General features: G+C 42.1%; 2 protein-coding genes across 5 annotated transcripts; both read left to right on the top strand.

Moving 5' to 3' along the window:
• Positions 1 to 7,518: 7,518 nt before the first annotated feature.
• IGF2R (insulin like growth factor 2 receptor) lies at positions 7,519 to 64,781 on the top strand. Of its 4 annotated transcripts, none has more exons than XM_041469748.1 (48): positions 7,519 to 7,676; positions 15,416 to 15,549; positions 20,907 to 21,031; positions 22,650 to 22,748; positions 23,159 to 23,288; positions 25,373 to 25,493; positions 26,594 to 26,711; positions 28,236 to 28,398; positions 28,544 to 28,724; positions 29,449 to 29,552; positions 29,934 to 30,098; positions 30,785 to 30,925; positions 31,286 to 31,438; positions 32,294 to 32,425; positions 32,814 to 32,961; positions 34,339 to 34,516; positions 35,079 to 35,194; positions 35,589 to 35,751; positions 37,265 to 37,444; positions 38,470 to 38,571; positions 39,398 to 39,499; positions 40,163 to 40,337; positions 41,610 to 41,777; positions 42,341 to 42,484; positions 43,743 to 43,921; positions 44,283 to 44,370; positions 45,759 to 45,965; positions 46,317 to 46,447; positions 47,126 to 47,223; positions 48,032 to 48,168; positions 48,766 to 48,956; positions 49,525 to 49,651; positions 50,023 to 50,145; positions 51,127 to 51,389; positions 52,082 to 52,294; positions 53,216 to 53,365; positions 54,397 to 54,558; positions 55,233 to 55,434; positions 55,829 to 55,975; positions 56,099 to 56,333; positions 57,313 to 57,449; positions 57,969 to 58,083; positions 59,456 to 59,602; positions 60,054 to 60,238; positions 60,629 to 60,815; positions 61,854 to 62,018; positions 62,625 to 62,694; positions 63,106 to 64,781. In XM_041469748.1, exons 1-48 carry the CDS (start codon positions 7,573 to 7,575, stop codon positions 63,505 to 63,507), a joined length of 7,407 nt encoding a protein of 2,468 aa, XP_041325682.1. In that variant the 5' UTR covers positions 7,519 to 7,572; the 3' UTR covers positions 63,508 to 64,781. The 4 variants fall into 4 exon arrangements, with proteins under 4 accessions (XP_041325682.1, XP_041325684.1, XP_041325683.1 ...); XM_041469750.1 differs by lacking the exon at positions 7,519 to 7,676 and adding an exon at positions 7,790 to 8,182; XM_041469749.1 differs by lacking the exon at positions 7,519 to 7,676 and adding an exon at positions 14,351 to 14,409.
• A 1,982-nt stretch (positions 64,782 to 66,763) lies between these two features.
• On the top strand, positions 66,764 to 77,750 carry SLC22A2 (solute carrier family 22 member 2). The gene is made up of 11 exons (XM_041469935.1): positions 66,764 to 67,817; positions 69,912 to 70,015; positions 70,985 to 71,139; positions 73,250 to 73,418; positions 74,455 to 74,569; positions 74,674 to 74,780; positions 74,897 to 75,111; positions 75,392 to 75,500; positions 75,873 to 75,985; positions 77,036 to 77,135; positions 77,623 to 77,750. The coding sequence occupies exons 1-11, from the start codon at positions 67,407 to 67,409 to the stop codon at positions 77,687 to 77,689; spliced, it is 1,665 nt and encodes a 554-aa protein (XP_041325869.1). The 5' UTR covers positions 66,764 to 67,406; the 3' UTR covers positions 77,690 to 77,750.
• Positions 77,751 to 103,122: the final 25,372 nt, after the last annotated feature.

Below are 103,122 nucleotides of genomic sequence, written 5' to 3'. Positions count from 1 at the left end.
CCACTAAGCAAGACACAATACAAAGCAACCAATTTTTTTTTCTCTTAGAGCACACATTTTTTTTCCTCTGGACACAAAGCATCTCTGGAATTGGAGTAACGTTTAATTATTCATTTCTCCTGTTAAGAATTTGCTCTATAAAAAATATGGCTCTAGAAAAGTGGACATTATAGCAAATAGATAGCAATTATAATGATAAAAGTTAACAGCAGTTATTATTTTTTTAACAGTTAAAAGTTACTCTTTTGAGGTAAAGAATAAATTAAAATATTCATAGAATCAGTATTTTTAGGTATAGTCTTCAAAGAGATGTAAAACTTAACAGCTACGTGCAGGAGATGGAGTGAACACCTTGGTATCACTCTTCTGTCTTAGAAAAAAACTCCACTTGCTTAATGCATTAGAGGAGGGTGCTTTATGTTTCATGTTGTCTTTGGTCTATCTGGATTTATATTTTAACTCAAAGAGTGACTATGTGTTTCAGATATAACTTTTTTATATTATTTATAGGAAAAAAGTTCTCTTTGTTACAAGTCAAGTATTTCAGATGACCACATATGCTAAGTTCAATGACTGTACTCAATTATATACTACAGCAAAATGTAATTATTTTGTAAAAATAAATATATACAACCAGTAATTTTTGTTTTGGCCAATTTTTTTTTTTTTTTTTTCTTTTGCTGGGCTTGGCTTGGAATGGACCTGCCCTTAGCCAGGGGACAGGCAGAGCCTGTCAGACCAGTGCCTGAACAGTAAACATCTCTATTGCTAATCTTGGCCTGGCTGAGGTCCTCTGTAAATATAGCTCTGCTCAATAACTATTCTTAATATTATCACCTCTCTTTTGGTTCATTTATCTGTTGGCATATATAGCATTTCAGTACAACACTGGCCTCTGTTTCTTAGCAGCATTCAAAAGGAGAAACTTTTCTCTGTGCTTTTCTGTATCTGGATTTATGTCACCTCCCAAAGCACCATTCAGCCGCTGCATGTGCCATCCTGTGGGCTCTCCCTTGTTTAATCCCTGTGGCAGGAGACTTCCAGCCTACAGCACAGCTGTTTTAACTCCCTGGGCAGACACAGTGAGATACACACCATGCATCTCCCAACTTTCTATTCACCCTGAGTTTCCTACTGTGCACTCCACTCATACTTCCCTCCAGCTTCATCATTCACATAAAGCTTGTACAATTCCGTGGATTTCATGCCTCCTACCCTGTCTGCTCAGAGTCACTGCAGCCATCACGTTCTTCTCTTGGCCATACTCATGGCATCATGTCCCTCATCATGCAGCACTGGGATACCAAACACTGCCCAAAGGACTCAACAAGCTTTCAGCATCACTGCCTATCATCAAACTCAGTCAGTCTCCTCATTATTGCTTTGTGTGAAGTGATGAGAAAGAAAAGACACAGAAAATCCCTCCAACTAGTTTTATGGAAGGCTTCAAAGACAAATTACTGCTAGCTCCTGAGAAAGCTCCAACACCTGTTTCAGAGAGCAGGCTCTGAGGCTTGAGCACACATTAGAACATTGAGAAGGTAAAAGTTAAGACAAATAATACACAAAGAAAACTATTTTCTCTCTTGTGTGGGACAAACTTTCTATCCTATTTTGGACGAGAACACACATGGCATTTCCTGGTATTACTTTATTTCAGCTGCTGAGGCAATAACTATCTGATAATATCAGTATTTATTACTAGCAATTTTTCCACTATGGTGTTTATTCACTTCAGTAAGGGTGAACCAAAAGATTTTCTTCCCCACTGTAACATCTATCATATCTTTAAATGTCATGTCAGTTCATGAAAAAATGCCAGAAAACTCTTCAAGACAGTTGTCATTCCATGTCTATCTGATACATATTTCTTAGCACATTCACTATCATATTTGTACACTTTCTGTTCATTTTACTCTGGCTCTGACTGAAAAAAGGCAAGGAAAATCTGGATAACTGCACAGATTCAGATGGCAACATTACAGATCCAAAACTGTGCAGTATGGAGATCTCCTTCTTGTCCTGTGATCCACATGTGCAACTGGTTTTTATGATCTAATGTGAATCTCTAATTGAACCATTTATTCAATACTGTAATGGCTTACCTGGGCCTTCATGTATACACTGGTACTTATTTTTCTCTACCCTATCTCCTTCTACAACTTGTGAATATAAAACATCCAGGGCAATGTGGTATCTATTATTAAAAAAACCCAGATTGTTACTTTTCTTCTAAGTTAATTTGTAAACTTCTTTCTTCTACTTCAGATATCTTAAAATGTTTTACAGACAAACATAATGGAAATAAAATGCATGCCCAGAAGAAGTTTAATACTGGCCTAAACCTATTTATGAATGAGGCTATAAAAACAAATATATATGCATGGACAGAATATATAAATGTATCATCAGAATATATCAATAAATTCTAGCAAGGCAGGGTGATAGAAGAATCACCTGAATAAGGTATACCACATATTTTAGTCCTCTACAAATATCACATTATGCAAGGAATTTCCTGCTCAGTTCTTTTCCCCTAAGAGGACTAGGAAGAAAGAAAATGTAGGTTGAGCCTTGATGCTTTAAACAAAACCAATTTGGTAATTTCTCTGCTGTGTATGAAGTTTGTTAATTTTTAAGTGTGATGATGAAAATAGCATTTTTATTTCAGTGCCCTTCGGCTATATGGGAAAGAAGAATTTATTTTTCTTTGTAATTTCTCATTACAAAGAACCAGGAAAAATACAGCAAAGCAGAAATTTATCAGATACCTTGTAACAATCAAGAAGGAACAGACGACAACATATTTCCTTACACAATACTACTGAATTAGGTGAAGTAACTACTGAATTAAAAAAAAAGAAATATTGCCTATTGTCTTACAATAAAAATAAAACATGATGAAGCAGTAAGACTTCCAGATGATTAATTTTTTCACTTCAGCTCCGCACGAGGTACCTGCAGGTTTCTGCCATCGTAAAAAAGTGGTCTTTACACATCTTGCACCAGCTTGCCCTTCTTCCAGCCAAGGATCCACAGCTGTTTCCAGCTTTAGGTTAGTGCTGTGGTTTAGACCCACCTGGCAACCAAGCCCCATGAGCCACTTGCTCTCTCTTTCAGGACAGAACTGGAAGGGTAAAAGTGAGAAAACTTGTAGGCTGAGATAAAGACAATTTAATGGGGAAAGCATAAGCCACATCACCAGCAAAGTGAACAAGGCATTCATTCACTGCTGCCCATAGGTGTCCAGCCATCCCCAGGAAAGCTGGGCTGCATCATGTGCAACAGTGACTTTGGGGAAGACAAACACTGTCACCCCAAACATCGCCCCCTTCCTCCTTCTTCCCCCAGCTCCACATGTGAGCATGATGCTGTGTGGTGTGGGGTATCCCTGTGGTCACTTGGGCTTGGCTGTCGCGGCTGTGTCCCCTCCCCACACCCTGTGCACCCCCAGCCCTCTCGGTGGTGGTGGAGGGGTGAGAGGCAGAAAAGACCTTGATGCTGTGTGAGCCCGGCTCAGCAATAACCAAAACATCTCTGTATTATCAACACTAACCTTCTAAGCCACAGCACAAAACAGTGCCCTTTTTGGTGCAAACACCGAGTACAGCACGTAAGGACTTTCCCAACAAGACAAAGATTTCACATGAAGTCAAAGTGTTCAGACAAAGCTGACGTTCTTTTACAGTGTCATTGAACAGCACCATCTAGATTAGGAAATGTCATTAATTATCTCCCTAACTGCATTGGGAAGCCTAAACCTAAGTCTGCAAAACAAGGTCATCAGGGACTCTTTTGTTTTTTTTTTTTTGTTATAAAGAAGGATAATTCATCACAACAAATCAGAAGGTAGCTCTTATCGAGAGCTTGCCTTTAAAAATGCTAAGGAGAGCAGATGTAGAACAGAAAGAAGGAGGGAGCATTAGAAACAAGCAGCAAAAAGGAGCATTTAGAAGTAATGGCAATGGGAGTAATATTAGAAGACTGAAGTATAGTATAGCAAGCAAGAGAGCAGGAAAGAAAAGGTAACTAGCCAGTGAATGGCACATCTGTGCTTTCTGAAAAAACTGTACAGCTCCATGGAAGAGCCTTATGAAGCTTCCATGAAGTATAAAAGTAATTACTTCAAGATAATGTAGCTTACAGACAGATAGAAAGAAAATGTCCAGACCTCACAGGATAAGGAATTTCCCACAATCAAATGTAAAAACAGCTCTGGATGCTGAATTTTTTTTCCCATTACTGAAAAAAATAGAGATCAGATGTGAGTGTTAAAGGGAACTGGGACACTAACAATAAAAGTGAGCTGCCTCTCAGCCACTCTGACCTGCACAGCTGATGGTGGCCACATGAAGCAAGACTGTGACTCAGAAGAACAAAAAATGATGGGACATTTGACACCTGGCAAGATGAAAAGAAGAATCCTGGAGGACCTGTGTATCCATCACTTATTCATGACACTTGTGCCTACTGAAAACCATCCACAACATGGAAATTGCAGCATGGCTTTCAGGTGCACTGGGATTTACTCCACATAACTAGCAGCCATCGTGCTGAATTTCTCCTGAGGGAAAGGAAAAGGTAAGAATAAGACAAGTACATAATTTCAGAATATTTTAACACTCTGTCATGGTACATGATTAGCTGAGATGCCAGTATGCTTAAGCATGGGAGGTAAATATTTACTTTATTATTTATAAATCATACTCAGAATGGCATATTCCTATGGGCTATTTGCAAAATATAGTTTAGGATACAAAAATGACTGACACATAGGTCCTAACAATTTCTATTGCATATAGCTAGCTTTAAGCATGGCAGAAAGTCCATGAATCTTGAGAGAACTGCTGCATCCACCAGATTATAAAGGCTAAGGAAAATATGTAGTAAATGGAAACAGTCACATGATTGGAACTCGCAAACTTTTACTTCATTTTATTTTAAAGATATTTGCACTTACATTGTGTATTTCAGTATTTCTGCAGCACCCTTGCTGTGTTGCATCATTGGTTCATTGTTAGGTTTATTCTTCTGTATTAGCACAGCAGAAAAAAGAAGAATTTCTGGTTTGGTCCTTTTCCTTTCTAACTGTGATTTTTCTTCCGGGTATTTCAATTTCTTTCCTTCTGGCTAGATAGCTGTTCACATACTTTCCTCTGTATGCAAAGAAACTTCTCTGAAGTCTTGTGCAAATACAGAGGCCTAAGCATTCACAGCAGTACAAAGAGTGAAGAATGCCACTCTAAACTTCTTCATTCTTTTGCCAGTATGCAACTTTGAGTTAGCTCTTACCAGATAACTGGTAAAATTAACTGTTTCTGCACTGCCAGGCCCTGACACTGCAATAATTATATGTATTCTTAATGTTACAAGGCGAGCTGTCACATTGTTTTCAGTGGAGGCACTCAGGTTTTTAAACCTACACAAAGAAAATTTCAGGGATAAAGCCCTATTTGCAGAAACCTGGGTAGCTAGAAAGATCAGGAGCTACAGAATGTCTGCCTGCTCTGCTGTCTGCAGTGAACTTCCTGGCTGACACATTTTTAATTCAAGTTGGTAGGCCGAGACAGGATTTCCACCAAGCCTTTTCTATTTGCACTGTGTGTAAAGTGAGTGATGCCAGTCCTGCCAGCAGAGCAGCAAAGTTTAAGAAACATAACCACAGAAATAACAGATCTAGTTTTTTTTTTTTTTGTCAACTGCTTTTGTCTTTTTGAGCCTTTGAGTTGGTGTCATCAAGCCTCTCTTTAAACTATACAGGCTGGAGTCTTAAAAGCAGACAACAGGGATTCTTGGGTAATCACATTTGCAACTTTCAGGAATACATTGAAGGCTGAATAAAAGACAACAAATTGACAATATTCCATTACACTGCAGTAGAAAACTGTAGAGGACAATAGCATTTACTCAGTCCCTTTTAATAATTCTTTTTCTGCAGTTCCTCTGCCCCTTCTGGAGGTGTTTGTGCAGATAAGCATCGAGCCTAGTCAGTCAGGTGACAGGTCCAGCTGCAAACTTGCACAAAACAATCAGAACAGTACGCCAGCTTTCAGCCAGAGCAGCATCTTCAGGCAGCTGCGTGCCCTGCTGCAGAGCTAATGCTACCTGAGAGGTGGGCTGCATCTGAGAGAAAAGAGAGGAAAAGGAGATCACGGCAGCCTGGAACCACACTGAACTGCCTGAGAGGCAGATCTTCAGTGCTCATTCTCATGCATGCTAGGGAATGGGGCAAGAAAAACTATCTCAGTTTTAGGCCTTTTTTGGTTTTTTTTGTGCAAATGGCTTTTGGAAAGCATTCATAATTAGAGAACAGGATTTCTTCACATAAGACAGCTGTTTGTTAAATGAGTGTAACTTTTAGTTTTCTCTCTCTCCCACTCTTATGCCTCTTACCACTCTCAAAGGTGCTTTTATTCTTAACTACACTTTCATAAAAATTTACTGCTAATTAATTCCCTCTTTTGAATCCTTAAGTTGCAGTTAAAATTTGCTAAATCCTGAAAATAACAATGCAAGCTCCAGGCTGGATCACTTTTCTGCGTAGGCCAGGAGGCAGTGGAGGTAGGACAGTGTGTGTTTCACATCCTGCCTTGTGCAAGCCTCCCCTCCTGCCCTCGGCTTGAAATAGGGGCAATTTCCACACCACACCGGCCTCCCTGCTGCAGTAATAATTCTTACAGCCAGGCAACAAACCACTGTCATTGCCTCTTCAGCCTTCATCCCTAATGGGTTTTGGTTCCTGATGTCTCACAAGATTTCACTCTATGTTTTGAATAACTTGTTCAAAACCCCACTTAATGTTTCCCCAACATCATTCCTTTGACTCAACCACCACGGCACACAATCACAGCATGGTTCGGGTCAGAAGGGTCCACAGTGGGTCGTTTGGCCCAAACTCTGCTCAAGTAGGGTCGTTCCTGAGCACATGGCACAGGATTGTGTACAGATCATTCCACTGAGGGAATCTCCGGTGAGGGAGACCCCACACTCTCTCTGGGCAACCTGTTCCAGTGGTGATACCCGCACAGTAAAGAAGTTCTCCCTCATGTTCAGCAGGATCTTCCTCTGCATCAGTTGCTGCCCGTTGCCTCTTGTCCTACTGCAGGGCACAACAAGGAGAGCCTGGAAAACCCTCTCGGCACTCCCCCTTAAGGCACCTATAGCCGAGGTCTCTTCTCCAGGCCCAGCTCCCTCAGCCCGTCCTTGTTAACACTTGCTCCGCTCCCTTAATCTCTGTTGCCCTCCGCAGGACACGCTCCGGGTCACTCCAACCCAGGGGCAGTGCGCCCCACAGGGCGAGCCCCCGCGCACCTCAGCCAGCCGGACAGCAGCCCCGGGGACAGAGGTGCCGGTGTCCGCGTGTCGCGGAGGGCCGATGTGTCGGTGTGCCGGTGTCCCGGTGTGCCGATGTGCCGGGTGTCCCGGTGTCGCCGCACGGGCCGGTGGGAGCGCGGCGCGCACCACGTGAGCGCCGTGCCCGCACATGGCGGCGCTCACGTGACCGGGGCGGGGGCGCGCGGCGGTCACATGACGCGCCGGCGGCCCGCCTGACGTCCCGGGGCAGCCCGGCCCATGGCGCTCATGGCCGCGCTGCTGCTCGGCGCCCTCCTGGCGCTGCTCCCGCCCGCCGGGGCGGCCGCCGCCGCGCTCCCCGAGCCCTACCAGGACCTGTGCAGGTGGGCGGCCGCTGGGGCGGGTGCAGAAGGGCTGTACCGGGGGGTGCGGGAAGAGGGGGGGCGTATCTTGGTGCCCGTGCCGCTCCTGCCCTCCGCGGGAGCGCAGCACCGGGACTCGGCAGCGCGGGCACGGGCCCCCGGGGTATTGGGGCCCCCGGGGTATTGGGGCCCCCGGGCTATTGATCGCCCGTCCCGGGAAGAGTCAGGCCGGGGAGCTTCGGGGGAAGCGGCGGCCGTGTCCCCGGGCGTGAGGCCGAGGCTGGTCCGTGGCGAAGGCGCAGCAGGGCCGGGGGCCTGAGGGGCCGCTGCCCTGCGGGACCTGTCTGCGTGGATCTCCGCACACACAGGAAATCTGCGGGGGAGAGGACGAGTAGACTTGCGCTGTGCAAAGCGCCTGTGGTCGGTGTAGTCTGAAAAGCACGAAGTGTTGTTGGTTTGGAAGGGATGTCACTTGAGAGTTGGCTTCTTGCTAAGGATATCACCATGTGCCACTCGCTTACTTACAGGTGGGTTGAGAAAGCTTTGGGAAACTTAAGACGTGGAGATGTCAACTTTATTCGTGTCTTGACATTTTTGTGCTCTAGCCGTGAATTTAATATAGCACCAATGTGTTGCCAGTCTGAATTTCTTAATTATTCGGCCAGAATATGCAGGGTACATACAAGAACCTATTTCACTCAGTGTAACTGCGAAGGCACCAGTGTAGTAGGGTGAATGTAGCATTAAGGGCAGAGGTTGGATCGCTGGAGGGAATGGGCTCTCCACCTGGCAGAATCAGGATATGATATTCCTAAATGATGAAAAAAAGGGGGAAAAAAGTGGGTTGGGTTTCAAGAATAACCCATAAGGGTGGCAGATTGGTTTTGTGGTTTTGTCAGATGACCAACCTAATTGCAGAATTGAGACACTATTGTGTAGCTTTTGGAGGGAATTTACTACTTTGATGAGTGATTTTTGTTGGTGGTGGTTTTTTTTGTTTGTTTAGTTTTTTTGGTTTGTTTTCCCTTTTCTTCTTGGCTTTGTTGTGTGTCTGTGACTAGAGGAATATTTGAGAGTGCTGTGGAGAGACATGCAGTCTCATTTTGGATGCAAATTACTTCAGCTGGTTTCATTTTGTTACTGGCAAGTGGAAATAATTTGCACGCAGATAGCACAATCAGCAGGGTTTCCTTTTAAGATGGACTGCTTTAAAAGCATGTATTTGTTGTTGTGCCATGGTGGGGAAAAAACTGCTTTGAAGAACTTATGTCCAGTAATGCATAATGGGTAAAAAAAAAAAAAAGAACTTGAGCTCTGATAGGTAGGAAGTCCTCATGAAGCTCAGAGGTTTCTTCTCGGGTACAGTTGCCAGAAAACTACACCAAGTGAGGAATGATGCAGGCAAGGCAAACACACTACTGGTGGATTTCTCAGCCAAAAGCTGCAGTGTTGGTATGCAGGACAAGGCCCTGACCAACCTATTTTTGTACTGGCTTAAAACAAGGTTTTTATTTGTTTTACAGCTGTCAAGAAAACAGTGTCCTGGATTTTTGTGTAATAGGGCTGGTGAAACTGCAGCAGCTGTTGCATCTGGTGTGTGAGTGTCAGAAGGTGGGCTAAGAAGGAAATTGCTGGGGCTTAGAAGAGGCACTGGCTGTCCTTTAAGTAAGAGTAGGAAAGCTGTTTGGCAGGCAGGAGGAAAGGTGTCAAAACTGTTTTGCGCAAGAACTGCGGCATGAGGCTACTTAAACTGGAATTGGAGGTTTTTGTTGTTTGTTTTGTGTAGCCTTACTGCTGCTATGCTTGGATGGTCTCAGGAAAGAAAAAAAAGCTTTCATTCTCTGAAACTTTGTCTAATGGCATGGCTTCAGTCACTGATTTTGTTATGCTTTCTCCTTTGTTCTTGTGTGCTCCGGCAGCTGACTGTGGCTGTCATGTGACTTGCAGTTGGAATTCTTTTTTTATCCTCTGTGTAGAGGTTTCTCCAGGATTGCTGCAGTATGAGTACCTGGGAAAGAGTACAGGGAACTGGTTGGATATAGGAAGTTACTGGCCAGCCCGGTCTCTCCCAGTTTTTCTTCTTCCCCTTATATCTTTCATGTTATGATGCAGGAAAAATTCTGGAGTCAGAATTAATTTTGTGACATGTTATTTAAGTCCATCTACTTCAAAAGAAACCTTGACAATTTGTGTTCACCTTCTACGTAACACTAAAAAAGTTACTGTGTAATTTTCCTTTCTTTCTTAAAAAAATGCAGAATATGTGATGGTAGAACAGCAAATACAAGCTGCCTCCTCTGTGGGCTGTTTTGCCTGAGGATCTATCCTGGATGAGAGGTGATTTAATGACTGATGATGTTTTTGTCCCCTTACAAGGATAGGAGCTGGTGCATAACTTCAGTGATTTTTTGACTTGTGGATGTCAGGGAATCTCAAACTGCTGTATAACACAGGATTGCTATTACACAGACTCCAAATTTTGGGGTTGTAAGTCAATTCTATTTTATGTTAAATGCGTAGTTTTAACACAATTCCTACAGCTGGCTGTACCTGCACTTCTGCTCATTCAAAACTGTCTTTTCAGCCTTTGTTGTGAAACCACAACTGTGTTCATCTGTGCTGTTTGAAACCCCAAGCTTGGCCTTGGTGAAGAAGCACATGCTGAGTACAGAGGTGACCTTTGGGTGCACTCATTCAGCTCTATTAAGTGCTTTGACATATTTAAGTGGGAGATGTCATAAATAAAGTATTACTGGATTTATATACCAACATGAATGGTTGTGTCACATGCCTGGGAAGCTGCCATTGTAGTGTCTGAATGTGATTTCTCGGCACATGAGCCACCTCCTGTAGCTTTTGCATGCTTAAACTTCAGGTTACCACCCCTTTTCTTAAGCATTCTCTGAAATGGTGTAGGAGATGTAGTTTAGAGTGCAGCATGAAAGACCAAATGTCTTCTGGATGCAAAAAGCAGAAGATCTTGTAGTGTAGCTGTGAGGCTGTCATGCATGATGCACACGCAAGAAAACTTGCCTGAAGATACACAGTGTGCGTGGCAGCTGGAAAAGGGGACGGGTGATCTAGAGCAGAATTATGCATGGGTAGGGATGCATTAAAAAGCTCTTGAGGCACAGTGGTGGCTGTACTTTGTGCTGTTCAAGCTCTCATTTTCTGTAAGGAGAGCTTGCATTGACAGAGATTTCTTTACTGTACACGTTCGTGTGAAAAGGGTAGTCACATCTAATAGTGATTTCTGTGGCAGGTGAGCTGCAAGCTTCAAATTTACAGTGGCCATCTGTAAATGGAAATTGTTCCCGATCTTGTCTGCCCGAGATTGTGCTGGTTGAAACTGCTGGTAAAGAGCTTTGGATACTCGTTTAATCTCTGCAGTGTTCTAATAGCTGAGAAGCATCTGGGCACAAAACCGTGTGGCTGCATAATCACATGTGGATGTGCTTTCCAGCTCTGTGGTCGTAGGTTGCCTTGTCTCTCTGCCAGGTCGTCTGTGTAACACCCCCTCAGCAAAATGAGCTATTTCAGTGCGCTCCCCTGAGAGGAAACACATGATTCTTTGCGACTGTGCTTTACAGCCGTTTGGAGCAGGGTGCGCTGTTCTTCCCAGCAGTCATCCCTTGGGTAACAGTTTGAGAGCCAAAAAGCTTGAAATATTGTTGGAGATTGGTGGCAGTAGTCTCTCTGGTGCTCTGCTGATTTGAAGTGGTTCCCTAGCACTCAGGCCTCAAAGTGGCTCTGGTGTTGGGATGCACTTGCTGTGACAGGAGTTAGCCTTTTGCACCTTGCTTGACTTCCGTACCTCAGCTGCTCATCACGAAGTGAACTGGGCTTGCTTTTCCCTTTCTCATGTGATTTTTTTTCATATTGCTTCTTTGATTTGTTAAAAAAAGCAGAGCTCTCATTTGATGTTGCAGCTTGCTTGAAAAGTAGATTAATTTTCTTTTTCATGTGATTGCTTCAGTGTCTCAAGAACAATGCTAGGTAGCTGAAAAGGCTGACCTGCAGGCAGGGTTATACCCAATAACTCTTTTGGACCTTGCTTGCACAACCGCTTTTGACCGTGGTCTGAGCTGGCCCTGCCTCCTTCTGTGCTTCCTGGTACTGGTGTATGGCCAGAAACCACCGTGAGCCAGACAGGGAGCTGGCCAGGCTCAGTCCCCCTCCACACACATGCACATGCACCTGTTGTTTTTGCTGAGTTAATTTTGAGAGAGGACAGTCCCTGAGCCCAGCTTGTGTCAGGTGCTCGGGCCAGCAAAGCTGGCAGGAGACAGGAGAGCCTGCCCTGGGGGCATTGATGTGGGTGGTGTATGTTTCATCCCTTAATTGTGGGGTAGTTCGCAGTTGGGTTTATCAGAAAACAAGCATTGTGGTTTCAGCAAAAATAACTGTTTGGCAGTTTTATTCAGGGCAGACAGCATGTTTGAGCCCTGACCTTGAATTGCTCCAGAAACGGCTGTTTGAATGGTTTAATCTGCAAGGTAGCATCTGTACTGAGCCCCCTGGATCAGAGGATGCATCACACCCCACCCCACGATCGTGGCTGTTGCTTTTTAAAGGTGCTGGTATAACAGCTCCCTAAACTAGCTCAACTGCATTGAAGCAGGATAGCTTAAGCCCTTCAAAGAAGATAACTTCGTCTGGCCCTGGCAAAGAGGTGATTACATCAGGCATCACCACTGGTGGAGGCGAGTGCTGAGCAGGCTGGAGGAAGCCAGTTCATGTGACTCACATGGTCAGGATGGGCAATGTGGTTGCCAACAGGTTGTTTCCATTATGGATTGCAGTACAGAGGTCATCTTACTGGAAAGTAGAGCATATGCAACTTGAAACTATTCCCAGGTACTGATTTTAATGCCTGGAGTCTTGTGTGCGAAATAATTCCTGCTTTTACTGTGAGAGTACTTTGCATCTCTCTGAGAACAGCTGCTTAGGCTACATCTGGGCTGCTGTTACTTGCAATGAATAAATCCCACCTTGCTCCTCCCACACATTAGAAAAAATAGAAGTCTCTGTAACATCCATGAAAGTAATACTACTCTGATTTTCACTTTAATGCGCCCCTGAAGTTGTGGTTTGGAACATGATTGAACATTGGATTTCATATTTCTTTTGTGCAGACCTGTTTTGAAGGATTCCTCAACCTTCCCTGTCCAGGGGCCTGTTACAGGGCAGAGGGAAGGTCTGGCTTCAGTGGCTGCTTTGCTTCTGTTCTGTAAGCTGCACATCTTGTTTCTGTTTTGCTTCTGGCTTGTGGGTGAACTGACTTGAAGATGCTGATTTCCTCTATTTCATAACATTGAACTGGAAAAGCAAAACCTTAATCTCAGAGTGATAATTCTGTTGTGTGAAGGACTTAAATTCTTGTTCCATTCACCAATAGATTTTAGCTTGTAAGGTCTCTATAAAAACCCACAACACACTGAAGAACACCCCAGTTTGATCAAAAAGATTGTGCCTTAGTATTATATATTAACTTTTTGTCATCTTCCAAAACCAGTTAAAAAAAAAAAAAAAAAAAAAAAGGACTACCGGAGCCCTTCAGAAATTTTCAGTTCTCAATTTGAGAAATGCTAACTTTCTGGAGCTTCATTGTGAAGAAATTTGGTTTGGATTGAAATGCATTTTTTCCTGGATGTAAAACCAGCTTTGGTTTTAGTCTCTTGCTGTTTTCAGAGCTCTTGAAGATAGTCAAGTTTTTCTAACTTCTTTTTTTGTGTGTGTGTTGAGAAGCTTTATTCCATTGCTGAACTTTGGTTATTCTGTACCATAGCTAAATTCTCATCATCCTCCTGCATTGATATTGCCTTTATCCACTTCAGAAATGCAATAGACTAGCTGAGAGAACTAATCAGTATGATTGTAAAAGGTCAGGTCTGCCAGCTTATGAGGAAAGAATAATGGCAAGTATTTGTCTAGGATTGAGACACAGTCCTTGAATACATACTTCTGTTGATGCTTTGGGTATGACTCAATACCTGGCAAGTTATTTTTTACCCTGGTATTAGGCTATAAATATAATGTCATACTAATATATATTATATATGCTCAAATATAATATTATGCTAATGCAGAAAGACTTGATTTGTTTTTTCGGTTCACAGAGAACACTCTCGTATTTGTCCCTAACTTGTTCCAGCCATCAGCAGTCTGAATTGAACATGGCTGCTGTAGTACAGGGAATCCAAGAGCCCTGTAGTTAGTAATTAAAATGGAAAAGTATGTGATATCTTACTGCTGGCTCTTTGATTAGATATGGGATGCACTGGGTTTGAAAGGAATTCTCAGAGGATTTAAAATTTAAAATAAAGTAGCTGAACTGTTGTTGCCCCTTTCTCATCCAAGGACTGGAGTTCAGAGCTGAACAGGAATGGTGTCTCCTCCTGGGGGGAATCTGGAGTATGATAATGCTGAGTGGTGCAACACTTATGACCTAGAGATTAAGGCAAGCAAACCTGATGGGTGAAGCTTCTTATCAACTGAGATTTGTACTTTAAGACAAATGCTTCTGTGGGTGAGATAGGTGCACTAATTTTTGTGTGAGTTTTAAATAACAGGAATGCCTAATACGTCACTGTGTTGTCCTCAGTTTTCTGATGTGTTGGTGAGTGTGTATTAATCCTACTGAAGTTTCCACTTGGAATAGAAAGGCAGCTGGGGGATCTGTTATGTTGCAAAAATCAAGTGTCCAGAAGATGCAGGCTGCTGCCAGTGCCAGAAGAGGGATAGCGGAGCCAAGGTGACAGCAAACATTTATTGAGTTGTGCATTTTTAACAGAGCTTGGCCAGAGCACCCTGATAGTAAGCCAGGCTGTCTAAAGAGCTCCTGGCTGTAGACTACATGACCTGAGCCTGCCTCAAGACTGAACAGTGCTGTGTCATGCAACTGGCCACATTTCACTGCAGTCATACTGCCTGCTGTGAGGGGAGGGAATCCTTGCTCTGCCTCTGAACTGTGCTGCATTTGATTTTTTTTCTACTGTTACTCAGATTTATTCTTGGTTATATTTAACCTGAGCTTCATGTTCCTTTTCCAGTTTTTAGACAGCTGGCTTTCTGATAGGCCTGTAGCTAGGTAGTGTGATCTTTCACTGAGTGTCTTGAGGATAGCTCTGCTTGGTTTCCAGCTTTTGATGTATATGTAATGCCTAAAGGTGCAGCTGGGCCCTAATAAGCACTGTTAGCATCTTTTGGTCTGAGTACTGTAAGACTCTCAACCTCAATTTTGGCCCTGAAGCTGGGGGACCTGTTAGCATCTTTTGGTCTGAGTACTGTAAGACTCAACCTCAATTTTGACCCTGAAGCTGGGGGATTCTGCTGCTCTATTCCACTTAGATTTTGCACTTCTTCCACTGTTGTTGGGCAGAACACTAAGGTGCAGTAGTGTCCGGCCTGCCAAAGTCATCTGAGAAATTTATCGGGCTGTCAAGGATAACATCTCACAGGTGATCATCCTTAGTCAGGGTGGCCTTCATAGAGATTTGGTGGGGAACAATGGATAATTGGGTGTTCAAGACAAGGAAAAATGGACTCCCTGTTACATTCCACAAGTGGTTAAATCTCTTCTGCTCTTAGTCCCAACAAAATAGCATTTATTTCTGGCATTTACAAATACAGAAAATGAATAGAAATTTAAGTTAGTGGTGCTCTTAGCCTTTAACTTGGTTATTTCTGGGACTGGTATCTAGATGGGATGCAATTCAGACAATTCGAATACCAACTCACAGGCATTTTTGTCTTTTCAGTTACACTTGGGAAGCAATTGATGCAGACAAAAAGGTGCTTTATAAAATAAATTTCTGTTCTGGTGTTGAAGAGTGTGGAACGGCAAGTGCAGTCTGTGCGTATGACATCAAGACGAATACCCATCTGTCTGTAGGTAAGTGTGTAAGTGTCTTGTAGGTAGTTCAGAACCGTGTTAATGGATGGTCTTATAACTGTTGCAAAGTTTGATGTGTTAGCAAAGATTTCCCTCCACTCCCCCCGGCCCCCTCTTGGAACTGTGTAAAACTTTGGTTTTTTGCAGATTTACTAGGGAGATTTGGTAAAACATGATCTTATTGTAGATAATGACTTTATGGGACAGTGAAATGGATTTTATGCTCTAGTTAAGTGTAATTTAGTGTGTAAGTATGCAAGGCTACCTCCAGGACAATAGTGCATCTACCTCTGTCAGGGTATGGACTGTGCACAACTTTGTAAACACTGAACACAGAATAGAGGTTGAGTTACAGCTCTAAAGTATATTCAGCCTAGCCTGATGTAATGTCAGATCTTTGTTCAGAGGCAGGTTGCTCATTGTAATGCAATCTTGGGAGTATTGCTAAGTGTCTGGGGTGTCATCTTCAAGTTGTTCCACACAGAAAGGAAACTAATTACATGCAGTTCTCTGGTTGTGGTTACACTTGTGAAAGCTGGTGTCAGCTTCAGTAGTTCACAGATGTCCTTGGTATTCTGAGGAGAGGCAGACTTGTGCATGCTGATCTAAATATGAAACTGACGTATTCCTGTACATGTACACGTGATTTCATCAGTCAGAAGCACCTTGTGGTCTGAACAGTATTTTTTTAATAAGTTAATGTGATTTATTTTCATGGATGTTTGTCACTTTCAAGGTTGCCTTTGCGTTTTGGCTAATGAGACAATAATATATGAGTATTATTCAAGAGGCTTTCTCATAGTTGACTGTAACTTCTAAAAGAATAAAATAATAGTGTTCTGAAGAGCAATATCTCTTCAGACTTCTTCATAGTATCTGGAGATCTGAAATCTGATTTAACGTGCTTGCCAATCTTGCCAGACAGCTCTTAAAAGAAGCTATGATTCTTCATTGAATTGCCTGAGCTTGAACTGCCAGAATGTGGTGAGGAGGAAGTGTTTCTCATCTGTATGCCAATGCACAGCAGCTAGTCAGCTTTCATTCTCCCCACACCTCTCTATCTCAAAGTAGAGATGCTTTGGTTTCAGTCAATGCTCCATGAGTCCTTTTCAAACAAGCTGGTAATGCTGGGAACCAGGCTTACAGAATCACCGAGTGCATGAATAAAGATATATTCAGGCTCCAGAGTTCTCTGGGATGACTGGTTAGATTGCATTTGTATTCAAACTGCAACTGCATGTAGTGTGGCATCTTCTCTTGAGGAGTATGGCATATTAGAGCACTTGATGCTGTTATTCTTGTTGTACATTTTAGGAATGCAACACATTTTTATTTCCTGCTGATGGGGGTCTCAGCTCATATGCTGTTGAGGCTTCAGTTGCCTATGGATTAGAAAAGAAAGCAGCATCTGAGTGTCTGTTTTAACTTGCTGCTTTGGGTGAGGCTGGAATGTGGCAGGTGGAGTGAGATTGAGGAAGTCTGTTCTCCACAGGGAAGTGTGAGAGCTAGAGGCTTGTGTAGGTTTTGTTCCACACTTTTTGTGGAGAGAGGAAGGGCAAACAGAGCTGGGTGGTGACTGAGCAGTATCAAATATTCCTCTGTATGGAAACCTTGAGTTCCTAGGTGCCTCTGTGCTTCTGAGTGGAAGAGGATTTAGCAACAGATATACTGTGGTCTTGCCAGGGCAGTTGGAAATGACTTTCAAAGGTTAAGCCATGAATCTTGTTCAAGTGAGATATTTTTAACTACCCTGCGATAAAGTGCGAAAACAAGGTGAACAGTTAACATTGTCATTGAATTTTGGTTTTTTCTATTGGTCAAATTGTCCAAGTTTTGTTCTTGCTCATGCCTCTAAATGCCTTGAAGCTTCATCACCATCACACTGAGTTTAGATCATGCTAATAGGTGATCAAACTTGTTTGTTAAAAAGTTTAAAAAAAGAAATCACTCCTAGTGAGGAAAGAGGAATCTCTCTGATCCAGGTCTAGGGAGGTATAGACTCCTGGCTACCTAAACCAGCTAAACCACATACTTGTTTTCAAGCAGTCCAGATGGCATGAGGTAACCTGTATGCCAAAGCTGTGGGCCGATGAAGGACATTTATTTGGGGGAAGAAGGGCAGTTTGTCAACTGATAAATTTTGTTAAGTAGTAAGCTTTCTTCAAATATGGGTTTAATCAGTTCTCTTCTTAATTCTTTCAGGAAAAAAAAAAAAAAACAAAACCGCAGTGCAAGCAATTATTTTGTTTTTTAAATATTATCTGTGCAAGGGACGACAGCTGTAGGACTGTTACTCCCAGCTTTGAGGGGTGTTTAGGCCATATGCTCTGTGGCAGTAATCAGCCTGTATCCCAGACAAGCCTTGTGGCTAACCTTAACTGTGTGTCAGTGATGTACCAGGGTTTGCATGGAGATCCCAAAGGCCTCTCCTCTGCACTTTTATTGATTAATCCTAGAAATTTTCAAGGATAGGCAGATGTTTAGTTCATGAACGTCAGTGACGATGGAAATGACATGGTAGTTACTTAACTTCTCAGCTTGCCATGATACCTAGTGACTCATGTGCCCTGTACTTGGACTGCTTCTAGAAAATGGAGATATTACTTTAAGTGTCTGTTAATCTGATCGTGGAATGTGCACTTTGTCCAGCTGCTGTAGGATGAGTGGACATGAAATGATAGCTGCCACCTAAAAGCCACTTTATTCTGGACAATTTCTTAGATATCTTCCATGAGTGCCTTTTTCCTGCTAAGTAGCTAAACAGATGGAGTCAATGAATAGAAAATGTTGGGGACAGTGCCTTTGGTACTGAATTTAGCACAACTGTGTAATATGAAGTATTTGGTGCTAATTTTTGTGAACAGTACTAGCTGATTTGTAGTGTGTTGCTTTGTGGAAACAACATGTCTCTGAAGGCATGAAGAAACATGAGTGATGATTGTAGAGGGAGGTCGATGCTACAGTAAAAGTGGTTGCAGCTGTGGGAAGGAAGCTGATCATGTGAGGGGCTGATATTCCTTGCCCTGTGAGCAAGGGTGTGACGAGGCATGTGCCTCTGAAGAGGCTTACTAAAACTTTTAGCAAGTTCCCAGACTAATTGTAAGCATGTTAAGGGGAAGAGAGCATATGTGTTGGCCTGTAGTAAACAAGATTTACTGGCTGAACTTGTTTTTTCTTGAATATTACTTTAACTGAGAAAATTGGAATGAGCTCAGAAGTGCCTTTAACACAATGCACTGTTTTTAGCACAGAGAGAAGCTGGTGCTTACAGAGCACAAAGTCCTCAGATGGTGCAGCCATAAGTTCCCTGCTAAATGGGAGCTTATAGCTGTATGCATTTATAACTGGAGAGGTTTTAAGTCATGTGCATATTGTTACTATATACATCTCTTGCCTAGAAAGTTGTGTTGGCTTCCTTCTGCTAATCTGAGGAAGAAAAGAGGACACCTTGACAGTATCTTCTAAACAATCATGTGATAAGTAACACTCATGCTCTCAAAGCAGAATGTAGCTCTTAGGTTTAAGACAGCTGCATGGCACTTGGGCTAGCATCAGTGCTGGAAGCTGTAGAACATGAAGATGGCCTTTTGATAATACAGGAAATAAAAAAGGCACAAACCACATGTATGATCTTTCTGCACAGTTTTTTGACTTCTGCTCCCCTTCTGTTCTCTAGGCTGTATTATGTGGGTACAGTGTAGTTTTCCTTGCCTTAAGTGAGGCTTGGCGAAGTTCCTACAAGTGTGTTTTTTAAAATGAAACAACATTTGGCCTAGGTACAAAGCTGCTATCTGCAATGATTACAGATCTGACTTGCTTTCTCCCTAGTGTAGACATAAACTGAAATGGAAAGGGGGAAATTGATCCATGTTCACACTTTATAGCATTTTCTGTAGTTCAAACCAAACTCATGGCAGACTTAAAATCTACTTCTTTAAAAAACAAGACCAAAAAAACCCAAACAAACAAAAAAAAAACCCCAACAAAGCAAAAAAAACAACAAAAACCCCCAGGCTGGAATTAGTGTGTAAGGTCTAAAAGCGGTTGGTGTTTAATATTAACCAAAATGGGCTTGAGCAGGAACATTTCAGTGGCCTGAGCTGGTGCTCAGCATGACTTGAAATGTGCTCCACCTTTCCCCTTCTTGTCAAGTGCTGGGGAGGAGAGCAGTGTGCAGTGACAAAGCGCTGCCCCTACTCGTCGTGCAGCATGTGAGCTGTGCTAAAGGGGATGGGGGATACGGAGAATTAGCATTGAGGCAGTGGATCTGTGCTGGGTTTGTCTGCAGAGAGTGCCAGTGCATGGGCACCAGTGTGTTCTTCATTAAGTAGATTAACGATTAATGGAGCCAGCAATGTGCAGCCCAGAAGGCCAGCTGTATCAAAAGCAATGTGGCCAGCAGGTCGAGGGAGTTGATTCTGCCCCTCCTTTCCCTCTCCTGAGACCACACCTGGGCTACTGCATCCAGTTTTGGGGTCCTCAGCTCAGGAAGGACATGCACCTGTTGGAGCGGGTCCGGAGGAGGGTCACAAAAATGCTCACAGGACTGGAGCATCTCTTCTATGAAGACAGAGTGAGAGAGTTGAGGTTGGTTAGCTTGTGAAGAGAAGACTCCAGGGAGACCTTATTCAGCATCCTGGTGCTTATGGGAGGCTTATAAGAAAAATGAGGACTTAGCAGGGCCTGTAGTTACAGGACAAAAGGTAATAATTTTAAACCAAAGGAGCGTAGATTCAGACTAGATAAAGGAATAAATTTCTTTGTGGTGATGGTGGTGAGGCAGTGGAACAAGTTGTCCAGAGAGGTTGCAGATGCCCCATGCTGAAAATGTTCAAGGTCGGGCTGAACAGGGCTCTGAGCAACTGATAGAGTTGGAGATGTCCCTGCTTATTGCAGAGGGGTCCCTTCTAAGCAAAAACCTTTCTATGATAGACTCTCTCTCATCTTGTGCTGATGCTATTGCTATAAATGGTATAAAGGCTGAGAAACTGATAAATAGAAACTTGTAGGAGGAAGGAGTGAATTGTGATTGAACCTAGTTGGTAACAGCTTCCCTTGTTTCTAAGGAGGTGACTGGATTGTAGTAGCACCTGCTGTTGTATTTTCATTTTAAAAAGTGTTTGCTAAAAACCTTTAAGAAAGTACAAGTGTGATTAGAGAGTCAAATACTATCTTAACTTGGATCTGATCTTTCAAATCAGAAAATCCACAAAGATCTTTAGTTGTACTGTCTTCAAGTGCACTTGTATGTCTTGTGCTGCTCAGTGGTTGAAACTAGATCCTGTCTGTTGAGATTCTATGAAGGTGTTGCATTATAACACCCTTTTTCCCCCCACCTTCTCATTTTTAAACCCTAGGTGACTTAGCCTTGCAAAAAGTTTCTGAAAGTCTTCTGGAGTTCAACACTACACGTAACTGCTTGCAGCAAGGCAGTGAACACCAAATTCAAAGCAATATTAACTTCCTGTGTGGGAAAACACTGGTAAGTCTAAATAATGTGCTGTTATCTTCAATGGAAATGACAAGTAGTTCTGACTTGCTTTTTAAAGAGACTTGCTGTACTTTTGGATGTACTGATTACTGAGCTTCACAGCTTAAAGAAGAGCCAGTTACATTTTACTGTTAAGTTAAAGGTAATAATTTATTGTGGCTTTCAAAATTCAGTCCTGGTAGAAAATGTTGCAGGTCTGCAGCTCTAGCTCTGGTTATGGGCTCTTCTTTGTCTTTAATGTTTCTACATGGTTGGCACTGTAGTATTTTATTAGCTTAATATGGAGGAATGAGTCAACAGTATGCAGGGTACCATAACAGTGTGAACTGTTGTTTAATTGTTGGCTGTGGATATGGCAGGGCTGTTTAATAGAACAGTATTGAAGAAAATGACTGACCTCTGTTGTGGGGCAGCATAGTTGACAGCAATAAGCCTTGGGCTTGGTCTGCACATTGTTGAGCTAACTGTGCTTATACAGCCAGCTGGGCTTCTGAGGAAATAGTTGTTTGTGAGAATGTGTTTGATGTGTGATTGGAGATCCCCAAAAAGTTTCTAGGGGCCTGTATGCATGCAGTTCACTTCAAAGTGCTTTTGGAGTTACACCCTCCACACTTAACAGATAGGAGAGCTCATTATGGACTGTGATCAGTTCACGTATTTGTGTATTCAGGAGAAGTGTTTATTGGTGCTGCTCTTGGCACTGGCAATGCTACTGCACACCCCCTCTTGGAAATCCAGCCAATTCAAACAAAGTGCCAGTGCAGCAGAGACTTAAATCCTTCTTGTTCTGTTTCAGCAGATGACTCTTCAAACTAAATGAAAAATTATTGCTCAATTTCAACTGTAACACCAGATCATACTGATCTTCAGACTTCTTCTGGTTAGCTCAGTTCATCTCGTGACCTAGTAAAAGGATTTTGTAATAGTGTCTGGAACAACTTGTTTCATCCCCTTTTATGGCAGAGTTAAATGAGAGAGGTAATCAGTTTGTGTGCTAAACTGCTTCTAGCTGAGGTGATGGAGAGCCAAGTGAAAAATTGTTGTCTTTTCACTGGGAGGCATTCAGTTGAACATCCAGTCCTGAACCATCTTGAATTATATACTAAGGTGTGTAACATGAGCCTATAAAAATGGGTCAGGTCAGGGATATTCTTTCTGTGTAGCAGAGACTGCTAATCAGTTGTTTCTGTGGGATAAAAGGGAACTGATAAACCATGCATTGCCTCACTTTGTTAACCTATTTATTATATGGATTTCTATTGGTGTCTTCCTTTCTAGTAAGCAGATATGACTGGTGCTTCTGTCATTATCAGTTGGTATAGTGAACACTTCTAAAAAATGAAATACAGTTATTGAATATTAGGACTGGATATGTTGAGTATTGGTGCAGACTATAGATTTGGTGTCCTGCATCTTCCCGAGTGGCCCAACAAAGCTGTTATGTAACAACCTTACTGTTAATGAGTGCCATTAAGAAATTGTATGTCCTTGTTCTTTGATATGCTGTATTCTGTTTTTCTTGATCTCTTGAATAAACTTCATGATGTCTACAGATGTAAAATAAAACCAGTGTGTTTTTCAAAGCATTATTTTTTCTTCCTTAAAATAGGGTACCCCTGAATTTGTAACAGCAACAGAGTGTGTGCACTATTTTGAATGGAGGACCTTTGTGGCTTGCAAGAAAGACTTGTTTAAACCTGCGAAAGAGGTAATCTATGTACTATCCATGCAGAAGTTACTCTTCACATATGTGACAGTTTTACTCTAACTACCTGCCCCCACCCCAAATTAATCTGAACAACCTCCATAAACTTATGTTTTTCACAGGCATGTAAAGCATAAATGTTGGAAGTTGGTGGAGCTGAGAATTTTAAATAACTCTTGAACTTTTTCTGTCCATTGGGTGGTTGTTTATAGTAAAACTCTTTTAAAAGCTGGAGCAAATGAGTCTAGCTTTGGATGCCTCATTTTAATCAGGCTAAATTTAATGTCTATCTTTGAGCTTCCAGAAGTAAAAAAAACTTCACCACACTCTAACAGGGCTTCATATATGCCTGTTCATTACTTCCCTCTACTAGTGTAGTGTGGTTTGCATGTAATTTTTTGTTGTTGTTCTAGGTCCCTTGCTATGCGTTTGATGAAGATCTCAAGAAACATGACTTGAATCCTCTCATCCAAGTTTCAGGACACTACTTGGTGGATGATTCTGATGATGATTCCTTGTTCATAAATGTCTGCAGGGATATAGGTTTGAGTGGCTTTTTGTGTCACCTGTCAGTGTGTAAATTTCTTCTAATGTGATTCTTCTTTATTGTCTCCATTAAAGCTGTCCTATGTCCAAAGTTCAGTATTTCAAGATTTAGATAATTATTTTGCACTTCCTATTCTCCAAGTATTGAGGTGTTCGGAGATCTGCCCCTTCTGGATGTGCAAGTACTGTTAGCACAGTTTTAAGTGCCTTTTTCTGAGTGGGAGAGGGCAGCTTGTCTTGTATCCGTGTTTTGTTTGCTGCCAGATAGGACCAATATTGTTCACAGGACTTCATGTGCTCCAAGTTTATTCCTTTGGACTCCAGGTTGTTGCCCAGTTCCAGATGAATATCTTGAGGTGCATCTAAAGCATCTAAGTGCGTCTAAGCACTGTTTAGGTGCTTGCCAAGCTATGTTTGGTGCATAGCTAGCACTTCACTCTCAATTGAAAGCTATATGTATAAGGAATTAAACCAGCAAAAACACATATTTGGAACTTGCTGAAAAGGTTAGTTTAGCTGTATACTCCCACTGCATTTTTTATGTAGCAGTTAAATATGTTTTGTGCCCCTGTTAAGGGTTTAATGCTTCTAGTTTTAGTGAGAGGTATAGTCTTTTAAATATCTCACTAGTATGAAACTTTTTGCTGACAGCTTTGAATTAGATGATTAATAAGAAACAAAGGAGGGGAGGAATAAGGAGGAGTTACCCCTGACTTGGTTGTGGGGAAAAAAAGAAATACTTGGCACACTTTTGGAAGTTTTCAAAGCCCTGTGTATCCAGCAGCTGTAGTAGCAATTAGCTGCAGCTGTTTTGTCAGGAAGGTAAAAAAACTTTACCACACACTAACAGGGCTTCATATATGCCTGTTCATTACTTCCCTCTACTAGTGTAGTGTGGTTTGCATGTAATTTTTTGTTGTTGTTCTAGGTCCCTTGCTATGCGTTTGATGAAGATCTCAAGAAACATGACTTGAATCCTCTCATCCAAGTTTCAGGACACTACTTGGTGGATGATTCTGATGATGATTCCTTGTTCATAAATGTCTGCAGGGATATAGGTTTGAGTGGCTTTTTGTGTCACCTGTCAGTGTGTAAATTTCTTCTAATGTGATTCTTCTTTATTGTCTCCATTAAAGCTGTCCTATGTCCAAAGTTCAGTATTTCAAGATTTAGATAATTATTTTGCACTTCCTATTCTCCAAGTATTGAGGTGTTCGGAGATCTGCCCCTTCTGGATGTGCAAGTACTGTTAGCACAGTTTTAAGTGCCTTTTTCTGAGTGGGAGAGGGCAGCTTGTCTTGTATCCGTGTTTTGTTTGCTGCCAGATAGGACCAATATTGTTCACAGGACTTCATGTGCTCCAAGTTTATTCCTTTGGACTCCAGGTTGTTGCCCAGTTCCAGATGAATATCTTGAGGTGCATCTAAAGCATCTAAGTGCGTCTAAGCACTGTTTAGGTGCTTGCCTAAGTACTGGTGCATAGCTAGCACTTCACTCTCAATTGAAAGCTATATGTATAAGGAATTAAACCAGCAAAAACACATATTTGGAACTTGCTGAAAAGGTTAGTTTAGCTGTATACTCCCACTGCATTTTTTATGTAGCAGTTAAATATGTTTTGTGCCCCTGTTAAGGGTTTAATGCTTCTAGTTTTAGTGAGAGGTATAGTCTTTTAAACATCTCACTAGTATAAACTTTTTGCTGACAGCTTTGAATTAGATGATTAATAAGAAACAAAGGAGGGGAGGAATAAGGAGGAGTTACCCCTGACTTGGTTGTGGGGAAAAAAAGAAATACTTGGCACACTTTTGGAAGTTTTCAAAGCCCTGTGTATCCAGCAGCTGTAGTAGCAATTAGCTGCAGCTGTTTTGTCAGGAAGGATGAATTTGCTGTCCCCAACCAGGGCAGCACGAATTACCACAAGCACTGCAGGTTTTGTCTTGTCAGTTTTACATTCTAATATAGCCTGTTTTTTTAGAACTATTTTCAGAAGAACCCACAGATGAAGTGGCAAGATACTTCAGGTACAGCAGGGCTTAGAAACTGACTTCTATAACTTCTTTTCTATGTGCTATAACCAGGAAGTTCAAGTGGAGAGACCAGAAAGTGCCCTGCTGGCAGTGCTGCTTGCTTGTTACGTGATGGTCTGGCATATGACGTTGGCCGTCCAAAGGAGCAGCTGAAGCTTCAAGACAAAGACAGGTATGCAATTTTTGTGGTAATACTTCTGTGGGCACTTCAGTCATCTGGCTTGGAAACAGCGCTCTTGGTAACAAATGAGTCTCCTAAAACATAACATTAATACCTCTTCAGTGTGGAAGCATTAGCAGAAAACTATTAAAAATACTGTCAGAGCAGTCTATACTGTGGTACTGCCATGACAGATATTTTCTCCTTTGTTGTGAGAGACTCCTTTTTACAGAGTTGCAGAACTCTTAGAGGCAAGGGGTGATTAGTGCTCTTGGCCCACAGAGGGAGTAAGATTTGGTACTGTCTGAGGGCCCACAGGCTAAATGCATTTGGCTCTTTGGCATTCTACTCCCCAGGAGTACTTCAAAAATTGGGAATAGGACCAGATGTTGCCTTTCTGTGGTTTGGCTAATCTGAAGCCAGAATGTCACTGCTCTAGGAGATGTTGTCTTCTGCCTGTTAAACTGCATAGGATAATAATGCATAGCTGGGAAGTTGTGGTGATCGTCCTGTTCTCTCATCTAAGTTATCTTGCTATTTGTCTCCCTGTCAGATATTTACTATGTTTTAATCTGCGTCTCCTGCTTCACCTGATCTGATCCATTTGCCTTGCTTCTGTCAATTTGCTGATGAGTTCGTTTTGCTGTTAATTCTGGGGGCAGAATGGGAAGAGTTTATATGTAGAGTGGTGATAAAGTACAGGAATGTGGCAAAACCTGAATGGGTACTGCTTTCAAAAGTTGTAAGAGCATTTGCCACATCTGCTCTCCAGCAGTAGTTTTGAGAGCAAAACTGCGATTATCCTGTGTTCCTGTGATTATTAGCTAAATTCTTGCTACAATATGAGTCACAAGGCATTCAGCGTAGTCTTAAGTAGGGTACCAGAAGGTAGTGTATTAAGTAATTTTGCTGGGACTATTTTAATTTTTATTTTTAATTAATTCTTAAGATTAAAGGAATGAGGATCTCCCTAAAAGTTGCTGTCAGGAGCAGGGCTACATTGATATATTCTGTTGGAGCGTCTAGCAAAGATTGAGCATTTCAAGAATATCCTTCTTCTGTGGAGTGTGGTGTCTTAACTGTCTGTTTGGTTTGTTGTTTTCTATTTCTAGGCTTGTGTTGAGTTATGAGAGACAATACAAGCATGATGAAGAAAGGCCAAGCTTCTGCCTAGGCCACAATCCAGCAGTGACCATCACTTTTGTTTGCCCATCAAAGAGGGGAGAAGAGGTAACTTCAATGTTTTAGTTTGTGTTAACTGGTTGGTATTTAACTTTTGTTTTATTTTTATTTTTCAGACCTGAAGAGAGCATAAGTATTTCTGGCTTGTAGCTTATGAAGGGTGTGAGGTTCTACATGTACTCTTAAAGTCTTCTAGAACTTAAGAAATAACAAGAACCTGAGTAGAATTTCCCCAGGAGTGTGTTGTCTCTTGTATTGGTGAATTTGGTTGTCTCTTTACAGGTTCAAGGCTTATCTCTAAGCATAGGATGAATTTAGTGTAGAGTTAATCCTGGGCACATTGGCGTAGAGCTTTGCTTGCTAATGAGCACTCTTCCTCTTCAGTCAGGCTGGATGTGCTTATAGCTGTTGCCTGTTACTTGATTTCTTTATTAATCTCTTCTTCCTCAGGGTAAAAAAAAAGTCGCTAGTAAGTGTCATTGCATGGCAAGAGTCTGTCACTTAATAAGCAGGCTCATGAATTCTTTTTAACTTTAAGTAAAATCTGTAGTGTTCAGCAACAACTCAGTTTATGCAGGACACTGTTTTAGCCTAACTTGAATGCAGTGTGACAGTCACTTCAAAGTAATGCTGGATAATTTCAGCAACCTACACTCCTTGAACTGGGCAATCGCTAATGCTCTGCCATTTCATATAGTGATGGTTTTTGTTGCAAATGAGTGAAGAGGGAGCTCTTGTCTGGCTAATTTTTAGTTTAATGCTTAGTCCCTCGTATGACCTAGATAGATACTGCGCTTCACTCTTGTTGCTGCAGAAATAAACTCGGCTCTTGTCTACTGTCACTTTGTAGTACCTTGCTATAGCTATGCACTCTTGTAGGATAGGTGGTATTACTGATGATACTTGTGCCGGTAACTTACATCATACCTGTGTAGCTGCCAGTTGTTCCAGTAGATGGTGGAAATATAGATTTATGAAACAATTTGAATTTCTAGTGTTTCACTTTAAAGTGAAGAAAACCAAGACTACTGCTTCTCCCAGATGTGCAACAATTTATCACCACAGAAACTCATCTGGTAAAACTGTTGGCTAAAGAGTTCTCAAATATCTGTATTTTGATTTGGACCAAGGGAATCAAAAGTTGCTAAAACACCAGTGTCTAAAAGTCTGCTTTGCCTTCAGAGGGCATTTGACCTCTTATTTCCTGCATTGAGGACTTCCCTGAGGCAAACACAATCCAAGCTTAGGCCATTTGGGCTCACATCTTTGCTTTTTCCAACACATTAAGGAAAAGTACTTTTAAAAGCACTATTGCTTTTGCTGTCCTTCTCCTAATGTCTGATGCTTTACTTCTGCTTAGACTTGTAATAGTTTGCCACATCATTTATAAGACCTGTTTTATTTCTTCCCAACACCTATTTCTAAGAGGCCAGAAACACTGTTTGCACATCTTAAGTAGTTTAGAGGTGAAGTAGTTGTTACTGATCTTAGAGGAATGTGATACTGTTGTTTTAAAGATTATATTTCAAGTAAGTCTACTTATAATTTAATTTCTGTTCACTTATATTTTAGAGTGCAGGTCCCAAACTTACAGCAAAAACAAACTGCCGGTATGAAATTGAGTGGGTTACTGAGTATGCCTGTCACAGGGATTACCTGGAGAGTAAGACCTGTATTCTGACTAATGAGCAACATGATATCTCCATTGATTTAAGTCCACTTAATCAGTTTTCAGGTAAGCTCAGTGTTTTTCTTTTATTTTTGTGGTTTTTACTAGCCAGTTTTGCATTTCCTTATTTAGGGACAGAAAAAATGTCCTGTGTTGATATTTGGAGTTTCATGTCTGTCCTGATGTGTGTTTTTTTTTTTAATTCATTCAGAATATGTCACACCATATTCAGCCAAAGATGACAAAGAAGAGTATTACTATTACTTGAATGTATGTGGGAAAACCACTGCAGGTAACTGCAAGGACGATACAGGATACATTTCATCTTGCCAAGTAAAACTTTCAAATAACCAGCAAAAAGTGGCAGGAAGATTTGCGAACCAAACCCTAAGGTGTGTAAATGCTCTTCAGCCCTGCTAACTGGTCTGATTGGTCTGTTTCCTGCTTTGATGCTTTCTTACTTGTTACGTAATCAACAATTGATACAAAATGCAAGCATTTTTGGTCATTTTTTTGGTCAGAAAAACTGGCACAGTATAACAGGATAGCATTAGCAGAGGAGCCAGTGAGGTTGGCAGAGGCCATTGACTGGACAGGAAGACTTCCACTTTGTTGTCCTAATTGCAGATTTTGGTGCACTGCCTGTTGCCCTTCTTATTTTACATGTTTTACATGTAAAGCAGTATCAGAAGAAGCTGATTCCCAAGTGGCATATAGGGATAATAGTTGCATGAGATTGTAAAGCGGAGATTAATTCATGTGGATATGAATTAATTTTGTCTGTAACAGGTCATTGCAGTGATCTTCCAGGAAGTATGTCTTCCTCCTTGTGCAGAAACAGCCTCACAATAAACTAGTGGGAATAGATATCCCGCCATACCTAGGGTAGCTTTAAAGCATTCTTTAATTTCTATAGAAATTAATGAAAATTGATCAGAAAAATCAGTGGATGCAAGTCTTCATTGCTGTAGAAATGTCATTATTGATTTTGAACTAGCATTTTTTTTTCCCTTGGAGTGAGACAATAAATGAACAAGAATGTGACTTCTGTGATGTGAAGAACACTGTGTGATTGTCTGACCCCACATTTCTATCTAAAACTGATTTCTTACTCAGGTACTCTGATGGGGATCTCACTTTAATTTATCCGAATGGGGATGCATGTAGTTCCGGCTTTCAGAGAATGACTGTCATAAACTTTGAGTGCAATGAAACAGCAGGTGAGTTTAACAAGTTCTGACAGCTCTGCTCAGGGTTTGACTCCAGTGCTTGCTAGTAGACCTTATGCTCAAATGAATGCTTGCTTTGAGCCACAGCTAACACAAGAAATAAATATTGTTATATTGAGCTATAATTTTGATAGCTGGGAGGATGTGCTGTGTAGTAGCACTGCTAGTTTAAATTTACACTAATGGTTGAGAAGATGGAAGTATAAAAGGGCCTTTTTTTCTTAGCCAATGGTAAAAAACCGGAAATGCAAGTCCTCTCTAGCAAAAGGACTTCTTGCCTTCCTTGCTAATTGCTAGTCCTCAAGTCTCCTTGCTTTTTTCCCCTTCCCTCACTAGAAACCTCATATGTGTTCATCTGTTTTCCATGTTAAGGTAATGATGGTAGAGGAAATCCAGTATTCACTGGTGAAGTTGACTGCACCTATTTTTTTACTTGGGATACAAAATACGCCTGTGTTAAAGAGAAAAAAGATCTCCTTTGCAGAGTTACTGATAAGAGAAAACACTATGACTTGTCACCTCTTGTCCGCAGTTCAGGTATGGCAATAAAAACTGGCTTTCAGTTACTTCTACAGTCCTGAGTTTACATGCCACCTCCAGTGCCATTCTTTAGCTGAGTATTAGTCTGCTTTTGTTGTTCTTAGTGAATTTCTGAGATGCTGGTGTTTGCTTCCCTCGTTCCAAAAAGACTGAGAGCCTCAGTCACCATGTCTCTGACTGCCTTGGTTGCTGCCATCGTAAGTGGTTTTCAGTCGCAGAATCACAGTTTGTGTTGGAAGGGGCCGTTAAAGATCATTTAGCCTGACTCCTCTGTCGTGGGCAGGCATACCTTCCACTAGACCAGTTTGCTCAAAGCCTTGTCCAGCCTGGCCTTGACCACTTCCAGGGAGGTGGCATCCACCATCTCTCTGGGCAGCCTGAGCTAGTCAGGATCCACCATGGCTCAGCAGCTTCCACCCAGTGGCTTGTACAAAGGAGGCACCTTTGGACCTATCCAAAAATGGCAGGATTTGGCAGCTGTGGCTTCAGGGGACAGATGCAGGTGATAATCTCAGCTGGTGGGGGAATGGAGCTGAAATCAGGGCTTCTGTGTGCTGGGGCATGCTCTGAAGGAGAGGTTATCACACAAATGTGGGGTACCCTATAATAAGAGGTATTTTGGCATGGAGATGCTGAAACCATTTAGCCAGATGACTTGTTCTTAACAATCCTCTATATTTCAGAGTCAGCCCAGAACTGGGAAGCTGTGGACAGTAGCTTTTCTGAGGTAGGAAGGAAACATTACTACATCAATGTCTGCCATAAGGTGTTGAAGAGAGGAGGAGCTTTCAGCTGTTCAGATGGTGCTGCTGTTTGCTCTGTAGGTGAGTCAGGGGTTTTTGTTGGTGGTGTTTTTGGAGTTTTTTTGGTTCACTGTTTTTTTAAGCCTCTGAAGGCTTGGCACTTCCTGTGCAAATGGGGTTGGTTTTTCTGAGTGCCTTCATTTATCTCAGGAAATAGAAGTTAGGAGCACATTTCTTTTGTGATCTCAGAGGTGCTTGAAGAAAGAATGCACATATTTTTCTAACTAAAGAACCATAGGCTTTGCAGCATGGTTTGGCAAGGTAAAATCAAGCTCCTAATGATGTTTTCTCATTACCTAGACAAGTGGAAAGTCTTAGTATCTAACAGAAACTTCACTTCTTTTCAGAGAAACAAAAGTTCTGTATTTACTGTTTTTACAGATAAGCAAAACAACAGTAAGAATCTTGGAACATTTGTGTCTTCTCCAAAAAAGGTTGGAGAAAATATTCAACTTACCTATTCAAATGGTGATAGCTGTCCTTCTAAAGAAAAAGAGAAAATGCAAACAGTCATCACTCTAATATGCAGACCAGGTGAGAATACCCACACCCTGTTAATTGATCCAGTTAAAAACTGAAGGTCATGTAATAAGCCCAGATGAGAGTGCTGAATATTAGCATATGCTTTTGTCTTCTATCTCTTTCTATGCAAAAGCTTGAAGCATCGGGGTTTACTAGCATGATGGCAATGTAATTGCAGGTATTTAGTTCTGTTTACCTTTTATGCAAGTACTCTTTAAAAACTCTTGAAATAAGATGCTTCTGAACATGATTAAAGTATACCTAAGTGTTTAGGACTCCACAAATATCTGGAAGCACTTTCTCTAGATTGTCTTGATGGGAAAGAGTAGTTCTGAACTGAGATAAAATACTTTAGCCTTCTTTTCCAATAAATACTGTTTGTATCTAAACTGCTGGCAGTTTGTGAAAGGCAGAAACATTTGCAGAAGTTCATGTTGATTATAATAGCCTGCTAATTAACTATCTCCCAGGAAAATAGAAAAGCTGTGTTCTCTACCTCAGCCTGAGGAACTTGGAACTTTCGAGTGTGCTGGCTGTTAGGATCAGATTATGCACTATTTGCTAATACAGCTATTGCTTTGTGGTAAAACACCAGTTTTGTATATCAAACTAGACATTTTTTCAAATATTGTGATAGTTCTCAGGAGCAGATTGAGCCCTGCGCCTTTACTTCTGGGGTAAACTTTTAGTTTTGGGGAGGAGGATGCAAAGACTGTGAAAAATATTTTTGGTTCCATTTTCAAAGAAGAAGTACTGTAACAGTTACATTGGCTTTTGAGGAGAAATTAGTTTTTTAGGTGTAGATTCCTAGTTCCTGTTGGCACCCTGGCTGTCTGTATGTGTAACGTGTTGCTCTTGTGATACCAGGTGATCTAGAAAGTGCTCCAATCTTGATGGCAGAGCGTGAGTGTTCATATGCATTTGAGTGGTATACTGCTGCTGCCTGTGTCCTGTCTAAAACTGAAGGAGATGACTGTCAGGTATCTGATCCACAGGCAGGTATGTATTTCTGTTCAGCAAATCAAAAGGTTATTAGGGATACAACTTATCCCACAAGTAAGTCCTTATGATACCCAAGAGCAAAGTGAGTTCAGCCTAATGCTAAGTACCCACAGTTTTAAGTATGTGCATATGGAAGATCAGAACAGCATGAGCTTAATACTCCCTTAGTGAATGTAGGAAAATAGATGTAATGTGTATTTTACTGAAGTAGATCTCTCGGTATAAGAAACCATGCTTTTACTTTGTCCTCTTTGTTTCTGGAACAGTAATTACATAGAAGGAGACTTATTCAGGGGGAGGTGAGCTAGCCATGTGATTAAATCAAAACCTGAGGGAGAGATCAGGACAAAAATCAAACTGATACAGTTTATTCCTTTCTGATTAGGCTTCTCTTTTGATTTATCACCTCTGGCCAAGGCAAAAAGTTTCTATACAATTACTACTAAGGAGTACTTCTTTTACATAAGCGTCTGTGGCAGTCTGCCTGATGATCGGTGTCACACAAAATCGGCAGCATGCCAAGTAGCGCGGAGGTGAGTAACTCATTCTGTTGTCTGTAAGGGAAGATCTCTTGTTGCATGATGTGTTGTTGTCAGTGTGCAACAATGAACAATTTGCATGTAATTACTGGGCTACCTCTAATATATCAGGTAATTAGTGTATAATTTGCAGTAATTACATTGCCAGCTGTTTCAAGCCAAATGCACATATATGTAATCTTGCTTAGAGCTAACTTGTGAGATGGAATGTGCCCATTGCTCTCCCTTTTGTTATTTATAGGGACTGTAAACTCTAGATTTACTGCTACAGCTGTATTAAGGCAACCTATAATCCAGAGATTGAGGGTCAGCTCTATTCCAAGAGCTGGCCTAAAGAATGTGAGCTTGCTGCACTTGGGATGAGCAGGGGCTCCCTTAGGTAGAGGTGAAGCCCAGAGCTTGGATGTCGTACCATATGGCCTCAGGTTGTGCCAGTGCATGTTTAGATTAGATAGTAGGAAAAGTTTCTTCATGGAAGGGGTTGTCAGGCATTGAAAGCAGGCTGCCCAAGGAAGTGGTGGAACTGCCATGCTTGGAAGTGTTCAAAAAATGTGTGGATATGGACTTGAGGACATGGTTCAGTGGTAAAGATTTGGTGGTGGTGCTAACTTGATAGTTGGGCCTACCAGATCAAGTCTTTGTCCTTAACAATTTTATGATCTCCCTTACTAAATGGGCTGTTGCAGGCATGGTCCCAGTGTGTACTGCTACTCTGACAGCATTACTGCTTTTGCCTCCTACAAACTATGTCTGAGGTAGTATCTCTGCATTTCAGGTTCCAGGTCAGCCTGATGCCAGAGATGGGGTGCAGTGCAAACACTTGCAGCAGTACTTGGCTCTGAGTTATTCTGCAGCCAAGGACATTCACTGCAGACCCTAGAAATGTTCTACAGAGGAAGATGATCAAGTTAGGTCTGATAGAGTTGATGTTAAGTCAGTGAAGAAACACTCCAGAACCCAAGCTGATACCTAGCAGTGAGCTGTTGTGCAGTGCTAGGTCTTCATTGCGCATATGTAATCGGATGAGGCCAGTTTGACCCCAAGATGAGGGTGTCTGCAGTTTGACTTCTTTGGAGAATGAGAACTTGATGGTATTGTCACTCTTTTAGACAGGGGAATATTACAGTTTTCTAGCTATCTTAGTAAATGTAACTTCCTTTCCTTTTCCAAGGAGGGCATCTGTTTGTGTTTTAAGTTTCCTTTTGGCAGCATTCTTTTTGTCCCAACTCACTGAGGTGTAGTCAACCTTATTTAATTATTATGTCTTAATATGGTGTCTTGTATAAACTTATATGGTTTCTATTTGTAAGACTTCTCTTAGAGACAAGTTTGCATTCTGTTCACTCTCAAAACTCACTTTTTCTTTTCTAGTGATGATCAGTCTTGGAGTCTTGGACTGCCTAGTTCCAAACTTTCCTATTATGATGGCCTGATTCAGTTGACCTACAAAAATGGTGCAGCATACAACAATGAGAACAAAACACAGCGCTCTACCCTGATAACTTTCCTGTGTGACCATGATGCTGGAATAGGTCAGCCTGAGTATCAGGTAAGAAGTTCTATATGAAGAAAGGAAGCATTTCCATCCTAAAATACTGACAATAGCTAATAGGTCAGTACAAGCAGAGTGTTAAGTGTGGAAATATCCAGTATCTGTAAAGCAGACTAAAATAAATAACTATTTCTCTTGGTATATTTGACTCTTGTTGCAGCCATGAAACTTTCCTTGACTAGTGAACAGTAAGCTGTTTACCTGGATCCAGATTCTTACCTCACTCTCCTCTAGTCCCTGGGCTATGTAATTATTAGTGCTTTTGATTGTCTTGTATTTCTATCTGGGAAAAAACCAAACTGGCTGAGAAGTAACAGATGGTAGGACTGTGTACACAGCAGACAGTGGCTTAACAGCACCAGAGCAGGTTTTTTTGGCAAGAGCATTTTTGGTGACACAGGGATTGACAAGATCTGTAACAGGACAGACCAGCACAAATCAGTCTGAGAAGTATATCCCAAAACCAAGGGGAGATACCAAGCTTGACATATAAAGCAGTAGCTGTGAGTCACAGAGTTGTCAGTGTGAAAACCCTCTTACCTATTCTGCTCATTTGTAGAAAGAAGATAACTATACGTACAACTTCAGGTGGTACACTGAACATGCTTGTCCAGAAATTCCACTGGAATGTGTTGTGACAGATCGCAACACCATGGACCAATATGACTTGTCAAGGTAGGAAAGTGATACGTACACTGTAACTTAAATATTCTAGTTTGGTGTTCTGGCTGATAGTTCTGGCTGAAGTTGGTTTCCTGTGTAGACAGCACCAGAAGCTTCACCTGTTGTGATGGTCTTGACTGCAAGTATGTTGAAATCCCTCTAGCATGTTGGTTTGCCTCCTAGGATGTAAACTGACTTTTTGGGATGGTTTTGCTTATAAAAACATATTACCTTGTTAACTGTGCTCTGTGTCCCAGGAGTATTCTTTCTAATTGTAGCACTTAAAAATGAAGGGGAGGTTAGTCAGGAATGCCTTAGGGTTGCTCTGTTTCTTGAGACTGAGAAAGCTGGAGAGAGTCTATGAAGCATGTGTGTCCTTAGAGCAGAACCTTCTCTTTCTGCTCAGATTAGCAAAATCTGAGAAGAGAGGTGAAAACTGGTATGCCATGGATAATTCAAGACCAAGTGAGCGCAAGAAGTACTACATAAACGTCTGTCGACCCCTGATTGCTGTCCCAGGATGTGACCGGCGAGCATCTGTCTGTCAGATGGAATATAATCATGTTTCTGTGAGTACCCTTTCCATCCCTGCTTAGAACTGGTTTGCCACATGAGCGAGACTGAAACAGACATGAGTGAGATTAAGACAGCCATGTGAATTCTGACTCCTTGTGCAAAGGGATATTCTGTGTACCATAATGGTTGCATAACAGTAGCCAAATGGTAGCACTCCTGTCCACCTCTTCAAAGAACTACACAAAGCTTTAATTTTTACAAGTGTACCAATGTCATGTTTGACACTCATGATTTTTGCCTGGTGTTTCAGAGGCAGACAAACTGCACCTCTTTTGTATAAGTTGCTGGAGTCTCCGAGACTGCTAGGAATACACAATTCTTTAGGAACAGGCTGCCCTCCTGGATATTTTGTCACGCTTTTGGCTTGTTTTAGATTGAACTGTGGAAAAGATTTGTTTAAAGATTCTTTTTTGCGTCCCTGCCCTCCCTGAGCTTGCTTTGGATCTGAAGAGTAGATTAGGCAGATGTTGCCAAGCAAATAAAAGAAGAAACAATGCCGGTGGTTGTTATGGGCTTCTACTTCTGTATTGCCCTGAAGGATAACAATTTATCATGGAAGTGATAGCAGCTGACAGGCTGAATTGGCCCATTGCCCACTGCCTGACTTCATTGCTGCTGAGAGCTGTAGGGAAGGCTGAACTAGAGGCTCCCCAAGCTGTCCAAATTCCTTCTATCAAACAGAGAGAACACCTTCCCACCTTAAGGGGATATGTTAGTGACTGAAGCCAGTCATTGCCAACACAGCACTTAAGAGAGAATTATTACTTACTCCCTGTGCTTGCAATAGGCTTTGTTGTGCAAGGCTGCTTACTGTACACGTAGAGACACTTTAGGGCTTCATTACTTCACTGCTTGAGATAGTGGAGTAAAAGGTGAGCACATTGGGTCAATCTAAAGAGTTGTTAAAAAAAATTTCAAGGGCAGAAGTCTGTGGACAGCTGTTTTGGAGGTATATTCTTCAGTTTGTTGCTGCTATTGACTTAAAGTAGTTTCTTAAAACTAGGAAACACCAGTTATGTTGAAGTGATATTGACTTCAGACTTTGGTAGTAGCAGCTACTGTTTTTCTAGTGCTCAGTTTCTGTCAGTGATTTTTAGCCTTAGCTAAGCATGGCAGATCCCTAAAGTCAATTGAGAACATCTGGAGGCTTCCATATGTTGTTTTAAAGAGCTTTACAATACATTCTACCTACTGCAGAAGACAGGCCTCCCTAAATTGCTAAGCTATGTAGCCTGGGAGATGCAGACGGGTGTTTTGAGGTACTGCAAGTACCTTATTGTACTAAAAATAAAAACAACAAAAATGAAACCATACCTGGTTGTGGAGGTTGTCTATTAAATATGTGAAACTTGAATACAGAATGGGAAAGAAAAATGTAGTGGTATCTCTATACCTTTGTTATCTTCAAAGCTCTCAAACTGTGTACAAGAGTACTGTAGTAGGTATCTTCTTTTTGGTTGTATCTAATTTTTTAATAGTTGTTGACATGCTTTTCTTTATTTCTAGACTTCTTATTCTGAAGTCACTTCTATTAGTAATCTTGGTGTTGCCAGCAAAGAACTAGTAATTGAAAGACCTGGACATGTTTCTCTAACGTATGCAAATGGCTCCGTGTGCATCAATGCTGATGGCAAGACAACTACTTATACCACCACCATCCACTTCGTCTGTTCCAGGGGCACTCTTGTAAGGACAAATGATCTTCCAGTTGTTATTTCATCATAGTAGGTTTCTTATCCTATAACATGAAGCCACATGAAGATGTGTAGTGCATAGGAGATTCGTGGCAAGGGAGACTTCTTGATGGTTTAGAATTGAGATGTAAAAATGAAACTGTTTTAGATGCTAGAGAAGCATGTGTCTGATTATTTTATCATAAACAAGAACTAGATAAAAACTAACAGCCTTGATGAACAATAGTGTTTCTGACTAGTCTAATTAGCATGAAAGATACACGAGTACTGAAACCAGCAAACATTGTGGACACTCTTAAGAGGAAAAATACTGTAATGTGTATCCTCAGGCTTAGGTTCTGCATTCTCCATAGATTGTTGATTGTAGAATTCTTAAATCTATAGAGATTTTGGGGCTACAACTCCACATACTGAAGATTAGGTTGAGGGTATTGTTAGACTTAAGCTTGTGTAGACTTGTTCTTCCTGGTTTTGTGAATCTGCAGGTCTTGCTCTCCCCTTACCCATGTGATCTTTTGCCCAAGAGATGTGGTAAAAAATCTGTGACATGGAGCAGTTATGAACTGCTTTGCTTTTGTCTGAAAACACTGACATGAAGTGTACATAATTAATATTCTTGTTACCTTGTTACTTCACCTAACAGATTTCTGTTGCTTTACTTTTGCTTTTTTTTTTTTATAATTATGAACTATGTATTATACCCCAAAACTCCTCAAAGCTTAGACTGAGACAATATCTAGTTATACATGTCTAAATTAAATATTGACTTTAATCTGAGTATTTGGGTATCAGATTCAGTTCTTGACTAATGCTTGGTCAAATGGTAAATGTTTAACTAGACCAAGTTTTCAGTGATGACCTTCAAAATAGATCAGGGAGAGGGAAGTGGGGAATTGTGTGCCTTTGAAGTGAAGCCTTTTAGAAGAACCTGATAGCTTCTCGTAATGAGGAATCTCAAACATGACAAAGTGTTAGCTGTTACACTTACTCTGGTCTTCCTCTGCAATCTGTTTCCAGAGTAGCAGCCCACGGTTTGTAGCTATTCTGGATTGTGTGGCCACTTTCTTATGGGAAACTGAGGCTGCTTGCCCAATCAAGGAAACAAAAGATGATTCTCAGGTGAGAAAGGAGAATGTAAATCGTATTTGTAGTCTCAACGTACAATGTTTTTTTTCTAGCACTCTTGGTTGCTCTTGAAGAAAACTAACTAAAGTGAAGTCTCAAGTTGGTCACAATGTAGTCTTGTGATATTTTACTGCTTTATTTTTGAAGTATTTCTGAAATGTCTAACTTTGGACCAAAATATTCAGCTACTTTCTCTTGAGAATAGTTTACTCCCTCTTGAATGCTTAATTTAAAGTTGCATTCCCTTGCTATGTTGCTAATAAAACTGAGTTTATATGTATGGATATGTATTGTCCTTGGTTTCTGCAGATCATCAGATGAGACTTTGCTTTTTTCACACTAAAGCCTGAGACTAGCTCAGTTGCTTGGAGCATGTGCTAATAACACCATGGTTGAGGGTTTGATCCCCATACAATCCATACATTAAACAGTGGTACTCAATGATCCTTGTGGATCCCTTCCAATGCAGAATATTCTCTGAAATCTACTCAGTTGCTTCTGCTTTACAGGTCTCAACATCAACAGTAGTGTGAAAACAGCCCTTAGTTAAAATTTCCTTGCTCTTAGCTAATATGATAGGTGCCATCTGTTAAATTCCACTTTGATATGTTGGTGTGGCTGATGTCAGTGGACAAAAAGAATTGAACAAATGTACAAAAGAATTAAATGAAGCCACTGCTGGAGCTGTTACCTGGTGTTCTGGTATGCAGGGTAGGAATATGTCTAAATCATTGCTTTGGCTCTTGAAACGAGTTAGAGGTAAAATCTAAACAGAAGAAATGCAGAAGGAGAAACTAACTTTGTTGTAATTTTTTTCCAGTCCTGCTCTGCGCGAGATCCAAACACTGGCTTTGTGTTCAACCTGCAGCCATTAGCTTCTGAGGAAGGTTATACGGTTACTGGCAATGGGAAAACGTTCTCAGTAAGGATTTTGACTGTACAATATCTTGTTTATGAGCACTGTTGTTGCACTTTTTTTCTTGCATAGTGATCTAGAGGAGCTTTCACTCAGTCCTCTTAGGAAGTGTGAGTTGGCAGGAAAGCACTGTGGTTGAGGGAAGGAATGAAAGATAACGTCATTTGTCTTAGATGGTCTTGAATGCAGTAAACTTCTGGTTCTTGGAGAACATAAGGTAGCCATGCTTTTGAGGCTGCCTTATTGAGGTGATTTTTCCCCTCATGGACTCTGTTGTGTACTACTAATTTATCTGCTACTTCTGAAGAAATTGACAGGGAAAGCGTAGAAAAAGGGATTTAGTCTGTCCATGTCAGTGTTTTTAATGTAATCTGCATGTGTCAGTAATCCTAGGCTGTCGTAGGTAATACCATAGTGGTATCTTTAGGCCAAGAATAAACATGCTGAACCACATTCTTTACTTCTAGTGGGGAGAATTGGTTGACCCTGTAATCTGAAGATTGAGGATACTCTTACTATATTATAGTCTGTCATTTCTGCACTGCAAGACAACTGTGTTGTTTGAAATAGTTCTCTACAAGGGTTTTACTGTTTAGAAACGGGTATATGGACCTTGCTTTTCTGATGCAGTTAATACTGTGTGCATCTGTATGTTTTCAAAACTTCTAGCTAAACATTTGTGGACACTTGCCATATTGTGGTAAAATCAATGGCAAAACAGCTGCTGGGTGTGAAAGAGAAAATCTGACACCTCTGAGGCCACTGGAATTGGACAAAACCCTTTATCTATCCAGTGAAGGGTTTCTAACTCTTACCTACAGAGGCCCTCTTCGTGTGGAATCAGGTGAGTTCAGGAAATACACAGTGCATTGTAAAAACTTATTGTGAGTGGTCTTCATTCCTTCTTTTGTTTGTGTACTGAAGTCTGTTTGGCTTGGTATTAATTACTTAAACAAGCTGGCTCATATGGAAATTTTAGGAAGTAATGAAGTTACACAGAATGGTAATGGCTCAGTAATACGTGTGCAAAAGCTCATTTCAAAGCTTTAGGAAAGTCACTCAATACACTGTAGAGTTTTCTCCTTAGCACATGAAAAATACTGGTCCTTGCATGGAGAAATGGATAGTTAAATTGGGAAAACAAAATTAAGGTTCTTATTCTAAGTGAAGTAATAGCTTTTAGCTTCAGTTTCATGGATAATGCTCTGTAAAGTTGTTTCATATCTGAAAGGTCAGTTTTCAGTAAGCTTATACTCTCCTCTATGGATTTTTTTGAATTAGTGCTCTGACACTTCATGTGCACCTACTTCATGAATTTAAGTCTCTTTTGCAGGTAAAATGAATGAAAAAATGTGTATCTAGTTATTTGATATTAGATGCTCTCCAATACTGAAACTGAACTTTGTAGAAAGGAATATCACATCTTAACAACAAAAGATCGAAAACTGGGTTTTGGATTCAGGAACCTCAAATGCTTCAGCATGCTTAATTGCTGGGGTGCTATCTCTTATTTTCTCAGTTTTGACATTTTTGTACATAATATGTAACAGTGATTAAGCTCTTATGGATTTTACTTTGGGGTTCAACAACTTTTATAACACTGCTAAGCATTTTGCTGACAAATACTACTCCCTGACAAAATTCTGTCACTTCCTGAGGATTAAACAGAACTTAATATATAGTGCTTTGATAGGATCAGTATTATTTGTTCTGCAGTCACTACACTGAACTTCTTACAAACAAACAGAACCCCAAACCCAGAACTTTGTGTGATGTAATTTAAAAGCTGCTGTTACCACTGGTGGTATTTTAAAAGGTTTCTGTTTCTTCATAGATGTGAAAGAACATAGGGAGCAGAGGTCAGTGAAGTTAATTATGGTCCCGAGATGTGTCAAGGCATTTTGGTCTCTTATTTGTAGAGGCAATAGTGGCTGCTAGCTCTCTGAAGAAGACTTGCATATTTACAGCTAAAACCCCATAAAGCAGCAAGGTAGTATTATCCTTGAAGCAGTTATTAATAAGAAACTCTTAGAAAATTTTGAAGTCAAGTATTGACTTGAACTTAAATTCAAATGTTCCAAACAGAACCATCAGTAGATAAATATTTGTTTTATAGGAACATCAGACATGTTCAGAGTGACTTTCATTTGTAATGATTCATATCCTGGAGAGCTTAAGTTTGTGCGTGAGGAGATAAACAGTGTGCTGGACGTCCATGATACTTTTTTTGAGTTTCACACAGCTCTGGCTTGTGCTCCTGCTCCTGTAGATTGTCAAGTTACAGGTAAGTACCTGGAATTTAGGTTGGCTCTTTCCTATGTTGGAGGGATTAACTGAACAGCAAACTTCTGCTCAGTGGAGGGCTTTAAGAATACCTATTGAGAAGACATTTGTAAGACTTAAAATCTTGGTAGAGGTTTTAGGGTGGGAGAAGAGGTAAGTTATTTGAAGCAGGCTTAACTTACAAAAAGAGGGAAGGAAGCTAATTTAAAACATTGTGGTATACACAAGAAAGTTGATAATTACTTTGAAAACATTTAATCATTACTGTGACTGATGCTGCTTCAGCCCAACTCTAAAAAAAATGAGTGAATTTAGTATTGGCATCTGTAAAAATGCACCTGTGATTTGTGGAGAAGTTTACATTTGGGAAGTAACTGTCAAGGGAACTGTGTTCTGCATTTGGCATGGTGATGTTTTTGTGGCAAGAGTACATTCTCTTGATACATATTTAATGTGATTCTGAAAGTTATTTCGAATTGTGTATTTGTCAGTGAAACTGGTATCATTTAAAATCCAATCCTGCTGCAAGTATTAAGTTCTCTCAGCTTATTGCATTTCTTCCAGATGCTGCTGGCAATGAGTATGACTTAAGTGACTTGAGCAAAGATGGTGAGCCATGGGTTGCTATAGACACTTCAAAGGAAGCAAAAAAGCGAACGTTTTTCTTGAATGTCTGCAAGCCCTTGCCCTATGTGACTGGATGTCCTGGTAAGCCAAGTGGCAAGTGCTTCTTAACTTGTGTCTTCTGATGCAAGACCTTATAGTCCGAGGGATGTCCCTGGGTATTTCAGTAAGACTTGACTCCTGTCCGTTGAATCACAGAAATAGCATAGATCTGGGTGACATATGTGGGAGAATTAATAAACAGACTTCTGCAAGCTGAGAGCAGTGTTAATGCTTATCAGGACTCTTGCATTGAGATGTATATTAATGCATTTGGGAAAATTGCATTGAGGGCAGTATTTGCCAGGATCTCTGAGCTTATTATTTTTTAAAGAAGATGGGATATAAAGTGTCATGGTTTAACCCCAGTCAGCAATCAGGCCTGTGCAGCTGCTTGCTCACTTCCCCACCAGCAGGATCGGGGTGAAAATCAGAAGGGTGAAGGTGAGAATTTGTGGTTTCAGGTAAAGACTGTTTAATGGGCAAAGCATAAGCTGGGCATACAAGCAAAACAAGGCATTAATTCCCTGCTTCTCATGGGTAGGCAGGTGTTCAGCTATCTCCGGGAGGGCAGGGCTGCATCACATGTAACAGTGACTTGGGAATACAAGCACCATCATTCCAAATGTCCCTCCTTCCTCCTCCTTCCCCCCAGTTTATATACTGAGCATAATGTCATATGGTCTGGAATATCCCTATGATCAGTTTGGGTCACCTGCCCCTGCTATGTCTCCTCCCAGCCTCCTGTTCACCCGCAACTTCCCTTGCCATGTGGTAGCAGGAAAAGCAGAAAAGGCCTTGGCTCTGTGTAAGCCCTGCTTAGCAATGAGAAAATATCTCTATATTATCAACCTTGTGTTCAGCACAAATCCAAAACACGGCCTCCTACTCACCGCTGGGAAGAAGATTAACTCTACCCAGCTGAAACTAGTACAGAAAGTCAAATGTTGTTGAAGCGTCCTAACTGAATTAAGCCAGTTGAGAAGCTTTTGCCATGTCTTACTCCATTTCTAGCCAGTTTCATGTATTTAACTGTACTGTAATCTTTTATGAGTCTGTGGAATCAGATAATTAGTGCAGTTTGAAATATTTCAGTATGCAGGAGTAACTTGCTGTATTCCTCAAAGGCTTTAGCTACACAGTGTCTCTAACTGTATTGATGAATATGTGTCTTGTGTTCTGCTTCAGGAGTTTGAAACAGTTTACTTCAAAGCTCTCTTAAAGCTACCCTGTTATACTATTGTAAATCAATTTAACACTAGTTGTCAAAGCTTCGAACTAAAACCCAGTTCTTTTCCTGTAGGTGGTGCCATAGGATCTTGTGTGAAATACACTGATAAAAGCAAGAACCTTGGAGTCATTCAGATAAACCCCCAGGCTGCTACTGATGGGTCGCTAAGCATTATCTACTTGAATGGTGACACATGCAAAGATAATCAGCGTTATTCTACACGTATAATCTTCCAGTGTGATCAAACAACGGTAATTTTCTCTTCGACTTGCTGTTAATGAGGATTTTAATGCTTGTTCCAAAACAAACCATGTTTATTCCTCTCAAAATGGAGAGACTGGTTCTAAAAAGTAAAATCTTACATACTGGGTTTTTCCTTGTCTCTTCTTGAAAAAGCTGTCTGTTTTACTGAACCTGTAGAACACAATTGTGAACTATCATGGAATCCTGTGAGCCACCAAAAGCAGCTCTTTGCTGAACACGAATACTGCAGTTTGATAGTGGAGACTTCAAACTGTGCAACTGCAGTAAAAAAAAAAGGCCATGTGTGTATGTTTTGAGACTTGCAGTGTAATTATTAGTAAGCCTCCTTCATATGACCCTTTTCTGTAGGGATCACCAGTGTTGGAGCAAGAGAATGACTGTGAGTTTGTCTTTGTTTGGAGGACTTTGGCAGCATGTCCTGTTCACAAAGCAGAAGGTAAGTAGCTATTTGAGATTTAAAGTATCAGCCAAACTGTCCAAGTAATAAATACTTGAATGAAACTATGTTGGTTTCTTGCCCTGTGAATCTTTATGTAAAAAGTGTTGGCTTGTGGAGGAATATCTGTTCTGAGCTTTAAGCTAACTACACATCCTGTCTAATGTTAAAAGTACAAGTTAGGGTGACAGGCAGATGTACTTGCATATCTAGGGAAAGAAGATGTAGTACAATACTTTATCAAAACAGCATTACTGCTCTCATGTTAAGTCACAGACAGACTTGTTAGTAAATATTAAGGCACCAGGTTTCATGAGAATGGAGTTGATTCTGTGCCTGGCAAGTCATTCCCTGTCCCTCACTAAAGACTGGAAGCAAGACTAAACTTGACCCTAGTTAGACAATGGGGGAGAGTCTCGGTTTGTATTTGACTCCAGGATGTGCAACAAGAAATCACAAGTTCTAGTTCTGGTACTTGATTGTCTCTTAGATGGAAGACTGAGTGTGTAGGCATCTTCTCTGCCTTTGCAGGCTTTGTTTTGCAGCTTGTAGATAATTCCTTATAAAATATCTGGACTTCCTGTAAAGGATCTATCACAACGATCCTAGTCATTATTGAAACTGCTGATGACCTGACGTGGCCTGAGGAATGTTCATAAACTGCTGCTCTGTAGCACATAGTTACTGTGCAGGACACTGGTGACTGAGCTGTGGTTTTGAAGGAAGAAAACTGATGTCTTTAGCTGGGTACCAACATGTGTGATCAAGAAGAGTGTAATGTTCGAGTGATACAATCTGATGATTTTTTAAAAAAGTTTCAGAATATTGAGCAAAGGGTCACTTTGAGGACTTGAGCAACAGCAAAGTCACTGACATATATCAGCTAATGAGACTCTTGAAACTAGAATTTTCCTAAATCTTCTTTTATATGCATCTTTGTAGATTTGTAAGCTGGAATAAATATTTCCTATGACTGATTATTTTCTTAACTCAGCAAACTTCAGAGCTGTTAAAAGGAGATACAAGACTGACGTCTAGGACACCTTTTGCTTTGATCTTGTGACCTTGCTGTTCTTTCCAGATAATTAAGCAAGTTCTGGACTTAGTGTCTCTGAGTTTGTACTTCATCTTCAGCACAGGTGAAGGAAGAACTTGAGACCACTCGGAGGCAGTTTTTGAACTACAGTGTGACTTTCACATCTTGCTTTAGTGGCAGTTATAAAATAAATGTGCCATTTGTACTAAGATGGTTCTTCAGTGTCACTGCCTTGAAGTAGCTACTCATTTTTGTGGCCTTATTTGTCCAGTAAGCCATAATTGTCCCCAGTGTATTTGGCAAGGCTAATAGATCCTAAGTTGTTTTTTAAATTGTTAACTTCCTTTTAAAGGAAAAGATTGCCAGGTGAAAGATCCAAGGTATGGTCACGTTTTTAACCTGAAGCCGCTTTCTGGTAAAAACATCAAAGTGAGTACAGATGAGTATGACTACTACTTCAGTGTTTGTGGAGAAATAACAGAACATTGCAGAACAAAGGGTCACGGTGTTGCATCGTGTCAAGTAAAGAAGATGGACCCTACTTTTGAAAAAGTAGCAGGTACTGCACTTACCTAAACAAACCTAAGGAGTGGGAAGATTAACCAGGGTGAAGAAGGGTTCTTGCTAATCTAGTATGTCTAATGAGGTAGAACACCTCACTGCTTTTGCTCAATGTGCAGATAAAATGTCATACGTGTAGTTACCTTGACACTCAATTATGAACTGGTTCAGCCTTACTGTGCTGGAGTAGTAGTCCCTCAATAACTGGATTGCAAATTTTAGAGGAAGGTTGAGGTCTATCTATTCTTTAATTGTGCATTTTATTGGTGTTTATGTGAGCCTGTCAGAGGCATTACTGCAGTTGTGTGTTTACTGTAGCTGTTGACTTCTCTCAACTCTTTGCTTCTAGGCTTACGTACAGACAAACTGACTTTCAAAAATGGTCTAATTATGATTAATTACACCAGTGGGGAGAAATGTCATAAAATATATGAACGATCAACTGCTATATTATTCTATTGTGACAAGACTTCATCTGAGGTTAGTTTCAAAACTGTGCTTCCTGTACATACTGTCTTCCAGAATTACTCTTTTTTAACGTATGGAAGGTTAGGGTGAAGAACGTGAACATGCCTAATCATTTGCAGATTAGACAAGTGATTCATAGGTCCTGTGAGGGGAAAAAAGATGAAGAATGTTTTGAATCTCCTGTTTATGGATGGTACCTTTATCATTGTCCAGGAAGATCAGTGCATATTGTTCCTTTAAGGGACGTCTGTTATTACCAGAGCTCTTGGAGAAGTTGGGAAGGGATGTTCTTCCATAAATTACAGCTGTTTCTTTGTAAGAAATAAAAGGTAGAAGGTTGAATGTGCAGGAAAGCAGTTATTACATGGCCAGACTAAAATAAGCTGGTTACTTGCTTTTGGCATCTGATTTGTGCTTCCCTTGCTGTTCTTAATCAATTGTGTATAGAATTACTTTTTCTCTTCTTATTTCCTGGAGAGGCAGCAATTACTAATGGCTGCCCTTTTATCAGAAGTGTGCATGTGGATAAACTCAGATTTGGGAGAAGCCATGCTTAGCTGGTCAGAGGAATAGTGTGGCTCTAAGACAATATGTGTGTTCTTGGATTTTCCTGAAGCATGACTGATGCATTTCATTGTTTCCATGTGTCTGAATAAGAAAGCAAATTAATTTCTTATTGTGTTCTTTCAGCCTGTATTTTTGAAGGAAACTCCAGACTGCACCTACATGTTTGAATGGCATACTCAGTATGCTTGCCCACCTGTTAAATCTACTGAGTGCTCCTACAAGTAAGTTGTTTTCACAAAATTAAAATGGAACTGTATGTTGAGAGAGACAAATACAGCCTTTTTGCAATTCAGTGCAACCCTGCCCCTTTAGCTATTGTGGTTTGTCCAGCTAATGTAGCATTCAGTGCCAATGCATAATATTTTAAATAACTTTTGCAATTTGTGCTTCTGAAAACTAATTTAATTGGGAAAAAGCCACAACTTTGAGATTCTTCTGGGGAATAATAAAAGGGAGCTGTTTGATATGTATTTATTGGTGGTTGAATGCTGAGTATGTTAGGTCATTGCAAGTGTCTAGTTATTTAACAACAGCTAATTTAAATAAGGCTACAACTGTCTGTTTGGAATTTCCACCAAACAGTGCTTCAGGAAAAATGTCATTTATATCAGTCACAATCAAGTATTAGCTCATTAAGATTTGAGGTGGGGTCAGATGTGGCTAATATTTGGCCCAGAATTTGGACATCTGGCCTCATTATAGGTCTCTACCCTAAGGTGAAACAGTGGACTGTAACTGTGTGTGTGCTTGCCATGCACTGAAAGCCAACATGCCTGAATTAAAAGTTGGAATTACTCTTGCATTGGCTGAGAGCTGTGTGCATGTGGACAGTTTCTGTGGGGATAGCTGGTACAGTGATATTATCCCTCTACTGAATTTGAAGTTTCTGGGGAGCACTGCATCTGATGCAGACTTCTTTTCCAGTGCAATACTCTGCTTAGAGTTATCAGGTTGAAATTACTGTAGTAACTTAAGAACTGCAACTTTAAAGTGCTTAATTATTTTACATGCCTTTAATCTTTTGTCCAGGGATGACGAAGGAAATTTCTATGACTTTTCGTCCCTGACACGACACAGAGAGAACTGGGAGGCCATTGCTATATCTGCTACTACCCAGAAATACTACATTAATGTCTGCAGGCCCTTAGTACCCTATAGTGCTACACGTAAGTGCAAAGTACAAATATATTCTTCCTGCAGCTAGGGAAGGCAAGTGGTAGGACAGTACTGCTGGTGGCTGTTCTGAGTGAAATAAATCACAAAGCAAAGTATGCAGAGACAGTGGTGTGATTTTAGCACCAGAGGGAAAGGTACATTGTGAGCCTGATTTCCATCTGTTTAGTGGGTGAGATTCACTAGCAGCTCTTCTCTTGATAGCTTTGGCACCCTCGCTCTTCAGTCCTTATCCAAAGTTTTCTATAGCTCTTAAAGATTAAAATCATCAGTTCAGAATTTTCCTATGGCATCTTCTGACTGACTGTGTTTTGTGCAGTGCAAGGCCAGACTGTAGCCTTCCACTCTGTAGTAGTCTACTTCCCCTGTGGTAGCTGCCACTAGTTTTTGCATTATCTTAAGTGAAGTGAGACAATTGCTGCTAGTTGTGTTTTTTGTGGAAAATGCACCCCAATGAGTATGGTTTGGACAGTGGCTTGGAGATGGATCAACCATGACATACCTGAAAGTAGAGTAGTGGACTTTTATTCCAGGCAAGTACACCTTACTAACATTTGGAGTAATAATGCAGTTTTTGTTTATCTGTATAGGTTCCTGCCCTTCTGATGCTGCTGCCTCACTTGTTGAGGGTACAAAATGTACCAGTCTTGGGGAAGTGGCTGATGGTCCTCGTTGGGAAAATGTCACTTTTATCCTGAAATACATTAATGGAGATCAGTGTCCAGATAAAACTCGGAAGAAAACAACAATATTGCGCCTCAAGTGTGATGAAAACAGAATTGTGAGTGGGTTCCTTCTGCTGGGATTTTATGTGTTCATGCGAGCTGAATGACTTACAGTACTTGAATTTTAGATGCTGAGCAATTTTTAAGAGGTTGTTTTGTACACTCTGTTAGCACAAATTTTGTCATGTGTAATAGCTTCAGATCATCTGCTTACACCTTGAAGATGAATGTAGTGCAGGTTGGGAAGTGTTTCAAGTAGTAAATAATGCTATTGGCTGTATAGCTCTTAACTCTTGCACATCTGTATGCCTTGCCATTAAGTACTCTTCCATTTGATGAGATTTGAATTGCATTTTGGATTTTCTATTACCCTAGGCTACCTCTAGCTCTCCTGTCATTAATTTTATTTCTCCTGATAATGGTTCTGTACTGTTGTGTATTGGAAATAATCACAGTTGAATACTCTGTCCTTGGATTAATTCAGTGGACTATGATAATCTGTCAGGTTTTAGGACTGGTGTTTGAACTGAGGTCAGCTACAGGCTGTAGGGATAAACCTGTTAGCATGGAATCTTGCACTATCACTCTATAAAGATGTTGCTCTCTCCACCTTTTTCTGTTTAGGAATCAAAGCCAGAACTTATAACTGCCATTGAAGATTGTGAATATACCTTCTTATGGTTCACTGCTGCTGCATGTCCTCTTAAAAGCAACGTGCAAAATGACTGTCGAGTAACCAATCCTTCAACAGGTAAGGAGGAGGCCTCAGGATTTTGTATGTGGAAGAGGCTGCTGGAAGCAGCACTGCTGTGTTTGTCTTCTTGAGGGACTTTACTAATAAAGGGCAGTGTGACACATCCTCTGGATAGTGACTAACAAGCTTAGTGATGGTAGAAATCTCTTGTACTGCAATGTTGCTTGAAACAGAAATAGTTGATAGTTCAAAACTAGTTTTTCCTCTGTTAATATGAATAAGTAACTGTTTGCCTTTCTAAGCTAGCAGGCAAATAGGGTCTGGTTAACCTTCCTACTAAATTAAGTTACTGAAAGCTTATAATACAAAGAAATGTCTTGATTTTGAATCTGAATAAGAGATTAAATTGTTCCTTGATCTCTCTATAGGCCACCTCTTTGATCTGACATCTTTAAAGCGAGAGTCTGGCTATACCATCAGTGATTCACACAACAGAATAATTGAGTTGAATGTTTGTGCTGAAGTTAAAAGTTCATGTGCTAATGGAGCTGGTAAGCAACTTATCCTCTCTGGTGCTGTAATCATTGACTATAGGATAACCAAAAGAAATGCTTATGCTCAAGTTTACTGTAAAATGTGATGTTTCACTGCAAGTGCAGAAGGAGTGAAGGGAACAGCTGGTGGCTGTACTGACTAGGAGAAGAACTTAAACTGTCTTAGGAAATGAGGCCATATGTTTTTACCCACCGCCATTCACATGGGCTCACTTCAAGTCCCAGTCCCTTTAGTTTCTAATGAATGGACATGAGGGCAGGAATGTAGTTGTCTCTGCTGCATGTCTTCAATGCTGTGAAAATGGAGACATTACAATCTTGCAGCTAGAGTGAACTTCATAGTGCTGCATTGCTGTAATACATCTGCACTGGGCGTTGTGTCTGCACTTTAAACTTTTGCCAGTCCTCTTTGTAGCTTTCTGTTTTGTTCTGGGTGCTTCTGAAACATCAGTAGGAGTTAACTTTCTGCTTAGTTAACTGGTTTTATAGCTGCTTTATTGCAGGTTGAATTACTAGGTCTTCTGTCAAATTGAATATGAAATAATACTTAAGCATCTTAGATGCTAAAATAGGAGTATTTCTTGTAGTGAAAATTATTTTGTGGAGTTAGAAGAAAATATTGGATTGATTTGGTTTTTAAGAGGCATCTTAATAAAATTATATGTAATCTCTCTGACATTTTGTGTTAATTGCTTGGTTTCCAGAGAAGTGATAAGCAAACACTGCTCTGTGGCTGCTTCAGCATGTATAGGTGTAGTATGTTCAGCTGGTTGATGAAGCAATAAAGGCAATATTTGGTGCAGTTCAGCTCAGTTTGATGGCAACTCCAGATGCTGTGGCAAAGCCATTCTTTATTAGGAAAATTAAAGTGATGCAAAAATCTTAAGATTCCTGCTGTTTATGTTGTATGGTGCAAATTTTGAGGGCAGTTGCATCAGACTTGATCTGTTTTCTTAATTTTTCTTTTTTCCATTTTAGCTGTCTGCATCACAAGTGGCCGAAAACCAGTTAATGCTGGAAAACAGAGTAAAACTTTAAGTTATGAAGATCAGGTGTTAAAGCTTGTCTATGAAGATGGAGATCCTTGCCCTGCAGACCCTGCACTGAAGCATAAAAGCTATTTTAGCTTTGTATGCAAGTCTGATGCTGGAGATGAGAGCCGGCCTGTTTTTGTGTCTTTCGATGAGCAGACGTGCACTAGTTACTTCTCTTGGCATACTTCCTTGGCTTGTGAAGAAGAGGTAAGAATTACTTCTGCAGAAAACACTCGTGGGGCTTAAAATTTTTGAGGGGGGTTAGATATAATAACAGTATATTTTAAATTCCTTGAGGGAAAGGTTTCTTCTGATCCCTTTTTTTCATAGTGACCCAAGCTATTTCAGTGTGATGATATCTAGACAGTGACAATGATTATTTGTCCTGAAATTTAATGGTAATTTTGTTACTTGCTTCTTTTCCAGTATCTAAAGAATAGATTTCTCAAATTCCTCATAGGCTCTCAGTAGGTTTAGGCATGTTAAGAGTGTGTGAAATTGATTCAGAGGAAAGGTAGTACTCAAGCCATCAACTTGCAAAACACTAACTTTACATTGTTATAATGTTATAACCAGGCGAGTTTGTTGGAGGTGGTGGAGATGAGGAGAGGAAGGCATGGGGCCTGATCTGAGGAAGTCATATGACTATGCTGGAGTATGTGTGTGCGCCAGAGCTTTGAATTGGTATTGTTCTGATAGGGACTCCATTCCATAAGAATGTTTAAATGATCAAGGTTTTTCATATGCTACTTGTAGGTGCTTAGTATCTATAGACAAGTAAAAATTATAACAAATGCTGCTTTACTTATATTTGAAACTTTTAAATGTAGCCATGCTTCTGGCCCCAAGAAGGATGTTTGTCAGTTAACCAAAGCAAGTGAAAATGTGCCTTCTTGCAGGTGAAGTGCTCAGTAATGAATGACAGTTCCATTATTGACCTGTCTCCTCTGATCCATCGCACCGGGTATTATGAGGCATTTGTGGATGAAGATATTACAGATGTTTCTCCAGACTTCTACATCAACATTTGTGAGCCTCTCAATCCTATCAAAGATGTCAATTGCCCACCTGGAGCAGCTGTTTGCATGGTTCCTGTTAATGAATCACCAATAGTAAGTGCTATGCCAAGAATCACTGAAATGTGCATTTCCTTAATAGTTCAATATACTATCCCTGCCTAGAGACCCGATTTGAACCAGAGGCTTGACAGTGGATTAAAGAAAGGGAATGCAGAACCAAAATCTCCTCTGCAAAGTTCCCTTTTATTGCTTTTCCCTATGAAGAAGTATTTTCCTACACTGAACCCCAGTGGTCTTTTTTGGATGTCAGAAGATTGAATACAGTGATAAATCTAAAAAATTGCTACAGAGAATTTTTTTTTCACGTAGTGGAAAAGAATTTTTGTGCCAAATATGGACATTGGAAATCAGAATGTCCTAGACATTCTGTGGCTTAATTGATCTTGTGATAGCCTGTTGTAACTGGAAGCAGTCTAGACGCTAGTATGCTTGAAAATGCCCTTAGGTGATCTATGTAAGAACATGACAGCTACATTAGTAGCAAGCCTGTTACAGAGGATTGACTGACTTGTCTGTGTCATTACCTTGAGAGATCTATGTTTTTTCTTTTGAGGACTTGTTTACAAGCTCTAGAATATAGATGTAAAAAGCTGTGATTGTTTTCCACAAATTTCCGTAGTCATCTAAGGATCTTATTCCATTGTCAATGCTATTTTTAAGTGATGTGTTGGTAATTTGGTACATTGATGTAAAGAAGAATCTACCTCTAAGAGGCAGAAACTCCATGGCTTTTGTCAGACTCAGTGAAAAACTGTTTTGAGTTGCTCAACATGTGTTTTGTTAGGATTGAAATGTAATGGCTGTTCTTTGACTACAGAATGCAGTTTTTGGAAGGGCAGTAGTTGTGCTCCCATGCAAACGAAATAGATGAATCTGAATTGATCTGAATCTCTGGGCTTATCTGGAATCTAGGTGTATCCTGTAATTCTATTAATATATATTTTTGCTTTGTAGGATATTGGTCGTGTTACTGAACCTCCGCAGTTCAATAAGGCAGTAAATGAAGTTTACATCACTTACAACAGCACTACTCCTTGTCAGATAAACAATGGATTGAACTATACTTCTGTTATTGCATTTCACTGTGGCCAAGGAACTAGTCTGGTAAGACATCTATTAAACTTAGGTTGATATTGGAGTGTAATGGAAAGTGGGTAGTAACTGGTGTTAGCTTTGCTTGAAACTAACTCAAGGATTTGTTTCTATAATGTATGGATAGACTTTCTTCAAGAAGAAATATCATATTTGTTCTCTTGACTGGCCAAAATTTTATTGAGTGCATGAACTTTAAGCTTGAGAATAACAGGTTCTGATGATTTCAATCATCAGATTCCACAGAAGTAATGTAATGATAACTTATTGCTGACATTAAACTTAATGCTGTATTGCACCTTGTTTAGATCCTAAAGTTTGTACTTGTACCTCAAGCTAACACAAGAACCAGTGCAACTGTACAGGTATTACTGTGAAGTGTTCCTCCTATGCTGTAACCTTTTCTATAATCACACACAACTTAAAAAATTTGCAATTAGCTACTTATATTTTTATTTTGTGTCAACACCTGGACACTAAATTGTATTTGCGTGGTGATGTGAATTTAGCACTTCTTGAATTTTTTTAATGCTTCAGCAAACTAAAATTAAGTAGAGAAGCACTTAGATATGTTTGTCAAACTAGAGTGTTCTGAAGATCATGAAACCATTTTCCATCAACATGGGGCATGAACTGAAACTTGAGGCAGCTCTGAATATTACACATACTAATACTTCAGTTTAAAACATGATAAAGTATACAGTATTCTCTCTAAACCTTAACTCAGTGAAGTCTCTTAACACTCTCTGTCATCAAGAAGCACAGCCCTCATGCTATTGCTGATTGCAACTGTGCTGAACATCAAAATCTCAACCCTAATTAAGAAGAAAGCTTGTGTACCTTGACTGTTTTGTTAAGCTAGGTAGAATGTACTTTCCTTGAAAGTTTCTTTGGTGCTGGTTACAATATGGTGTTTGTCCTACAACTGATGAAATCTAGCCGTGGTAATAACGGAGATTAACTACTGGGGAAGGGGGAAAGTGCAGAGACAGCAATAAACTCTCCAAAAATTAAATGTGTCTTCCTGTGTTCTTTGGTAACAGGGTAAGCCAAAGATGATAAGGAAAATTGACTGCACATTTGTGTTTGAGTGGGAAACTCCACTTGTGTGTCCTGATAAAGTGAAAACTTTAGGCTGCTCTGTGATTGATGAACAGCTACACTATACGTTTAACCTGTCCAGCCTTTCTGGAAGATCATTTGAGGTAATGCCTTCTTATGGTGTGACATTTATTTATTTTTTTATTTATAATTGCCTATTGCCATCAACATTTTAAAACTGCAGGAAGGGTTTCTTCTAAGCATTCTGTGTGAGAAAAGGCTGAAATGTGCTGTGGTCCGTATCGATACTTGTTTGGCTTCTGACAGAGGGAATAATATTGGAGAGTATAACATTTTAATATTTTTGAGAGTGAAGTTAATGGACACAGTGGTGGGTAAGAAAGCATTCTGTGTGAGAAAAGGCTGAAATGTGCTGTGGTCCGTATCGATACTTGTTTGGCTTCTGACAGAGGGAATGATATTAGAGAGTATAACATTTTAATATTTTCCAGTGATGGGTAAGGAATGAGAAATCTTCACGTTTGACAGAATCTTGGATGAGGAAGTAGATCTGCTGAACATATTTTATCTGTGGTCCTTTGTGGTTTATCTGCACTTGTCTTGGATGAGGAAGTAGATCTGCTGAACATATTTTATCTGTGGTCCTGTGGTTTATCTGCAGTTTTGTCATATTAAGGAAGGCCAGACTTGCAAAATTAGTTCTCTCTTCCTCCTGCATTATGCAAGTGCTGCCTGAGACTTGGTTTTATGAAGCACTTGTGTGATTTTGTAAGTACTGACTCTAGACTTGCTGTGATGCTTCTGATTGTCTACACAGGTATTTTCTGGATCCAACAATTACCACATTGGTGTGTGCAGTGTAGGCTTGCCCCAGGGAAAATGCAGAGATGGGGCAGTGTGTCTGACATCTAAAAGTGGTGTGTCATCTTTTGGAAACATAAAGGAAATGAGACTGGACTATAGCCACCAGGATGAAACAGTCATCTTGCAATATACAGGAGGCGATCGGTGCCCTCCAGGTGAGACTGAAGCAGGCCCATTCTTTATGTTCAAAACTTGTCAGGATATTTTTCCCTTAAAATAGGAGGTTTTGTTGTGACAGTAAGCAACCTAGATTTTACATACACCAATTGAACCATGCAGTTTTGCTAAATCACAAGTGTCCTATTAATCTGCAACATGAACATGCATCTCCCTGGAAGAGACAGCACAACTTTTCCGTAGGGATGATTGTAGCTAATTGTATGCTACATCTGGTTTTCTAATAGGGTTTAAATTCAATGTTTCAGTATTTCTGTTGTTTGCCACTGACCTTTCTTTAGTACTGAAGTACAGGCTTTGAATAAGGTTCTGAATACGGATACACCTCTATTCTGCCGTGTGTAGTTATGAGATTATACCTTTCCTTCTCAGTGACTGAAAAGGGAGAGCTCTGTGTGTTCCCCTTCAAGTACAAAGGGAAGACCTATAAGGAATGTATTACAGAAGGGAAGAATAAACCATGGTGTGCTACAACTGAAAACTACCAGGGAGATGAAAAGTGGGGATTCTGTAGTAGCAGTAAGTACTTCATATGCTTTATGTACAAGGATGTTAGCTAACACACAGATTTATCTGCACTAAAATCCATACATGCCTGCAAGCCTCCTGTAAATTACACTTTTTCAACCTTTCCCCTTACAGCAACTGCAAGAAGGGAATCTACCATTATCTTTACTTGTGACGAAAATGCTGGTGTTGGGAGCCCGTACCTTCTCAGTGAGACTCTTGGTTGTGCTGTGACATTTGAATGGAAGACTCAAGCTGTTTGTCCTCCCAAGAAAATGGAGTGCAAGTTTGTCCAAAAACACAGAACCTATGACTTGAGAATGCTCTCTTCCCTGACAGGATCATGGATCTTTTTCCACAATGGGAACTCGTGAGTAATGAGCAACTCACAGGGAGCAGCTTGATTATCAGTAAAGTTGTAATGTGATATAGAATTTCTGTTTAGTCCCTGCTCAGTGTCTTAAAACTGTCAGTGCTTAACACTTCATATAAATAAAAAAAAACTGAGACAAGAATCCATTTTATCTGAAGGTACTGAGTAATCACATTCTTCATTCTCACTCTTTCCCTCTATTATATTTACCTTTTTAAGGGACAAATATGTCTAAACTAAAAGCTATTTAAAAACTTAATATTTAAACTGCTATCTTAAAAATGTAATTTTGTTGTTTAAATGCTTTTTTTTTTTATTCTTAATCTTGTTGAAGAAAAGTGTTAATTACTTAGTTGCTTTCTTTTTACTCAAATGTATAACTTACTTTCTGATGTTTTACTGGGGCTTTTTACTCATATTCCTTGATGTATTAGCCTAGTGGGAAATGTGGATGTCAGGAAGTCATCAACCTCTCCCGCCTCCCTCCTCCAGCTAGGAAATAAAAATGAACTGGGCGAGGATGACAGCATCTAATTCTAAACTTACGATAAGCTGTGGAGTAGCAAAACGCTTCATTCACCACCTTGCCAGCAGTTCTCTGCTCTAACATTATCTGAGCTGGCATAACTCTGAGGAGATGCTGAATGTAGGGTAGTACTATAACTTCTATAAATGAAAAAACTTCAGGATATTTCTTGACTCTCTTCCAATTTCTAGTCTGGACCTAGGTCAAAATTAACTAGTGACCTAATCTGGTAAATGAGCAATTTTTTTTTTTGCACACTCTTTTACTTGAAAATGATAGTTAGAAGTAATCTGCCAAACCTTAGTACATGTTTTAGTCTGTCAGCTAATTTAAGATTTACTTTCTTGCAACCTATCTAGCTTCCCACAAAGATTCTAAAGTTTGTGTATCACGTCTTCAGTTTAGCCTAAATGAATTTTAAAGGAGTTTTGTCTTCCATGTTCTGTATAGGTACTACGTGAACCTCTGTCAGAGGGTACATGAGGGACCCACAGGCTGCCCTGAAAGAGCCAGTATTTGCAGGAAAAGCTACAATGGAGATGTTCAAGTTCTTGGACTTGTTCATACACAGAAGCTGAATGTGACAGGTAGAGTTACTTTTTCTTCCTGTGGAGAGCTAGAGACTAAAGGTTTAAATCTTACAGCTTGGCTGTAGTAGTTTTTAAATTATACTGAAGCCTTTATATTGAAATATTTTTATCAGTGAATCTTCTGTTTCAAAAATCAAAACAAAATGTGATGTTTAAGGCATGAGAAAACATCAAAGCAAATAAACAGACTTGTCATTAAAGCTTAAAGAAATTAATTATCTATCTGAATATCAAGAAATACTTTTATTACAGTCAGAATACCTAAACACTGGCACAGGCTGTCTCAGGAGATTGTGAAGTTTCCTGCCTTGGAGGTATTCAAAGGCTGTCTGGACATAGTCCTGGACAGCTGGCCCACGTGACTCCACTTGGGTTTGGACCAGATGACCTCCAGGGATCCCTTTCAACCTCAGCCAATCTGTGATTCTATAGCTGTGAGAGGGCAAAGGAGCAAAGGAAATTTCTGACAGCTGCTTACAAAAACCTTTTGTCACTTTTTTTTTTTTCTTCTTCTAGGTGATACAGTGTATATTAGTTATTCCAGTGGGCAAGAATGTAGGAAAAATAAGAAAGTAACAACAATTATAGAACTGAAATGTGCAAGAACAGTTGGCATGCCCATGCTGCAGAGGTGAGTGATAAATGTACATACCACTGATCTTCACAGCTGATTCTTTTGTACCTCTCCAGTAAACTCTTAAATCTAAGGACAGGGACTCTGCTCTGTTGGACAGTCCCTAAAATAATCCATGGTCTGTACTTGCAAGGCATAGGATCTTTGGAGTTTGTGCAGTTGTTCATTTTCATAAACATCATATTTTGTATTTATCCTAAAAATTCTGGGAAAAAAAATTAAGCATTCTGCTTCTGTATTAGATCGAACAGTGACTCAGATGCTGTTGTGTTCAGTGTCAGTAGTCAATGTCATTGTACAACCACTCTTAACTCTGTTCAAAATCAGTGTATTAAAGAACATTTTCTACAGGTTTGAGCTAATAAAGCATGGTTTATTTCTGCTTGAATACAGTGTATTTAACAAGAAGCTCTCTAAAATAAGGTATATATGCATGATCACAAATACTAAGAAAGCTTGAGGACTTTTTGCTTTCTCTTGATATTATTAACACTATATTGCTTGCAGAATTGGAAAACTGAACAAAATGCTCTGTGTGAGTCAAAGAACTAGACAGCAAAGTCTGACTAGCCGTCATGGTTTAGGAATGGTATTCTCTAATTCAGTGCTCCCACTGAAACTACACACTGCTTGTTCCCCCCTTTCCCCTTCCGAGGGCTGGAGAGGAGACGTGTGGAGGGCACAAAAGGCACAGATCATGGGTTGAGATAACAACAATTTACTAGAAACAAATGAGATAAGAAAGAAACAGTACCAGCAATGCTACCAGTGACCGAGGGTACAAGAAGGAGCTGAATGATTCGAACAAGACAATGATACATGACTGGGGTCCCTGTGCCATGCTGTGTTGGCACAGGAGGGACCCCTTCTCCCTAGAAAAGATGTCCTTCCCCCTGTCCCTAGCAATGATATGAGCTGGTATAGAATAACCTCTGGGTCCTGGCCATGGCCCTTCCTGGCTACTGCAAAAATATTACCCTGTCGTGGCCAGAACTAGGACACTAGCTTATACCTCTTGTTCTGCTTAAATAAAAGGCACGTTTAACATGATGCAGAAAAGCAGCCTGATGTGTTTGCTAGCTAAAATATATCAATAAAGCCCTTTGATACACTGTGGGAATTCTGGAATTTTCAGTAGGAAGTTCAGGTGCAGCCAAGTCTTCTAAAATCACAAAACTGCAGAAAAATCCGATGTAATTCTTCAGGTAGCTTTTTTTGAGTGCTGCTTGTCTATTTTAGCTTACTCTAGGTGTGATACTTAGGCAGGACATTGTCACATGTGGGTTAGCAGTTGTCTTTTCCTTTTCTCAAGATACTAAAAACTTGTTACTCTTTCCTGGAATGATCAGCTTTATCTTTTATTTGGTAGGTTTGATGAAGAAAACTGTGCTTACTACATCACATGGGACACACGTGCAGCTTGTGCTGTGAAGCAGCAGGAGGTAGAGGTGGTGAATGGAACAGTCATTAATCCTGCAACTGGGAAAAACTTTTCTTTAGGGGATGTTTATTCCAAGTAAGTAAAAAAACCCAAAAAAAACCCCAGAACAGCAGAATGGTATAAGTAGCTACCTTTCTGGAGAAGATGGCTAAACTGTGCCATTTATCATGCTGCAGAGCACATCAGATGGTTCTCACATCAGTAGTGTGTATGAGCCACTGAATTATGCTTTTATCTTCATACTGTCTTAAACCTTTGAAGGAATTTACATGTTCACTCACACATTGAAGGCAGTATAGCTGGAAAAATCAGCTTCCTGTGCTTGTTATTTCTGCTTTGGGGAGGGAGCCACAGTCCTGCATCTTTTCTGGTTGCTGAATCGATCACTCAGCTTGCTCTGGAATCAGCAAGTGATAGCATCATATCACTTATGACATAAGACAGTCATAAGACTGTCTTATGTCTTGGGAATAACCCCAACCTGTGAGTTTAGACTTAAGAATAGATTTTTCCTCTGTTTCCTCAGGTTGTACACAGCTTCTGGTGATGTACGGACAAATGGTGATAAATATGTGTATCAAATTCAACTTTCTGGTATAACAAACTCAAGTTCCCCAGAATGCTTTGGAGCAAACATCTGCCAGGTGAAAACCAATGAACAGCGTGTTCGGAGAGTTGGTTCTGCCAGAAATGCCAAATATTATGTTGATGGTAAGTACATGCTCATGTACCAGACAGAATTGCTTGATACTATGTGAATTGTTTCATCAAAAAATGGTTCTTGGTTGACAACATCTATGCTAATCCATTTCTGTAAAGCTATCCAAAGTCTGTCTAGCATAATTTAGATTTTTTTTTTGTTTGTTTTCTTTTTGCTGTGTAAGCTCAGTTGCTAATATGGCTTTAATAGGGGTTAGGGCTTGACACTTGAAGACTGAAAGACTTGAAGTTGGAAGACTTTCATCTCCTGTTTTCATCTGTGCTCATGCTGCATAAGCAATGATTTCCTGTAGCTAGCTACTGTTTTTTTTTTTTTTTTCCAGGGTCTAGTGTGTACAGATTGTTCTCAAGGAAGTAAACTATTTTTTCTTCTCATTGTAGATGATGATTTGGATGTCATATTTTCATCTGACTCCAGATGTGGTAAAGATAAATCAAAGTTTGTGTCTTCAACCATTTTCTTCCACTGCAATCCAGAAGAGAAGGAAGGCATCCCTGAATTCCTTCACGAGACAGCAGATTGCCAGTATTTATTTACCTGGTACACATCTGCTGTATGTCCATTAATGTGAGTAGACAACTGTTTCCTGAAAGCAGCTTTTGTCAACACTTCTCAGAAAAAGGCTTTTTTGTATTTATTTGTCACAGTGATTGGGAAAAGGAGAAAAGCTAAAAAATCAGTAGGCTTATAGATAAATTGATGATCATGTATGCAGTGTTTGGCACATGACTACTGAATTAAATCTTGCTAAACTGATCTGGATCTAAAGCTGGAGAGGCACAGTGGAATTAATATAATTGTTTTCACTAAGTAAAAGCTACTGTAGCTGACAGAACCTGATGTTTCCTGTTGCTGAGAGGAGCAAACAGTTTATGGGTGAGGTGTTTGGTCCCCCTTGCCTTACTGTCTGGAAAACTTTGAAGCTGTGACAAAGACTGGCCTTCCCCTCTATCTGCTCACTTCTTTAGTCTGGAATGGAAAATCATTACAGGTCTTCAAGGAATAATGAACCATTTCTGCAATTAAATATGATCAGCTAATCTACTGTTTAGTGAGGGGACAGTGTTAAAAGGGGAGTGTCTGTATCTAGGTGCTTACAATGTTCTTGTCAGGTAGGCAGCCTCACTGTGGAAAAATGGAGTGACTACTTCTGGGAGTGTTTACTTTCTGGCTGCTAGCTTGAAAGCACAGGCCAGCTCTTGATTCTGATTTAAATCTGTTGAGGAAGTTTGGTGTGTGTAGTGCCATAGTCAGATGAGAGGTAGATAATTTCTGTAGCTGTTGCAGCTTGCTCATGTGCAGATTTGGTTCTAAAACAGCAGCTTTATAACTGCTGCTGTATAAGCTCTGGAGTGCTTAATTGTGCTCTGCAGTCTTGACTGTAGTTTCATGCACTATTTGATAGCATACTGGGATGTAGGCACAGTACATACATTTGTGTTTTTCAAGTTGTTTTTTACTTACATGAAATCCCCTACATTCAGTTCATGCAGCTGTTAGGTGGGAATGACAGGATGGTGTGGCATGTCTTCTTTTAATCTGCTGTTTCTAATCCAGTTTAAAAAACTTATCAATAGATCTTGTCTTTTCAATTTACACTGCTAGATCAACCAATGATCCAGGAAACAATCAGCACCAGACAGATGAGGAGACCCAAATACATAAAGGTCTTTCAAGGAGAAGCCAGGCTGTTGGTGCTGTGCTTAGTGTCCTCCTGGTTGTTCTCACTGCGTGTCTCATAATCTTGCTGTTCTACAAAAAAGAGAGGAGGTAAGAAATTAAGAGGCTTTAGAAGTTTCTTTGTCAGGACTTGGTTTTCTGCCAGAAATGAAAGGGGAATAGTAAACTTTAGAGATTTGGGTTCTGTTTTTCAGATGGCAGCATTAGCTGTCAAACTGCTGGTTCCTTTGAATTCTCCATTACTATCTGAAGGCCCATGTAAAGAGGGCTGAGGTGTACAGTTGAGTTGGTCTAGTGTCTCTTGTGGGCAGCTGCTAATTCAGGAGCATAAAACAGTATGGCAATATTTTTAGTATTTAATATCCCTCCACTTTCATGGATTCAGACTAGATCCATACAGTGGTGTCAGGGAAAAAGTGCAAGTCCTGCTGTTCCTCTGCTTTTCAGATTTTGGAGTGTTTTTCCCTTCAGTATGAAGGCCAGAGGGGTTTCAGAACAGTCAGCCTGAAGCGGTAGCAAGGAGAAAGATGTACTTTATCCCTTACTGGATTTTGATAGAGTGGTTTAGGGTCAGTGTGATAGTTTGTAGCTCATTTGTTGACATGCTTTATGTTGATGGTAAAATTCCAGTGAAGAAAAGTGAGGGCTAGTAAGTGGATATAGTGTTCCTAATGTAGTATTCTTTCCTTTGTTTAGGGAAATTGTAATAAACAAGATAACAAACTGCTGCAGAAGATCATCTGGTGTTTCCTACAAATACACAAAGGTACCACAGTGACAAAATCAAATTTGTTTCCTGTCAAGTTTTCTTAATATGAAGCTTTTGTTAATAAATAAATAACCCTCTTAATTCCTAATTCCTTTAGTGCATGGAAACCATATGGCGTGGCATCAGGAAAGCCACATGACTGATACAAATATATATATTTATATTGTGTAGTGGGAAAGGAAGATAGAGTTGAGGAAATGAAGAGCAGTCCATAAATCACCAATTAACACGTAAATGTACAAGAAGAGAACAAAGTCTGTTTCAGCACAGTGAAAAGTGATGCTCTTGCAGTGTTTGCTCTCTCACAGCTACCTTAAACCAAGGCATTGCGTGCTCCCCGACTGGGGAGATCAGTGTGTGTGTCGGTCTGGAGTGGCAGATGCATTCTCCTCTTTTCTTTTCTTGCAGATAAACAGTGAAGAAGAAGCTAATGAGAATGAGACAGAATGGCTTATGGAGGAAGTTGCAGCACCAAATCCAAGAACAGCAAAAGGCGGGCAGGAGAATGGTCACATTGCTACCAAGTCTGTTACATCTGAAGCCCTTACCTCTCTCCATGTGGATGACCTGGACAGTGAGGATGAAGTGTTAACCATTCCAGATGTAAAGATTCAAACAGGAAGAGGACTAGACAAGAGCAAGCACCCACAAAAGAAGCCACACAGTTTTGGCAGTGATAACAAATCTTATTTACTGAACGGAGGAAAGGAAACAAAAGCAATAGCAAGGCCAGGCCAGCATCAGGCACAGAACTCTACAAATACAGCATCGTTTCATGATGATAGTGATGAGGACTTGTTGAATATTTAATAACCCTTCTTGTGCCTAATCAAATATATGTAGAGAGATTATATATAACAGGACAACATTTCCAACCAAATACGAGGACTTCAGCCTGAAAGATTTTTCTGAATTTTGCCTTTAACAAGAAACCATTGAAAAGGGAAGAAGAGAAAGATTTCTTGGTTGTTTACAATGATCTGTTCAGTAATGACTGGATTTCTGACATCCAGTTGGCTGAGTTAGTTGACTCTCTCTAGCCAGGACACTTTTTTTTAAGTCTCAGCATAGATGTTAAATGCTTGCTTAAAAAAGAAAAACCTTTGAAAGGAAAAGATTAAGGTTCAGTGAAGCCCCTGGCTTCTGAGACTCAAGTTATCAGACTACTATCGTTTTAACTCCTTGTATTTATTGATCCTCACTACTCAGGTTTGCTTAATAGTAACATGTTCTTCCTGCCGGCAGGGTATTCTTCTATGGGCTCACCCATTGTGAGACAAGGAAAAGTATAACTTTTGTGTGTTGGGATGATTTGATGTAAATTTTGGAACTGGTCTAATTTATCCTGTAAATTTGAATATCCATTCTAATTTAAACAGATCATTGGTTCAAAGGTGTGGACTGAAAGGTACAATTCTGTATAGCTTTAGCCTGAAATGGTTGCTGTTCTTCGCATGGTATTTTTTTTTTTTTGGTACTAGTCATATGACTGACTTCATCAGTATTTGCCTAAGCAGCTGACAAGCACCCAAAGATAATTTTTTTTTCCTTGATTATGGCTGGACTAGGCCAACTGCACAGAGAACCAGACTTTTCGAGGATGTAGAGGCAGAGTTCCTGTGTCTGCACTACCCAGTTTGTCATCACCAAGAAAAACCCAAGGACAAGAGGAGCTCTAGTCTGCATAATGCCTCTCTCTGGTATTAATTTCAAGAAAATAAATTTGGGCCAATATTTTCTGATAGCCAAATTTCTAGTCTGTATGCTATGATCTTGGCCATGGCCATTGATTTGAAATGTTGCTGGTAATAAATGCAAGTCAGTTTTTCTCTAGCAGTCTTGCTCCTCTCCAGGTGTTTCTTAATTAAATTATGGACGATATTAGGGTTTCAAAGCATTGTACAAGAATATGCATTGGTCAGAATTTTTTGAAACTTTTTGTTGTTCCTTTTGGCTGGCTTATTCAGTTTCAACAATGGTTTCTTTTTATAAAAACTCCATTTTGAATCAAAATAGTGTAATATAAAGTATTCAGCAATTTCAATAAAAGATATGAAGTGGGTATTCCAAATCCCACATCTCAAGTCTGGAATCTTTCTTGCACTGTTCTGTATGCTGCTCACCAGCCTGGTGAGGCCCTGTCCTGCTGTGATGGATACCTCAATCATGTCACTCAAAATGAGAACCAGTGTTTGATAACAAAGATCAGAATATATAGGTAGGCCCTGGTGTTGTATTTGTTTTTTAATCAGGCTTGGGTGTTTGTTTTCTATTGTTACCAGTGGAGCTGGTAAGTCAGTTTGGCTTAAGCTGCATCTTTTCAAACTTAAATCAGCATTTTTCATATTTATAATTAGGAGAGCTTGGAGAAGTGGGAGGTTTGATGGTGTATTTTTAATGCTGTCTTTTATCATTACAACCATTCTATCAATGCATGTCAGAAAGTTCTGCTTTCCTTGCCCAGGTCATCAAGGCTGGCATTTTGGAGTTGTTTGCTCCATGAACCAACTGCATGAAATTATTTCTCCTGTGTAAAATCACATGGTCTCTTTGTTTGGGCTGTGCCTAGCAAGGCTTAGGTAGAACAGAGCTACTCTGTCTGGGGGTGCTTATCTGAGCAAAAACAATGTTATAATTTGCATCTGACAGCAGTGAGTGACTTCAGTGCCTGGTCTTGGAACTATTGCCCACTTTTTACCCAGGCTTTTGTAGGTAGCCTCGCTGAATCATACCTCATAGAGAGCTGGATGCATAACCAGCTTCACCAGACTATTTTCCCCAGAAGAATACTCTGTTTTGTAGGTAGCCTGGCTGAATCACACCTCATAGAGAGCTGGATGCATAACCAGCTTCACTATTTTCCCCAGAAGAATACTCTACTTAACTGTATGGAGGGAAGGAAGGGTTATGAGATGGCTGGGCCAGGAGCAGAAGCCTTGCCAGCTGGCAGCACGACTCCTTGGGAAGTGTCCCTAAGAAACCCACCTGCCTGGCAGAGGCCACACAGCCCCCTCTGGGCTGGCTGCAGAGAGGATGGTGGGAAATAAGGAAAACTGGCCCAGTCTGGATCATACTTTTGTAGTTCAAGGTAAACTTTTGCACTCCAGTACCAACTGTTTAAATAAAACTGTTGGAAAAGAGGTGATGTGAGGGAGTTTTGGGTGTGTTTTTAAGATGCAGCCTAATGCCTTAGCTTCACCCACTTCCCAGGCAGTCTTTGACTTCAGTTCCCTCTCTCCAGCTGACTGCACACATCCCGCTGCTGAGGAAGGTTGCAGGGGCTGGCTCTGAGCGTGGTGACTGCTGTGCACATTTGTGTCCCTGTTCCCCTCTCCAGCTCCCCATGGAACTCCTGCAGCCGGGGAGGCAAAGGTCTGGTGTGGGGTGGTGGTGCTGTACTTGGCTGAGGGTGACACAGCTGTGAGTTGGCCAGGAGAGGAGTCCTTGTTAACTTGGTGTAGATGTTCCTGATGGAGAAGAGGATGAAGCAGGAGATGAGAAAGCACATCTCCGTGATGTGGGGAATGATCTTTGAAGTGTTGGTTTGCAAAGCAGCTTTCACAGCTGCTCAGGCCACTCTTGGTCTGTAGTTGATGAGCAGTGAGACCAAGTTCTCTTTCAACACCTGGGCCAGAATGGCCTTCTAAGCTGTTTTTTTTTTTTGGAGTGTATTGTGTCTTTAATTTTTTCCTTGTTGCCTATTGCTTTCCAGGCAATTTTTCACTTTTTAAAAATGTCTTTTAAATGTTACCTCCACTGAAGCTTTTCTTTGTGATGGAAGGAGGTTGCTGTTGTCTGCAAGAGATATAGGAGTAGCTGGTATCTATCCGTAGGCAGGACAATGTACCACTGGAGCTTAATACAACTGCATGTATTTGAGGGGCCTGCAATGAAGTCTGCCTAAAGTCCTAGATGTCTTCTGTGGCTAAAAAAAAAAAAAGGCAAAAAAAAAAAAAGCTGTTTTGGCCGTAGATACTGTATATTGTGGCTTTCCCAGTGCTATTTCCCACAGCTATTCCCGGTGCATGTATGAATGTAATGAATGCTTTTTCTCTTTCGGATCACTGCAAAAAGATGCAAATATGCTCAGGTGAATCCCTGATACAGGTGGGAAGAGGTTTTCCTTGGGAATGGAAGAATGTGGAAGGTGAGAGGTGAGACACAGCACAGAAGTTTTCAGGAAAGCTGTTCCTTTACTGCCATATGGCTCAATGTACAGACATTCCTTTTTCAGAGTGTACCCACCTGTTTTTTACAGATCCTGGCTAAGAAGCTCTGCTCACATGTGGTGCCCAGCCATTCTGCACTAAACCCATGTGTTGCTTGTATGTTGGTAGAATTTTCCATCTATGTTTGCTGCTTTAAAATGCCTATTATTTGAGGAGCTGACGTGCCTAACTAAAAAAAATAACCCCAAAACCCTCCATAAAAACCAAAGGGTTGTGGCCCATAGGGGCTTTTCCAGAGAGCAGGAATGTGTAAGTGCTCTGATGAGGGGTTAAAGGCAAATTCACCTTGGGTGAATTAATGTCTGATTTCAAATGAAACCTAAAAAGTAGAGCTTGCAACATGTAGTTTAATAATTTATAGACTTAGTCTTGACTTTTGGTCAAATATCTTTGTTACTTAAGTAGCTTTGCTGCCAACTAAATATATCAGGGCTGCAGAGAGGATCTGGTTGAGGTTTTTGAGGTGGTTTGGGTGCCAAAATGCCAACCCTAGATGACATTTTAGAGCACGTTGGAGAATTTGACAGGTTCCAGAAGCAAACCTTTTTCGTCCTATGTTTGTTATCTGCCTCCTTCACCCCAGTGTACGTGGGGGTCGTCTTCTTCGGCTTCACCCCCGAGCATCGCTGCTCCAGCCCCGGGGTGGCTGAGCTGAGCCAGCGCTGTGGCTGGAGCCTGGAGGAGCAGCTGAATCACACAGTTCCCGAGTGGGATGGCCACGGGGCCAGCTTCAGCAGCCGCTGCAGGAGGTACGAGGTGGACTGGAACACAACAGGCATCAGCTGCACTGACCCCCTGGGCAGCCTGGGGGGCAGTGGGAGCACCGTCCCCCTCGGTCCCTGCCGGGATGGCTGGGTCTACGACTCCCCAGGGAGCTCTATCGTGACAGAGGTAAAAACAGCCCCCTTTGCCCTGTCCCCTCTGTTACAGACAAGGTGAGGGGTGGGGGAGGGGGTTGGTGGAGCCTAGGCTGTGTTAAGATATCCCCTGCTTACCTGGAGAAGGGATTGTCTCTTACTGTGACCTTGCGCTTGGGGGTTTACAAGTCATCTTCCCTCTGTCCTTGCTGTGAAGTGTTGCCTTGACTGCTCAGGAGGCTTATATCTCCAGCTGGGGAGGAAAGCATATTTCAGCAAATAAATAGATAAAGTCCAGTTCTCAATGGCATTCCTGTCACATGAGAGGTCCAATTGGTGAAGGTGTGTAAACAGTGCAGCTAGCAGTGCTGCAAACAAAACGGGCCAATGCAATGGTCTTGATTTCTTTCCCCCACCCCCTTCTTTTTTTTCTTTCTTTATTTCTTTCTTTTTTTTTTTAATGAATAAAGTTGATTTTAAATAAAAATGAATTGCAGTCAGTGTGGGGAAAGGTCTTGCCTCCCACAATTAAACAGCTTAAGACAGGAAGAAACAGTAGAAACTGTGTTCTCAGAAGGAGTGTGAATAAACTGAAAGTAGTACTTAAGCTACTTGCTGTACTTTAGCAGTTCAGGTGCTTTAAGAATAAACCAGTACCTGGGATGACAAGCTTGATGTCATCATAGAAAGTTCTACCAAGTGTTTAGAGGTGGTCAGGATTCTTTCCCCCATATGTCTAACACAGGAGCAATTAAAATCTGTGCTCTAGCGACTTCAGCATTCATAGTTTTCTAAGAGATATGTCCTGGATATAAGGGGGTGCACTCTAATTGTACCTCTTTCAGCAAGTTATGGGCTGTGAGATATGAAAAGGAGGAAGGGAAGCACCTCAAATGCAGGGTGAGCTCAGCAGGCACATCTCACTGGACAACGCTCCAGCACATCCCATGGTCAGATGCCCCCACCATCATCTCCTGAGGTTGTGGGAAGCTGAGCACTTGCAGTCTGTATGGGCTTATGCAGTCATGCTCTCACATCAGCTGTCTTCCCTCTCCTGCTGAAGGGGGTGCAAGGCCCACGGGCTGCTGCCTTCATGGGGTAAGCAGATGTGTCACACAACTCGGCATTTTGTCAATGAGTTCTTGGTTGTGACTGTTTCTGTGAAACTTCTCAGGCTCTAATGTTGTCCCCTGCTCTGATAGCTAAGAAAAGGAAAGGATAGTGCAGTGTAAATCATGTTATTTCAAAGGAAAAATTTGCATGTGGAAGAAGGTCCTCATGGGAAGTCCCATAAGAGCATCAGAAAAAATATTTGGCTTTTTGTTAATTATGGATGCATAGATTCAATTAAACCCAGTAACCAGGAGGAAGGGAAGGGATTCTCAGTCATATTAGGAGAAGTTTTGGCAATAACCTTTTCTCTAGTAGCTTTTATATATTTCTACCAGGACATGACTAGAGGCAAATATACGTGGTATAAAGCTTGGCCCTGGGTAAAAAAATGTCTGCTCTCCAGACACATACAACAATGTAGTTGAGCTAAAGAACAGAGCAGAGAGAAAATGCTGTAGCCTCAGGGCAGATGCAGATACTTCCACCCTCCAGAAAGCCAGTGCTCCATGGGACCTGGGACAAGGCAGGCTCCTGAAGGTGTCGAAGATGCTTCTAGTAAAGGCATCACTCTTAGTCCTGAATGGTCTGTGGAGGCTACTCTGCCATGCCAGGGTATGAGGCAGCAAGAACTGCTTAGAAATGTTCATCATTAGCCACAAAAAAAAGCTGTTTGAAAAACTCAGGGTGATTGTCAGATCCATGCTGGTTTGATCACTGAGGGCCAATAGAGGTTCCAGTTTTTCCAATACAGGTGCCAGTTTTGACAGATTATAACTCACTTATGCTCTTTCCATAAAAGAGAGATGAGACATGAATGGGAGATGCCAGTAAACTGCTGAAGGGCTTTTTCCACTCTTTAATGTTGGACAATTAGTTAAGTTAGTAGGATTTCTGTGTGCTGACAAAACAGGCATTGACCGAGAAACAAGTTTAAATCTTTAACTAAAGGAGAGTTGTGGATGTGAGCCAGCTCCTCATTTCACTCTTTTGTCTCTGACTGTGGTTGCTCCTTTAGTTTGACCTGGTGTGTGAGGACTCCTGGAAGTTGGATCTCTTTCAGTCTTCCGTGAACGCTGGGTTTTTTATTGGCTCCTTAAACATTGGTTACATTGCAGACAGGTATGTGTGGGCTGACAGCAAAACCCTCTGACCTCCCTTATCAATGTTCAGCAGCCAAACTTAGATAAAGGTTGTGCAACTGATATCATCTCTGCTCTTCTGAAAATAAGGTCATCCCCTGGACCTTCAGTCGCAGCATGAGCCAGTATCCTGCCTTTCAGGTTGTGCCTGGTGGTTAGCACAGATCTGCTCAGCGAGCCCTGCAGAGCCCATGAGGACTATTTTAGAATTGTCACCCCAAACTTCCTACTGTGCCATATCAGAGTCCTCAGATGTTAACCAAAGCCAGGAAATGTGTGGTTTGGATCTCCCACTCAATCCGTCACACTCTGTGTGGCTGCAGCTCGGAAACATTTTGCTTCTTTTGGAGAAGCTTAGAAATAGTTGTCAGAGTCTGCCAGATGTGTACAGCAGCAGCCACTGAGAAAGCAGATAATCCCTCTAGCTCCCTGTTCAGAGCCAGCAGAGTCCCTGGCTCAGGCACCTGGGGTTAAAGACAAACAGATGCCAGTATTTTCCCCCGTGCTCCCCTTCTGCCTAGGAATGTTAGTACAGCAGGCTCTGAGTTGTTCCAGCTGAGAAATGCAGCCCACTCACAAGCAGATCCATACATTACTGTTGTTTTAAAGGTTAAGGTCATGGTGAATAAATCCCTTATAAATCTGGTGCATGTGGAGCTATGAGAATCATAATATTAACCTATACTTATTTTTCAGTTCCAATGCAATATATGTTAACATTCTTTTTTTCTCTGAAAGTTTTTGTGGAATTACTGAGCAACTGGCACAGTAGCTTTTCATGGCATAGCAAAGCAGACAAGTGAATAATGGGCAAAGAAAAAAGCCTGTCTCTATATCGCATAGCAAAATTGGAGGTTTTTTCCCCCCCTGAAGATAAACAAAGCTCTTACTAGTTTAAAATGCTTCCATGACTAGTGGTGCACTTCATGCCTATCATTTTCCAATCCAGGTTTGGCCGTAAATTTTGCCTTTTAACAACAATTGTTGCAAATGTTGTGTGTGGAATCCTTCTGGTCTTCGTGCCCAGCTACCTGTGGATAGTCATCATCCGGTTCTTGCAAGGGCTGGTCAGCAAGGGCTGCTGGACTGCAGGCTACATCCTGGGTGAGTTCAGGACCTTCTCCCAGGAGCAAGACTAGCAGCAGGTGATGAAGGAAAAAAACTCAATTCCAAAAAACCTGAAAATTAGGCCATTTAAAAAATGCCTCCCATGGTGTTTTATTAAGGAGTTTTCTCCCTCTTTGACTTCCCAGGATGTTTTCAAGCACTGTCATTAGGGAGAAACAACAGTAGCCTTCAAAGCTCAAGCAAGTGGTGGTCTATTAGAGCTCTTACCTCAAGACAGGCTTTCCCCTGTGGTACAGCTCACCTTTGCAGGTCTGTCTGGGCCCCTGGCTCCTCTTCCTTCCATCAGGCTCTGGCTAGGGAAGGTGACCAGGCAGACACAGCCCCTCTGGCTGGGCACAGACAGGATGGGGACAGAGGAGGCCATTAAAGAAGCAGACAGAGGGTGGGGAAAACTTGAGACATTTTTATGACACAAAGAGGGAAACAGAGGCTTCAGAACATAAAAATAACTGAAGAACAGCACGTACTTGCTGGTAAAAAGATTAGGTGTTTGTGTACCTGTGTGTATCCACTGGGCTGAGTGGAGGCCAAGCCATGGAGGAGCCAGCCTGTGTGGGTGCCTCTCTCTCCCAGTGCCCTGCTCCAGCTGTGTTTGCTGGTGAGGCACAGCTGGGCGGCCAGGCTGGATCTGGGACCATCTCAGGACCTCTTTCTGCTTCAGGGAAGAGCTGCCTGGGATTTCTCTGATTTTTCTGGAGTGGAGTTGAGTGTCTTGTCCAAAATACCCAACTGCAAGCAGTCACTGAAGCAGATTAACAATTTTAAAAGCTGACCTATAGAACATTAACTGGGTTAGGGTGGCAGGTGGTTCTACCAAATACCTCTGAGAGATATGCAATTCATTGTGATAGTGGTAAAAATGTAAAAGTCAGTGTCCTAAACTTGCATGAAATCTGTCAGTGTGGGCATCTTGCTAATTCAGTTATCCAGATGTCTGATAGAAATAAAAGCACCTATCCCACTGTCTAGACTGTCTTCTGCAAAGACATGATTATTCCTTCCTGTGCATTTCTGGATGCTTGCTTGGCCTCCTAAATATCTTCCTGGCACAAATGAAATCTCTATCCTCTCTTCCGGGGAACTTTAAGCTATTTTGGAACAACAAGCCCTTTTCAGGACAATGATTTGCCCTATCCTGATGTTTTCTCTCTGTTACATCTTGTTACTCCTGGAACCTCTTGAAACTCTCTCATGCAAATGATCCTGAACCCAGCCCCAAAGCTCCCTTAAATTTGTTTCTCCCTAAGGGTGGCCAATACTGAATGTCCAGGGAAGGATGCAAGGACAGAACAACCTTGTTATCCCACTCTGCTGGGGCTCTTGCCCACCCTTCAGCTGCTTCTGGCTCAGTGCTGCTGAGCCTGAGGAGATGTCTTTGTGCATCCTTAGGCTGAGCACCATTAGCATATCTGTGGCTCCAAAACTCAGCAGCTCATTTGGCTGCTAATTAGTTCCTTACTGTCCTTTTTCTAATGAGTTTGCTTTCTTGAAGTCACACATCTGGATGCAAAATGTTGAGTGTGCTTGCCCTGCCTGCTGGAATAGCTACTTTTAACTCTGTATCAGCAAGATACAGAGAGACAGAGATGTGTGGGTCTGTGCTGTGCTGTGGAGTTGTGAAGTGCAGATGAATAGTGATCCCACCCTGGTCTGGGAGCTCTGTGCCATCCAGTGATACAGGTTTTCCTTATTACTTGGGGTGAGATGCAGGCTGAAAGCCTTAGGAGCCAAAATATTCAGCTTTGTTGTTGGGTTGGAGACATTTCATGTGTTAGCGTTATATTTCACAACAAAATTCATCGGTGCACTTTGACAAATCCTTGATTTACTCTGAGATTTCCGCAGCAGAGGACGTTCCTGGATGTCTTAGGCCAGTGCACGGCCAGCAGCAGTGTTTTCTCTGCTGGAGTTTGGGTGCCAGAAAAGCAAACTAGGGGGTTTTGTCTGGAGGCATTTTGCCAGGAAGCCTGTGATACCAAGGTTTCTCCCAAGTGTCACCATAGCATTGGTCCTCTAGCATCCCCCGCAGCTGGTTTCTGCTGCGAGGGGCAGCCCCGTGGCTCACTGTCCCCGTGCACGCCCGCAGTGACGGAAGTGGTCGGCCCGCAGTACCGGCGCATGGTGGGCATCCTCTACCAGGCGGCTTTCTCCGTCGGCCTCCTGGTCTTCGATGGCATCGCTTACGCCCTCCCCCACTGGCGCTGGCTGCAGCTCACTGTCACCCTGCCCACCTGCTTCCTCCTGCTCTACTACTGGTAAGTGCCCTTTTGCTGTGCCTCTGCCCGCCACCCAAAAAAACCCGGCTTCTCCTGCTTCCCAGGGCTTGGCACTGGGAGAGACTGGGCGCTCCTTTGTGGCGCGCACACCTCTTGGTGCAAAGAGGGGGTTCCCAGCAAAAAGGAGAGGGAAATAGGACCCCTCAGCAACTGAGATCTTGTTGAATCCTAGCCTATGCACCTTACCTGACCTTGTGTTTAAAAACCAGACCACTTGGAAAAACACTGGGGGAAAATTGGATTAGTACAATTTTACTATTTTCTTACTACACTTTAGTATTACAATTGTACAATTAGTATAATTTACTATTTTCTTTAAGCAATTCATAAGTGAAAATAGGTGCCTTTGCATAACTTAGTTGGTCTTACACTGAAAATTTGGTTTTTGACAGATTGTGTAATGCTAACATAACTGTAAGAGGCTCTTGGCGTGTTCTTTTAAGGCAGAGAAGTTGCAGGTTTTGTGGTCCAACTGAAAAAAAAGAAAGCACTTGGGTACTCCTTCATTTTCATTTCTCTCCTCTCTTTTTAATCAATATTTTTTGGTTTGAGTGCTTTGGATTTGAGAAATTGTCTGGGTGGGTCAAGAGATTAGGAATAGTAGAAAAAAATTTGTTGCCTTCCTTCTTCCATATTTTTGAATTGCTAAGCCAGTTCTAACTTAATTAGTACTTCTTAACCTGTATTGGCAGAAGTGAAAATGGCTCCCTAAGAGGAGCTGGTTTGTGGTGAATGGGCTGGGTACGATGAGGGCACTACTCTCACTCAAAGCTCCTCCCTGATTTATCTTTAGTAAACTCCTCTTTGACTAAAGCCACTCCCCCAACTGTTCCTCTTCCAATCTCAGCCATGGGATATACTATTTTCCTTCACTGGGGGAGTGAGAAGTAGCACACAAAATCAAAAAAAAAAAAAAAATCCATCTACCTCTATTTAATCTCTCCAAAGTCTCCACTCATGGGAGAATAGGTAGGCTTTATGTTTTGTTGATTAATGGCATCTACTCACATTGTAGGTGCCTCCCAGAGTCTCCCAGGTGGCTGATATCTCAAGGAAAAAATGACAAAGCTATGAAAATTGTCAGCAATATGGCTAAAAAAAATCAGAAAAAGATGCCTTCCCATTTTAAGGTGAGCTCAGGGTTTACTTGTACATGTAAGTAAGCATCATGACAGTACCTTGCATCAGTTCCTCCCAGAGAAATTTAATGTGCTATATACTGGCTCTTCCATAGGATATTAAATTTGAAGAGGAAGATTGTGGAAAGCAGAAACCCTCACTGATGGACCTTTTCAGGACACCACAAATAAGAAAAAACACGCTCATTTTGATGTACAACTGGTAAGAATATAACACTAGACAGCCAGTTTTGGAGCTCTGGATTTGACAACTCCATCAGGACAGGGATGTCTGTTCTTTTACTATCTAACTAATCCAGGATGCTCTTCTCTGCCCAGGTTCACGAGCTCCATCCTCTACCAGGGGCTCATCATGCACATGGGAATGGCTGCTGAGAACATGTATCTGGATTTCCTTTACTCTGCTCTCGTTGAGTTCCCAGCTGCCTTCATCATCATCGTCACTATTGACCGTGTCGGGCGGCGCTACCCCTGGGCCATGTCAAACCTGGTGGCTGGGGCCGCCTGCCTTGCCACAGCCCTCCTCCCAGAGGGTAAGACGCCTGAATGGAGCCCCCCTGAATGGGGGCTTCCCACCCTGTCCTCTGGGACCTCCATGCTGCTTTGTGAGGGTCCCTTTGCCACTGCTCATGCAGTCCTCACTGCTCCCGTTCCCTCACTTAGGTGAAACAAAAAAAAAAAACAAACAAACATCCCTTAAAAACATCAACTGACATGGGATCAGAGGTCCCACAGAATAACACTGTCGTATCAATTGACACCTGCTAAATCACTGGGATGCTTTTAAATGTGTTGAATGTATTTTCTCTGCAGACATGCATTGGTTAAAAGTGATTACTGCTTGCATTGGGAGAATGGGAATTACAATGGCTTTTGAAATGGTTTGCTTTGTAAACACAGAACTGTATCCAACGTATATCAGGTAGGTGCATCCTCTCTCCGTTTGGCATTTGGCATGGAAACAAATAGTTGAGGCTGATGTGTATGTTATGTTTTATGCTAAATTATCCTCAAATGTGTCAGAACTACACAGGTACTACTGAACATAAAATAGGTGAAGCACAATTAAAATTATTTTAAAAGGTAGCTTAACAAAGAAAAGAAATGTACTTTTAGACGAGGGGAATCTCACATGACTGAAATAAAGGGAAAACCTGGGAGAACCAGGGTGGGTGAGGGATCTGAAGTTCCACAGAGTGCCTGGATCTGTCCTGTGTGAGGGTGAGAGTTGTGATCCACCCCCTCTCAACTGCAGTACTCTGATACTAACTTCATTCCTTTGCTGCCAAACCAGGAATCTCGGGGTGATGGTTTGTTCCTCTTTGTGTGATATTGGTGGAGTCATCGCCCCATTCGTTGTCTACAGGCTGGTGGAGATCTGGCACGATCTGCCACTCATTGTCTTCAGTAAGTGCCACCTTACCTCCTTGCCGGCCCCCTCCAGGGTGCAGTGGGGGACCCAAGTTCCAAAGGGAGGGAACAGCCACCAATGCAGCTGCTTTAAGTTCAGCAGAACCCCCTGCTCCCTCCAAGACCTTAGCCTTCAGTTTATGACAAGCTGGAACTTGTTTATGCACTCATCTCTCCCTTGCCCCTCCTTGCATTTTAAAGGAAGTTTTAGTCGAATACGTGTTTGACAGATAGCAAACAACTCAAAAATTTTTATGAGCTTAATATTTGATGGACTTAAAGCTGATTTACTGCTCTTTTGTGAGTTATACTGTCTTTGTTGAGCAGTCAAACCCTAGAATTTCGTGTAATTACCTATGTAATGGAGTACAAGTATGGCTGTTATGCTTCAGCTTTTCTGACACTTTGTTTACTGGCTCCTCTCCAGCTATTTGGAAAGTAGCTGGTAAATAACTGCAAGATGAGTTTTACAGACTAGTGACCTGAACTCTCAGGTTAGGGCCTGCAAAACTTTTATGAATCTTTAGGTCAGCACCTTATTTATAGAATAATACCTTGAATGGCAATATGCAGATTTTGACAGACAGGACATCTAGAAGGGTGCTTAGTAGATTTAAAATACATGCCAAACACGTACAAACTGGCTAAAAGAAATTATCAGGGGAGAATTTGATTGTGTTGCTTAGAAGATAATACATTGTGCATACATTTTCTAATCTTATGTGACTAGCATAAAGATGGAATGTGTTTCCTGTCATGCTCTAGCACTAAAAAGAGTTCTTTCCTCTATGAAGGAAGGATCTGTCCAGTTTGAGGTGTCCTAGTTTATGCATAACTCACAAGAGGACTTGGCTTGGTGCTGTTTCCGCAGAGCAGCCACATCCTCCATTTTTGCACCAGCATGATAGTTTTGCATATGAGACTTGAGGTGCACACCTTATACAAAGGAAAAAATAAAATGCCATTGACAAGTGCATTCATTCTGGCAGTAGCAAGTGGCTGTTTACAAGCAAATGTTTACAAGCTCCTTGTGCCTCTGTTTTGAAGCTGTGCTTGGTTTGATTTCGGGTGGATTGGTGCTGCTTCTGCCTGAAACTAAAGGAAGAGTTTTGCCTGAGACTGTGGAGGATGTTGAAAACTTTCACAGGTGAGTCATGATAATGAACTTGTAGCAGTTTTCACTTGAAATTCGGCAAAATCCCTGTCTGGAGGGAATCCCAGGGGTTACTTGGCAGCCTTGTTTGTTTCCAAGAAGCTGCTGGGTAATTTCCAGACTCTCACTGGACAGATTCCAGACTTCTTTTACCCCATGTAAAATCTTGAGAACAAGTAGCCTAGGCCTTTACTGGCCATGAATAGCTGCATTAGTCTCTCCAAAGTGCAGCAACACCATTATAAATGGTATTTGTGTTTAAAAAATGCCTTAACAATTGAAGAGAAAAAGGGCAGCCTTGGTAGCAGCTTCACACGTGGTGCACGAAGCACCAGTATCTGCTGAGGAGCCAGAGCAAACCTGAGGGAATATATATGGTCATTTTACTGGGGCCAAGGCAGAGCAGGTAAAGAATTTGAAGTTAGATGCTCCCTGGATAACTTCATTCCTGGCTGATGTTCATGTCTTATTACTCTTGCAGGCAAAGTGCTCCAACGGCCAAAAAAATCTATCTCCGTGTGCAAGGATCAGAAGTAGCACACAGCTGAAGAAGGGGTAACTCTTGCTGGGCAGTCTGCTTTAGGGCAGTAGCACAGAAATGCCACTTAGAATAAATACCCTCTCAAAAGTCTTGCCTCTCTCATTTCAATTTCTATGCATATTCTTTATTTACAGTGTTTAGGGTTTTCTGATGGGATTGTCCCAATTGCTGCATAGCTGCTTCCCCCTCTGTACATTAAGAGAAACATATTTTAGGGCTGGCAAATTTTTGTACCAGCTGCGTGGACTTCAACATGGACTTCAAGAGGTCTTAACTTGAGTATGGTGGGATCCATACCAACAAAACTTTGAAAGTCTCCATAAAGTCTCACTTTGTTGGTTTCTCTTAAGAAGAGGCAGCACAATATGGTATTTATCTCCACTGTAGAATCAAGGTAACTACAAACCTGGTTCAATTGTGTGACAACTTGCACAGTTTTTAAAAAAATTATTTTATTTTCTCCTATTTTACTGGCTACTCACAAGGATGTATACTTACAAGGATGGGCATGTGGCAACTGCAGAGCGTGGAAAAGAGTGCATAGGAGAAACACTCTTAATCCTTCATAAGGTAATAGCATTATATATGTGCCCTACAGGGCCTTTGGAGTGAGCTGGGATCAGGCTTGGGAACTTGCAGGACCCTGACCAAGGGTCCTGTGCATCAAGGAGAATCAGGAACAGCACTGGGTCTTCCAGGAAATATCCAGCACCTTCAGAAATGTCCTAGTCCATCCTGTTGAGCGACTGTAACAGACCTGTGGTTGCAGGGCAAAACAGGGACAATGGTCCTGTGGCTCCCCTTCCCTATTTGTGTTGCTGGTCCCTATCTGCTGGAAAACACTGGTTTTCCATAAGGATACTGTGAGCAAGGTACAAGACACCTCTGCCCACTGATAATCAGCTGCAGGGAGAGAATTCCTGGTTGAGCAAGACACTGCTGGACTCTAGCAGGCAGGGTGAAATTCCCCCAGGATTGCATCCCGGTGACCTTGCACCTGCTTTCAGCTGACCTGAACCTCAGTTAATGTTCAGTACTGCTGTGAGGGCCCCCAAGGCAGGGAAGTGTGTTGTCCAGTGAGGCAGGGACATGGCAAGGTTGCCTGAGAAGAGTAGGGACAGATCAGGAATGACATGACTTTGGCCTGGGCAGTTGCAAAACTAGTATTTGCTTCAGGATCAGAGGGGAAAAAGCTTGTCCTGAGAGGGCAAGAGGAACAGTGGGGGTGTAATTATGTGTCTGGTAGAGCTGATGTCCTGCTCTGGTTGCAGACATGTCTCTTCTCTGCACTAAAAGAAATCTGTCAGAACTTCTGACTTAGAGTTCTTTGATATAAAACCTGTTGAAAGCTCTTCAGTAGAAAATGGGGGCGGTAGCAACAAGTCAAGCAAAGCAAAGACTGAGATGAATAAATAAATAACTACAAAAGCTGAGTCCCAAGACCTTTACCCATCACACTGGTACTTATTCCCACAAGCACTGCTACTGCCACAGCAGGAGCTACAGAGGTGGCTCTGACACGCCTTTGCTTCACTGTCATCTACGTGTGATAGTGGCACCTGCTTCTGGTGGCAGCTTGAAAAACACAGGGGCAAATGTCCTTCATTAATTCCTTTACTGGTGACCTTTGCTCATTGATGGCTTGCTTCCTGGAGCTGGGAAATCAGAGGGACGTAAAAGCTGGTCCAGCTGCACATGGCAGCTCTCAAAATGGGGAGCAGCACTGTGTCCTGGGGGTGAAGGAGTGTGTCACCCCCAGGCCAGGGGTGGAGCCCACACCCTGCCTCAGGTAACACAGTTTGACAGCTTCCCTTCCCCTGAAGAGCAGCTGGAGCCTGTCTGCTCCTGGGGCTGCTGGAGCAAAACCAGTGCCAGGGCTGTCCCTGGAGCTTGGGAAGGAGCACTTCAGGACCAAGCACCATCGGACTCTGGCAAGGAGCCTGGGAGCAAGTAAATAGGGCCAGATCAATGAAAGTGGGACTGACTCCCTAAAGAAGGCCCTGCCCCTCACCTAGTTGTTTAAACCTAGACTTCATATCAGCTGTGCCTGAAGAGAACATAAAAGCTCCATGTTTTGGGGTACCCACTGGCCTTCACCACTGAGTTTTGAACGAGCAACTTTACTTTTACAAATTTTCTGGTGTTCTCCATGGCATCATGTGGGGGTCAAATGATCTTGTGGCCAAGGGCTGCACCTTTCTAATCACTGTTCTTGTCCTCTGCTGTTGCTGTCAGCACCTGAATCCAAATGTCAGCATGCAAGCACGGCTGCTGTTTGGGCACTTCTGTGCTCCTATCCCATCTCTAGTCTACAGCACTGTGTCATCCTTCATCCTTAATATTTTAAAATATTAAGGAATTGGGGCTTCTTCCACAACTAGAACTGGTCAGGAGTCAGACTCAAATCCAGAGAATAAACATAAGTTGATGAATATGATGTGAATCACAGCTTCCCAAGAGCTGTGGAGAGGACTCTTCAACCTTCAAAGGCACAACAGCAGTGATTTTCTGCCATGGTATGGAGGGAAAACTACTTTAAAAGCCACATCCTTTGCCCCTTTTTTGCCTTATTTTTCCCTCTGCCTCAGTACTTAGTTCAGACAGATGTTTGGGAGCTTGGCCATGTAAATAATCAAGCTGAGGGCATTAGGAAAGCATTCATGCATAAACACAAATTTTAATGTGCTTTAATATGCAGGGCAGAGTGTCCTGTTATTGTTTGTGCTGGTCCCAGGGGGTGTCTGTGATGGGGTTTTCTGCCCCTTCCCTGTCAGTGATCCCAAATGTGGATGCAGTTGTATGCGGCCCAACGCGTCCTGAGGATTCACTGCCTCCAACTCCTTCTTGTCTTTTTTTTCATTTTCCAGCTTGCCTAATATCTAGTCAAATTCTGCAGTGCCAAATCTTAAAAGCCAGCCTGGGCTTAGAGGTTCTTATTTTTTGTACTTATTTCTCTGGAAGAAGAGGAGCAAAACCAGGAGGGAAAAGAGCCCCTGTGGATGCCTCGGGCTCCCACAGTGGGCTCTGCAGCAGCAGTGCTCGCTGCTGAGTGGCAGGAGCTGAACTACAGACCAACAGCACCAAGATTTTAATGGAAGTAGAGGCAATTGTGACAGTAAATCAGATATTGCCTCTGTGCTACTCTTGTGCAGAGTCAGGTGTAGCTTGGAGAAGTGAGTTGAGCTCATGTCTGCACTCCTTCTTGCTACAGAAATGAGCTGTGAGTGAGCAGCCCAAAGAGATTTTTAGTTTTATAAGAAGCAAAAGAAAGTGCTCTTTCATGAATTTCCAGATTATGCCACATGAGTTGCTGTTGCCAGATGCTCTGGGACACCAGAAACATGAAAGTGTTCAGCAGGTGAACAGAAAAAAACCTTTCAGGATGGTCCACGAGGGAGGGAAGAAAAATGCTTCTGGTTCAGGAAGTCTGCTCTTGTTGCACACAGTGCTTTGAAAATCAGATGGTGTCAGTGGGGGTCGGGCCTGCTGCTAATCAGGGCTGCCTGCCCAGAAGGTGCAATTGCAAACTGGGTAACTGAGGACAGAGCCTGTGAGCCAGCCTGCCTTGCTGGCTCAGGCTGAAGGTCACCGTCCAGCTGTAGCTCGGCGCAAAGGCCATCAGAACCCCTGAAACCACATTGATGAGGACTGTGACCAGAAGGCAGAGTTTGTGCCCCCAAACCTGTGAAGGGGAAAAAAGAGAAGAAGGAGTCTCAGCTCCTGAAGGGTAGAGGGCAAACCGAAGGGTTTGAAGAGGCTGGAGAGGATGTCTGTTAATTTTGAATAGGAGTCTATATTTGCTCTTCCCTTTGCAATATTAACCATCTCTATGGAATTTCAGGGAGCTCCCCTGCCTTGTGCTTTCAAGTCATTGCTCACTTTTGGTTAAGGACTTGACCAATGAATTCAAGATTGCTTTGATATGGCTTCCCAGCCCATCTTTCAAAGCTGCCATAGCTTTTTCATGGGGATTTGTTGGCTACCTGTGATCTTTTCATATTTTCTTATCAACCCTGGCTGACTATTGAGCTCTTCTTGAGTAGGGTTTTGTACATCACTGTCATTTGTCATTCCCTTTATCACTGTGACTCACTGCTAGTCAGAAATAGAGTTTCCAAAACAAACAAGCAGACTGGAACACTGGAAAGGCATTTGATTTCTAGCTGACAGAGATACACATTGAGTTAGAAGTGTGAATTGTAAAAGCCATTAAATAAGTCAGCATCCACTAACAAAAATAGCACAATAATAAGTACCAGCCAAAATAAGTGTATTTTGTTTTTCACATCAGCAGATCCCATCGCTCAAACTTCATCCTGTCATGAGCCCGACATACAGACATTTTTGACTTCCTTAAAGTTTAACCATGAGAGCCTCATCAGACCACATTTGAGACTTCTGGTTATGGTATTTTGTGTTGCTCTTGGGTGCTCTCAGTGCAGGAGCAGCAGTGAGCTGGGACAGGGTGGTGTGAGCAGGGTGAAGACCCCTTAACACTCTGACATGTACATGTTTTCTCTTAAGAGGAATTATATGCTACTCTCTCATGTCTTTTCATACTCCTGCCTCATAAAAAGCCTTTGCAAAAAGATCCTTCAGTATTTTGACAGAGAGAGACAGAAGAGTATTTTGGCTATGCAAGGCTATGATTTTGGAAGTTCTGGTTTCTGTTGGCTCTCACCATCATATGGTGGCAAGAAATGCCTTTGCTAGGGAACATGATTGCTTGGAAAGGTGATATGAAGAGCGGTGCTTCTGAAGCCATGGAATCTGCTCTCTGTTGTTTCGTGTCCTGTTATGCCTGGATGTGGGTGCATCACCACCCAAGCCTCAGTTCTGGGAAAAAAGATGGAATGCTTTCAAGTTCACAAGGAGATTAGTCAGAAAACAAGCACTGGGATTTAAGAGAATGAGAGGATGAGGGAGGCGACAAATGTTTCTGATTAAAACAAAACAAAGACCTTCCAAAATGCATATGAAGAAAAGCCAAAATTGTCGCAAGCCTGTCCACTTTTGTCCTTGAAATCGGACAGAGGACTCCATCCCAGGATGGAAGACTGGATGTAGGATTTTTGTGGTACGGCTGTAGCCATTTGATGGTTTTCACCTGAGAATTTCTTTTGCCAAAGGCATAGCCACACACAAGATGTGGCCGCAAAGAGTTACTTCAATAAATCGCTATCTACTGATGAAAAATCCATTTAAGCAGGAAGCTTCTAAAAAAGCCCGTCTGGTTCACTGACAGCATGGTAAAGATTTAACAAGGATGGGAAAGCAATCTGTCCAATCCGTGCACAGATGAGCTCCTTCACAAGCAGATTCATCTGCACAACCTAACTGATGGTGTGTTTGCCTGCACTGAAAGCAGGGAGCAGGGACCAATGAGACAAACACAGTCCCGTCCTAATTTTGTGACACTGCAGAAGTACTACAGGGGATGGCTATGCTCCTTCCCATAGACCTTTCCCTTTGGAGGAGTGGGACAGTGAAAAAAAGGGAACCATAGATATATCTGTTCAACAGAGACAATATTGGGGCAGTCTTGGGAGGAAAAGGCTATTGAGAACACAAAGCATAAATAAAAAAATCAAGACAAATTGGATCTCCAGAAGGATTGTTCACTCCCTGTTACCTCCATCTCTTCAAATTCTGGTCTCATCCTCCCTTGTTATTTTTGGTAAATGTGCAGAGGCAGATCAGGTACAAAACACTGAATTTGTTCAGAGTCTAACCTAAAAAATCAATTCACTGGGCAGATATATGACACAATGTGATAATTGTGATGGAATAGAGGAAATGAAGGACAATAATGTCTAAAACTGGCTAAATACAGGCTCAGCTGAAAAAAGGAGGATCAAATAAAATTTAGGAAGAAACAACTGCTTCTATTTCTGTAGAAAATGGAAGAATATTTCTTCTTCTGTTTTCTGAGAAAAACTCTCCTAGTTTGAAACTGATTTATGGCCATCTGGATACTGTTAAAATTAATGTAAAACAAATTTATCGCAAAGATTAGCAAATAGTTCTTGGTGCAAGAGTAAAAACTTCATCTTGGACTCTGAGCTTGTGTTGCAGTTTGCACCTATGAGAAAAAACAAAGTCTCTCCACTTGTGTGAATTCCTTAGGGTTGTAAAAGTGGAGTGATACCTTGGCATTTTTGTGGATTTTTGGATCACAACAGCCTTTGAAAGTAGGACCTTAGAAACCACCGCCCATCTCCCTTTTAAGTGACACACAGACCTTTTCAATCAGGTTTTGGTTGCATTTATTTTCCTTCTGGATTGTGAATGTTGTTCAACAACATCAGAAAGCAACCAGAAGAAAGAGTTCATCCTATACCTGTCTACACACCACCCACCTGTCTGCTATTGTAGCCACTGCTCATGGAGCCAGTAAAAACCCAGCAGTCACACACCACTGGAAGAGGTCCAGCTTCCAGGAGTCCTCACACACCAGATTAAACTGTAAGGGAAGACACAGTTAGAAGCTCAGGGGCATTCCCCCAAACCATGGCTGTTTGAGAAGGAAGGAAACCAATGGCATCAACTAGAAAACAGAGGGAAAGAAACCTTCTATCTTCTTAAGCTGACATCTGCATTACATCTTGTTTGGACTTTCCCCAACCTTGTGAAAGTTACACCCCAGAAAATGATTGCATAATAACACATAAGGATAATGAAAAAGGGAGGAAAACCCTGAAAGAACAAACAAAAAAGCTCAGAAATTTCACATCCTCTTGTCATCACCTATCTGCTTGAAATTTGAAGGACACGGAGCATCATCTCCTTCCCAGATGCCAAGACCTGTCTCAAACCATGCATTTCCTCGCTGCAAAATCAGTGCCAGGTGAGAGAGATGGAGGTGCTGCCATGAGCCCTGCTGGTGTGGAGCCAGGAGCTGGGGCATCCCTCACTTCATTAGCACTGGCAAAAGGCCCATGATTTGGCTGGCTTTTCTCTGGAGAGAACGAATACTTGGGAACTTGCATTTGATTTACAATTAACAGGTTGTCAGGTCACACCCAACAAAGGGAGGAGGGCAAATTGGTAATAACTTCTCTACAGCTGGAACTATTCGCTCAAGTGTAATTAGCCTTCAGCCCAGAAAGAAGCATGAATGTATTTGGCTGTTTATTTAATCTTTGTTTAATCCAGATGGGTTTGCTGGGGCCATACCAAACAGCTCCGCTCGGTTTCCCTGGTGTGGAGGACAGTTGGAGTGCTCTTCTCTGCCCCAGCCCCTCTACCCCAAGGGAAAATGAGATGGACTTGCTTTGTAACAGTGATGATGGTGAAGAAAGGAAATATGAATGCCCTACCCATGGAAGCTGGGAAGTTTTTTAAGGTCGAGTTACACAAACATCTGCTAGGCACAGTTTCGGTACAGCTAATACAGATTTGGCAGTGGAGGGAAGTAGAAGAGATCTGTTTGGAGATAATTCCTATATTTCAGGTCTCTACATGTCTTTAAGACTATTAGGAATGCTTTGCATTGGTTTTCATATTCTGGATTATCTGGTTTAGATACTGTAAATTGAGATAAAGGAGCACAGCTGTTGCTAAAGCATTATGTGAGAAATGTAGCCCTATCCTCTGCATCATGTTGATTATGGATGAGTGTCTGGATTATCACCCAAAAGTGCAGTCCCTCAGTTTGGGCTATGGGGTGCTGCCCTCAGTTTGGTGATGGAAATAACAATTGTGAGAATAGCTCATTGATGACAAGATTGCAGCATCATGCTGCCAGGAAAAGCAATCATTTCCCCTTGTTTATGTATATGGATCTTTGCCCTAAGTGCCTAGCAGGTTCTGATATTGAATGTTTATTAGCAGTCAGACTCAGACTGTACACCATAAGCAAACTTTATTAATCCAGCATATTCTATCTTTAAGCTGTGCAGACAGGAGCGATTTTTCTGGACAAGCTATGCCTTACCTCTGTCACGATAGAGCTCCCTGGGGAGTCGTAGACCCAGCCATCCCGGCAGGGACCGAGGGGGACGGTGCTCCCACTGCCCCCCAGGCTGCCCAGGGGGTCAGTGCAGCTGATGCCTGTTGTGTTCCAGTCCACCTCGTACCTCCTGCAGCGGCTGCTGAAGCTGGCCCCGTGGCCATCCCACTCGGGAACTGTGTGATTCAGCTGCTCCTCCAGGCTCCAGCCACAGCGCTGGCTCAGCTCAGCCACCCCGGGGCTGGAGCAGCGATGCTCAGGGGGGAATCCCAGGAAAAAAATCCCCACATAAATGGGAGAAAAAGAGAAAGCAGGCATAGGACAAAGAAGGCTTTCTTCTGAAAGAAATCAGATTCTGCAATGTCCTTTAAAATGTCATCCACATTTAGCATCTTTGTGTGTCACAAATCATGGAATTGTCCAACTCAGTTGCTTTCCAAGGCTTTGGCTTTAACTGCACGCCTAAATAAGAGCAGAGGTGTTTGCTTTAAACTCACAAACATATAATTAGTTAATGTTGCCAACTATCAGGTCACACATCATAACCTTTGTTTCTTAAATGCCATTTCTAAACACACTTTGGCTCTTCTTTTTGGCTCCTGTTGTTAATTTGTTTTATATAGGACATACTTGAAATGTAAGATCTGTAGTCTTAGTTTATGGCCATTTCAGTCTCACTGACAATCTGCCCATGCACAGGATGGGGTAGGTGGTAATTACTCCGTTCAGTATTTTCAGAGGCCAAAAATTCCATTAAAGCAATATGATCCTTTTCCTTATGTGTATGTACAAATGGAGAATGTTAAAATTACAGTGGGCATAGATAATTGCTTGTATGCTCTTTTGAGAAAATAGGAGAATACAATACAGCAAAAACACAACAGGGCAAATTTCTTTTAGCTCCTTAGTGGTTGAAGAATAGTGTTGTGCCTCAAATGGGAAGCAGACACTGCAGTATGAGCTGTGGCCTCTGAGTCAAAGGTGCCAAACGGAACTTGCAGGGGTTCACATGCAGCTGACCCACACTCAGGGAACTGAGAGTGGCCCGGAGATGGGTCACCAGCCCTCGCATGCCCATCCTGCCCTCTGCCTCCTGCCCTGCCCTGCACCGTGGGGGGCAGAGGGTAGAGGCTGCTGCAAGATACAGCCCCATCCCACAAACTGTTTGCGGCTGTTTAATGAGACTTTATTAGAAAATGCCGATGTGAAAATGTGTGATTAAGCAATGGAGACATCTTCAGCCTCCTTGACTTGAGCGGGTGATTAATGTCGTGTTCCCACAACCATGATTGCATAAGGTCCTTTCATGTTGTTCCCCATTTCCTCCAACGATGGAGGACTGGAAGAGGTTCAGGGCAGCTGAACATCAAAAGTATGGATTTGGACAAAAATAATTTATGGGCAACGATAGCTGCCTGAAAAATTTCTGCCATCTTTCTGTCATCTTTCTACCTGCAAATCTTTCTAAGCCAGACAAAGACTCTATAGCTTGGTTAGTGCTTCTGAAGGAAACCCCTGAGCAGGCTGCTGTCTCTGGGTTAATTTTCCCCTGGGGAGCACTCAGTGACCTCTCTAAGTATTATGAAGCACAAAACTAAATAATGAGGAAAACAGAGGTGATAAGTAATGTAATATTTAAAAGTGCTATTAAAAACAAACACTCTTGAGTTATAATGACCACCATTCCTAGGAAATGTCACAAATCACAAACGGGACTGCTCCTTTGTAATAAACATCTTTTGCAGCTAAGAAAATACCAGCTCTTGGACTGTGTACAACTGAAGAATTAACCTATCTCTGTTCAGTCTGGTTTCATTAGAAGCAGAGAAGGGACTACTCCCCCTGTTAATGCTCAAGGAGCTCACTGCACCAGCAGCCTTTAAACCTTGCACCCTCCTGCACACAGACTACTCAGCAGTGCACGTATTTGGTGCAGTGGTTAACAGCTAAAGCCTACCCCAGCCAAAACTGAATTAAGTGCAACAAGAAATGCATGAACTCTAGAAATCTGCTTTACTCCCTTTCCTGATTCTGCCTACTGTAGTTTCATGCTGGAGGAAGCAAGAAGAGAGCTGCCAGTGTGGTGTTCACATGCCAGTTATCCTGGCAGAAAGTTGTATCTCTGATGATGATTAATGTTATTTCTTCTGGAAAACCTTCACTGTCACTTGAGTATTCTCTTTTATTGCCAGGAAGCAAGGTGTTGTCCTACAGTGAGAGTGACCATGAGTATCTTCACACACTGTAGGATGTCCAGAGGTTTTGGCTACTGTCATCCAAGCTGCCCTTGAATAATCTTGGCCAGACTCTCTCCTGTGTATGGTCACACCAGTCTTGAGGGAACTGAGTGGTCCATCCCACCAATATAAAGGCAGGTGACTCTTGTCACCTGGATATTCCCGAGTATGATGTCTTTAAGATGTTTTTAGTGTGGTTTTTTTCCACTTTGCTGGGGACAGAGCAGGCAGTAAGCATGCATGCAGTTCTGCTGCTGGATCTGAGTGCATGTGAATAGAGGCAACATGAGATCTTGCCAGGCTGACACCTGTACTGAAAAACTAAACGTGACTGTGCATGGGCTCAAGCACTGTCTCAGCCACAGGGCTTCATCTTTACCACCCTCCCCAGTACTGTTCTGCCTGATTCCTGCCAGCACCTCACAACACCCAGGCAGGTCTGGGGAGGTGATGTCAGGCAGCCTGTTTCTGGTAGTCAGGAGAGAAAAGATCACCCTGACTGGGGATGGTGCGTACAGAGGTGAGCCATTGCCTGCAGCCTTCCCATTTATTAGCACAGATGCAGCACAGCACCAATCAGCATACAGCAGGTAATTCAGCCAGATGAGAAACGGGAAGAAAGCCAGGGCAGCTCTGTTAGCAGAGGGCATCTTGTCCCTGACAGAAGACCCATATCACTCTGCAGTGGCAGGTTCATGAAACACTGTCAAGTGTGTCAGGTTTGCTGGGTATAATCAGTAATCCCTTCAGTCTGCAGTAGTGAAGCATTACCATGACTGCTTTAAAACAAGTCAGTCTTCAAAAGCTGGGGTAAACGTTCCTGTACTCTGACCTTCCTGAGCTTTAGATGTAGGCTCGAAGGGTTGGTGAAATGTGAACAAAGCCAAGCCTACCACACTCCTGTAAAAAAAATTACAGATGAAAGGCATAATGGTAATGATTGTATAAAGAGCAGTTTTTTGGCTGCCAAACAATAGCCCCAATTCAAAGATATGAAAGCATCTTCTCATGAAATCACTCATGAAGACTGAGAAACTGAGGCAGAGAGATCTGGCAGGTTAGCTTTTCAGAGAAATTGGTTTTCAGATCTTTGAGAATTTAGGCTAAAACAGTTTGCTAGAGGTGCTTTAGAGAGACTTTCCCATTCAGACTTTCCCAGGAGCATGCTGACATTCCTAGAAACCTTCTTGCATGAGTAAACACTTCTGCATTGATTTCCTTCTAGTGAGTCTATGGTTGTGTTTGAGAGTCTCAGGACAAGGGAAGAGATGGGAATCTTGATTCCATGTTTCAGAAGGCTGATTTATTATACTATGATATTTTATTATATTAAAATGCTATACTAAAACTATACTAAAAAGAATAGAGAGAAAGGATCCATCCAAAAGCTGAAAAGGAATAGAATGATAACAAAAGCTTGTGACTCTCGGAGAGTCCACATAGCTGGACCATGGTTGGTCATTAAGTAGAAACATCTCACATGGACCAATCAAAGATGCACCTGTTGCATTCCACAGCAGCAGATAATTATTGTTTTTCTTTTCTTCTGAGGCTTCTCAGCGTCTCAGGAGAAAAATCCTGGGCAAAGAGATTTTCATAAAAATATCACGGAGACATGAGTCATTCTTTCATCCTTGCCACTTAGTGATGATTTTGGTTCAGTACTTCCCTGGGTATTTGGATCTCATCATAGCTCTGTTTCCTGTGAATATATCAAGAACACAGAATTTTAACAGGGAGCTTTGTGCATGCTGTCTGTCAGAATCATGTGCTACTATGTACCTGAGCAGGGCATGCTTGATTCACATGAATGTGATGGAGAATCACTGGAAACATCCATGGAAGCATCAAACAATGCACTCACTGAGAGGCACTGCCTGTGCATTGGGCTGCAGGTACCTCAGCCAGGCTGAGCCAGTCCAATTTCTTGGTGCAATGCCCCATCCCCTTTCCTACAGCCTGTTGTGGCATTTGTTAATCCTGTAGACCATAAATTGGCTCAACTTGCTACAAAGACAGAGGCCAGTCCTGTCTGCAGTAGTAGGTTGTAGGGCTCAGTGAAAGGATGAGGAAAATTTGGCACAACAGAAGGCACAGGATCACATGGCTCAATCTGCCAGGAGAAGGAAGGGTGTCCCTGTGGCGATGGAAAAACCATCTGTCTTGTAGTTTTTGGTAGGGTTTCACCTGGGCTAATGTCAGCCATGTAAAAGCTGAACATGTAGCATCTAGTTACCTCTGGATATATATCCACATGTGAAGCACGAGCCTACAGATGTGCTTAATGGCAGATCTGTGCACCCACAGCTGCTAATAGCAGCTGGAGCTTGGGTCATGGGATCTCAGCTCTTCAGGTCAGCACTGAGAGCTGGATATCTAAGAGCTGACTGCAGAGGGAGCCTATGCACCTTGTTTTTAGGCTGCTCAAGTAATTTCAAAAGGCTCATGTTTGCACTTGGTATTTATTTGCACCATGAGCACTTATTTTACAACTGAGAGAAACAAAGTGTACTTTATGGTTGGCTCATATACTACTAACACATTTTTCTCTGATGATAATCACACTATATCTGGCAAAACCCTCTAGTTTAAGTTTATTTGCATCTAGATCCAAAAGTCACAGCTTGAGCTCATTTCTTCCTTGCACATTAATTACCACTTAGTATTGTGCAACCTAGGAATATCTCCCTTGGTCACAAAGACAGCTCAGTGCACAGTCCTTACTCCTCAGCTTTTGCCTTGGCACAGAGCACTACGTGTTCATGGAGTTTGTCCTCTGAAGGTTTCATTTCTGCAGTCATGAGGTGGCATGGCTTTTGCCAAGACCAGGAGCATGCTGAGCTGCTGTGCCACTGACATTTGGCCTCGTGGGCTGCTGGAGTGCTGTGTGAGCACTCTTTGGCCAGGATGAGGATGCTTGTGCGGCCCAGGAAGAGCGAATTGGCCCTGGGACAGCTTGGCTTGTTGTGAACCTGTGCCATGGTCCCTAGGGTACTGTTGCTTTGTTCTGACTTCCCAAGGAGATGGCAAGGTCACCCCACAGTGCGCTTGGGGTTTGTAGAGCTGCTCTTATCAAAGGGTGCACTGATAACAGGTTACCAAAGTGAGCAGAGGAGTCCAGACAGCCTGTAACTCCTGGCACAGAGCCTGGAGGGTGTGCTAGGCACTTCAGGAAAAACACACAGGTTTTTTAAATGCTCATTAGAGAATTTTCCTGAGCCCACCCACCCATCCACTTCACAAAACTCCTCCAAGAGCTGTCTGGAAGGGGTAACTACATCTATCAACAGAGTCAAGGATGGAGCTGGGGAGACCAGCCTTCCCAGCTCTGGGATGTCACAGCACAGGTACAGCATGTGCCATCTGTGGTTATCCCTGTGTCTCTACCCAGCCTGACACCACAGCCACCCGGACTGGGAAGCCCATGGCTCCCAGGACTGCAGCTTCCTGTTGAGCAGCCCAGAGTGACTGCAAAGAACAAGGGCTTGCAGTCTAAGCCTTAGGTTTGTTATTTCTTTTGCTCAGTTGAACTGCTGATACCTGCTGTAAAGGTAGCAGGACGTACCTGGGACAAGCAGTGCAAAGAGTATGGGTGTTACAAGGCAAGATCCTGCTCAGAGGACTTGCTAAACAACTGAGGCTGGGGTGAGCTGGGGACTGAGGCTGCATCATAACATGCATTTCTGCTGCTGGTGAAGGCAGGCTTTGCTGCCATGACACACTGGGTAACTGCACCCAAAGCTACCTGTCAGGGGCTGAGGTGGTGCCTATTTCACTGTTCTCTGCCTGGACATGGTCACTCCTGAATTGGTTTAAGCACATTGGCTCCTTCTGTCCCATGTGTAGAAGCTTCTTTTGGACCACCAGCTCTGCAGGAATTGGAACTGCTTCACACCCAGATAAGAAGGAAGAGGCAAGTTAAATAGGTGTCATGTGAAGAAAAGCTTGAAGAAACTTGCAAATTCAAAAGGGAAGAAAGAAAAAAAAATAGGAGAAAGAAAACTGGCAAGTAGCAAGCAGGTTTGCAGTTTGAAAGTGGCCCTGTTCCAAGACTTTAAAATGTAGTTAATTACAAGCATTTAATTTTGCAGGAAGGTCTTGGGAGTGTAATTGCTTAATAGGTTCCTAGATTACACATATCAATCATGTACTTACTGCTGTGCTCAGACAGGGTATCGCAGCTGCACAGCTCGAGGTGAGGTATGGGGCCATCCCTGGCACCTCACCAGGCTCACAGCAGGACCAAAAGTGGTGGCAGGAGTTGAGGATGTCCTGTAGGGACTGAAGCAGGGGTGTCCTGTTCCCACCTCTGCAGGTCTCTGCTCCCGGTGCTGCTGCTCTGAGCAGCCTAGGAGGGAAGGTGACAAGGAGCAGCACATTTTATAGCTGTTTCCATCATCAGGGGGCTCCAGATCCCTGCTTTCTGGAGCTTTATCCTGGGCCACACCTTTCTCCACCTCTGCAGTGGGAATGGCAGCTATGCAGAGGTGCCCCACTGGGAGACGGAGACGGGGGTGCTTCTCTGAGGAGTGGGTGGCTGTGTGAAGGAGATGCTGACCCTCTGTCTCATCAGACAAGATGCTCTGGAGCAAAGTGTCCTGGCCATGGGAAGATGGAGAGGAACAGGGAGGCATGAGGAGAGGCTGCTCTTGTCCTTCGAGATCAACTGCTCCCTGGCAAAGTTCCCTAACTCACCTCTCTGCCCTGCCTCAATCTGTGACAGTGCCCTTTGACTCCTTCAGCTGTCCCTGTTTTTGGCCCAACCCCTTCAGAAATCCTGTTTGATCCTTCAGGCAGAAAAATGCCATCAACCAGAGGACTGGGCTGTGTAAACCCAGCCCTAGTAGAATAAAAGGTCATATACCAGTATGAGAATTGATTTTTCTGAATTTCTGACAGCCTTACTCCTTGCATACCACCATGCAGCTCTTAGGATCACTGGTGTGAATGTGGTCTAATGAGAGGCTGGCAATTACAGAATTCCCCCAACTACACCATGTCAGAAGACTTCAACTTCAGAGTCATTATGAACAATATTCTTGGATTTTCCATATGGTCCTTAGGTAAATCATAGTTGTAGCACTTTTGTGAAATAAGTGAACACACCTATATCTCTTGGCATCATAAATTGCTCTTTAAATTACAGAAAGCTTGGAATCAAACAGAAAACACTTATTAAAAAGAACAACAAAGCAGTTAATACTGACCTAGGAAAATTGTAATTGGGAATCAATCCTAATTAAGCAACAGATTTAAGGACTTGACTCTGGGTTTGAACATTTTTTTCCCAAATGCAAAAGGAGTTCAAATATATTTCACAAGCTTGACTCTGGGGAGTTAAGTATCATAAGCACACAGCTGTGGTGCAGTTTGTCAGTGTTTGTTTACACGATTGTTATTAGAGTGGACATTTATGTTTCTAAAAGAGCTTTCTGCTGAGCAGGAAAAGAAGCTATTTCGTCTGCTCAAATTGCTTTAAAAAACCAGTCCTTTTGTATCTGAGAAATGGCACATTGGTCTGTGAGATTTTGTGCTCAAGCCTGATGCCTCTGACATCCAAGGTGCTTGGCAGTGATGTGCAGCCCCAGCAGAGGAGGAGGTAACTAACACTACTTGTCATGTCAGGTGCTACAAAGTCTTCCTTTCAGGACAGGCTAAGAGTTCTTGCTCTCAACTTTTATTTCCATTTCTTAGCTTGTGTTGTAAGTGTTTGGGTTTTGATATATTGTAATTTGGTTTTGTGAACATTTGGGCATCTGTCTACACATCTGAGGGATAATGAAATACACTGATGACACAAATCCACTTGGAGCTACAAATGAGGTAATACAAACACAATAAACAGTTTCTTAGGGTCTTCAAGGGTAAAGAAAACCGTCAAGCAGCAATGGCAAGAAGATGTCATAGTTTAAGTCCAAAGGGAACATACAGACCCAACATTTGTAGACAGACAGTCAACCTCTGGTAGGGAATTCAGACAGAACTCTGCCAACCTATGGTGAATGCAGACAGCCTTGCTTCACTTTAGCCCCAGGACTAAATTTCAGTGGGACTAGCTAGAAGTACACTAAAAGAGGCTGGTCAGGGAAGTGGGGGAGTCAAACATAAGGACACTAGCTAGCAGGCAAGTTTGAAGCCAAACACATACCACGTGAAATAAGAAACAGAGAACAATGTTTTTTGGTTGAGTCTTCCCATGGTAATTGCCTGTCTGTTTTGCCCAGTGGGCTTTGGTGCTCCCTCCCTGCTGCAATAAGTGCCTCCATAATGGTCTCCAGGGTAAGAAAGGAGGCAGTGGATGGACCTTAGTGGTGGAGGAAGCAGGGAGACAGTGATAGTCACCACCAGATATCCTGTTTGGAGCAGTGGTAATTTGCCCACGTGCTTCAGTGAGATGTGACCCTTGAGCACCATAGGGTCTCAAGGTCTGCTCTTTAACAAGCATCTTTTGAAGTGAAATGTCTATGGGAAAACTGAGCCACTTTACAGCTAAGGGAGTGGGTGGAACGAGATCATTGAACTTGGCCCTTTGTGTGGCTGAAATATAAACCCAGCACGGGGACACAGCTGAGCCAGAGCAGGTCCACTTTTTACTCAGCAGGAATTGGCTAAGTGAAGGCAGGAGAGCACCCTGTGGAAAAGCCATCCTCAGTGGATGAAACTAAGGCATGATTTCAAGCAAGTTAAGTGACAGAAGCTCAGCCTGTTGATCAGATCTAGGTAAAAACAAGGACAAAGTGTAGGCAGCATTCACAGAAGGAGTCACAGTGGAACAGCAGCATGTCCCTGTGTGTGTACACGGGGGCAGTGTGTGTGCAGGGGGGGTCTTGCAATTCCCAGCAGGTGATGGCATGGTCAGCCATGCCCACAGCACTGGTCCCACTCTGCTCTCCCGAGACTGAGGCTGCAGAGCCAGCAGCACAGGCAGTTTTACAGCGCTGTTCTCTAGGGAGGTACTTCGGAATGAGTGACCTTCTAAAATGTATGTGACTCTCCTATGGAGCAAGCTGCCCATTCAGTACAAGAGATTACTGATAACTTCTGAATTACTGGGCTGCTCCCATAAGTACATGAGTAAGTGGACTGTGATTGTACCAAGAAATTGTGAGCCTAAATTGTCGTTCAGTTATCTCTCTGAGTCCCTAAGGTTGGAAGTGGGTGGGCAGTGTGGTTAGTCATACCTGTGGAGACCACCCAGGTGAATGTCTATTCTCAGACACACGTGCAACACAATATGTAAAACACAATGCCTGTAATACACGCACATAACACTCAAAGTACGTAATACTGTTGGGCCAGGTCATAGCTGTATCACAGCAATGTTAATATTTAACTGCATCTGCCCCTTGGTTAGAGTAGAAGATACTGTGATATCAGCTTCCCCTCCTAATTTCAGGGTGTGTTTCCTCTGTGACCTGCGGCAGAATTGTCTCATACCAGTGACACCAGTACTGGTTCCCAGTTCAGAGAGCATTCAAAACTGGCCTGGAGCCCAACTCACGTTTCTATCCAATGAGTGCACATGACACAGGATCTGTGCCAGCTCTACCTTTATATCAGTTTTAAGGCCAGCATGACAGGTCATATCCAACCTGAACCTGCAGACAGAGAAGGATCTCAGCCAGCACAGATACTGTTAGGTCCCTTCAATACTTTCTGGCTAAACCAAAATCAGCTGAGTACATTTATTAATAATTTTCACCCAGCACTAGAAGCCTTACAGGCACACTGACCAGAGACTCTGCCTGATATTGCTGCTGGTGGTGCATGGACACTCCTGTGCTTCTGGTGCTTCTGGTGTGTGGGATATGTGTGACTTCACTTCTTGTTTTCTTGAGTGCCACAGGCCAAAGGGAGTAGCAGATAGAAATACAGTCATCAAGGACAACACCCAGCAGGAGTTTCAGTGAGATTGGGACGGCAGAGCTCAGCAGAGACTCCTCTCCCAGGGTTCATGTTCTTTGTGGTGGTCCACACACAAGTGCTCTGCTGGGCTGATGCAACAGACAGCACAGCCATGCCCAGTGCAAAATAAATCTGACAGCTACTGAGCAGGGAGAAATACACTGCAGACTCCCAAACTCTCACCTTATCAAGAACATCCTATAAGACTTTTGTGTGCTCTGAGATAATTAAAGGTGGCAGTGGTTAAGAGGAAAGCTTTTGCGTAAGTCATATGATAGCACGTAACAGCTTTGTTTAAACTTCTGCTTGCACTGCAGTTTGCTTGGAGTTTCCAGAAACAGTGAAATCTATGAAAAAATAATCTTAAGAAATAGCCCCTAGGTCTGCTAAATGAAACTGCTGCATAGCAAGTAAGAAGCTGAAGCATGTCTGAAAATTTTCAGAAGTTCCAAAGTTATGAGCCAAGGTTTTCTAAGCAGGCACCAGGAGTGATCAGAGACAGAGGCTGAATGAGAGGGGGCAGGAATGCCATGTTCCTACAGATGACATAAGGAGGTGTGGCAGTATTTCTGCTGTAACAGTCAGCAGTGCTGAGTTTCAATATTATTTATCTCTTCTTGAAAGTGACAGCCACTGGATGAGCAATCGTGCTTCCCCTCACTTCTGTGACCTCCTTAGTCCCCTCCTGCTATTTGGCAATCCTGTAATTTTTTTCGCACATATGAAATATTTTCTGACAAAAGCATAAGAAAACAGAGATGAAGTCAGAGAAACCCAGCTTGCCTTTCCAGTGTAATGGCCTAGCACAGGTAACAAAGACTGCAGTTGCTTGGAACTTTGCAAGGAAAAGGAAACACAGAATCATCACAGATTGAAGGCACTTGTGAAGATCATTTGCTCCAGCCCCCCACTGCTCAAGCAGGGCCACCTAGAATAGGTTGCCCAGGATCAGTCCCAGATGGCTTTTGAGTATCTCCAAGGATGGAGACTCCACAACCTCTCTGGGCCACTTGTTCCAGCGCTCAGTCACCCTCACGCTAGAAAGTTATATCCTGGTGTTCAAAGGGAACAGTTCAGCCTGTTCCTATTGCCTCTTAAAACATACTTCTTAAGAATGTGCTTTAATCCTCTCCTGGCAAAAATTCTGCAGTCTCTGTACACAGAAGTCTGGACACAGCCTGAGTCAATGAATCTCCAAAAGATCTTTGCACAGTATAAACTATCAGGGATCACAGCTGAGATGTGGTTGCAAGGCCTGAGCCTCCTTATGCTGGTCACAGGACTAGTGTTCCTCCTGGATTCTTGGCTTTATGGAACAGGAGAGCAATGGGAGGAGGGAATTCTCTTATTGTACACAGAGATTTTCAAGTTTCTGCTTTTGTCCAGGAGCAAACAGGACTTTTCTGAAAGGTTCATTCTCAGAGGAAGGAAAATAGAAGTGGAGCAGAATAATATAAGAACAAAACATTATGTGATGGGAAAAACAGGAGAGAAACTTCCTTGGATATAGAAAAGTCAGTGAATGACTGGCTGGGAACACCTTAGACTTCCAGAAGATAGAGAAGGATCTTCCTTGTTGAAAGCTGACAAATTGCTTAGCAGTGCCACCTGTCTGAGCAAAAGCTGTTACCAGGAGGAATGCGAATGAGGCATTCCTGGTACTTCAGTACAAATTACCATTTTAATCACGCTGCTGAAAGGAAGGAAGAAGAATGATTTTGAAATGAAAGGAGGTTGGTGTAATTGCCTTTAAACCTCCTCCATGCTGGGACAGTGACAGCCAGGGCCTGCCAAGCATGAGGTGTGTGACAGACAGCCTTCCTTAGCTGCACAAACTGCTCCAACAGGTGTATCACCTTGCATCCCTGCTCTGCCATCCTGTGCTGGGTGGGCAGTGAGTCTGGGACAGGCTCTGCTCCTTCTCACCCCATGGGAAGGTGGTGAGTTCTGCAGTTCTGCTGCAGATGAGGAGAGCATGAGGTCCATGCTGGTGCCTGCTGGCTATGCAGGAACATAAATGTCTCCTTGGCTCTGCTGGAGCAGTTTGGTGTTGTACACAGGACTGGAGTGGGACAGTAATTTTAGGGGTCAGGAGGGTGCCAGCTGCTGTACTGATGCATATATGGAAATTATACAGTAACGTTGCTCTTTTCATTTATTAAACAAACCCAAAGTAAATCCTTTTTGCTTGTCTTCAGCTATCATTTTTGCTAAAAATACCATATGAACTAATCCTCTAAATAATATTTTCATAAAGTTCTTCTCTGAATCAGTCTCCTAAATCTAAGTTTCGAGGAGCTGGCAGTTAGTCCAGGAACTTCTTTACTGAAATTGGTCCGTTCCCCATCTCCTCATCTCTGTGCAGAAGAGCAGATATGTGGGACTGGAAACCCTTGCTCCGCTGAAGGATGAATGGTGGGCCTGCATCCAAGGAATGTTACCCACCCTGGCAGCAAATGGCACCATCCCAGACTTTACAGGACCTCCCACTTTCCCCTTTCCACTGCAGCTGGCCAGCATGGAGCTGGGGGGCAGCGGTGCCATCCCTCATCTGTGGTTGATAATGTCCCTTCATCGTCCAGCAGCCCCAGCTCTTGGCTACTGCGTGTCTGCAAGGGCTGGGTCAAGGGTTGCACTCCTTCTGCCGACACCAGCTGCCAGTGGGAGCAACCTTGCAGCAGGAAGAAGAGGTTTTGCAGACAATGCCTCCCAGGTCCCTGTGCCCCGGATTTTCCACCTGCTGCATTGTGGTGACACCGCCAGGGACCAACTCTCCAAGTTTCCTGGTCCCTGCACACCCCTCACTCAAGGTCCTCAGTCAGGGCCTGGGTTTGGTGACTGAAAGCTCAGCCTAGAAATACAGAATTCCTCTCTGGGACTTCCTTTGCCAGCTACATTATTTTACCTGGGCTGGCTCCCCATGATACAGGTGTTACATTCTCCATCCAGTCGCTCATGGGAAAATGGATACAACTGCTGCATCTTTTTCAGATACACTCACCTTGAGTGGCTTCTGTTTCAGTTCATCTATTTACTCAGGATTTGGGGATCTTAGACCAACGTAAACAATTTCATCATTTTTGAATTTGTTGAATCATTCTTGCTTTGCATCTTCACATCAGATATTTACATCCTTATGGTTTTTCTCTTAAATACACTCAGACACACTCAGGAACATTCGCTAGGGAAAGGAAAATAAAATAAATCCTGTGTAATAAATACACTGACATTTAAAATCAAATAAATGTTAAAACAACTGAGTAACTGAAATACCCTGTGGTAGGGCCACATACCCAAAAATGTCCATTTTAAGTAGTGTGCTAAGAGCTGGATCATGAACAGAGAGCACGTTCATCCAGCCAAGCGGCCTGATGAGAGGAGTCTCGTCCCTCTTCCTATTAATAAAGCATGCTAATAAAGCAGGAGGTGAGAACCCAGCTGTGAAGAATTCCTTTGGGTTGATATTGTGCAGTCAGAACAAAGGACACAATGTTATAGAGAGATAAACTACAAAAACAGAGTGAACTATAAATAGATTGTAACTGCGAGGGGTTTCCAAAAGCAACGACAGGGAGAATAGAGAAAGGCGCTGAGAAATTACCAGTTCCCATCCATCCTTCCAGGATGTCTTGAACTTTTGCTGGTCCATTTGGTGTGTGCTGGATCTCTGCTGCTGCTCTGGACTCACCCTGATCCTGCAGCTTTTTTTAGTTTCTGCAGAGCTGTTTCTCGTTTCTTTTTCAGTGGTGTTAAAAATAATCTGCTATTGTCTTGGGAAGACAGAAACAAGAAATCTGTTGAGATTAGATAATTTTTCACATAATTAAAAAATGTATATTTCTTCTCCCATGTGGACTTTGATCAACTAAGTGTTAAGATTCATGGGGTATTTTGAACCTGAATTTTTTGCTACACCAAATCATATTGCTTCTACCCAAAGCTAGGATGGGCAGTAGTGGTCTGGGGGAATTCCTCTGTTACTTTTTTCTCATATATATGAATGCTGGCATTTTTGTTGTGCTGGCCACCTTAGTGGTCTTTTACATTCCTGAGAGTTCCCAGCCAAAAAAATGCAATAGAAAGGCAAAAACAAAAAAAAAACAAAAAAAAAAAAAAAAAAAAAAAAAAAAAAACTTGTTGGGAATACTGAGTATAAAAGTAAAACTGAGAAACAGTATGAAAGTAGATAATACAGTCCAAAGTTAAAAACCCTGCAAGGGGTTTCATGAGGGTTTTTTTTCTCCTTTTTTTTAAAAATGGAATTCCCCCTTCAGAAATAGCTAGGGAAGTATATAGGTAGAGAGGAGGCACTCTCAGAACTCTCCATTGCACTGACACCATCACTGATAAGATTTAAAAGTTTAATCTTTATTCTCATAAAATGGGTCTATAAACTTTAAAGTAAAGTCCTTTTATTAGTATTTAGAAATGTTGACTTCCAAGCTTAATGGAAACTGAGTCATGGGGGAGGGACATGCAACCATGAGGAAATCACAAACAGAAGCAATGTGATTTCTTATGACTTTTCAAGCAGAACTTGAAGCATGTGCAGCTGAGAGAGGAAGCAATCTTGTGATTTACACCTGTCTGATAAAGTGAGCGGGAAGATTTTCATTTTATTACACCTTTACACCCATCTCTGGAAATATACCTTGTTTGCTCCATTGTGTAAAATATCCTCTGGTGAACTTGGCTTATCTTATGGCTGAAATGCTTGCTTATTCTGAGTCATGAGCAAGGATCCTGATAAACACGCTGTGGAATTATGGCATATTTATCTGAACAGGAAGGTAGAGCCTGGTGTAACCTCTTCACTGGCCTCCAAGGTGACCGATTGAAAAGAAAAATGATGAGGGAAGCCACATATAAACGGTAAAAATGGGTATGTGGGAATCCTTTTTCCTCTGGCTGCTTTTCCTTCAGCTGGCCTTGAGGAAACTGGTGAGCCCTTTTGGTTCCTGAGCCTGTCTCAGGTCCTGAGCTGAAATCCTGGCAAGGAGATGTTCCCACACCTGTGTGCACAGACATATTTCTGCTGCTTTCCCTCAGCATGCTGAGTCAGGCTATCATCTGCAAGAACCCAAATGTGTGGTACCTGATATTCTCCAACAGGCAAAGATGAGTGGGGTACAACCCCCAAGGGGGTGATCAGAATGGGTTTGGGTGACAAAGCACAGGCCCAGCAGGATCCCATTGGCCTTGAGCAGACACTGCTACACCCCAGGAAAGAGCCTGTGCAAGGAAAGGTGTGGGGTGGCAGGGAGGGAGAGCCGGTGGCTGCAGAGAGGATGAGCCTGGGGGAGCCCCAGGGGCTGCTGGCACTCAAACCCCGTGTGACCCCCACCTTCTGCACCTTGGCAGTGGGAGGAAAAGCTGAGGGTGTGAGAATGAACAGAACTGCAGATTTAGGATGGGTTCCTCAAAATGACAGGTATAGGCTGTCTTCAAAATGGTCACTACTGGTCTGATTTTTCCTATCACACGTGAAAGTCTTTGCTACTCTTTTGCTTTTCCTTTCACTCTCCATGGTTTTTTCCCCCTCATTTTGATTTTCCCTTCTTTCCCCATGTGTCTATTTTCTTCTGCTGTTTCAGCTGCTGTTTTAGCAATGAGTACAGATTCCTCTGGTTGCTGTATTCTACAGTTCCAAGTACTACATTTATTTATATTTGTTCCTGTGATCAAGACGATAAAAATAGCTTACAGTCCATGGAAATACTGAGGGAGGGGAGTATAATGTATTGTGCATTGCTTTAATGAATTGCCAAAAGGTGGAAACTCTGTTGATTGGAATTGACTTTTCCCATGTCTCAAATTCAGCCTACAGCTCACTAAGTTGATCTGGAGGTCTGGGAAAGGACATATTTCATTGTGTACATTTGCCACTTTTTACAAAGAAAAAGAGGAAATCTGGGAGAGGAAGAGGGAGATAAAAGAAAAAGATGAAAGTGGATTTGGGAGGAAGAAGAACGATTAATAAAGTGAAGGGGGGAACAGCCAACAGCAAAAAACCAAAAATATGGGAACTGTCCGAGAAAAAGCTACATGTAATTTAGTGTCCTGACCTGGAATGCAATTGTACCATCTGTGGGAGAGGGGAGCCTCAGCATCTCTAACTGCCCCATAAAGTGGTCTCACTCTGATCTTAAAAAATCCACTATTTATTTAATCTCTAAAACAGAGCTCTCCAATACTGAGCCTTTCTAATTCTTGCCATCTTCTGCTGTGAACCAAGCCCTGCCATTAACATCTGTGCAATGTGCTTTGAGCTGCCAGTGCCTGGTTCCCTGTTGCAGTCTCTACTGTGGGGTCTCCAGTGGGCAGAGGCTCAAGTAGTCCCCAAATTCAGGGCTGTGGAGATCCCACAACTTCTCCTGGCATGGAGAGTGGAAGAAAAGGCTTTTCCTCAAAAAGTAGGCAGTCCCCTAGCCCTAGCTGTGAAGCTGACTGGTTTGCACCCTTGCTGCTTAGGGCTATCTAGTCTTAGCAGTTTTGTCTGCAGGACAAATATTTGGTACAATATGATGATGCTGCATCAAGTGAGATAACAAGCAGGGTGGATGATTGCTGCCCAAGCTTGTTCACAGGCACTCTTTTATTCAGCAAGAGGCACGTGTCTGTACGGATCTTAAACCTAGGTTGGGGTTTTCTGCATAACTTTATCATGGAACTGCGTAACTTTATCGGTGCTGTTAGGAAGGATGGTGGCCTCAAGTGTCTGCAAGCTGGGTGATGTCACTGCCTCACTGCTGACAGTGTTCCAAGAAGGATTGGAGGTTTATGAGTGACTATCTGATGCACTGGCAGAGGTTATCCAGGGTGTTGCAGTAAAGTTTTAACTGTCCAGGATTCAGTCAGTGTAGGTATTTATCAAAATGTCTCATGCTGTCATGCAGGCATGAATAAGTGGTAGTCTAGTGCCACATGTGTACAGGGAGTGTATGTGTTTTCCTTTCTAAACTACATGGTTTTCATTCCATGTCCAAAATAGCTGTGACATTTGGGCTGCTAAACAGAGCTCCAAATGAAGATGCCTGTGATTGTAATTCAGTTGTACTTCTATATCTCCATTTTCTCTGCTCCCCTTTCATCACCACTTCTGCATCTGCTCTTTCCCTGGCTTGCTCCCTTTACACTCTCCCTCTTTCTGTTCTCTGCATCTATTTTTACTGCTTCTACTCTTCTCATCAGTCAACATCTTCCTTGGCTTTTCCCAGTAACAAAGAACATAATTTTTTAATCTATGCATGGGACAGAATGTTTAAAAGGATGACCCAGAAATCTGTTCTCAAAAATTTAAAGTCATTCTTTCATGAGGCTACAATTACAGGCTTTGTGTACAAACCC

The sequence above is a fragment of the Pyrgilauda ruficollis genome, unplaced genomic scaffold (genome assembly GCF_017590135.1).
Source record: "Pyrgilauda ruficollis isolate IOZ18807 unplaced genomic scaffold, ASM1759013v1 scaffold24, whole genome shotgun sequence".
In the NCBI taxonomy this organism is placed as follows: Eukaryota; Metazoa; Chordata; class Aves; order Passeriformes; family Passeridae; genus Pyrgilauda; species Pyrgilauda ruficollis.
Note: the sequence above shows the minus strand (reverse complement) of the source record. Positions and strands in the feature narration are given on the sequence as shown.

Bases quoted from the DNA above. Each gene is read 5' to 3' on its own strand.
- IGF2R (XM_041469748.1), top strand. From the start codon at position 7,573: ATGGCGCTCATGGCCGCGCTGCTGCTCGGCGCCCTCCTGGCGCTGCTC. The intron at 48,957-49,524 runs GTGAGTGGGTTC...TTTTCTGTTTAG, and splicing joins AGTGTGATGAAAACAGAATT to GAATCAAAGCCAGAACTTAT. The intron at 55,435-55,828 runs GTGAGACTGAAG...TTTCCTTCTCAG, and splicing joins AGGCGATCGGTGCCCTCCAG to TGACTGAAAAGGGAGAGCTC.
- SLC22A2 (XM_041469935.1), top strand. From the start codon at position 67,407: ATGCCAACCCTAGATGACATTTTAGAGCACGTTGGAGAATTTGACAGG. The intron at 73,419-74,454 runs GTAAGTGCCCTT...CTCACATTGTAG, and splicing joins TTCCTCCTGCTCTACTACTG to GTGCCTCCCAGAGTCTCCCA. The intron at 77,136-77,622 runs GTGAGTCATGAT...TTACTCTTGCAG, and splicing joins GATGTTGAAAACTTTCACAG to GCAAAGTGCTCCAACGGCCA.